Source organism: Fundulus heteroclitus, chromosome 20 (assembly GCF_011125445.2).
Source record: "Fundulus heteroclitus isolate FHET01 chromosome 20, MU-UCD_Fhet_4.1, whole genome shotgun sequence".
Taxonomy (NCBI): domain Eukaryota; kingdom Metazoa; phylum Chordata; class Actinopteri; order Cyprinodontiformes; family Fundulidae; genus Fundulus; species Fundulus heteroclitus.
In genome coordinates, this window is record NC_046380.1 from 15390672 (window position 1) to 15497277 (window position 106606).

General features: G+C 40.2%; 6 protein-coding genes across 9 annotated transcripts; 4 read left to right on the forward strand and 2 right to left on the reverse strand.

Annotated features, from left to right (window-relative positions):
* The first annotated feature begins 28490 nt into the window (after positions 1 to 28490).
* sp7 (Sp7 transcription factor) lies at positions 28491 to 32650 on the forward strand. The gene is made up of 2 exons (XM_012869284.3): positions 28491 to 28615; positions 29847 to 32650. The coding sequence occupies exons 1-2, from the start codon at positions 28580 to 28582 to the stop codon at positions 31188 to 31190; spliced, it is 1380 nt and encodes a 459-aa protein (XP_012724738.2). The 5' UTR covers positions 28491 to 28579; the 3' UTR covers positions 31191 to 32650.
* Positions 32651 to 46671: 14021 nt separating this feature from the next.
* Positions 46672 to 57206, forward strand: tarbp2 (TAR (HIV) RNA binding protein 2). Its single transcript, XM_036151843.1, has 7 exons — positions 46672 to 46905; positions 48568 to 48882; positions 49074 to 49143; positions 51565 to 51682; positions 51998 to 52125; positions 52321 to 52516; positions 55390 to 57206. The coding sequence occupies exons 1-7, from the start codon at positions 46853 to 46855 to the stop codon at positions 55545 to 55547; spliced, it is 1038 nt and encodes a 345-aa protein (XP_036007736.1). The 5' UTR covers positions 46672 to 46852; the 3' UTR covers positions 55548 to 57206.
* Positions 57207 to 58125: 919 nt separating this feature from the next.
* Positions 58126 to 73080, reverse strand: tespa1 (thymocyte expressed, positive selection associated 1). Of its 2 annotated transcripts, none has more exons than XM_012869278.3 (12): positions 72965 to 73080; positions 70730 to 70916; positions 70536 to 70578; positions 69625 to 69665; positions 69105 to 69158; positions 68204 to 68243; positions 67828 to 67857; positions 67602 to 67697; positions 65557 to 65765; positions 64319 to 65451; positions 63001 to 63073; positions 58126 to 58262 (listed from the first exon to the last, which is right to left on the reverse strand). In XM_012869278.3, exons 2-12 carry the CDS (start codon positions 70869 to 70871, stop codon positions 58171 to 58173), a joined length of 1953 nt encoding a protein of 650 aa, XP_012724732.2. In that variant the 5' UTR covers positions 70872 to 70916; positions 72965 to 73080; the 3' UTR covers positions 58126 to 58170. The 2 variants fall into 2 exon arrangements, with proteins under 2 accessions (XP_012724732.2, XP_021175528.2); XM_021319853.2 differs by having other exon boundaries at positions 72849 to 73074.
* Positions 73081 to 79741: 6661 nt separating this feature from the next.
* sp1 (sp1 transcription factor) lies at positions 79742 to 88730 on the forward strand. Of its 2 annotated transcripts, none has more exons than XM_012869338.3 (6): positions 79742 to 79851; positions 80385 to 80470; positions 82281 to 83661; positions 84391 to 84529; positions 86298 to 86488; positions 86607 to 88730. In XM_012869338.3, exons 1-6 carry the CDS (start codon positions 79845 to 79847, stop codon positions 86906 to 86908), a joined length of 2106 nt encoding a protein of 701 aa, XP_012724792.2. In that variant the 5' UTR covers positions 79742 to 79844; the 3' UTR covers positions 86909 to 88730. The 2 variants fall into 2 exon arrangements, with proteins under 2 accessions (XP_012724792.2, XP_012724793.2); XM_012869339.3 differs by lacking the exon at positions 79742 to 79851 and adding an exon at positions 79864 to 79996.
* Positions 88719 to 96753, reverse strand: LOC105930908 (cell division cycle-associated protein 7). Of its 2 annotated transcripts, none has more exons than XM_021319885.2 (9): positions 96585 to 96753; positions 96392 to 96496; positions 95870 to 96217; positions 95201 to 95296; positions 94691 to 94843; positions 94423 to 94566; positions 91921 to 92070; positions 89022 to 89158; positions 88719 to 88936 (listed from the first exon to the last, which is right to left on the reverse strand). In XM_021319885.2, exons 1-9 carry the CDS (start codon positions 96594 to 96596, stop codon positions 88894 to 88896), a joined length of 1188 nt encoding a protein of 395 aa, XP_021175560.2. In that variant the 5' UTR covers positions 96597 to 96753; the 3' UTR covers positions 88719 to 88893. The 2 variants fall into 2 exon arrangements, with proteins under 2 accessions (XP_021175560.2, XP_012724794.3); XM_012869340.3 differs by having other exon boundaries at positions 96392 to 96499.
* A 2155-nt stretch (positions 96754 to 98908) lies between these two features.
* LOC105930900 (proline-rich protein 13) lies at positions 98909 to 102510 on the forward strand. Its single transcript, XM_012869326.3, has 4 exons — positions 98909 to 99035; positions 100442 to 100494; positions 100590 to 101008; positions 101988 to 102510. The coding sequence occupies exons 2-4, from the start codon at positions 100479 to 100481 to the stop codon at positions 102039 to 102041; spliced, it is 489 nt and encodes a 162-aa protein (XP_012724780.2). The 5' UTR covers positions 98909 to 99035; positions 100442 to 100478; the 3' UTR covers positions 102042 to 102510.
* The last annotated feature ends 4096 nt before the right edge of the window (positions 102511 to 106606 follow it).

A 106606-nucleotide genomic window follows, 5' to 3' on the forward strand; every position in this document is an offset into this window, starting at 1 on the left:
CCTCTTTTCCATCATTTCACCATGTCTCATGTCAACCACAGTTTCGGGGCATGACTCGACTGCTCCCTTGGTTTATTTCCCTCACCTATAGATACATGGCATACATAAATACAACCACCTACGTGTTGTAAATCATTTTAAATCAAGCATAAGTCAAACACATGTACCATATATATAATCTGCATTTTCTCTCGCCATTTCTGTCAGCGATTTTTATGACCATGACGTTTCACCGCTTCAGTGAAGAATATCGTCACTTCTTTCTTTTTCCTTTTTTTCCCCTCTTTTTTAAGTGAATTTACTGCCGGATAGATTTAATGACCTGCCCCGAGAGAGAGAGAGCACTTGGTTTTCCATGTTTTCTCTCTTTATTACAGAAAGCAGCGGCAATGTTTAGCCAGGTAATTGACCGCATCATCTCGGCTTTGCTTTGGTTGCTGTTTTGGACTGAAGCTGTGTGAAGCTGATCTGTCACTTTTTCTTAAAACAGGAGCTTCATTGTTTTTTTTTTCAAACCTCTCTTTAAAAATGCGAAAAAGAAAACACTGAAATCCAAGACACTGGGCGTGCTGTACAAGATGGTGGAAACCAAAAGCCACGTCAGACTCTTATTTTCAATGTATTTGTTTAAATGGGATAGCACATGGTTGAGATGACAAGGTGCTTCTGTTTTTGTTTTGCTTTTGTCACACTTAAATGTTTTAGATAATGAAATTTTATCTTTTATCACTGTGTAGAGGTTTTGAAACCCAGCCACGTTGAAGGGGCCTGCAAAGGTCAGGACACAGCATCTTAACCGGATTGAAGTCTGTAGCTTTTAAAGAACATTCAGACTATTTTTGAGAGATTATGCCATGATTTCACCAAAAATAAAATAAATCTACAGTCTGCATACATTAAAATACCCAATTGTTCCCACAAAATAGGTAAATCATTGATGCACATTAAAAAGAGATCTGCACCGAGTGCGGAGCCCCGGGTTACACCGGTTGATATATACATGGGAACCTGAATTAACAATCTCCAACTCTAAGAGTTCATAAACCCTGTGGAAAAACTGACATCAGGTATTTAGTCCTAAACAGTGTTGTGGTTAACAGTTTTAGATTCCTGCTCTGATGTGAACGCACCCCTGACAATCCCGCGTTTGGCCAATGAACCTTCAAACCTTTCCAAGGAATGGCATGTTGCTGTTTCTGTGGAGTAGTTTGGCCTAAGAACGTATCGCATGTCAGACTCTCAGAAACTACTGTATTTCTTCAGTGTGGCACATGGTGTAGCATCCTTTCACCAGGTGGGTTGTTTTCTTTCTAGATTCGACGGCGCATTATTGCAATGAGGCATACGGTGTGTTTATTCAGTTCCATTAGGGGCAACAAACCGTGCATGATTCTGCATGAAGCAGACTTAGTTGGCAAACGTGTTTGTATAAAAAGTATTAAACGGTTCTCTGTGGCATTTTTGGCTCACACTGAGCTAGTTTTACTGTCTGCCATGCCACAGACAGGCAGGCAGGACAAACAGAAAGCCTAATGGGCAATTTGGTGGACATAAAGAGAAAGAAAGATCCAGAGAGGAGAAGGGAAGATAAATGGGAGGGCAAGAGGAGGCCAAATGAGGAGAGGCGAGGTCTGTGAGGGGGAATTGAAAACATATGCAGTGGTCTGAGTGCCGGTCGCCCCCCCCCCCCCCCCCCCCCTCTTCTGCAGCACCACCGCCACCCTCTGCCTCATCCAGACAACCGCACACAACAAAGACTGGAGATGGGCCAGAGATGGTGTGAGGCGGAGTGCGAAGGTGATGATACATGGGCAGTGACTAGCATGTAGTATTTACGCAAGAAAAAATGGCAAGCAGCAGAGGGTAAACACATGCAGATGACTGAATGGATGTCTGGCATCATGTATTGGCTTTATGTTTCAATTTAGTTGTGTACACACAAAGTACCTCTGTGAAAGATTAAAAACCGAATAAGACTTGTTTACATTTGAGTATGAATTGGAGAATAGTTGGACATAGGCTTAAGTTAAACATCCTGTGAAATACAGTTTTTGTTTTAAATGTTCTTACTTATTTTAAAACAAATAATATTCACACTGACCTCACTCACTTCTGCAGTGGTAGGCTACCAATCAACTGGATGAACTGCTCCGCCAAAGATGTTTTCCAAACGAGAGTCGAACTGGCTTGAACTGTGCGACTTTGGTGCCCAGAACCAGCCAGCAGCAGTGTGAGTCAAATGTTTTTCTCCATAATGATAAATGAACCACAGCCAAGAATGAAGATGACATAGTGTCTGGTTAGGTTTGATCAAGATGCATCATTTCAGGCACAGAGTATGGTGAACAGGCCGAGACAGCCATGCCGGTTAGCGAGCGGCTCGGGATTATAACCAAGCCAATGTGAAGACACTTTGTCAAATCTTAAACATCATTACTTGTATTTCAACCCTGAATCTAGCAGATACACTTAAAAACCTAGACTATCAGCTTGTAATTTTGATCTGAAAAAAGAACAATCAACGTATTATTGTGTGTATTTAAGTGAATCCTGGGGAAGCCCGCAGTTCTGAAAGCAAGATTCATCTTTTTTTCATTAACCGTTTTTATCAAACGTTATCAAGAAGTGAAAACAAAAGTTAAAATTTTACAAATCTAAATAGTTTTTATGTTTCTTTTATTTTGATGACTTTTCGCAGACTTTACGTTGAGATCGTTTTGCTAGAACACAACAACAAAACAATCAAGTGATTTTATCCTTTTCAAACACAGATTTTGCTGTTATTTCTGAATTTGTAATTTTATTTCTGAAAATGTCGAAATTGTACGAAATGTTTTGCTAATAAAATATTAAAAGGTGTGCATGGACATTTTGAACAGTTTGCTCTTAAAATGTAACAGGAGAAAATGTATCCCTCATGGGCCGGTTGCTGGTATTGAGGTGTATCAAGGTTTTAAAAAGTTTAAAAGTTGCTGCTTTGAACACATTTATACCACATTATACCACTCAAATATTTAAATCCTTTTAATGCGATGCCCATTTTTCTTCACCTGTATGGAGTATGGAGTCACACAGTGCTTCTGCTGCCCCTCCTGCACCTGTTGCTGAGCACCACGGGCCAGTTGGGTCAAAGGCAGGCTATTGCACTCCTTCTTCACTAATGGTCACAAAAACAATCCAATTCACCAGTTTGTAAATGTTTACAGTAGCAGAAATTAAAAAAAAGCTAACAGTGACGACATAGAAACTAGGGAGGTGCCAACCACCACATCACTCCTATTGAGGTATTGCTGCATAAAAACTATTATTGAAAACCAATAAGCAACATGTCTGTTAAGCTGCTGACTGAAGGCCGACCTCCAAAGCAGATGGCCTGACTTAATAACAAACTAATATCAGCTTCCTGATACAGATTTAACAAAAGTTCCTCGGAGTAGTTTTGCTGAACAAAGTTAGCATCCAGAGCACCAGGGAGAGCACACATATTAGTCTGATGGGGGAGTGATGGCTGGAAAAGCAGAAGTTACAGGAATAGGGGGCCGGACACCGAGAAAGACGGCAGTCTTGGTTTGGATCTGAGCCCGAAGAGGGACTGCGGCCGACGGCGGGTACAGAAACTGGAGCGCGAGGCAGAGAGGGAGAGGATAGGAAAGAGGAGGAGGAAGAAGAAATGTTAGCAGTGGATGAGTTGAACAACCAGAGAGAGGGCGAAAGCTTACTGATTTGTGTACATGGAGGACGGAAGGAAACACGCAGTAATGAAAAGGAAGGGGGTTAGTTGTGTTGTATGAGCTTGTTGCTGGATGGATGCTCCTGCCGGAGAGTGGGGAAGGGGAGGAGGAGGAGGAGGAGGAGGAAGAAGAAGAAAGAGGGAGAGGGGAGGCTGATTAACCGGGGAGAGATTGGAGTCTCAGTGGCTTGCTTGCATTCGACCACACTCTTCCTTTGATGAGGGCTGGATCCTTAAGCTCAATCAGTCCCACATGAGTCCAACTGTGAGGAGAGGGAGACAGAGAGGCAAGAAAGACTGTCGGAGGGAGACAGAGGGGGTGGTAAAGACTGTCAGAGAGAAATGAGGATGAGGAAGGAGGAAGGAGGAAAAGAGAAGAAAAAGGAAACATTGGATGGTACCAAGCCATAGGGATGCATAAAAGGGGGAATGAAGAAAATAAAGATCATAACATGTGGGGGATTCAAAGGATATGCAGAGGGCTGTTTTTCTTTAAATACTCTCCAGACTAAAATAACTTGTGATAATGTGAAATGTTTAAAATGTTTCAGAGGACAAATGAATCATTGTGAGGGATGTAGTTTGTGACTGCGCATAAGTCTGAACAACGCTGCTGTGTGCTGAATGTTTGCAAAGCTCTGTGTTGCTTGCTGCATGTTACATATTCATCTGTGTACAAGACTGAGGGGATTTATTCAGACTACTGCTGTGAAAATAAAGCATTGGAAAATGTAAAAACCTTAGACATGACTTTGAAGCAGTAACGAGCACAGGATCCAGGATCCACCCTCTGGAGCACATCACCCCGGCTCTAAAGTCCTTACACTGGCTCCTTGTACCTCAGAGAATAGACTTTAAAATACGTCTGTCTATAAATCACTGAATGGCTTAGCACCTAAACACATCACAGACTTGTTATCAGAGTATAAACCATCCAGACCACTCAGGTCTTCTGGGCCCAGTCTACACTGCAAACTCAATACCAGACATGGAAAAGCAGCATTTAGTTCTTATGCTCCACTTATCTGGAACAAACTCCCAGAAGGTTGTAAAAGTGCTGAAAGCCTGAGTTCCTTTAAGTCGAGGTGAAAAACCCTATTGTGTTTAAAGTTGCCTTTGAATGTTAACTTTCAATTTAAACTGTTGTAGTTCACTGAAAAGTCATTAGATTAAGTTCGTAGTAGAAATTCTCTTGACCTACTGCCATTATTCCACTGCAATGTACTTCCTCTGTGTGTTTTCTTCTCTCATGTCCTGTTCATGTACAGCACTTTGAATTGTCTTGTTACTGAAATGCTCTACACAAATAAACTGGCATTGCTTTTGGACCAGAGCTGGTCTTCACACATAGACAGAAGAAGGTCCAGCAGATAAATGCACATACTCCTCATTTTATCCCTATTTCTATTTCCTCTAAAGCTTACATAGTTATACTAAATGTCTTTACACTGAGCACTTGAATCCAAAGCCTTGTTTGTACACACAATCTTGGCCCATAAAGCTGATTCTGATGAAGCTGCATACAAGCATAATATACACATCAGTAACGTTCTTTTTTGCTTTCTTAAGATCACTTTGCATTCAGAACTACTTTAATTCTTTTTTTTGGCACACATTAAACAATGTCTTGAAGATTTTGGTCTATATTTGCATGTTTACACAGCTGCTGCAAATTTGTCAGCCGTACATCCATGATGTGAATCTTCCATTCCACAGCGTGGTAAACGTGTACTGTTGGTGTACAGTGAACAGAGGGTCATGTTTTGTTTTGGTACACTGTGCTCATAAAAAGATGGACATAGTCAATAGCAATAGGCTGCAGCGTCTCAAGAAAACATCCCGCATACCATTGCACCACCACGACCAGGCTGAACTGTTGATACGAGGAAGCTTCCTGCTCTGAAATGACCTGAATGAGAGGCATCTGGTATTGTCTTCTGCAGCTGTAGCTCATCTGCTTTGAGGTCCAACATGTTGTGCTTTCAGAGATGATATTCTCCTCGCCGTGTTTATAGGGAGTAGTTATAACTATAACTATAAACCGCTTTGCCATTAATTTAAAAGAGACTTCTAGTTCTGCTCTGACCCCTGGCATCAACAATGCCTTTTTTATCCATACAGCTGTGGCTCACTGGAGGTTGTCTCTTTTTTTGGACCATTGTCTGCAAATTCAAAAGATGGTTGTGTCTGAAAATCTCAATGGATAAGCAGATTCTGAAATGTTCAGTTCTAGGACAAAAAAAACATACTTACACTCATTCCAAGGAACATTAGAACAGATTTACACACACACTTTGCAGTTTCTAAACACTAGGCTCAATGCCTTGTTTTGCTACACGTTCTGTGTTCAATGTAAATTATAATTTACATAAGAAAACGTATTACACCTAAAACTCTGGACTCTGTACCACATTCGTATATTACACGGTTTTAATAATACTCTCCTGGATACCGTGAATAGCACACTGTCTATTTCAGATAAGATAAGATAAGATAGGCTTTATTGATCTCACAATGGAGAAATTCACTTGCCACATCGGTTCATACAAGAAGGTGCAGAGTAGGAAAGGTGCATTCAATTGTATACAGTGAATCTTTATATATACAATGGATCAAAAAGGATACAAAAAAAATACAAAAAGAAATAGGAATGGGCATATGATATCTTATTTACATACCATTTCCTCTGCATTGTTTACATTGTTTTACATTGTTTACATTTCAATAGTTTACATAAATTGCTGCTGCATCTTTATCCTGAAAATTAGTGCAATTTACTGTGATTTTTCAAGCTGTATGCAACCGAAATTTTGTTCTGTACGCACTTTGTGCATACAAAATGACAAATAAAGCTGTCTAAAGTCTAAACAAGATTAATAAAAGTTTAGGCGGGTTAGTAGATTGGTCTCTTTAGCTTTAAGGCCAAGTTGTGAAAAAAGGGTGAGCAGCTATTGAAAGGTCTCAAAAAAGGCAGTGCATGATGGTCATACTATCAAGTCGTGACAGTGGTATTTTAATTCTGTTTGATTTAACACATTTTTCAGTGCATATGGAGAGATTGGTTTATTTTTTGTATTATATCTCAGTCTGATATCACTTCATTTGCTTTCAAGGTACCAACATTCAGTTTTGAAGCTTTGACAAGCTTTTGTAACAACTGCCTATGTGGGTGTTTTCATGCCCTCTTGTAAAACTGAGGAAGAAAGAGTTTTCAAAAAAGAGAGCGAGTTTGCTCATATGTTCTGTGTGCCTAATTGTGTGACTGGCGTGTGGCATGGCGTCACTGCTGTGGATGAATGTGGCAGCATTTAGTGGTTCACCCAAAGCTCAGGTCTCCTTCTCTCTTTCCTTTCTCTTTTTCTCTCTTTCAACACCACATCAGCCCCAGAGGGCCGCAGCATCATTACCCCATTACTGCATCTTTATGCCAGAAGCAGAATTAAACCTACGTTGTCCCCATCTGCTGTCTTCTTCCCTCTCCGACGCAGCATTCTGCAGGGTCCAAATAATCCCGGCGGCTATTAGGGTTGCAGTTAGTGAGTAATTAACTGAACAAAAAACAACTTCAGTCTGCTCTGCGCATAGTTGTGCTGTCGGTGAATGTAAATGTTGGCTTTTCTAATGAAAGACTGTCAAACCAGCGGAATCAGGTTGTGTTGTAGGGGAGCGTAGGAACTCGGTTTTACTCGATGCGCTTCTGTGAAAGGGGGGATAGGAGCAGAGCACTCTGGATGATGCAATCAGGATGATAACCTAACAGCCTTCACGGCAGTAACTGTATATTCTCCAGTTGAATCCCCTCTGCCACTTGGCAGACATATAGGACTGAGGTTGCTTTATTGGTTTCCCCTAATTGGTGCCAGTTTCCATTTCATTTCCAAAAATTACAGTGCCGTCCTGCTTGCTCTGCGTGCGTGCGTGCGTGCCTGCGTGCATTCTTGGTACATGTAACAGAGACACCCTGACAGAGGAATAAAAAAAGAAGAAAAGAAAAAGCGGAGGAGATGAAGTGGAAAATAAGTCGTACAGGTAGCAGAGAATGAGGGAGAGAGAGAAAGAGAGAGAGAAAGAGAGTCTCTCCTGTGCCGTTCTAACCCTGGGATGACTGTTTGTGCTTTGTTCTGTTTATGTGTGTATAATGAGTCATCAGTGATTGGCCAAGTTGATGTGGTCAGCAATGGAGGCAGAGGGAACACTTTACAGTAACTGCATCAATGGAAAAGAACCTCGCTGGGAGGGAGGAGGAGGGGGAAGTGGTGCCGGGGGAGAAGAGCCGAGGAGCACACATCATTCCTCCAATTGTAGGAGTAAATTACACGAAAATACACAAAACCCGCCACAGCCGTGCACAAAAGCCACCGTGACAGGGAGCAGGGAGAGAGAGATAAAAAAAAAAAAAGAATACGTTGGATTTGGATAAACACACGTGCAGAGGCTGCAAGCGGAGTAAACAGGGCTTAGAAGTTCAGTATTCTGAATAACGTTCTGAGCTGATCCAACATAACAAGGAGAGGAAAGTAGCATCAGAAAAAAAAAACATACACATCATTCAAACACGACAAAGTACACTGTTTATCAAACTGTTTTATTACATGCATCTGTGCGGGCCTGAATAAAGGAGGATCTGTAGATCCACCGCTGCACTCCCTGTGACGCATTATTCAGAAGCTGTTCTCCTAAATGTGATAATTATATGCTTACCCGTTCTAAGCGCAGCACAAATATACAAACCATGCTGCTTCTGTTCATCCTCCTTGTAATTCTTCCTTTATTTCCTCAAACACTTTAAACTGCTCTGTTATTAACCAGCTCTATTACACCATTAAGCAGTCGTCTATCTGATTCTACAGTCCTCAAAGCAGAGGACACTCAGGACTTTAAGCTCAGGAAACGCGATGCACCTATTTGGCAACAAACGTGCATCTGGCTTTCCATCTGTGGACTGAAGAAAAAAAATGTGTAGGTGTGCGTGCGTGAACATCAGTTTGTGTTTAAACGTGTGCATGTGTATGTGCGCTGGCAGGCCAAAGCACCATTGTGCAGCAACAACCACAGGGCCCCCCCCCCCCCACCCTCCCACCACCCACCACAACAAAGAGCAATTAAACGCCGCTGCCTTGCCAGCTGAGGAGCCAACCGCCGGCCACACTTCCACAAACAGGCAGATCTGTTTAAAACCAAAAGGGGAGAAGCAATAAAAGCCAACCTACCGAGAGCAAGCCCCTTGCTGTCCCATTCCCCTGATTCAAACCAGAGGTTGGCTGGCTGGCTTCACCCTGTCACTTACTATCACTGTTCAGGCCAGGGTGACCGTCAGATTTCTCATTTCTTTCACACACACACAAAAAAAAAAAAAAACTCTCAGTTCAATGCGATGTTAGCCATCTTTATTGTTTATCAACCGTAGAAGAAGGAGGATTTGAATTTACCTTGATCTGAAGCTGAACTTAGACTGAATGTCGCTTCAGTTTGTTGTGTGTGTATTACAGGGCTTTAAATTGGAAAAACTGAGCTGAGATGGACAATGTTCCTTCAACTTCTGTTGATGTCAGACAATGACAGACTTCTGCTAAACAGGATGTGTACATGGAGTCGTACTGTTTGTTTGACCTGCCAAAAGATCTCCTTAAGGATTACAGCCTTTAGTTAACCACATTAAAACAGTGGAAATGCCAGCAAAAAGTTCGCCGGCTGCTTTCGTTCTCTCATTTTTTGGCGTCAGGCACCTACCATCAACTGCATAATCTGTCTGTGCTCTGCATATTGTCCCCTATATTATAGTTAATCACTCATTCCTTATGCTGTATGTTAAATGGTGGTATCAGAGTTGCTCTAAACAGGAGGCAAACTCAAAACAGCGCATTATGAATTCAAATTTTGAATTATTGACACATTTTAAGATGTGTGCTCATAAAAAAAAAACTTGTTGCTATGTAACAGAGGGTGGCCATATTCAAGCTGATTAATTTATTGCAGTGAACTCTTGAAGTCAGGCCTTAAAGGTTGAGTCTGCGATATTTCCGGAAATGCAAGTAAGAAACGTAGTAAGTCCCTTTTTGTATAACTGCGCATTTGCAAGACGATTCCTCAGGGGGATCTCGTGAACAAAATCTCCCAAATCCACTCTAGTTTTATTTCCTTCTACTGAGGCCTCTTCTTCTCATAAACTTGTACACGGTTTGCTTCTTCGACTGTCAGCCATTTTCAAAGAGTACGGTGAGAGCAGCAGAGCTACAATGAACGGCTAACCGCTAAGCTAACCGGATACATAAACACACAAAGTGCGCAGGCGCAACAAGCATGCGGAGACTAACGAGGAACGAGCCACTGTTGCCAACTCCTCAGCGAGGAAAGTCACTATTGGGTGTCCTAAAAGTCGCTAGATGATGTCATCGTGTAAGTTGCATATTTAAAAATTTTTCATGTACTTGTGATCCAGGCTGTAGGAAAGAGAATCATCCTTTGGCAAAACCCTTTTTTTAAATTAAAAACAATCTAAGTATGCCTGGAAATACAAATAAACTTTAGGAAAAATTTATGAATTTTTATACATTGCCTGAACCCACATTACATACATCAAATTTTACCAAAAAGACAGTTACCACAGGCACAGTGAATGAGCGTGATAAAGGATTCAAGCTGCACATGAATCAAAGTCGCAGAATTCCTTTAGTGCAACAGTTTCAGAGAGAAAAAAAACTTGATTATAACCTATATTTACATTATGTTTATATCCCGCCTTGTAATCCAAGGCAGAATCACCGGCAGCTTTGTGCACACGTTCGACATTTTACACATTTTCTATATGAAAACAAAGCAGAGTGGGTCTCTCTCCTCTCTGCTCTCTTTGCCCTGACTGCAAGCGCAGGGCTTTCGGAACCAGGGAGCAGCTGCAGTGTGTCTGTGAGACAGACAGCGCTCATTCACGGCAACGCTCGCTGCTCCCTCAAGACTCTCACTGCAGATTGATTGGTGCTTTCACGTGAAATAGCCAAAAACACAGAAAAAAGTCACTAGATTTCTCACTAGTCGCTTTAAAAAATAACAAAAACTAGCAGGCTCTGAAAGGTAGCTGCATGTTACATATGTTACGTAGCACATTGGTGTTACGAGAGCGCGTCTGAAGGATTGACAACCATTAGATAAGGCGATACCACCGGAATTTGAGGGACAGAAGGGAAAGAGGCAAGATGAGACATGAAGGCATCTGATTGGTTCTTTCCATTTGGACCGAACGACGGGATTGGTCGGAGTTTTTACAGGCCTGCAGCTTTCACGGTGATCTAATTTATAACTCCTTTTTCTGAATACATAATGCATTGACTACTGTCAGGTTGAAAGGACCATTTCACCCATTTATAACAAAATGGGTGAAATGGTTTCTGAGCAGGATGACCAACTACAGCTTTAATGATGGTAAAAAAAAGAAGTATGGCTACTCTTGGACATGTTTTAGATTTTAAAAACACATTTACACACAGAACATTTTGCAATGCTTTAATTCTATAATAATATGGTAGAGGTCACCCTTGTACATGAAAATTTGTGTGTGCAGGTCTTGAACCTGCAACTTTCAGATTGTAAGACAGCTACTCCTGCCACTGAGCCACAGTCTCCTAGCATGGCAAAGATCTTTTGTGTATGTGTGTGTTTTATTAGGCCTCATATAAAGTGACTTGGCAAAATATTAATAACCGTTAAAAAAAATCATAAACTTATATCTATTTTATTGGGATATTTTTGTGCTAAACTTTGACAAAGTAATGTATCATTCTTAAAGGGTCAACCCCTTATCTGACAACGGGTCACCGGTGACCGTCAGAACGTATTTTTGACTAGGAAGCCATCTAGTTCCTGCCATGGACTTCTATTTTAAAAACTCTTGCTCCAAGATGGTCATCTAGGTCCTCCACCTTTGATTGACACCTCTTTTGACCAACTGTGTTGATCCACAGTTTCTCCAGAGCTAATGTCATTCACCATAGCTCAGTTCTCAAAACCTTCCCTCCTCCTGTTTTGAGGTACGTTACTCGGACCAGTCGGCTTAGACGCTTATTGCGACATGTGGAGATTGCAGCCAGTGAAACTACCGTCACATAGATGTATGTGTAAAGCTCATCCGGTTGCTGCACTCTCGGTGCATCCTTGTGTGTAAAAATCACGCATATTAGACATACATTTTTACCAGGAAATATGTATAAAGCTTCAGAGAAGACTCAAATAGCAACAGAAGAAGAAGTGGAGTTGGTCACAGGAGTGTTTTTTTGATAATTTATCAGGAAAGTTTTGGAGCGCGCCTTGACATGCCTACAGAAAAACAGGTCTGGAATAATTATTTGTTATTATATTACATTCGAATTTGAACCTGTCACACAAAAGAGTTGTCTCTTTTGGTTCCCTCATTTTTCAGCTAGAACCTCCTTGTATCAGCCTGCAGCTGCATTTCGAAGAAAGAAACTAGAAAACAAGAACAAAAAAATTGACAATTTGGGTGTGTTCCAACTTCAATAACTAAAAAACTGGTTACCAGAACACCATACTGGACTTCATAGTTAGAAAATAAAAAGTGTTACCGTTACAGAGACACAAAGCTTTTGCTCATACTCCAAAGGGTCCAAGAGAAGCATCTGATTTAATTTGGATATATATTTTTGTTTTTTATTTTTTGAATTTTGGGGGCACCAGTTAATTTTTTTGATAGGAAGTTCTGTGAAATTATAAAAGTTACCTTACCTGTTGCATAATGATGGTTGAGGAAAAGGCAACTACCTTTTGACAGTGGAGGTAGCTGAGCTGATGTACGTTGTTGGATACATTATAAACTACTATAAGACCAAGGAACCACAGGGACTGTCGAGCTGCACAACGTCTCCAAAATCCCAAAGTTTGCCACGCTCTGGAGGGGCCAGATGAGATGCAGCTGATCTGGTGGACTGACACAGCCGGCAGGCTCAAACAACATAAGCTCCCATAGAATCACTGGTGTTGATTGACCAATGATAACAATTCATATTTGCTACAGTAGCACTATATTCCTCTGTTATGAACATTTTCCCTTTAAGTTGTTTAAATTGCTAACATGTAGTGTGCATCTGACTAGCTAAGTAATCTTTCACAATTTTTTGAAGACTAATTTTCAACCAACTGATAGGACGTGTCTACTCCAGGGAAAGGGACTATTACCAATACAAATTAAATAGAACATTGCTTAAAAATATCCAAACTGAGCACTTTAAGTGTAAGTAACATAAAACATGGTTTTCAATATTTTTACCACTACATACGTGTGATGCAGGACTAATACTTTTCATGTCTCTCACCTGAGTCGTGTATGTCTGTAGCTCCTTCAGAGTTACCAGGAGTTTCTTGGCTTGTTTTCTGATTAATGCTGTCCGTACCCAGCCTGCCAATTTAGGAGGACTTTATGTCTTGGTAGAGTTATTGTATAATTCTCTCCTTTTCTCACATAATGGATTGAACAGCAATGAGTGACGTTCAGAGCTTGGGATATTTTTTTTTTCCAACTAACCCAACGTGTCCCTAACTTTGTCCCTGCTTTGTAATTTTCTAACTTTCGGTCTTGTCCGAAGGTTTGTCTGATGCTTTGTTTCCTCTCCGACCCCAGCAGAGGGCAGGAGTGCAGGGACCTGAGGGAAGCGTATCCTTTCCCTGGCCCAGCCCAGCCCAGCCCACTCTAGCCCGGCTCGGCCTGGGTTCAGCGTGGGCCACATCGCGGTGTCTTTGGTCAGGCAGCCTGGAGCCCTTGGGCGCTGGCAAGGGGTGCGGGCGTCCGGGAGGGGCCCCCTCAAAAGCCATCTACGAGGGGCCACACCCACACGGCCATTACGGTGTAGGCTGTTCTGGGCTTCTCCCGAGGCCGCCCGCCTGCCATTTTTAGAGCAGCAACACAGTAGACCACATACTGTGGCTTCAGGCAAGTGGGGGGAAGGAAGAGTTTCTTCTTTATTTTCAGTCAAAGCACCAAAGGCTTTGGGAGAATTTCTACATTTGCTGTCCAGTAGAATACGTTTGTCCCAGACTCACCTGAAAAAGTGGAACAAAAGCGAATCGGCTTTCAGAATTAAAGCCCAACTTTTGTCCAGCAAACTCCCCGGACCTTTAATTGGTCTGTTTTGCTTGTGCGGTTTGGTCTTTCTCTTGGTAATAAAAGAATAGATGAGTCGAAAACATTCGAACTCAACGCCGAGATTTTGAGAAGCAAGTAACTGTTGGTTTACACAGTCCTGCACAGTCTCAGTGTTTTCAGCAGCGTATGTGGGAGAAGCATTGGGTGGTCTAAAGTGGAGAAGACTTGAGCTTCCTCTTGCTCACATATGGTGCGGGTTGGCCTTTTTGTTTTGATTTCAGGGGTTTTAGGTTAGAAGAAAGCAAGTCCCCTTTAGGTACAACCTGCTTATTTTACTTACCTATAATGTAATTCTATTTCTGTATACGGTTTCCCCACTCCTTCCACGGTTTGTCCAAGTACTTTTTCCAGTTTAAGCTCGTGCCACATCCAGGTGTGAACCTTACACATCCTATCAAGCAAAATGTGGATTTTAGCATCAACTCCTTTTCTTCTAATGTTGTTTATTGCTTATTTTCATCACATTCCCTCTTGTTCTTGAGCACAAACCTATAAATCAGAACAGTCAAGAACACTTCACTGCTTCCCCACACCATCTCTCAGTTGTCGGGGACATCTGATACTCTCAGTCACCCGACTGAAACGTAGAGACAAATGTACTCTTTTGACCCACTTGAAGATCTTATCCCCCTCCTGCAGTGCAATGTGTCTGTCATAAATAAACGATTGTTCCAGCCCTCCAAAACCACATCGTTATGGCTCGAAACGATCTAACATAAAGCTTTGAACAATCGTCTGTTAGGAGCAAAGGAGCTGGAAAAGATGGAGGCTTTGTCTTGTGAGTGGCAGACCACAGAACTGGAGTGGATATCTGAGGGAGAAGAGAAATGTAATACAGACAGGGGGGGAAAAAATCCCAATTTTAGCAGAGGCATTCACTAGGTTGTGTTTTGCAAGAAGAAAAACCTATAGTATAAAATTTATAAGTATGAGTTGACAATGAGCTGTTTATTGAGGTGATAAGGGAATAGTAAAATGTCAAATTGGTTAAGAATTTTCAAATGTCTGAATTCTGAGAAATTAGGATCAAAAACTCCAGATGTAAATTCTGGCTAATACGTTGCATTAAGGAGGGAAGTTCATTAAATGAAGAGAGCGGAAATTATTTCCAGGGTGACAGAGAAGCAGAGCTGACTGCTGGTGGCACACACACGACACATGGAACAGATCACACCATGCATGGAGCTGGATTTGCCCGTACAAAATAAAGAAACCCAAAAGAGAAAACCTCAATTTACTCCCTTTAAAAAACCCTTCCTTCTTTTCTGGCAAGGCTCCACCAAGAAGTAATGAGCTTCCACCCAAACCTCAGCAACAGCTGCTGTCAGGGTCTGGGGGCACTGACTAAATAAATCTGAGTCGGCGGGGGCAGAGGGTAGGGTGGTCTGCTGGAACTACTGGATATAAGTGAACGTAAGGTCAGAGATTACAATGCGTGACAAAAATATTACTCATAAACCAGCAAAAAGTAACGAAACAATTGGTTTTTTTTCTAAATAATAAAAGAAAAAATTGAACTGATAACTGAGGGCTGTTTTGTCCCCTGAACACATTCACTTTCAATTTACAGTGGCTCTCAAAGGTTTGCACATCCTGTTAAAATGCCAGATTTTTTAAACACAAAAAACAACTTTAATGAACTACCTCAAGGAATAAAAATTGTAATAACCTGGTTGCATAAATGTCAGCACCCTTACCAGGACTTTGTTAAAGTACGTTCTGATTGTGGTTTAGCGCTCAGTCTTCTTGAGTTCACAATTACTACAGTGAATGGGATTAACCTGAAAAAGGTTTAGCTGTCCTTTCATGATTTTCCTGACAGGACAGCCAAAAGCTGTAGTGTTCTTCATCTTTTTGAATTAAGGAAAATGCGGTGAAGGGATTGCAATATTTTTTAACATTTTTCAAAGAAAATACCCAGACTTTAAAACATTCTCCCGTGTTAGACCTCATAAAACCAAACTGGAACCTTTTGGCACAAATACAAAACAGCATGTTTGCGAAAGAGCACCAAACTCACTGTTTAAAATGGTAGTGGCAGCATCATGATCAGGGTTTACTTTTCTGCAGATGGAACTTTTCTGTTAAGGTGAAAGAAGTTATGAAGTTATGAATCAACAAACAACTGAGAAAATAAAAGTTTTATAGTGGCCAAGCCAGAGTCCAGAATTAAATCCAACAGAATATCTGTGGGGTCAACAAAACAGGGCTGCAATGTTGTATATTTGGAGAACTTTTGCAAGGCGGAGCAGGGAAATATTATCAAGATATGACATGCTGACAGATTCCTACCAAAGAAGACTGAATGCTAAAAGTGAATCAAGATTAGCTTTAACAAAGTATTATGTCAAGAATGTGTAAACATGTGCAACTGGGCTATACCTCTTTTTGATTTTCCCCTCAAAAAAATGTTTTTCCGTTGAATTATTAAGAACAAATACCACATTACATCTGGAGGAAGTTTGGAAATTATTTATTATGGCCTAATTTTATCATCACAAGAATCTGTGATTTTAATATCACATTTGAGATCCTCCCATAAACTTAGTAAAGTAGTTGCAAGTCTTAAAATCTCTGCTTTTAAAATTTTAAATATTTCATCTTTAACGCTGTAAAGACACAATGGGTATTATGGACACTGTGTAGTATCAAAAACAACTAAATCTAGTTTCAATTGTTATTTATATTGCATCACAGACAGGAACAGTGAGGTAAAGTATTTTTTACTGTTTTACTTTGCTCCAGCATAACCGAGCTAAAAAAGAACAAAGATCAACTTCTCTGGTGGCCCATTTCTTTAAGTTTTAAAAATGTGTTTATTTGCTTAAAACTCAAGATTTTTGTTTTGTTTTGTTGTTGAAGCAGTTCAGTTTCTGAGAGTATTGCAAGAGCATGACAGCCTCAACACCCTTCTTGCTGTTCAGGTATTTTTGTGCCAAGCAACAGCGGTTCAGCATGCATCACAGGCAGGTTTTAGGCATTGTAAAAGTCAACAATGGTGGTTCCCAAAAAGGTAAATGGATATGACTGTAGCATCAGTTGCCAGAAATTTGCTAGTATTTTGTTCATTAAAACAAAGCTATTCTCATCAATACTGACTTTGGCAGGAGTCAGTGTTACCACTGATACTCTCTTGTATAACATTTTTTTGTGGCTAACAGGGGAAATCCAGCATTTGCAAAAAGGATATGGGAATTTAGCTTCCATTTTTATGCTTTTGTGTTTTTAGTTGGCAATTAATGGCATTCAATAACATGTAAAATTTCTGTAAAGTTTTATTTTCAATCATGCACAGGAGCAACAATGTATTCTTCATTCCGTTTAGGTCTGGACTTCGACTGACCTAACCTATGAATATGTTTGGATCTAAACCATTTAAAACCAACTTCCATGTAGGCCTACGTGTTGTATGTTTTTTTTTTCTGCTTGAAGGAGAACCTCTGCAGCCGGTTTCAAGTCTTTTTAACCCTGGAGCAGGTTTTTCTCCATGATCAACTTTGTTTTAGGTCGTCACAACAGCTTCCCTGTCCCTGCTGAAAAAAGGTTCCCCACAGCACGATACTTCCATGTGGGTGTTGTGTCCAGGGTCAAGTATGTCACTATTTCACCGTCTACATTGTCATTTACTTGTAGACAAAAAAAAAAAAATCTGTTTTCCAATGCTATTTGCTTTTTGCAAAACAATACATATTCATTAAACCTTCAAGTATCGACACAGCTTTTGCACTTGCAAGTAAGAGAACCCTGTGTTCAGGTTTTTCTTTAGTGGCTCTCTAACATATTTTCTGAATCTGAGTGGTTTGGGCGATCAGCTAACATCCTTCTGTATACACAACGTCGCTGGAGCCTCTGCAGCGTCTAAACGCCTTGGTGCTGTGGTACTTGTCTGAACCGAAACTTGAAACAGTAATGAGTTGGGGACTGCCTTCACCCATCAGTGGATAAAGCATGAAGGCTATGCTATGAAATAAAGTACTTCTACGTCTTGTACATCAGGAGATGAGACTGATGCAGGTCCCCTCTCAACAGCTTTTTTACCTTAGGGGCTTTTAAGGAGGACCTGGATGTAGGTGGACACGAGAAACATCGTTTTGTTTCATTATATGTTCTCAATAAGAGATTATGTCCTTATTTACCTACTATCCACTATATAAACATCATAGCACATAGGGACCTGTACCTGACTTTATCTGTTAGCGTGACAATGACTGACCCGTCGTTTTAATTTTATTCTGTTTTACTTAATTTACACAGGTGCTTTCAAGATAGACCTCTTGAAAACCGAACTCATTGCTGATCATTTCTTTAAGTCCAGCCTAAACTTGAACCCATCAGTCACTCCCACCACACACTTTTCCACAGTCCAAATGTAGGTGTACACAAGCTTAGCGAATCCATCGGAGGAGAGACAGAAAAGGGGGAAAAAAATGAAAGTAATAAATGCAAGAATTCCAAGGCAATTAAAAATACATATAATAAACCACATTATTTATTAGGTGAAGAATGAATACGATAAATAATGTCAGAAAGACTGTTAGATGACTTTCTGGCACGTATTCTGATCGATTACAGGAATAAATGTACTTTCTAAAGTTCAAGTTGAAGTCACGGCACCAGTCTTCCAGAAACTGCCAGTCCTTCAGAGCTCCATATAATTATTCTTAAAAACTGCATTTCATTTTCTGTCACATATATTTTTAGAGCAAGTTAAATGCTCCTTTTCAATGCCACCAAATCTTTTGATCATAAAGTTGTAAAAAAAACAAAAAAAAATCTGTGTTGTTTGAATCTCCTGTTGGATTTACAGTAAATCTTAGATCAAAAACTAATACAAGTTTAATCGTAACTAAGTTAAATCATAGCTTTGTTTATCTTCGTGCTGCTTACTGGACACCCAGCAGAGTCCAGTCGCAGTAGTAGGATCCCAGGAGTCCCTCTCATTTTGCATAACATGTATAAAGAGACATTGAAAGACACTGTCATTGCTGCTATTGCACCATGCTGAGCAATTGCATGCATGACGCCTGTTTGGGTCATTAGACGGCCACAGGTCTCCTCAACAGACAGCGAGATTACAGGCCTGATGTCAGCTTGTATACAGCACGAAGGCGGTTCACTGGGATTTGTTTGGGAGTAAATGGACTTTTGTATTCCTAGGGCTGATACTTGCTTGTAATACTGTGAATAACAAACAGCACGTGCAGCATGTTGCATAACACAAGAACTCATTCATCACTCTGTAAACAGTAAGTATTATACATAAAGGTAAAAACAGCGTTTCTAGGGTTATTTTTTTAATTGCATCAGATATGTGGTTCCCCCTGTTCAAGAAATATGCTGAAAGGAAAATTTCATATTTCTGGTTTACATTTTACTCTTAATTCATGTGTAGCAGTTGAAAAGTGAAGGCACGCCTTGTTGATTTACATCAATAAAATATTTTGTATGTTTCTTTTTTTCTTTATTCTGTCTGAAGGAAAATGTATTTTCTCCCCAGAGAACGATCTTCATCGCAAATTTTAAAAAGCAACTGGATTATTTTTATTGCTCAGATTAAGATTTATTGATTTATTATTACGACAATGATTACGCTACAATTAGGCGTTAGAGGAAGAGTGTGACTATTAATGTCAAGAATTAGAAACGACACAAGAGGAAATGTGCAAACACTGGGGGTGCTTTCATCTTTCACCTTGTTTGGGTCACTTTGATGCGGCACTTTTTTGCGGCACTCCTGGCCCCTATTTGAAAGCAGGCTGACAGGAAATGGGGTTGAGAGAGAGGGGAGACGTGCGGAAAAGGTCCACGGGCCGGGACTCAAACTCAGGACGCCCACATAAAGTATGAGGCCTCCGTACGTGGGTTGTGTGCACGACACCTGCACCCTGCCACACTCCTGATGTTGCACTTTTGTCAACTGGAAAACAAAATACCGTTACAAAAGCTGGTCCTTTAACAAGTTATCATAAGAAGTTAGCCAACATGACCAGCAGCAGAGACAGAAAGCTACGCTTACGGCTCTGCTAACAATGCGGTGGTTCAGCAAAAGATGGTGGAGCGGAAGAGGCTGCAACGTGCTGCTCTGGTCACACACACGCAGATTGAGATATTGCAAGAAAGTCGATGTTTTTACATACATGTCAGTAAATAATATGTAATAAAATGTATTCTTTCCATCAGTTCTCTTTCTGTTTTCTGTTTGACATAACTGGCGAGAGAAAAGGGGATTTATTTGCCCAAAATAATCAATTTTACCGACCTAATTATTTCATTTGAGGGGAGGAATTTGGCAGAATGAAAAACACGAGAGGAATTCAAAGTTTCAGAATCTCCTGGACTTATCGATTTCCCAGCACTGGAAAATCGCTTTTGTGAAAGAAGCAGAATGCCTTACTGTGGTCCAGATCACTTCAAAATGAGTCTGTCTCTTCATTTATGATGCCTCCCAGCTTGGCTGATGGGGAGAATTGGCATTATAGCTGTTTAGTCCCCTAAGGGTAGTCATGTAGCAGGAAGGAGCAGCAGATTTGGATGTTTGGATGTTTTCACTCATCTAATCTCTCCTAATTTTGGTGATTTGAAGAAAAAAATAAAGGATCTCAAAAACAGGAGGTGGTGACAGATTTGCCGAATAAGTTTTGGCGTAGTAAACATTTACCTCACATTTCCTGTATTTTTCTGACTATAAATCACTCCAAAATATAAGTAGCATCGGTCACAAAATGCGTTATAAAGAGAAAAAAAACATATCCAAGTCGCACCGGACAATAAGTCGCATTTGTTTAAAAATTTATTTCACAAAATCCAAGATTTAAAAACATTTAATCTGGTAATTCAACTCATTCAATTACACTACTTCCTGTTTGTTACAGCCAGTTAGTCCAGGATTAATGTCAACATCTGACAAAATTACGCTTTGTGTGGCCTGGTTAATTCACTCCAAACCAATGGATAGAAATGCACCTAATTTGCATTTCTTTTTCTTATTTGCAACATTTTAAAAGTTTGCTCAACGTTTGCAGCACTATTGGATGGAAACATAACTTCTGTGAAGACCTGATCAACCATCAGAGGCAGACTTCAGAAAAAGACACAGAATATCAACAAACTGTCCTTGCAGATGAACTCTGTCATGCCTGGACCAATTATTCTATTGAATTTAAAAGTCAAGAAGAAGCTTTCAGGAGTTTTAAATCAGCAAAACAAAAAAATTCAAATAAGAAGTACAGACATAAATAGGGCTTACAACATTCAGAACAGTTAGTCTTCTCAGCATAACACTTCATTCAAACCTAATCTAGTTTTCCAGAAAGGGTATTTTGAAGGGCCTTAGTTAAAGCAGTTCAAATTTTTGTGTGAATGGTCAGATCTGAGGTAATGGTATACCCTAGACAGGGCTACTTGTCCTTGTCGCCCCTTGCTCCATGTGATTATCACCGCATATGGTGTACAAAACATGTCGTGTCCACCATCTGAAATGCAGCCTACTGGTGGGGAAATTATCTGAAACCACCAACATGTCTTAATGCAGCGAGAGAGCAGTGAAGCAAAGACAATCATTTTATTAAAAGTATGTTGTCCCTTCTCGCGTATTGACTTTAAGAGAAAAAAAAAAGGACTTCTGAAGCCAAAATCAGCATCATCAGCAACGCAAATGAACATGAAATTCACTGCTCTGCTGTATAACCCAAAACCCAGTCTCACTGTCTATCCCCCCCCCCTCCTCGCCCTCTCCGTTTCTCCCCCATTTCTCTTGCTTCCCCATTTTCCGTTGACAAGCTCTCTGAATCTTTGACCACACAGCCTGGAAAAATAGCACGGAGTCATGCTGCACGGCAAGTCTATCCCTGACCCTGATTCCCTCTCACCACATTTCCATCAGCAGCAAAGTAAAACACATCTAATCATTTCAATTTTCCCCCTCTGTTGCAGTATTATTAACAATGTTAATTTTCTGAGGGCTGCAGCCTGGAGGGGAATGTCAAGGGAAATGCATTATGGCAAGATATTCCATTGATCCACCATTATGCACACTTTCATCGTCCCAGTAATGGCCTAATGTTACCCAGAAACCAATTTAAGACAAATGTAGAAAACAGCAGCCTATTCAGCCTCAAAAGAAAAATACATTAAAAACTTTTTATGCAGTGTCAAGTTGTAGATGTCATCTAAGATTTGAAGATTTTCCTTCCCATGTGTCGTACATGTTCGTGTTGTCTTTGTGAATTGCAACTACTATGAAAATGAGGAGTCTTAGTGAAGTAAGTACTGTTTTGTGCACTAAGAATGATCTATCTAGAAGTGACAGATGTATTTCAAGGTTTTTGGACTGAAAAGCTTTTTGGACTTTTGGGGGAGACTGGGTGCTTTTGTCAACAAGACACAGAACCATAGCCAGTGACACTTACACTTTCTGAACAGTGGGAGGAAGACTGAGGACCTTTAGAGAATCTGCACATGAATGAAGAGAACATGCAAACTCAACACAAAATCCAAGCCAGGATTTGAAACTGATATCTTTTAGCTCTGAGGCAACAATGCTGGCCTCTAAGCCTTTATTCCAGTTTGCTCTATTTATACTATTGCTAACCTGGATTAAATCATTGTTATACCTTGATACTTGCGCTTTTCTCTACCAGAAAGACCTTTACATTGTTCAAATCACTTTCAATTAGAATTTGCAAACCTTACATATGAAGGATGAAATAAAAGGTTTTACTTTGATGTTAAATATTTCCTTGAGAAAATAGACCTTATGTTGTTCATTGTAAAGGAGCCACGGTGTTGAAAGGGAATTGTGGACTTTAGGCTGATATTTTAAATAATTATTTAAAGGACTATTAAGCATTGCCTGTAGACCAAAACAAGATGTGTGGCAAGCCACACTTCTCTCTACCTCCAAAAAAAAAAAAAAAAAAGCAGCAGACCGGTTATATATTTCAATTTAAAAAATTTTGTTAAAAAAGAATGACCTGACGATATGCAAGTATTACAGTGGACAGCCCACAAGCCCCTTGGGCTGCATTAAACAATGCTAACTGTGTTAGCTGGGCTACCGGCTACTTGTCTCACATAACAGTAACGCCTGGCCTGTTTATCCTCGTTTTATCTCTTTCAATATCTGACAGCTTCTTTTCCAAAGAGTGTTGTTGTTTTATGGCAATAATGGGTCCTGATCATCTTCAGGTGAACACGGCAGTGGCATTTTATGAGGGAGGAGGGGCTAAGCCCTGAGTGGCCGCGATTCACATGGATTTACATCCGGACCGGCTTTGTAAACAACAGACTGGAGAACAACATAGAGAGCTGGTGTGTTACATCATGCGATATTCCATCTAAAATATTTTTTACTTTCTATCTAAAATTATGAATCATTGCTTATTGCTCCTTTAAAAGTCATGCAGCCTTTCAACCACTGACATGGCATTAGCAGCTATGTTAACACTCCAAGCAGCAGCTCTACAGTAATTTTTCAGAGGTCATTGACCATTCTTTATCTTGTCTGCCTTCATATGCAGCAATACTAGCTGAAGTGGTGGGTTATTTCACTGTGACATCGTAATGCTGTAAAATATAATAAAAAAAATAATTGTTGTTTATGTGCTAGCTAGTGTTAGCACTACAGTACAGCATGCTATCACAGGAATTTAGAAAAGTAGCATTTTAAAATGTCCATGAACCATAACTCTAAAAGTTGTGCGACTGTTTAAGATGTGTTGAATGACTGTTGCAGTGTGGTAAATATTTTGGCAGGTAAACGTATAGTGGACGATCTTTTCCAGCTTTGAGTTATGGAGGATCGCCTTATCTGTTGGTTGTCCCACACGCCAATCATTGCGACGTGCTCACCTAACCCCAGTGTGCTTGCACCTTACTTGTTAGTTTCCGCTTGCTTGCTGCGCATGCACACTTCTAGTGTTTATGTATCCGGTTAGCTTCAATTTCAGCCGGTCGTGGTAGCTCCGATGCTCTCACTGCATACTGTGAAAATGGCTGAGAGTCGCAAGAAACAAGCTGTCTTAAAAGTTTATGAGAAGAAGAGGAAGGCCTCTGAAGAAAGAAATAATACCGGAGTGGATTTGGGAGATTTTTTTAACGCAATCCTCCGGAGGAGAGGAAGAGCAGGTAAGATGGTCTTGTGCATGCGCAGTTATTCAAAAACGGGACTTGGGTGTTTCTTACCCACATTTGCTGAAAAATCATCCACTATACCTTTACTTATTTTAGTGAGTGAGGACCAAAATGCATATCCAGGTGTTATTGTTCGTAGAATAATTAGGTTGTGAAGAGAAGTTTGCAGATACATATATAGTATGTTATGTTAATATTCATGATGCAGTAATAAAATATATTATTTCATAAATACATAATACAGCTTTGGTATTTGCCCCAGCCTCTGCAAGAAAACAAGACATCTTGTGCAGTTGATTAATACTTTATCATGATTGGTCACACATTAGACTTGTCCTCAACAAACAGGAGCAGGTAAGATCAAGAAATCAGAAAAGTGTAATTGTAAGTACATAACCACATAATTGTATATCATAAACTTTATTAAGTGTAAGTAGCAACCATGATTATAATCCTCATCTAGTTATGCCATTTTGTCAATATTCTTCTATGTCTACAGAGCTTATTTCTTTCATTGTCAGTTTGTGGCCTTTTCTTCTAAAGGAGATTAAGCAAGTTTAAAGCTTGACTTTCCAGTCATTGACATACATTTCAAGAGGCTGATATCGCCTCTCCATTGAGCAACCTGCCAACAAAGAAGTTACTTTTTTTTACAATGTCATTAAAATTAAGTACAAAACACTGTCCACCTTTGAATTCAAAAATAGAAGCAATACATGTGTTTTAGGTGTCATTTAGCAATCATCATTTTATTTGTTTCATCCACCTGGTATATTAAGCAGATTTGCACCAAAAACCACCTGAGACATCCGATACTAGAGTATCTACATAAACATGCCCACCCAGCGCTCCAAGAACCCCCAAGCCTGCAGTGCCCTTACCCAAAACTCCCAACCACACCGGGCAGAAAACAGCAAATAGAGCAGGGAAAGCTTTTTGATGAGGCTGTTATAGCCGCGTAACACGTTCTCTAATTATAGATCTCACTTGCTGTCTTTTGAAGACAACAATAAATGGGAACACGCCAAGGGTTTAGATTACGACGAGTCTTGTAAAATGGGGGAAAGCGTCCCTTTGCGGGACCACTGTGCAGCGACTTGGAAGGCTTTTTTGATTTACCTCCCTTGTCATTTCACCTAAATGTAAAGAATTAATTAATCTTAAAGGGGTGAGGGGTTGGGGAGGAAACTTCACTTTAGGATTTATGCTAGTGGCAGACCATAAGTCAAATGACAGGGGAGGGAAATGCCTCAGAAAGTGTGAAAAGATTGCCACGTAACACATGTATCCATGAGGATTTGGCAGGATTAAACCAGTTTAGGTGGATGGACGGAAGGATGGATGGATGGATGGATGGATGGATGGATGGATGGATGGATGGATGGATGGATGGATGGATGGATGGATGGATGGATGGATGGATGGATGGATGGATGGATGGATGGATGGATGGATGGATGGATGGATGGATGGATGGATGGATGGATGGGATAGGTTTTTGATTGCATGCAGCAGCCTTTGTTCTTCCATTCACACCCTTTCTGGGAGAAGAAAACGAAGCAATGAAGGTCAGTTGCAGAGCAGACTGCCAAATATAGCTGCTGTGTTCATGTGAGGGCCAGACTCTCCAGAACGACAAGCCCTGTTCTGACCATGCCCTGTAATTGAGGAGAAAATAAGGACAGAAATTATATGTTTATTTTTGACAACAATTTTAATCTTCTGTGCTCTCCTTCAGAAAATGAGACGCCTACAAAAAAAAGAAGGCGCTGAGAATCTGTTTTCTGCTCCGAGGCTCAGAGTTCAGTGTTTGACCTTTTTGGTTTGACAATAAATTTAATTCTAAAGAACAAACTTCATCTGGTTTGTAGCAACTATAACTCCGAATCTGAGATTTTCTTTTCATATGCACATCTTTCAGTCCATTATGTGGTTGCTTCCAAATGTGTAATGATGCCAGAAAAAAACTTGTCAAGAAAGACTTTGCTATCCATCACTTCAAAGCAGGTGAAGTTCAGCTTTCTTAATGCAGAAAAGGTCTAAAATTTTATCTCTCGTTGTTTTCATTTATTTATTTGTTTCTATAAACAAATGTGAATAGTTTATTGATACACACTCTTTAAAATAATGATAAAATGTATGTAGAATGTATCATAAGATTTATTTTATTCAAATCTGTTAATAAAAGGTGGGTCCTGACCTAAGGTTAAATAAAATATTTTTTTAAATGTTTATTCTTAACAAATATGTATAATATACAGAGTTGTAAAAAAAAAAAAGCAAACCAATCCTTACAGATGTCTTCTGTTTTTACTGTTGTGTCATATTAAAATGTTTCAAATCATCAAACAAATTTAACATTAGACAGGCATAACCTAAATAAATATAAATATTTTTTTTTTATCAAGAGGAAACATCTCTGCAAATCAGACAGCCTAATAACAACCTATTAACTGGCTGTTCCACCCTCGGCTTTAACCACTGTCTTCAAGTGTGTGCGATAACTGGCAGCGAGGCTTTTATATCTCTGTGGAGGATTTTGTTTTAATTCGGCCACATTAGAGGGTGTTCCACCCTGTTTGATGTAATCCCAAAGCAGCTTAAAAAGATTTAAGTCCAAATATGGCCACTTGAAAACCTTCGTTTTGTTTTTTGTGAGGCAATCAGAGGTGGATTCACTTTGCTTTGGGTCAATGCTGTATGACTACAAATGTTTGAGCTTCAAGTCATGAACTGATAAACAATATTTCAAGATGTCCTGCTATAGAGGAAAATTGATAGTTCAACCAATTGCAGGCAGGACGACGTCCAGGTTCAGAAGTAGCAAAGCAACCCCAAGCCAAAAGTCTTGGGAATTTACATCTATTTTCTAAATATGAAATGAGTTTTGTGTTATATTTGGACAACGGTGGTTTTGCTGTGGATTAATTTTGATAGGTTTTCCATTCATAGGAAGGTTCATCCAAATGTAGATAATGTCTTTTACTATGGTTCACTGGGGTTCCAAAGCCTTAGAAATAGCTTTATAATCCATTCTAAACAAAAAGATAGCATTACAACTTTGTGTTCTTTATGTGGATTTCTATAGATCGGTGCATGATGCGTCACTTTTTGAGATTGTTTTAGCCTGCTTCATGCTGTCTTACAGGTTCTATCGAAGCATCTTTTTATTCTACATACATGACAGTTTTTTTAGGCCATCTTGTGTCTGGTGAACTCAGCTTTCATAAAACATCTTGTTAATCACATTATATGTGATTAACATGATGTTTTTACACTGCAACAGGTTGGCTTGGATGGCTGTATACCCCTAATGAATGAAGGCATTTTTGAAATCGCTTTACATGTGTTATTACATGGTTATTTTTGTCTGACTTTTTTTTTATGTATAATATAATAGAACTGAATCATCCTTTACTCTCCCACGGTGGTAGAAATTCAGGTGTACCTGCAGCAAAGAGCCAGAAAATGGAAGCATGCCGATTCAAACTAAGGTAAAAAATAATAATAATAATTATCACAGATAATCTGAAACGTGTGACAAACAAGGTCTGTATATATATATATATATATATATATATATATATATATATATATATATATATATATATATATATATATATATATATATATATGTTTATACATAATTTTTTCTTTTTTTATATTTTTTTCTTTTTTATATGGAGAGAGACAGACAGATTATTTTTTGCCCCACGTTCCTCACCTTTCTTTAATAAACCTTGAACATATAAAGAGTAATCTTTCTAGTCATTTCCTCCCCTTAAAGTTTTAATTTACTTTAATTGGAGTGATAATCTCCTTTTTATTTTATTTAACGACTTCATCCTTTTTCCTCTCAACTTGCCTCTGTAGTTCTGCCTCTCTAACCATCGCACTAATGTCTAAAAATGCAGTTAACTACATTTGGGAATATTGGAAACAGAGAGAGGTTTTGAACCAGAATAATAAAACCTCGGATATAGAAACCACAGTCTTACTCAACTTAATTTCTTTTATTTGTGTGGTGCAGGCTAAGACTTCTTATAAATATTCTCGACACACCAGAAAACACAGAGGTTTCGTTTTCAGACATATTATCTGTAAATTGTGAAAAAGTTGAGACTTGTTTAATGACCTGCATTGTACCCTTGGAAATGAATGTCTGGAGGATGAAGTTTCTTTTTCCTTCGGACTCCAAAGGATTGATCTCAGTAGGGAAAAAATAAAATAAAAGCAGTGACATTAAAATAAAATCCACATGGTGATTGATGAATAGCCCATTAACTTTTATACAGAATAAAGGATTGAAAAATGATTTTCTCTTTTGGGGAGGTGGGTTGTCCTCGTCTTTTAAGCCACCAATGTCCGTCCGTTTCCCTCCATCTTTTGGGGTTTTTTATTGCCTCTTAGCAAGTCTTCAAAGAACCCAGAGCCTATAATTAGGGGGCGGGCCCAGAGCGCCTCAAAATGCTTCCCCGCATTGGAGCTCGACTCCATCCAAAGTGTCCCGGGACTCAGAGCTGTGCCTCTCCCTCTGCCCTCAGCTTCCTAAAGGATTTAGTTTCTCAGGGATGGCCGCATCTGTTCTGGAGCTAGGGAATGCAATTGTAAGTAGAATTTCTTCTTTTCTTTGGAACAAACGTAAACTTTATGATAAGAATATTGTCACATTTCCGTTTTGAGATTATAGTGAAGGTGTGCATTGTGAGCAAACACAGTTTAGTTTGAAGGTATTTGGTGTCAACTTTAAGTTACTAGAACGAAACAGGTATTCATTAAGTTTATTTCAGATATCTAAATGGAGCAATTCCAACAGACAATAAAGTTTACATTTCTCATTTAGACATTTAGAATAAGCTCTTCTTTATATGACGGGGAATGACATTTCCTTCAGTGAAGTCACTCCTGACAGCAAACAAAGCTTAAAACAGTTAGAAAGTATTTAATGTAACTTTATCTTCTGTGCTGACAACAAGATGTATGTTCAAGAAATCAAGAAAGCCTGCAAAAGCAAATTTATATAATCCTAAAACTGTGTTAAAACATTGTTCATTAATGTTGAGCAAAATCAAGATCAATTTTGATCATTTGATAAAAAAAATTAAAGAATAATTATTAGAATAAGTATAACCATAACTGTTATTTAATGTCAACTTAATTTGTGGTCCACCTTTAAATAACATTAAGGAGTTTATTTAGAAAACTGTAAGAAAGAATTAAAATCCCAGAAACTTTGCAAATACTGTTACATCCATGTGGGAATCGTTGGTTTCTGTCACAGAGAAGTAAGGGACTGGAAGAACTGAGCGGCAAATTCTAAAACACACACACAAACACACACACACATATATATATATATATATATATATATATATATATATATATATATATATATATATATATATTCCTCAGTAAAACCTTTTAGTTTCTAATGGTTCATCGGGTATGCTCAGCATTTTAGCAATTAAACAAAGCCCAAAGGATTTGTGTGTTTTGTATGTGAGAGATTTTGTAGAATGTGAGGCCACACAGTCTGCATGTTGGAAAGCTTAAACAGTTAAGGAAATTTAAGCACCACTAATTGTATAATCAAGAACGGCTTGTTAACAGGGCTTAATTTTAACCGAGCACAATGCAATGATTGATCAGAACTTTAAAACTTTGACCCTTTTAGAAATGTTGAGAGCAGGAGAATAAGCCTAATGTGTCAGTCAGACATCCGTTTTTTATTACGGCTGACACTTACAGAGGCAGTGGCAAAGAGCCATATCCTGCAGACAGATTGTTTCACTTTTCCCCCCTTCTCTCTTTTTTTCTATTTATTATTTTGGTCTCCAGGAAGACGCACGCTATGGCTCCAGTCCTCTGGCTATGTTAACTGCTGCCTGTAACAAGTTCGGTAGCACCAGCCCCATCAGGGATTCAGCTACACCCGGCAAAACCGGCAGCTCTCCAGTAAAGAAGCAGTACACCATGACGTCTGACCTTCAGACATCCAAGAACGGGCGGGCGTCGGACGGCAGTGGGCTGACGGACTCCTACACCGGCTCTTTCACCACCGCTGGAGGAGGCGGTGGGCTGCTGAGTCCCACTGGAAGCCCTCCTCCTTCCGCCGGGGGGTATGCCTCAGAGTACAACCCTTTCTCCCACTCCTTCCAGACCTCGGTGTCCCAGGACCCGTCTCTTTTAGTGTCCAAGACCCACGCTACCCCGGCTGACTGTCTCACCAGTGTCTACACTTCACTGGATATGACGCACCCGTACGGCTCCTGGTACAAGGCTGGAATCCACCCCGGCATAACGGCTGCTCCAGCCAACGCCACGTCCTCCTGGTGGGACGTCCACCCCAACTCCAACTGGCTGTCAGCGACGCAGCCCCAAGCTGACGGGGGTCTCCAGGCCTCACTTCAGCCTGTAGCCCCGCAGGCATCCCTGAGCCCTCAGCTCCCAAGTTACACGTCCGACTTTACGCCACTCAACCCAGCCCAGTACACCTCTGTCGGACTGGGCTCGTCCTCCCACCTCCTCCAAACGTCCCAGCACATGTTGCCCCAGGACATGTACAAGCCCAAACCTGTGTCAAGTGCGGGGCTAATTGAGAATTCAATGGGCCTAAAGCCTGCTAGGGGGTCGGGAGGCTATAGCGGAGGGGCTACACCCAGTAGGTCTTCGTGTGACTGCCCAAACTGCCAGGAGCTGGAGAGGCTGGGCGCCTCCGCCGCCTCCCTGAGGAAAAAGCCCGTGCACAGCTGCCACATCCCAGGCTGCGGGAAAGTCTACGGCAAGGCATCCCACCTGAAAGCCCACCTGCGCTGGCACACTGGCGAGAGGCCCTTCGTGTGCAACTGGCTGTTCTGCGGGAAGCGCTTCACCCGCTCCGACGAGCTGGAGAGGCACGTGCGCACCCACACGCGGGAAAAGAAGTTCACCTGCCTGCTGTGCAACAAGCGCTTCACCCGCAGCGACCACCTCTCGAAGCATCAGAAGACCCACGCGGACTCCGCAATGCAGGGCAAAACTGTAGCCGCGGAGGGGGACACGGACCCTCGGACTGAAGACGCTCCCGAGCTCAACTCCGGCGCCATAGCAGCCAATCCTGTCGCCGAACAAATCGCCAACGGAGATGAGAAGACGACCGCGCCCAATGGAGTGGAGAACAGCAGTGGATTGTTGGAGATCTGACTGCCTTAAGTTTCTCCTCCAGCATTATTTTTTCTCACATTTCTGGGGCTTTTTAAATGAATAAAAAAAAAAAAAACAACTTTCAAATAAAACTGAAGAGAGAAAATATTTAAGAGAACATTTGGACTTAAAACGATAAGTGACTGAGCATGTAGCAGCCACAAGCAAGTACGAGAAAGACGTACAAGCATGCTACCATACAGCCAAAATTGTATGCAGACACAGCGCCAAATACACACAACCAAAAACCTTGATGTATATCAGCACAAATATTACATCCACACGTGCACCATTTGCATGCAAAATAATAACTATGAGCAAATGCACAAGCATATATAATGCATTCATGTATGCATGGGCAACCACAAGAAGTATGCCTGCTCAGACCCATGTAGGAGTAAACATTCTCATGTGGACATTTAGCAGTCTGCACACATTTTCTGCCTTTTAAATGAGACAAACCACTGGGGATATGTAATCTGCAAAAGCAGAAGGAAAAGAGCTCCGAGGCTGCACAAGGAAAGCGGTTTTAGAACAAGACTTATGGTCGGGATGACGGAGTCGATGAAGCATTGCATGCCTGGAGTGAAGAAGAAAAAAAATCTGATTTACAGCTGCACTCTGATACTTATTCAATATTCCTGAAATAGACAATCTCACTTAGAGCTACTTGTTGTCAGAGACACCGTGATAAAGGTGCTGCATTGTTTTTGCTGTTTGCTTCGTACTTTGTCTAATTTAATTTCATATTTACATTAATAATCTAATTTATGTTTTAAATTATACAACACAGGGGAGTATCTTACATGTTGTGGGAAATATTATACCTAAAGGGAAATTAATGGTTGAAGCTGGCCAAGAAGGAGATATATGGTGCATTAAATTAAGACCTTTTTTTTTTCTTATTTATTAGTTATGAGTTGCAATTTAGGAAGTATGTTATTAAAGTTTTATTTATAGATCTTGAATCTTATGTGTGCATTACCTAATTCTGTAACATTTTTCATTGTGACTTCTTCCACACCATGCAAAGCAATGAATAAAACGGGCTTCCTAGATTGTTTGAACATACTATATGTAATAATAACAATATATAGATTTTGTTAGGTGTGATATTTTTCTACTTTTTTATGCCTTTTCTCTTTTTTTCCCCCTCATGAAAAGATATCTATTTTACTGCAGCTGACAAAAAAGTGTCTTCTTATTTTGGTCCACGCAGTAGCTATTAGTCTTTGCTGGCATGTTGTGAATTGTGTTTAAAAGAGTCTGTAAATAGTGTTAAAGCAGAAAACCTCAGAAATGTACACATGTTGTTGGATTCATGGAGCAGAATCATGAATTTACGGTGCTTTTGAGAGAAGACAAACTGAAATGAAATTCTTTTTTTTTTTTTTTGCTGGTTTTATTTTCTTTGCAAAAGCATTCTGACTTGATTGAAAATAAACGAATAATTAAAAACCCGTCGTTTCTTTTGCACTATCTTCAAACCCCTCGGCTTCGTCCTGATTCCCTCCCCACGTTGATCTTCCTCTCGTATCCTTCCACCTCCTCAGAGTCGAGCAAATGCTTTCATTATCTTTTGCAGAAAATAAACAAAGCCATTCACTGAATTGAAGTCTTAACTAGACACAATGACCCCCTTTCAGGGAGCCACTGTAGTTACACTCGGGACAATTATTCAACTCTACAGCCTAAAAGAGGTAATTACTGCGAGCGCTCCTCCAGAAGAGTCAGGAGAGAGAAGAAGAGAGGATTAGGACAGGAGAGCTGCGGTTACATTGTTTATGGAGGGAGGCGGTCAAACAAAGGACCCCAATTAGGGCAGGAGGCATGAAGAAAGACGAGATCTGGGGAAACAATTGCAGAGGAGAAGCCGAGCTGACCAGCGAAGTTGTTTTGGCAAATTCGAGGTGCTGCTTGTGTGTGGTTCTTCACCCGGGGTTTCTGTAAGTCACAGCAAGTGGAAACTCACCTCTGTCTGTCCGTGCGACTGTCAGGCCATTCCAGACTAATAAAAATACCTCTGGAGGGAGGACTTCCCACAATGCGTTACACTTAAGCTAAAGAGAGACCAAATGAGCCCTTAAACAGATGCTCTGTGCAGTTTAGCAAGCAAAACGTATCTCTCGTTTGTTAAAAGCAATGTTGGGGACAGGTGACTTTGGGTCATAATGACGAAAATTAGCAAAATACACACAAAAGTATTCCTGGTCTCAGAAGATTTTACAATTTTGCCTACTGATAATCACATACTTGAATTTATTTGACTGCGTTATGATATGATAGACAAGCAAACAGTGCCGCATAAACTGAGGAAAATGCTTTTTATAAATACACGGCAGCATGAATCAGAGAAGCAACCAGGAGGCCCGTGGTATCTCTGGATGAACTGCAAATTTCCCTCTGGGATTATTAAAGTATTTCTGATTCTGATTCTGATTCTTAAAGGTCACCAGCTCAGGTGGAATAATCTGTACACAGGAAAACCGCAGTACAAGCTGTGCACTTCACAAAGTCCTGCTTTATAGAAGAGGGGCAAGAAGAAATGCTCTGAAATCCTTTTGTTGTTGTTGTTGTTGTTGTTGTTACTACCAGCCATGCGGGGAACACAGCAGACGTATTGACGAAGGTGTTCTGGTCAGATGAGACCAAAATGACAGTTTTTGCCTGGAGTTTATGCAAAATACAAGGTGTGGCCCTTTACCGTGAGCTCCTGCTGAGGGGATGCTTTTCGTCACCAGGAACAGAGGGCCTGATAAGAGTTAATGCTAAGATGGATGGAGATAAATACAAAGTTATACTGGAATAAAGGTAACTCTCATTTTCCTTTCGTTTCACAACTGTGCTAAACTTTGTGTTGGTTTTTGTCACTACATTTAAATAGATTGCGTTGATGTGTGTGGTGGGGACTTGATTACACGGGAGAACTTTAGGTGGAGGAAATACCTTTAGAAGACAAATGTCTGATAGATTTATCAACCTTTCAGTTGAAATAAATAAAGCAGAATGAAGTCTAGAAAGCACTGAATATATTGCAGAAGAAGAGACCAGGACAGCTGACGCTCCCTGAAGGTACCAGCGCTTCTGCTGTAACATTTACACTTCCCAGGCTGCATGGTTCCAATTTAGGGCTTCTAATGAGCTGTAGTTGAGGTTAATTTAAATAAAACGTCCCCGGGCCGACTTTGTCATCAGGGACGAACATGTTTATGGTGGTCTGAAGTGGGCGCACAGTCCAGTCCACAGGATAAAAGGCAAACATGGGGAAAAGGGAGTGGGCTGGGTGTGTCGGGCCAGCAAATGAGGGTGAGGTTGGGGGGATGTGGGGGGGGGAGGGGTTTAAGAAGATGGTCAGTGGCTTTTAAAAACCATCCTCTGCTCCCAGTAGTTTCTGCCTGTCTAAAATACACTCCTGGTGGTTGCATAATGTAGCATGGGCTTTATTTTTACTTCTTTTATTTAGAAAGCCAGGAAACATTAAGTGTTGCTTCAAACAAGGTCGTAAAAAAGAAAAATACACATGCAGTGACACACAGAGGCGAAAGCAGAAAGTGGACAATCTGTTCCACATGCTGTACCCACAGATCCCCATTTACGCCATTTAGCAAATCAAATCACTGCAGACTTAATAAGGCTGAAAACGGTTATTCCAGAAGATCCCAGAAGAAACACCTGCTAAAGTCATCACACATCTCATTTCCCGTCTAACAAGAAGAGGAAACTTTAAAACATTTTCTCGTGCTGTGTTTGGTTTTGCCCTCAGACTTGATGAGTTATAAAAACTTACTCTTAATGAGTCACTCCTGGTTGGAGGGAGACTGCAGACTTTTATCATTTTGTACAATGACTCGCATACGTATTCACACAAATAGATTTTTTTTTTTTACATTTTTTCACATCCTAACCATAAACTTTCATGTATACGGCTGAGATTTTATGTGACAAACAGCGACACAGAATTTTGAAGTGGAAGGAAAAGGCGAAATGTTCTCAAAACATTGCACTTCAATTAAAAGCGGAAAAGTGTGGCATGCAAACATTTTGACCTCCCTTATGTCAATCTTTGGCACAACCACATTTCTAACAGCTGCAAGTCTTTTAGGGTTGGTCTCTGTCAGCTTTTTAAGTCTAGAGACCAAAACTTTGCCCGTTCCTCTTGGCAAAACAGTTCAGTCAGGTTGCCTAGTGGGGCATCTGTGAGCATCAAGTCTCGCCACGAATTCTCATTTTGACTTAGATCTAAACTTTGACTGGGACATTTTAATCCATCAATTAGCTTTTTTTTTCTTTCTTTTTTTAAACATCCCATTATGGCTATGGCTACAGTTTCCGGGGTTTCTTCCACGATTAATCTGTACTTTGCTCCATTTATCTTCCTATTAACTCTGACTAGCTTCCCAGTTTTAAGGTACAACTCTATATTTATTATGAAGAGTGTAACAATGTGGTTCCGCAACTGGTTGTCATCTCCAAATGTTTCTGCCCAACTCTGCTTTTACCTCTTTATTTCATTCACATCAGTCCTCTAACAGGTTTTCATCAAAGATTTACCTCCACCCAGTCGTCCATCAGCTCTGACTAGCTCCAGTGTCCCCATTGAAGAAAAGCATCCCCACAGCATGATGCTGACACCACCATGTTTTGCGAATTAATTTGTGTTTTGAGGATGATGTGCAACGCAGGTTTTTCCAAGTTTCTGGTCTTGATTTTCATTTTTTGAAGTGCACGATCAGTTGTCCTGTCAACAGATTGTTACTCATGAGCTAGGAGATCTCTGCAGCTCCTACAAGCTTACCATGGGCTTCACGGGTGTTTTTTTTTTTTATTACTGCTCCCCATGCAAGGGTAGCTATGTTTGGTGGAGGGCCATGTCTTCAAAGGTTTGAAGGCGTTCCATACTCTGTGAATGATGAATTAAAAAGTGCCGTGTGAAAAAAAAGTGTTACGTTAAAAGCTGGCAATGTTGTATTACAACCTAAACCTGCTTTAAACTGAAACGCAACTTTATTGTTAACTCTTCTGCTGTGTTCCTTGGTTATCTTCGTGCTGACCAGTGCCGGACAATAATTCAATAACAATATATATCGATCAATAGACGTATCATGCAACAGAAAAAAAGGGTCAATAAAAGTTCAATAGAAGGACAGTTTTCCTTCCTTCTGCTTTCTAGCCTATCATGTAGGTTAATACTACAGTCATTACATCCTCTCAACCAATCACAAACATAGACTGAGAAATGCTCTCAAGCTCCGCCCCCTTCATTGAGTTCAGAGAGCACGTGCTTTTTCTGTTTTTAGTTTTTTTTTAAACTTGCAGTTTTGGTAAAAAAAAGTTTGTTGAATAACAGTTAAATTCAGTGTTTGACAAAAACATAAAATGGTCCAAGCTGTACTTAAAATATATGTTTTGAATTTGTTTTATAATTATCGACATCAAGTTAGTATGATTTTTATTTTATCCATATGCTTTTTTTTAATATCGTCCAGCCGTAGTGCTGACTATTCATTAATTTTCTCTAAAAATTCTGTGAAGCCTTAAAAGGACTTAAATTACACACAGTTCAGTCTTTTTATTTAAAAGAAAATACCTCTGAAGCCGGTTTGTTTCACTAGATTTAATAAGGGGCGTCAAATTAAAGGAAACAATATATAAATGTATTTTCATCATACTTGTTTTTTTCAGAACTGTTGAAAACTATGTATCATTTTACTTTAACTTCACAGTCACACACTGCTTTGTGTTGGTCTTTCTCAATTTAATCCCAATAAACTGTGTTGAAGTCTGAGTCTGAAATGCGATAAATTGTGAAAAAGTAAACAAAAGGTGATGAAAGCATCCTTGCCCCCTATTGTCTGATGCACAGTGACTGGTCGAGGAAAACAACTGACTGCTTTGCCATAGCCACAGGCACAGACACTTGCAGTGCATTCACGGGAAGCACGGGGTAGGACAAAAGCACAGGTGTCTGCAGGTGTGACCGAGCCTCTGTGACAGGGACTCTGAAGGGAAATGGCTAAAGAATGTCACCATGCCCTGAAGCCCAACAGCCACGCTGCAAATAAAAACAAGACAATGCTTTGTTTTGTGCCAGAGAGGTAAAGTGGCCAGAGTGAACCATAACATGACCCGGAGAACAGAAGAGTTCAGGCCAAAGAAGAAGACAAAGGCTGAAGAGGGAAACAAAGCAGATTAGAGAGGCCAAAAGGTGAAGAGGCAACGTGAACTTCCAGGCGTACTTTAGTGTCTTTCTTGTCATTTTAGCCATCATTTACATTTCATGAGAGGAAGCAGGGGTATAATATCTTTTTTTTTTTTTTTTTAACATCCATTTTAGCAAAAAATACCTGTATCCTGCTGCATACTTGCAAAAGCATTAACACCCAATGAATGTTGCCACATTCATTGGGTGTTAATCATTCTCATCTGTCATTTATTTCCTTGGTCAGATCTATTCTGTCACAGGCACAAACTTTAATGTAAGATATTACATTATAGAGCACCACAAAGTAGAGCATAATTGTGAAATGCAAAGAAATTACATAATACCCAGTTGCCATTTATTTACACAACAAAGTCAGACCAATTTAAAGGAGCGATAAGTAAGAAATCTACTGCAAAATCATTCTCATTTGTCATTTATTTCCTCCATAATAATGCATTCTTTTACCTTAATCTATCACGTAAAATGATCAGATGGTTGGTTTACGACAGCAAAATGTGGGTACGTACTGCAAGGCACCACAACAACATTCTTCCCCTCGAAAAAATACTTATTACAGCGGTGAAGCTTCATTCATCTTCACTTTTTAATCAAAGACACACATTCAGCCCCCATGCCTTGCATCATCACGCTTAGAGTGCTTTTCATACTTGCTGCTCTAATTATATCCTTTTATAACATTTCCTGGCCTCCAAGAACTGCCCTTGAAGTTTACAGGGAGTCCTCCTTTGCTGCCCAACGCACCAAAATGAGGCCATTTTGTTTATAGGGACTGCGTGAGGGTTGTGGGTGACTCTGTGCCCCTTTATAAGATAATATGCCTTCCATTTAATGGCCTCCGGATGACAAATTGCTTCCAGGGGAAGAGTTAGGTTAAGAAAATAGCATGTGCGACACGTAAAGACATATCTCGTCTCCTTAAGAGGTCTGATATTCATAATTTCCTTTATACGCAGCAGTGGGTGGTTTTAGGATTCTTTGAAAAACCACATTTGCTCCAGAGGCTTTTTTTTTTTTTTTTGATAGTTGTGTAATTTTTTATTTTTTTTTTATTTGCCCCTTTGATACAGATAACTTTTAACCACAATGGAAATGTCTGTCTTTCAAGAGATTAGTGATCTGATACCTCTTGAAATTGGAGTTGGAAACCTACTCACAAAACACATTGGCCCATTGGAATATTGTTCCTTCCTTTTACAAAAAAAAACAAAAAAACAGAAAACAAAGCTGCATCGCAGTTCTTTTGTTGTTGGCCATTTTTGTTTTATTTGAGCTAAACCACTAAAAGGACCTGATTTAAGAGCCCCTTGTGCAGTGAGATGGTGGTGGAGGTGCAAAACACAATATCCCCAGGAGAAAAGGTAGTAAAAAAAAAAAAAAAAAAACATCAGGGAGTCTACCAACCCAACAATTCAGTGGCGAGAGTAAGAAAAAGAGCCCAGCCAAGCAGCGAATAATTTTGAATGCGGATCAAGTGATGAGGAAACTGAAGAAGGAACAGTGAACCGGGCAGGAAGGAGCGAGACAAAATGGAGAGAAAGAAGTGAGTGATTTGGGTTGGAAGCCGGAGCAGGGAGGCCGGGGTTGGCAGGGTTTTGGTGGAGGAGTGTGGTGGTTCAGAAGTCCTCCAGCGCGAGGCGCCAGTGTGTCCGGTGGGGGCCCTGACCATGAGCTGCCTCACCCCCCCAGAGCCACGGCCACAACACCCCCCCCCACCCCACCCCACCCCATCCCCCCATTCACCCATCCAACCCAAAACCCACTGGCAGTCAGAGCTGCACTGAAGCTGCTGCATGTTTATTTAATATTTTCAAGAAATTGAAATATCTCTGTGGGTTCACACACACACACACACACAATTACACATCCCTCACACACTTACACACATTGCCACCACAATATATAAATAAATAAAAGGAGAGCAATAATGTTCTCTTGATCTGTGGCCAAGGAAAGGGTTGGAGAAGCTCTTTTTCGAATGGTGTTTTCAGAAACGCGGAGGGGAGGAGCGTGAATGTTTTACACTTCGTGTTGCCGTAGCGGGCGGCATGTCTCAGTCCGACTCGCCCACAAAGGAAACAGTGCTTTAAGAAAGTGGCTGACAAACAAAAAAAAAAAAAATGTAGAAAATACTTTCCATGTGACAAAAGCACAGAAATCCATCCACATGCAAAAGCCAGGATGATGTAGGCTTTACTTTGCAAAGAGGAAGACGTCTAAACGCGTGTGGTCCGGTGAATGAGGACGCGAAGCGTTAAATGAACACATTTGCACGCCAGCTCCTTTGCTGTCTGCGAGCGGACGCATGATGGCACGCGTGCGCGCAATCGTCACAGAGAGATTCCTTCAGACAGAAATCCCTTAAACAGCCTCGTTTTTTTTTTTTTTTTTTTTTTTTTTTTTTTTTTTTTTTTTTTTTTTTTTGGTCTTTAAGCCGGACCCGTTTCTGTCTCCTCTCCCCTCAGCAGCCACCAACCAGCGCTGCTGCCAAAAATAACACAGGAGCGCCACTCGAACCCGCGCCTCGCCGCAGCGCAGCCTGGCCGCAGGAGAGGGATCAAAACACACACAAAAAAGGAAACACATCATATTGTGGAAGGAGGACCGGGGGGATTGGGGGGGGGGGGGGCACAGACCCAGCCCTGCACTGATGATCTGGCCAACCAAAGAACCGCATATGCAGTGCTTGTAGCATTCATTTCTTCTGATTTTTATTTTCTTTTTTTCTTTTTTTCACATTTTGTCAGATTACAAGCTGAAAATATTCTTATGTTGCATTGGATTTTTATGTGATGGACCAATATAAAGTAGAGCATAGCTATTACATGGAAGGAAGAGAATAAGTACGACTTTAAAGTTTTTTTTTTTTTTTATGGAAATCTGAAACGTGTTTTGTGCATTTAAATTCAGCCCCCTGTACTCTGAGACCCCCTAAATCAAATCCAGTGCGACCAATTGCCTTCAGGGGGCACTTGATATTTAAACTGAGTCCAGCTGTGTGTAATTTACTTTCAATATAAATACAGCTGGTCTGACTTTTATGAAAGAGTAGCATAAAGAATTTTTTTTTTGAAAGAAAGCCATAATAAGTCTTGTTTAAAATGTGCGGTTTTTCCCGTGGTTTCCCCTCGGAGGCCGTAGGAGGAGTCTTTGTAGCAGAAGGTTGTCGGGTTTTGTCGTTTTTGTCTATATATTTTGTTTGTGTCTCACTCGTTTCTCTGTTTCTCCTTCTCTGCCCTTGTCATCCCTCTTCCCCTCTCCTCCTAACGTGTTTGGCATCAGTTTGTAGATAATACCGTAACGACAATAAAATAAATCATCGAGAGTTGTTCATCAAGGGAGAATTTGTTGGTATAAAGCCCCCCTTGGTGAAGCAGCGTTTGGCGTAACTGCAGGAGCCAGAGCAGCACTCTGCTTTTCACAAAGCTGAACAGCTAGGACAAGGCAAAAAATAAATACATTAAAAAAACATTAAAAGCATGCCACATGGGCGGGACAAAGCAAACAGCTGGAAGAAAGTGCTTAGATGACAAACAAAATGGAACCTTTTGTCTCACTAATATGGAAAAACGCTGCAAAACATCCGATGGACCTTATTCCCACTGTGGAGAATCGTGAGGGCATCTGGGGAAGATTTTTCCTCATCTGGGACAAGAAAACTGCTCACAATGGATGGGACGATCTTAAGAGCTTCAGACAGAAGAAACACTGTTACAAGCTACAATTAAATTGTTTTAGATCCTTCGGATCAAAGCGTGTTTATGTGTAAGCGAGGTCTCATCAAAGCCCAGACCTAAACTGAAATCTGTAGAAACTGTTTTGAAAAGCTCTAATGCACCGAGCCGAGATGAAACGTGCGTGTCCATGTGTGCGTGCGACTTCTACGAAGCGCATCATAACTGCTAAGGTGGCATTTCTGCTTCTGATCTCATTCGGTCAACGGTTTAATCACCAGCTCCATAAAAACACACTTATACTATCACGTTACAGGTCGATAAATTAGAGCATTCAGCTGACAAATGAAGTCACATCAGCACTGAAACTTTGAATAATGAGTAGGAGGGATAAACTCTGGTCACAGCTGCTCAGTTGTTGGTTTGGGGGTTCAAATGGGAGACGGCTTCAAAACTGCCATGGACAGTTCTCCTCATGTTGGCAAAATGTGCTTATCCACACTGACACTTTGATGCCAGTGGATAAAGCCATCAAAATCCCTGCTTTGCTTCAGAGGTGGCCAGCAGGGTTTTACAAGCGAGTCATCATGGGATTAATCGTCAACCCGCAGAAATAAAAGGAACTCGTAGGAAGATGGAAAATGGAACTGCGATATTTTATGGAAGTGCTGCTATATTCATCGGAAAGGTTGCGGGTCCAAAGGGATTTAACTGGTTGGTAGGATTCCTTTTACTGACGCAAAAAGATCCAAACTAAACAGAGACTTGGCCTAAAACGGCAGCGCTGTCAGCCTTTTAATCTAAATTCATTACAGTTAAATGCTGCTATCATTAGAACCAAGAATCCTCCCATTCCCGTCATATTGCCTACATACTATATGAATGCACAGTCAAGGCAAGGCAAGGCAAATTTATTTATATAGCACAATTCAGTACAAAGACAATGCAAAGTGCTTTACATGATTAAAATATAGCAAAATAAAACAGAATAAGAGCAAGTAGGAATAAAATATAGAAAGAAAATAGTACAAAAAAGTGGTGATTCAGTTAACTAGGACAGTTGAAGTCAATTTTAAACAAATGTGTTTTTAATCTTGATTTAAAAGAACTCAGGCTTTCCGCACTTTTACAGTTTTCTGGAAGTTTGTTCCAGACAACAGACCTAGTCAGACTAGGTCTGTTGTCTTTTTAAAGGAATATTCTGTGAAATTCACTTCAATTTTATTTATATAGCGCCAATTCACAACACGTCATCTCAGGGCGCTTTACAAAGTCGACTCGGTCCAATCATCCAGACGGATTAATTAAAAAGTTTTCTATCAAAGGAAACCCAGCAGATTGTGTCAAGACATTGACCTGCAGCATTCACTTCTCCTGGATGAGCACGGCGCTATAGGGGGAAAGTCGCTTCCACTGTCTTTGACTTTGCGGCAATCCCTCGTTGTCAGGATCCCCAGCGGAGTGATTACTTATGTTAGATCCTGCAGTTTGTTCTTGTGCACTTTACATCCCTAGATCCTCATTCGTGTTACCTGTTTAGTTTTCTGTTCGGGGTTTAGGATAACGATGTTCTGAGATCTGCTAGATCCAGTTTCTGTTAGCTTATGTTCTTATTCTAGTGTTCCTTAGATCCTTTCTTTTTGTATTTCTGTTATATCTGTTCTTTCTTAGTTTAGTTAGATTCTTCCCCACGCCTGGCCCTCTATCTTGTTTCCTGTTTGGTTCTGCTATTCTCTGCACCTGCCACTTCATTGCCCCTCCTAGCCCACAGCCTTATTGTCTCACTCAGTTCACCTGTGCCTATTTATCCACCTATTGTTCCCTCCGTATCTTCCCCTTTAAGGTCCGCCCACTCTGTCAGAGAAATTTGACTGAACTAGACAAATTATTCCTATAGAAATTAGAAATTATCAGCAGGTTTACAGTTTGATTTTGTTTTTAGCATCAACCTTTGAACACTGGCAGTATATCAATACTTGCTGGGAGAACATGTACTATGGTTGCTGTTGATCACCTGCATTGGCTGAAATGAGAACAATGTTATCAGTAAGTAATAAACAATTTCATATTGTATGTAGCACTTATAAAGCTTTCAGAGTATCAACTATACTAAAAGGGCAAAGCTATCCAAATCAAGTAATCACCCCTAAACGTAGAAACATCTTGTGCCACCCTTGGCAGCAACAGCTACCACTAACCATTTGTGATAACCGGCCATGTCATTGTGGAGAGATTTTCGTCACCTGTTTGGTTCAGAATATTTTAATCCAGCCATATTGGAGGATTTTGAGCATGAACAGTCTGATTAAAGTTCATGACACATGATCCTAACGGGGTCTGTTAATGAAACTTATGGTATGTCGCACAACTAGGGTGTGAATAAGACATTACCTGATCTGCAAGAATGCTAAACGTGACAGACAATCAGCCAAATTATCAAGTCCATCAATCATAATACTGTGGACAGTAAAAAAAAAAAGCAGATGAAAGATCTGAAAAACTACAGCAATGTAGGTCACGGGTGTCCAAAGTGTGGCCTGGGGGCCATTTGTGGCCCTTGGAATAATTTTGAGTTAAGTCCACAGCTAAGAATGACAGATTTGGGAAATTGTACACCTTTGATTATTAAGTCAAACATCTGGGAACCTTATTCAGACCTACAACAGTACGTTATTTTCTGATAGAATAATTGAATATTAATTTTGGATTTTTAATCGATAAGATTTGTAAACTCAAAGTTTGGACACCACAGATGAAGGCTATACTCACCAGAGTCCACTGACATCATTTGTCACTTTAATTAGGATTTTTTTTGTTGGTTCTTTACCAATTGTAACAAAACCTGACTGGAATTTTTTATTAACACATATCATGGTTTTTCAGGACCAGGAGACATTGTTTAGGACACACATACCAAAAATATTCTGGGTTAGTTATTGCTGCACGCCTTAGCTGGGATGCTGCTGGACTATGATACATAGTACATTTTGGATAAGCTTTGTATGTTATGGAAATTGTACATTTGGAAATATCCCATACTATTATTGTGTGCTAGGTCTATAGGCTGGAGTTATTTTTCTACTATCAAACAACTTTGTTTTTCCTTTGGTGAATTTATTTATTTACCCTTATATTCTACTCTTGATGTTTTCTTTAGAGCTAACTTTAGGTTAGACCGTTTTCTTTCCTTGTATTCTTTTTTCTTTTCTCATCACTAATAATTGTGTATGTTTGCCAATGTCTCACCCAAATTTCCCAATTGATGGACATTAAAGGAATTCTTATCCTGTCTAATCTTACAACAAAACTCAATAAACAGAGTTTCAAAGTTAAACCTAAATTCCAACACTATTGCTTATGTAAACAACAACAATAAAAGGCAGCCATTTGTATTTGAATCTCAGTTTATGAAAAGAACATAGAGTCCTTTTCTTCTGCTGCTGCTTGTTAAAGTTATTCTTTCATATTTCTAACGCCAATGCATTTTTTGGGTTTATATCTATATATCAAGTTTCCTGATGATATGTATTCTGGTGATAAAAAGGTTTTCAGTGCAAGAAAACGGCTAACTTTAAAGTTTCTGGACGTTTCTAAACAGTTTGGACTATTTCTATTCTATTATGTGCGTCAGTATGTTCTTGGTTTCTCAAAAGACAATAAATGCCGAGTAATCCTAACTCTGTTGCAGATATTTCCCTGTTACAAATGGCTACAGTGCAGACGGCAGGTGTTTGACAAATTAAATGCCTTTTTTTTTTCACTCGCAGAACCTTATGAAACAAGTTGGCAGATGGGTGACTGAATGTCGCCCTCTGCTGGTTCAATCTGAGCATGTCAATTTTGCACAGTAAAATACATTTTACACAAAGCATTTAAACTCGGTGGCATTTCTTGAACAGGATAACAATAACTTTAAGAATAAAGGAAAAATAAAAACATTATATTTATTTTTACATGAAGGTTTTATTCTACATACATACACCATCGCACAATTGAATGAATGGGGAAGGATGACATTAAATGTAATTATGATTCAGATAAAAGATCCACTGAGATCAAGACCTTTTCACAAGGGTGGCCTGACCAACAAAGGCAGCAGCACAGATCATAGTGGACAAGACAAACGAACAAAGCAAACATTAAAAATATATAAAGTGTTTGCAATTTAACAAATAAATAGGGGATTTATTGTTCCAGTGATGATATAGCATTTAAAACAATAACATTCTAAGATTCTAAACGCAGGCACGCAGAGCAGAAGGCTTTCAGTGAAAACAAGTTGATGTTAATTTTCAACCATGCTGAACATTTTTAAACTAATGCACTGCAATTCTTGATTACAAAATTAATTTACATAACGATTCAAATAAATCACAGAAAAATGTCCCATCACGATTGCATGCAGACGTCTGACCTCAACTGCACATGTGCCCTTTACTGGTCTTTCAATCTTTTTCCTTCTAGTCCTTCTACCTGATCAGGACAGCATGTTGTGGAGTTTGTGTTGAGTAATAGAGAAGGAAGAAATGGAGAAAAATAGTATCAGGGATAAAAATACATCAGAAGAACAGAATCTTTAAGTTGTATAGAAAACAGAAACAAAAGAGCTTATTGGGGGTCTAAGAGAGGCATAACCCATATACATTCATCCTTTTCAAATCTGTCATTTAAAATTGTTTTCCTTTTTCTTAGCCCTTGATTTTGGAGAAAAAAAAACAGAGGGAAAGAAGTCTATAAATATCCAAACTAAAACTTTGCATGCTTTTACAATCGATGAAGAATCTTTAAAATAATTGTTATAAACTGTAATACAATGAGATAGAATGGGAAAAAAAATTATAAAACAAGTAAAGAAAACATAAAAATAAAGCATAAATAAATACATTTTGCCTGTGTTTTTTATGTGCATTAGTATTTGTGCAAAAACAGGTAATGTTTAAGATAAAGGTATGTTCAAGAAAAAAGAGAAATATGTTGAATTTTAAAAACAATACAGGGACATTTCAAGGTCCTATTGATTGTAATATTGGCTCACTATGGTATCATGGCTGCTGTTTATTCTGTGTACAGCACTTTGGTCCTGGGGGTGCTTTAAATGCTTTATAAATAAAGCCTATATGGTATGAAATGTCGAGCAAGCGTGACGACAGAAACACTGCTCATAAATGGGTGAATTTTACTGCTTTTATTCGATTTATTTTAGGCACACTGCTCCATATAAAGCGGTCAGCGTTACATAGGGTGTTGTTTCCTTTTTAAGCTTTCAAGTGTTGTTCCCCTTATTTGTTTACATGAAGTATATATATATATATATATATATATATATATATATATATATATATATATATATATATATATATATATATATATATATATAGATATATATATATATATATATATATATATTATATATATTATATTATATTATTATTATTATTATTATTATTATTATTATTATATTATATTATATTATATTATATTATATTATATTATATTATATGTAGTTATTTTTATTTATTATTTTTGGCGAACCCCAATCAGGAGTCGACTTTGACACGGCGTCACGACTACGTCATCTTTGCGTGCCGAAGCTTGTGGCAGCAGAAGGGGATTTCTCTTTTTTCCTCCTTTCCCTCCTTCCATCATGTTGTAGCCTCGTCATCTGTTTGGGGGCAACAGTAAATACCGTCTAATGAAAGCTCGTGTATGTTCTGGTGGGGGGGATTCGCCATCCGAAACCGATCGGCTCCGTCTGCACGCTATAGGTAATGAACGACGAGACAGAATCGGAGAGCTGGAAGAGAAACTCCGGGAGCTCCAGGTGAGGCTGAGCGCAGCGGCATGGGAGAGCTGAGCATCCAGGCTCACAGATAAACCACATCATGGTCTGTTACAGGGCCCGTCGCCATGGTTTCATTTCCTGTCTGCTTCAACAGGATGACCTGTTTACTGCATCACAAGTTAACTTAACTTGGGGCGTTGGATAAAAAAAAAAAAACATTATTAGTTTAGACATCTTTACGTAAATGCCGTGTTCAAATCAAAGGAGCAAGCATGTACATCTGATTGTGAACACTTGGGAAACATTGCTATGGATCTTCGCCTGAATAAACAGCAGTGTTAATGAAGAAGATCTTCAAGGCAGTGATTTTATGTCATAAACAAACACAAAGCAGCACATGACTGGGAAGTGAAAGAAAAGGAAATCTAATTAAAGTCATAAAGTTTGATATGCATTTGTATTTAGCCCCCTTTAAAGTCATTTGGTTTTTAATGTCAAACATTAGTTGCATTTAAAGGCAACTCTACACAAATAGGTTTTTAATCTTGATTTAAAGGAACTCGGGGTTTCAACATGTTTAAAGTCTTCTGGGAGTTTGTTCAAGATAAGAAGAGCATGAGAAGTAAACACTGCTTTTTTGTGTTTGGTTCTGGTTCTGGGTATACAGGGTAGGCTGGAGACAGAAGACCTGAGTGGTCTGTAGGGTTGATACACTGATGACAAGTCTGTGATGTATTTAGGTGCTAACCTATTCAGTGATTTATAGACAGAAGTATTTTAAAGTCTATTCTCTGAGATACGGGGAGCCAGTGGAAGGACTTTAGAACTGGGGTGATGTGCTCTACGTTCTTAGTCTTAGTGAGGACGCGGGCAGCAGCGTTCTGGATCAGCTGCAGCAGTCTGATCCACTTTTTAGACAGACTGTGAAAATACCGTTGCAGTAATTGATTTGACTGAAGATAAACGCTTGAATTAGTTTTTCCAGATCCTGCTGAGACTTTAGTCCTTAAGGTCTTCAGTAGCACGATTTCTTAGCCGTGGAAACACAGTAAAATGAGACTTAATTTCCCACCAAGTCACGTTACAAGCCTACACTGAAAAACGCGCGAAATTGCAGGTATTCACGTGAATGACCTCACTGCCCTTTACCAGCTCAGAACTCTTGGCAAAGCCCGCTCCGTCGTTGTGTGTCTGGGGTATTGTTGTTTAATTGTTTGCCTGCTACTGCAAGCTGTAAAACAAACTGCCCTATGGGGACAATAAAGATTCCTTGAACCACATGTGGCATGTTTACCACGTTTCATTCAGGATGCTGCATCTCTCAGTTGATCTCATGGTATAGTTTGCAGGGAATGCTGGGTTTGATATGCAACAGGCTGAGATTTATGTCAGATCCCAGATAGCAATGGAACACGTGTGTAAAACGAGCGTATCATGCAACTAAACTTTGTTCTTAATTGGTTTAATTGATTATCTTACTGTGTTATTATTTTTTTAATAAGCACACATGTATGTTTATTGCTCCTTTGAGAAACTCATTAAAAACAGAGTCCTATCATCTATCCCCACCTTGACTCTTGCCAAAGTCCATTTGCCTGTTCTGAAGTTTAGAATTTGTGCACACAATCAATACTCTAAGTACTTCCATTAAACTCCGTATAATACAGGGTTTTACTTTATTCCTTTTTTTTTTTTTTGTAGTATTGAGCAAATGCTGGCTGTGAATCCCGGAAAGACGCCCATCAGTCTGCTGCAGGAGTATGGAACGCGGATAGGCAAAACCCCAGTGTACGACCTGCTGAAGGCCGAGGGACAGGCCCACCAGCCCAACTTCACGTTCCGCGTCTCCGTCGGAGAGATCAGCTGCACCGGCCAAGGGCCCAGCAAGAAAGCAGCCAAGCACAAAGCAGCCGAGGCTGCTCTGAAGATGCTCAAGGGAGGCTTCGGAGGCCCAGCTGGAGTCACTCTCGGAGAGGAAGGTTTTACTGAAATTGAAGTGTCCGTAGAGGGAGACAGGTCAGACTTGTGATTCGTTTTTTACTTGCAAATGTTAACCCAGCACGAATATATATATGTATATTTTACTTTGCTTGCTATGCTCAGTAGCCTAGAAGCTGAGCTGACTGACGTTTAGCAGATGCACGATAATGGTTTGTGTGGTTTCAGTGTTTCCTTCTCTGTTTTGTTCTGTCTCGGCTTGTGTGTAGCTCTCAGTCAGAGATGAAGACCTCAAACAGTTCCCAGCAGTCTGAATGTAACCCTGTAGGCGCATTGCAGGTAAATAACCTCAGTCTTTCTACTACACTTTACTCATTATGTCTTATACATGGCTTGTTAACATGCAGCTGCATCTCAACGAATTTAAATATAACTGAAAAGTTAGTCTGCATCGGTAACTCAAAAAAGTGAAACTCCATCTGTTGCATGGATTCCCTGCACACAGACTGATAGATTTTGATTATGATCATGAAAACCAAAAATGTAGTTTCTTAGACATTCAAATTATCACAACAGATCAATAAAAATAAGATATTTTAAATACAGAACTGTTGTGGTATGACCACGTTATGGGCTAAAGAGTCACGGGGAAGACAGCAGACTTGGCAGTCGTCTAGCAGAGAGCCACAAAAAAAAAAACTTAAGAGCAGACCTGAGCCACACAATGTGTACCAATTGCATTGCAGTTGCGATACTGTAGGCAAAATGCATTAAATGGACTTCATTAAATGTTAGCTAAACCCTGCATTCGGGCTTTTGATGTTGTAATACTTTTGTGAACCTTGTTTATTGCATCATAAAATGTTCAAGGATGTGAAACAGGTAGTGAGTTGGTAAAGTTTTTTTTTAGAAACTACAGCTTAGATGGTGAAAAAAGGCAGAGAATGGCCAGAAGTAGCTAGTATAATAAACCCTTGTTGCTGAATAGACTATAGTGATTATCTGGAGTCTATTTTAACCCATAGGTAAACGACATTAAGGCCATGTGCACGTGACAATGTTTTTTTGAGAGAAACTGAAACGTTTTGTGCTGTTTCTGCTGTGCGTCCACACAACAGCGTTTTCTTTGAAAACGAAACAATTTAAATCTGCCTGTTTGGGAACTCAGTGTGAAAAATAAGTTAAAGTCTATCACACAGTGCAACCTCACTAAGCCGGTTAATGTGTTTATACGGCATTGAAGTGGCCTCTGTGTTACCATGTGATCGGTTGCTAGGCTTTTTTCTGGGCTTGTTTTCCGATAGGGTTTTGCCGGCTCTAAACACGCCAACGCAGGCTCCATTTCTTTCAACATAAAGCAAATAGAAATGCGCCCAGGAAAGAAAAACTGCGTATTTACGCATTAGATCCCACTGATCTCTGTCCAAATGGCAGAAATGCTGATTCACATTGGATTGGTTTTATCTCAGGACCTTGGAGATCAGCAAAATATAATAGGTAAGTTGCGGGGGAGTTTTTACTTTACAAATTACTGACATGGCCGATTCGCACAGGATTTACAAGAAAAGCTCCACAATTATTACGAATCGCATGCGGTCTCTAGGTAAAACTAATCCCGTCAGAATAGGGCTTTAGTGGCGGTGCCGTTTTACGCAGGGAGTTTTTGAATGGAAGCGCGTGTTGAGTTTCAAATAACATACTACCTAGTGGCGTGGCAGGGAAATAACACTGCTTTTATGTGCAGAGATCCATGCACTGTGCAGTATTTGCACTAAATACCTGGCCGGGGCTCTTTTTGCATGAATTAGTGCATCTCTACGGCCTGACACGGAGGCAATGAGCCTGTTGCACTGCTGAGGTGTTAAGGAAATCCAGATTGCGCAAATAACGGCCGTCTGCGTCGTTAGGTCTGGTGTCTCTCGTCATTCTCTTAAAAGTAACCCATTGACTGTCCACGGTGTTTAGAGCTGGAGACTTTTCTGCCCAACCAAGCACAGCGATATTCATGATCCCTGAAATTCTTGGATTTTATTCACGTCGCGACTCTCTGATGGCCGTTGTTTTCCCTTTTGGTTGTCAGGCAGTACAATGTATTACAAATTTATCATAATTACAAATCACTGTCCACTATGAAAATGTTGCTATACAAGTATTCCTCATTTTATTACGGGCTGCAACAAATATTACCTATTAATGGACCCATTACAGAGACTAGATGTCAGTGATATCTGCTGTCAACCCAGAGTTAAATGACCTTCAGACTTGTAGGTGATGTTTATTGCAAGTCATATTATCATTTCTAAAACTGCCAACATTATTGCAAGTTTTTCTAACTATGCAGCCCTAATTAGTTTTACTTTTTTATCACTTTTTCCTCCCGCTCAACTTTCCAGTCATATACTTGGATGCAGTACAATGTAAGCAGCCACCTTCTTTGGCAATGACCTGTGGCCTATCCTCCTCGTGAAGGGAGTCTATTGTTTCCTGCTGAACAACTGTCAGCCAACAGTATTCCCTGGGAAAGTGTGGCCTATAACACGACCGTTACATAACGCCTCTATTAAAACGCCCTTGGTCTGATGTAGTGTTCTGATTATGTATAATTAGTTTCTATAATATACAGATTTCACTTTTGTCATATAACAATGTAACAATGTAAACGTTTCACTGATGTTTCACTTTATTGAGATCCACCGTTGGTTTATAGTTTGTCAGTTTTGTTTTATTTTGTCTTTTTTTTTTTTTTTTTTTCTATGTCAGGAGTTGGTGGTGCAGAAAGGATGGCGTCTGCCAGAGTACACGGTCACTCAGGAGTCAGGTCCTGCTCATCGCAAAGAGTTCACCATGACCTGCAGAGTGGAGCGATTTGTAGAAATTGGTACGTTTCAAAATGCTTGACTTATATGTCCTTCATGTGTTTGTTTTTGGTCAGGATCAAGTCCTAAATTTCATCTTTAATGTTGTTTAGTCTCTGTCCTTAATACAGCCCCTACATGATGCAAAACAGTAAAAGAAAATTCTACTAACTCTGCATTTGGCTAAAAGACCCTTTCTGGTCTTCAGCTGCCTTCCCCATTCCTTTAATTGGGAAGAACATAGTTAAATTTTAGATTTTGTTGTGCAAATGCATGTTTTCCTTTCACTTTTTTATGTCCCACCTGATGCTAATCAGTTTTTTTTTATTCCCGTGCAGGTAGCGGCACATCTAAGAAGCTGGCCAAGAGAAATGCAGCCGCCAAGATGCTTTCCCGGATACACGACGTGCCGGTGGATCTGCGGAGCAGCAATGACGCCGAGGCAGAAGAAGACACGTTTAACATCGTAAGGATCGAAAAAAGAAGCTAAAATACAAATTAGCTGCAGTAATAAAATATCAGTTAAAGGAAGGAGTTTGAGGAGCTGCCACAATAACAAAAGCTACTCCCATTAAACTGCGACGAGCATAATTAATGTGGCTGTCAGGAAGATTAATGTGTTTGCTGATTGGTATAAAATCCGTGTCTTCTGTAATCAAAGCACATGGGCAGCCGAGCGGAGACGGGTAAAAGTAAAGGCTACAGCTGCACGTGGGACTCCCTGCGTAACTCTGCTGGAGAGAAGATTCTGCAGCTGCGCAGCCACCCTCTGGGCATGCCGTCAGACTCCAACTTCTGCTCCCTGCTGAGCGACCTTTCCACAGAGCAGCGCTTCGACGTCAGCTACCTTGATCTAGGTGAGCCCATCAACACTGACACTCAGAGCTACAGTCGCTTCTGCAGCGCACTGCAGTCTGGCCACAATGCAAGGATTTATTTGTAGGTACACATTTAGGTTACATGTATATATAATTTAGCTAAGCTTTTTTTTAACCTGACTTGTGAGTGATATGTTGCAATATATTCCTAAATCTTGTTTTTATATATATATATATATATATATATATATATATATATATATATATATATATATATTTAGCAATATATTCCTAAATCTTGTTTATTTATATATATATATATATATATATATATATATATATATATATATATGTGTGTGTGTATATGCGTGTATATATATATATATATTTTAGCACATTATAACCACAACGGACTAACGAAATGTACCGCATAACTGTGATTTGAAAGGAAAATGATACATTTAATTTATTCTAAGGATAAATCCAGGTGTTCTGTGAAGGCCTCTGAAGTTTATCAGTAATTTATCAGTAAGAAATTTCACTCAAGTTCAAAAATCTGAACTTTTATGTCAATCTGCGTCACAATAAGGGTCCTCCTCGTCCATTTATTTAAGCACAAAAATGTATTTAATGTGTTACATATTTAGACAGTACAATTAGGCTATTTTTCTATTAGGGCTGGACGATATAGAAAAAAAAGCATATCGATAAAATAGAAATCATATTTTGGTAATTATCACCAAATTCAAAACATATATTTTAAGTGCAGCCCTGACCATTTTATATTGTTGCTTAGTGACCTATTTTTAGATACACAACACGCAAACACTGAATTCAAACCCAACCCTTTATACAATCAAGTTTTAAAAAAAAAAAATAAAGAACACATGCTCTCTGAAACTTTTCAAGGGGGCGGAGCTTGGTCATGGAGCGTTCCTGGGTCTGTGATTGGTCGCTCTGTAAAATTCTTTTCCGCCACGGTGAGTTAAACAGACAGGAGGAACCGGTTGGCGGGTGGACGCTCCTCCTATTTGATGATACGGTGAAGCGAGCAAGGGGGAAATGGCTCGTTGTCAGTTTGTATTGTTTGTGAGAAAACGACAAAAAGTGAAACGTCCATCAGCAGGCGATCCAGGCAAAACATTTGGCTGCATCGCAATGGCTGCGAACGTACATTGCACAGCGCCCTGAAATATGGATGCAAACAAATAATGGACTTACGTTCAATTAATGGTTAATCAGATTAAAGTTTGTTTCATCCATAGACATCATATACGTAGACGTCTCGTTGGGCGGGTTCTGCCTATGCTGCGAATGCGTCTGTGCGTCCGCCATGTTGAATGTGGCAAATCTGCAGTTAGTCTGAGTCACTTAAACAGTATCAGAGGGAGTTTAATCTCAGAACATACTTTATATTCGTAATATTTTTACTTTGGCTTCATCCTCTTGACTTTATACTCGTAAAGAATAAAAATAATTAAAAGAATCTAACCTGGCCCTATTACTCCAGGACTGAAATAGTTGTGCAAACTGTGACTATTCTGGAAATGTCCCCTCTTAATTGTCATAATATGACGTTTTTTTTCATAATATTACCACTTTTGTCTTTTTTTTACTTTATTGTCCTAGGAGTTTTTTTCTCATATTAGTAACTTTCTCTTTAATACTCCCCCAAAACGTCTGTTCCTAATCTGTGACTATACCAGAACTTAAAAGGTTCACATGTGACACGGTTTTATGAAATAATGAAGACCACAGTGTTTAGATTTAACCAATTGACTTTTATATTCATAACATATACACACACACACACGTATATATATGTGTATGCATGTATGTATGTGTGTGTGTGTATATATATATATATATATATATATATATATATATATATATATATATATATATATATATATAACTGTTGGTACATTTCCATGTAGCACAGGAATGAGGCATCTTCTCTGATCAACGTTCACTACAACAGAACATACAATATGGCGGTGACGTTGACATACGAACCCGCGATGTCTATCGTTTCATCAGATTAACTCATAACGTCTGCTTAGACCTTCTTTCAGTGTTGTAGTATGACCGCCGTCCAGCAGAGGGAGTTGGTCATTCTAAAGTGAAGCCAGACTGTCATGGCAAAGGCAACATGATGGTGTGGGTGAAGCTGGTCATAGTTGTCAGGAAGTTTAACGGTTTGCCATTGTCCTGGAGTAAAACCCTGTTAGAGACTGCCGTGCATGTTCCCCTTCCAGTGCCATAATGACCCTAAACTTAAATTGGCCCCGTCAAAGTCCAGACCAAAATCCAATTGAGAATCTGTGGCTAGACATCAAAATTGTTGCTCTTCATTTTGTAATGAAGAATATACAAAAACTATCAGACTCTAAATGTGCAAAGCAGATTAAGAGATAATTTGAAGCCAAACTGAAGAGGGAAAAAAACTCTTAGAAGGTACAGAAGAATTGAAACTGACCTTCCAGCGGGATTCTGACATACAGCCAGGTGGACGTTGCATTCAAGTTTTAATTACATTATAACTTCAGGCTTACATCCTTTCAAGCACGTCAGGTTTATATTTCCCTTTAAATGTTTGTTGTCCTGTAGCCGTACTCATTGCATTGACTGAAGACTTCACCACTACATCATCATTCGATGAAAATCAATGCAAATATTCTATTTTATGTAATATAATGCACAATATATATCCCAATAATGTTGGGATGAATGGGGACCATAGTTCAGCTTGCAAATGTGCCCACTCATATTGTCCAATCTATTCCTAAAATAGTCTGTAATGTTGCAAAGACTTATTTAAGAGAAAACAATAGAAGTTTTGGCGTACAGAAAAGGAGCGGTAATAACGTGTTGCTGTCCTGCTGTTGGGCTTTGTTTGTGTCCGTTTCCAGAGGAGCGCAGTCTCAGCGGCCTGTGCCAGTGTCTGGTGGAGCTGTCCACGCAGCCAATCACAGTGTGCCATGGCTTCGCTCAGAACGTGGACTCCGCACGAGCCAACGCGGCCCACAATGCACTGCAGTACCTGAAAATCATGGCAGGAGGGAAATGACGGACCTGCTCCGTTTCCTTTCCACAGACTGGAACTCGCCACTACACAATATGCCATCAGACCTCTCCTATTCAGATGAAGGAGGTACTTTTGTGACATATATTAAAAAAGAAAACGGAAGCCTCAGATTCAACAATAAGACTTTTCCCGCCCTGAAATTCACACCTGGAGTCATTTATTTCAGTTCTATTGATGTTTGATAGGTGCTACTGTTCATTTTGCTGCCTAAAATAAAAATAAAATCCCTGTACAATTTTTCTTATTTGTTACAAATTGTTTAAAAAAACCAAACATATTTTTCCCTTTTTTTTTTCCTTTTAGCCTGATGTAATCCAAAATACTTTCTTAAAAAGAGACGATAAATGAGTGTATATCAGAAGTTTTAAAATGTTGTATCCAAGTAAACAATGTTTTGCAGCTAAATATTTTTGAAAAAAAAAACCCTCGGTAGGTTATATTACTAGCTAGATATAGAGTTAACGGTATTTATTAGTCCTACCGAATTAAGTTTATGTGAATGGATGGGAAAGAAACTCCCAGTCTGTCTGTCAGAAAATGTAATGATTTTAGCTGCTATCCCTTAAAGAAATGTGCTTCCACCAGTCTATAAAAGTTAAGACTCCAGTGACCGTTTATCATCGTAATTTTCTACGTTTTAAATTATGAAGTCACATTAGCTGTAAGTCTTTGAAAACGATACGGCGCCCTACATATTTATTGGCACCTCTGGTAAGGATGTGGAAATGGTCCTATAAACTTATCGTTTATCATCTGCACATCTGGGAACATTTGGAAAAGTCAAACCTTTATTCAAGTCTTTTCATCCAGTGAGGGGAAAAAATCTCCTGATAATTCTTTCAAATAAATAGTTCATCTTTTTTCCCCCCTGGCGTATAAATCGTTATGTGACATGAACGCCAATCTAATAAGCCACTCTTCAAAATGGGAAACACGATAGAACTTGCCATTAAAGTTGGGCAGGTGCGAGTTGATCTCCATAAATCAGGGAATGAGAAGAAAATGGATACTCTCTTAAACCTGCCTATGTCTACATGCAGAGTAACAACACGTGTAGGTCAGCGATGGACCCTTATTTGGGGAGGATGGTAATGAAGGCAAGAAAAATCTCCAAAAACCTCACAGTGATAAACTGTAGCCGAGGTTGTGCTGCTGTGGCTAAAGGTAAATTTAGCTTAAGGTTTTTTTTTTTTGACGTTCTTACCAGGGCTGCAAATAAATGTGGTTGCCAAATATGAGTCATCTTTGACAAGTTTCACAAGTATTACCATCACAAAGCTCTCTATTACTAATAGTCTGTGAATTAGGAGCTTTGTGAGACCACAGCTGTTTTGAAGTACATTTACTCCTGAATTGCAGCCTTTACTTATTATGCAGTGGCTCTCATCTATGTACACACCCTTGTTAAAAATGCCATGTTTTGATGATGTACAAAATTCAGACATGATCTATAATTTTAAAAATGTTTCTGACATTTAAAGTGTCATATATCCTGTACAATTCAAGTGAAACATTTTTTTTAGAGGAAAAATGGATATAAAGAAGGCTGCTGTTACCTGTTAGCATGAATGTGCACTTACCTAATCTGTCAATTATTGTGAATCTAACGATCCTGAAATAAAGTTCTGTATCCTTGTAGGATATTCTTGAGATTAACTCATGAACAACCAGCAGCTGAAGCTATAGTGTGTGCAGGCAGGTTACACAAGGATGACACGGATCTCAAAGGTATCTGTCAGGAGCAGATATAAACCAAAAATCAACATTATTGTACAGGATAAATGTCATATATGTGGAAAACAATGGTAAGATAATTTATTAGGGTCTTATTGTTTTTCATGACAAGAATCATGCTGTTTTAACCGGGGCTGTGCATGGAATGACCATCACTGACTTCCATGTGTTTTCTTTTGGTTTCTTAAACTTTGACTTGAATTGTGATGATCAGGAACTGATGCTGTCCCATTCATCATCTATTTTTTTTTGTGTGTTTCTGTGAAAACGCTTTCTCCACAACTGTAAGAAATCCCTCTGTCTTCTGCATTATGTATTGTCAAAAAGAGTTTTAACTAGCTGCTAATTCATATGTCTGTCTACAGTGTGCATTTGAGGCGTTCCTGCGGGCAGCAACCATACTTAGAAAAGGCAGACCTGCAAACAATTTTTCACATCATTAAAACAAGGAAGTTTTTATTTTACTTTGGTCACTCACACCATCTCTCTGTGCTGGCATAAACATATATATATATATATATATATATATATATATATATATATATATATATATATATACAAAGAAATGCAAATGAAATAGGAACTGTATTGGACATTGTATTCGATAAAACACTTTTTGTAAGATTTAAAAGTTGTTTTTTACCCTGATTAAAGTACCATTCCATTACACTTCACTGTCAAAGTCTGTGCCATTTTTTTTAATACAGGGTTTTGTGTTTCATATGAACATCATGAAGTTTTATTTTTGGTCTAGCCGCCAAAACATTCACATCTTGAGAGTTGAAGCAAAGTCGGTGCTCAGATCCACTTTTCCAAACGGAAAAGGTTCTTGCTCCTCCTGTACGTTTCAGTCCTGCCGTGTTTCGCTCCGTCACCTGCTGTGTCTGTCTGGTGAGGGGCTGACTTCTTCGTCTGCGTAGCCGCTGCTGTCGGACTGCATGCTGTCACCCCGGACCACTTCACCTACACAACCATCAAAAGAAAAGAAAAAAAAACACATTCAGGTTTTCTCCAAGTTCTGCAAACTATAAACCGTTTAGCAGCTGCAGTCTAACCTGAATTTGGCTAAGAAAAGGCCCCATTTTCCCCTTGAAGACACCTGCTCAGCGACCTGTATACGCAAGTGCCTCTCATCATCCTTACAGTGCCTTGAAAAGGTATTCACATCATGGACATTTTTATCTTGTATAAGTCACAACCAAAAACGTTCATGTCTTTTATGTGTTTTTTTATGTGTACAGTTGTGGAGGGAAAATAATAACCTGATTTCCAAAAATAAATAAATCAGAATAGCATTTGTTTTCAACCCCTAAGTCAACATTTCACAGCAATTACAGCTGCAAGTCTTTTTTGGAAATGTCTCCACCAACGTTGCACCTCTAGAGGCACAAACTTTCCGTGCAAAATTCATTTATTTCATTAATTTAAAAAAAAGGTAAAAATAAATAAAATTCTGAACAAAAAGGAGCAAAAGGAAGTATAAACTTATAACGCTTGCCCCTATTCACAGAAATTAAACTTAGAAATCAAAACTTAGAGGTCCCTTGGTAACACAAGAGAAAACACCAAAATATATAATCCTAATCACTAATATAACACGTAACAATAATAATAAATTAAAAAAATTTAAAAATTGTTTTGGACATCTCACTGTCAACATCATTCCACAAACTTAACACCCTTAACTGAAATACATTTTTGCATCAGCACAATTATACTTTCTCTTTTTTTTTTGCAGCACTCAGTTCCTTTTAAACTATATTTACTTTCCCTTTTAATAAATCTGGTTTGAATGTTGTTTGGTAATGTTTGCTTATGAGCTTTATACATAACTTTTAACATACAAATTTCAATCAACTCATTAATTTTCAATTAATTTAACTGTATAAATATTGGATTTGTATGATCTCTATATCCACTTCCACGAATAACTCTCACAGCTCTTTTCTGTAAGAGGAAGATTTCATTTATATATGTTTGACAGGCACTACCCCCACGCTTCCACACAATACGTCAGATATGGGTTGTACAATATATACAAAGCCTTTTTGTTCAAAATATCCTAGACCTTATTACAGCAACAGTTTTAGATATTTTACCTTTTATGTGATTTTTATAAGGTTCCCATGACAAATGTTGATCAATAAGAACAGCCAAAAACTTAATTTATTTTGTTTTTTTGTACTTCGAATCTTTCAATATACAGTTGTTTATCAACACTTTTTCTGCTGCAGCAAAATATCATAAACGTTGTTTAACAATATTAAACCATTTTTTTTAAATAAATTCAGTTCCAACTACCTCTAGCAATTTTTATATTTTCTCCAGAATAAAAAAGTTATATCATCTGCAAATAGAATGCACCAAAATAATTTAAAAATAATATTAATGCATAAGGAAGAGTAGGGGTCCAAGCATTGATCCTTGTGGTACCCCACAACTAATATTTCACACAGTAGCTTTTGTGTTAGCAATCTCTACAAACTGCCTTCTATTTTTGAAATAACTTATTTAAAAAAACACACTTGTACAACTTTTTCAATAATATTGAGTGATCTAATGTACCAAAGGCTTTTTTTTAAATCCACTAATACACTTATTACACTTATTGCTGTTGAAATCTCTTCTACCAGCTCAATTATTGCTGTCACCGTTGAATGATTTGAGCAAAAACCATATTGGTTCAGTTAAAATTCTATATTTATTAATACATTTATTTCATCTAGAAATAAATAATTTCTCCAAAATCTTTGAAAATTGCAGAAGCAGTGAAATAGGTCTATAAATATTATAATCATGCTTATTCCCATCAATTTTAGCAATTTTCATATTGTCTGGGAAAACCCCTCTTGAAAATAACAAATTACAGATATATGTAAATAGGTCCACAACTTCTTAATGAAACCCATATTCATATCTACAAAATTATTACTGGTCTTATTTTGACACTGTTGTACAGCCTGCAATACTCCACTCTTATCCACTCCATCAAGAAAAAAAATACTATCAGCAATATCAACTATATCTCTGCCAATACTATGGTAATTTTTATCCATAGGTATTTCTTTTGCTAAATTAGGTCAAGCTTTGTTGTTATTTCACAAAAAAAAAACCATTTTGGATGGAGGGTTTGGAACACTTAGTTATACAAACTAAAGCAGTAATGAAAAACAAGCTAATCAAGAGTTAGGTCTAAAGAAACAAAGAAGTGATTTATCAGAAAGGCAAAAATAAAATTAAACACAAAGTATTGCACAACTATTGTAACTGACATATTCAAATACAAATTTGAATATTCAAGTTAATCAGCAGTTATACAGCAGCCGAGTTACACAACGATGTGAGGAAAAAGATGCAATATGCATGATTGTACAAACAACATTCAAGCATCTAAAGGGTGTGCAAACGGACATCAGCGTCTGAAACACAGTGGAAATAATTCATGATCATATCAGAACCCGTACAACCATTAGCATGTTGTAAACAGTTACTGAGTGTGTTGTGGGCAGCAGAGATTATAAAGTTTAGCAGCAGCTGGGATGAAGGACCTGCGGAAACGCTCCTTAGAGCATCTAGGGTGCTGCAGTCTGGCACTGAAAGAGATCTCCAGCTCTGCACCAGCTCCATGCACAGGGTGGTAAACATTGTCCATCAATCATGTTGTTTTTCTTACAGTCCTTCTGTCTCCCACAACCTGCACTAGCTCCAGAGGGCATCCCAGGACAGTGCTGGCTCTCCTAATGAGTTTATCCAGCCGCTTCTAGCTAGAAATAAGCTGCTGCTCCAGCAAACCACACTACAGAAGATAGTTGACGCCACCACAGAGTTAAAGAAAGTCCATTTCACTCCAAAAAAATCTCACCCTGCTCAGGAGGTAGAGTCTGTTCTGGCTCTTCCTGTACAGATCATCAGTGTCGTGACGCCAGTCTAGTTTATTGTTCAGGTGAATACCAAGGCACTTATACAAAGAGTCCACTATCTCAACATCAGTTCCCTGGATGTTAACCAGTATCTATAGGGTTGGTCTGCACCTGCAAAGGTCCACCACCAGCTCCCTGGTTTCCCCTGCATTTAACCTGAGATGGTTCTGCTGGTACCAGTCTACATGGCTCTCTATCCACAAGTATGTAACTTATCCCCTATCCACTAATAGTTGTGCTGTTGACAGGTTCTCCCAGTTGAGCTGAGGAAATGTTGTCTTGACTTGTTTTGGTCTTCTTTGGTCCTTAAGATTGATTTTGTTCATTGATGTTCTCTAGCAAACCAATGAGGTTGTACCCTGAGATTAAACTGCATAAATGCTGACTACTTATTAAGCATTAGATGCTGTGAGTTTTACAGGTTGTTAATTAGCGGCATCTTTCAGATTTCTATTTGTAAATTATTTTGAAATCTATGAATTATTTTCTTTCCACTTTACAATTACGCAATACTTTGTAGTTGTCTGATTATGACAAGCCCGATGCACTGAACACGGTCGTATTTACAGTTTTTTTATGATTGCATAAAAACACTAATAAAACAATTACAGAATCAGCAACATGTTGCTCAAGGAGCAAAACGTTGGACTGCGTGCTTTTTGCAGAACAATACACGCAGCGATTTGCGAAACACTAAACACATTTTGTCTATGGTAAATGGTAAATGGCTTGTACTTGTATAAGCGCTTTATCAAGTCTGACGACCCCAAAGCGCTTTACACTACAATCATTCACCCATTCACACTCTGTTAGTAGCAACACAGTAGTCGAATGTCAGCTGTGCAACGATGCATCCATCATTTAAGACGGATCTTCCCACGTTGCCTTGCCAAAGAGGACATTGCCGACAATGTTGATGAAATTCTCTGGCCAGATCCAGCTAGGCGAAGATATGTGTCGTAGTCACTGTACTCATTTCTTTTTGTTTTCTTTTTGTTTTACTGTAACCTGTATGGGTAGTACAGTATTTTTATATGTCTATGTTCAGGGCTCACAGTGTTGGGACATGTTTCGTTGCGATTGTCTATGTTGACTGATTTTGGTTATAGGAAGAGAAATAAATCATATTTTCTGCAGCACTGATCTTGTGTTTGGTGAATTTACCTTGTTTTCACTTTCTCTGTGTACTTCACCTACAGTAATCTGATCACTGAGAGATAAAAGCGTTTTAAGTCAAACACAGCAGTGTGTAACTTGTTCAAAGAATTAAGCCTTATGAAAAGGTGTGTTTTATATGGTAACATGATATGGTTTTTATAAATGTGTATAGTTTTTACATGGGTGTTTCATTCTGCACAGGTTCTGGGATGTTCTGCAGGTTTGTGCACACACTAACTGTGTGAAGTGTTTTAAAATTCTGAGCCCTGTTTTCAAAGTTGTGCTTAAGCAATCATAAAAAACTGTAAACAGTTGTCAAAATCGATTAGCTGACCACAGCTAAAGATTTTATGATGCTCTAAAGTGAGCCATATATGAAACACTTTGTCACTTTCTATAACTGAGGAAGAAGAAAGATAAAAATGAAACATGCAAACTTGTTTTAACGCCTGGGCGGCTGTTAGAGCGTGAGCTGATAACGTCCCTCCCCTCACCCATTTATAACTGCTGCACAATCCACTCGGCTGTTTGCGCACCAGAAAAATCCTCCTCAGTGCGATGAAAACTTTGCTTCATGTAAAACGTTTAAAAAAACCTCATAAATACAGATGAATATTTTTTACCTTTGTATGAATGTTTTCTAGAGAGTGGCGAGGTGGAAGGTTGTCCAAAATCATCTTCTCCTGCACTATACACCTATGGAAACACAGTGAATTAAAAATATTTAACAAAGATACCCTTTGTTTTACCAAGGTCAATAAAGTGAGCGACTAAGAACCATGAGTTTAGCTAAATAAACTGAAGCTCATTTACTGTTTCAATACTTCATTTGTGACTTTATTTTGGCCTTTGTGTATTAGATTTCAGGATTTAACAGCGTTCCAGAATATTTTCCAGGAAATACATTTTACTAAGGAAAAAGCCTCGCAGAAAACATTAAACACAGCTTCAAACAGAAGATACTAATAAATTCAAACACATATCTTACTTAGTTTTGTTCAGCTACAAACAAGAAAAAGAAATGTATTCTCTGACATAAAATCTTACTAAATTACTTAAAATTTTATTTTTAAATTTTCATAGCACTGTAAAACTACAACTTCCACGACAGGTGACTATGCCTCTCATAAGATTGGAAACTAAATATTTCAGCCATGTATTGTAAAGATTCTGTGAAGACTTAATTGCTATGAGTTGCTGGCAATTTCACCCCTTGGCTTCTCTGTAGATTTGTATTTTTGAATGGCAATTTTTTTAAACCATCAGTGGAGAAATTCAAAGTGTTTATGGATACAAACAGGAAGGGACAAAATACTGGGACAGTATGGTAGAGGGGGTGAATTGACCCAGAGTCTTTTTCACAACTTTTTTTTTTTACCAAGTTCCAATTAGTTAATCAAACTAATTATAAAGTTATTACTCTCTTTTTTTTCAGATTATCACTCCTATCCAATTTGGTTTCCTTATTGCATATGTTGCGTTTTCTAATTTTTTGGTTTTGTTGTGTTTTGCTTATCAGGGCCTCCATGTAACCTGTAAACCTGCATGGCAAATACGAAACAAAAATGTCTTTAAAAGAAAAATTATATTTAAAAAAAAATTTCCCAGCACCCCAGCAGTTCAATAGAGCTCCTCAGAAAAGAGCAATGAAAGACGAATCAGTTGCCCCAACTAAATATCAGCACCAAGTTCTGGATGTCATCAATATTTGAGACCTACTAATAATTAGTTTACTTAAATAATTTCCCTCTGGGATTATTAAAGTATGTCTGATTCTGATAAAAACTGATTAAATGATGACTGTGTGTTATCAACTGGTCTCAAGCATTGAGTTACGATGATTAAAACTTCCTATAATCCACAAAAATCAACTAAGGCACATAAAGAACAGTTTAAATTCATCATCGCATTGCATATGCTAGAATTTAAAAGTATCTGTACCTCCTCCAGCTCGAAAGAGTTGACCTGCTGACGGTTAGCGGAGAATTTGCCCAGGCCCGGGTGCGTTAACGGGTTCAGGTACTGTCCCTCTTCCTCATTGGACGGCTCTGCAGGTGATGGCTCGGATGAGGAAGGTGAAGCGTGGCAGGAATCCGCGGGGTTCCTGGAGGGCGAAGACGCGTCCTCGTCTTCCCAGCCAGTCACAGTGATGCAGCAGTGAGCATAAATGCCGCTAGGTGATCCCGATCCATCCACCTGCGGGGCCTTTCTAGAAGAGGAAGGTTGTGAGTCCTCGTTAGCCTCCGAGGTAAGGGTTTGTAGAGCCGGTTTGTGTGACGGAGAGCATAATCTATCTCTACTTTCTGTCCTGGAGATATGAAGGAAGCGGCTTTTGTTTTGACCGCAGAACGGCGCTCGATGTACACTCTCCACTATCTGTGGGCAGATTAGATCGTACGTGACGTTGGCGCCAGGACTAAGCACAGCGGTCCCTTCGTCGCTCTGCGTCGGACACGATCCCCGCTCTGGCTGATCCGAGGCTGACAGAGTTTCTGTTTCTATCACAGTTTCTCCTGATAACGATGACGTTAGAGATGTTCTCATGCAATCCGCTCGTCTGTCCCTATCAGCATTATCTGCTTGTTCGCCGTCCAGCGTTTCCTCGTGGCAGATTTTATTTCCCTCCTGATGAACGTCTGTGTCCTCCACAGTCTGCTGGGTTTGCTCCACGTCCCCGCCATCTGTCAGCGTCCTAAAATCCTCACGGGATCCACACCGGTCTTGTTCTCCCAAATCCAGCTTCTTGACACTGCCGGACTTGGATTTCAGCACGATATCCACCAGTTCAGGAAGACTGGATCTCTTTCTGGGAGAGGGCTGTGGAGAGGTGGAGTCTGACCCGCGAGGCGAGCCGGTGTACAGGCACATCTTGTTCACGGTGTCCTTCAGCCTCTCCACCGGAGAGCGAGGCTCGCTGCGAATGCTGGTTCTGAACCGTTCGATCCTCTCCGCGGGAGACGAGAAGGAGAACTCCGGCGTGGCCAGCTTCTGGAGCGGAGTGCGTGAGACGTGGGAGTAAAGGGAATAGAAAGCATTGGCCATGGCCGTGAGCACTTGCACTTGTCTGAAACGACCTGTGGGAAGAACGGAGTGTAAACAGTTTCACTTTTTCACACACCCGACAACGGAAGATGAGTCACCTGACACATACAAGACAGAGAGATGTAACAAATCCATACTGGCAAGCGAAAGGCTGGGGTCTTCCTCTCTTATCCGCCGGATCTGGGCGTCCAGGAAGAGGCGGAAGTTGATGCCCTCAGCCTGAGAGGGAAAGGTGAAGAATCGAGGAGGGATGCGTACGGTGACCTGAGGTTCTTCGCAGCCAAAACCCAGCTCGTATAGAGTCTCCTCTGCGTCCTCGGAGCACATCTGCAGAACCTCTGACACGCTGAAAAATGACAAACGTGCATCTCAAAAAGTACGAATATCCTAAAGAGAATGTTTTACTTCAGGAATGTCTTTTGAGGAAGTGAAATATTCAAGAGACACAGATGGATACATTTGAGGCACTAATTGTGATTTTAGCTCACAATTAATAAAAACCCAAAACTAATTTATCAGAAAATAAAAGTATTACATTGGGCCCAAAAGAAAATGTCTCTAATACAGAAATGTGACGTTCTGACCCACACAATAATCAGAAGAACTGCTGACTTGAGTTTTCAGTTCTTTGCTAAAAATGTTTGCTCTGTCCAAACAAATCAATGCAAAGCTGTAAAAAAAAAAAACAATTTCTGCTTTCAGGCTTTTTATCTTAGTTGACCATTATCATACTTATTTTATTTATTTATTCACCTATATTATCTAGATGTGTTTTATTTTACTGTATAATTCCCTGCTTAAGTTGTGCCTTGCACAGCACTTTGGTCTACAATCGTTTTAAATGTGCTCCAGAAACTAAATTTAAGTTTGACTGTAAAGGTTGAGTGGAAGAACAGGTGTTGGAAAATAAGTCCAACAAATAACAAGCGTGACCACCGCGTTTACAAAACCATGAAGCAAAACCCATTCAAGTGCTTGGAGCAGATTCAGAGGCTGTGAGCTGTGCGAGGAGTCCGAGCTTGAAGAGCCACCGCACACCAACGCATCAACGACGCATCAACGACGCATCAACGACGCATCAACAACATGAGCTACAGCTGCGGCCTTCATTGTGTTGAGCCACTTTGAAACCAGAGACAACCTCATAAGTGTCTCACCTAGGCTTCGGAGAAAAAGGAACAAGCCTGTCGCTCAGTGGTCAAAAGTCCTCTCCTCAGGGGAACGTTTCCATTTCTTTTGAAAACCAAAACCCCAGAGTCATAAAGGAAAAGGCACAGAATCTGAGTTCCTTGAGGTCAAATGAGACGTTTCCACAGTATGTGATGATTTAGGGAGCCATGTTATATTCTGGTGGTGGTCCACCATGTTGAGTCAAGTTGATGTAGCCATCTACCAGGACATTTTTGGACCAATAGTTCTGTCCCTCTGCTGACAAGCTCTATGGAGTCCGGTTACCTCAGATTTAAGCCTGTTTTCTGTTGCAGTGACCCGTATAACTGAGAATTTGCACAGGCAAGCTCTATGGCGAGGCGGATCTAATTTTCCAACAGGACCTGGTAACGGGTTACACTGTCGAAGTTACCAACACCTTGCTTAGCACCCAATGTGTCACTGTGCATGATAGGCCAGCCAACTCCAACGTTTTTGTGGTTTTCTGTTACCACATACTCTGGAAAATCTTCACGATCCTTTCAGCACTGCGGTTATCCCTGTTGCTTGAACGTCTTTTTCTGCCCCTTTCTTCTTCCACTCAATTTTACGTTAATGTTGTGTGGTTTTGATATAGCGCTCTGTTTGCTTCCTTAGTAGAGAACTTTTGTAGCATACTTTGTTGAGGAGGGTATCAATAACTGTGCTAATTTGGAGGTTTTCCATATGTTGTAAGCCAGTGTCACCAAAATTAACAGAAATAATCACCTACCATACTGTAGTGTATATATACTTTATTTGTAATGAGTCTATTTATCACATGAATTTCACTTTTCGAAGTGATTACTGAGTTTATTTAGGTACACCTGTACGAACAGGTATCAATTCAAAACGGCATGACTGAGTAACATAACAGGTTTCTGGAAGCTGTAACTTGTTGTGAAGGAAATTGTAAAAGTAATCGTATGGTCCAACACTTAGACCAATTTTCTAAATGATATTTCTTTACCATTCTGCAATTTTCAAGACTCACCTTGACACCGTTTTCCAGGTGGAGGAGGAAAGGCAGCTGGAGGCCATGCTGTGGCCCAGGTTCAGTGACGGCGGGCATAGTTTCTGACGAGGACCACTAAAAACCAAACATATGAAACGTTACGGTACATAAAACTTTCAAAACAGATGATACACTCACTATTTCCCAGGGGACTAACATGAAAAAAAATTATATTCTGAGCTTGAGGAGAAAGTAAACAACAAACCTGCTGAGCTGTTTTCTGAGGGAAGGGTGTCTGGCCGGGCATCACGGCGAACGAAGAAGAAGAAATAAAAAATAAACAAACCGACAAATAGTTCAACAAAGTTTTTGAAAAACCTCTTCATATATTTAGAAAACATTTAAATGGTGTTGGTACGTTTCCAGAAAGTGGTCCGTCAAGCTTCCAGTTAAACTGTAAATGAACTCTGTCTGCAGCTCAAAACAGAACCGCAGAGTTTCAGAGTGTGGCTGTGTAATGAACCATGCATTCTTGCCAGGAAAATAATGATTTTGCAAAAGTAAAACAAATAAATCTAGATTATATATGGTCTTGTGGGAGGTGTAGAAGACAGTTAAACTAGTAAAATGTTTCTACTTACCCACACTTATTTGTAGTTTCTCCAAAGTTTATAAGTGAGGCTGGGGGTAAAAAAAAGCACAATGAGTTGGTTTTTGAGGTCTTTCAGCCTACGTCATGTATTGAGACAGGTTCTATTTAAGTTATGTCTCAATTCTACTGGTCTAGCACTTTATTTATTTACTAACAATTTAAGTGATCTTTTGGGGGGAAAAATGCATTTAACCAATTCTTTTTGTATGATTCAAAATCTGTTTGATAATGGGAGCCATTTAAATGCGAAGAAAAAGCAAAAAATGACTGTATGTTGCAGTTTAGTATCTATAGTTTGAATTTAACACAAGGAGTCAAGAAAACAAAACATCTCTATCCAAACTGGAAAAGTCTATGGTTTTATTTGGAGTTTTAAATGTTGCTGGGGTAACTTCCAACACAACCAGTTTACATAGTGTGACACCTGTGGGATTATCATTCCCTGGACCCTTTTGCATTCAGTTAAGGACTGAAGCTGTTTTATTTTATTTTATTTTATTTTCTGATCTGCAAAAAATGCAACAGCTTCACACTTCACCGTTTATCTTTGTGGTTTAGTTCTGGTGTGGCGGAAATGTTTATTTAATCTCTCTGAAACGACCAGTGTACAAGGACAGGCAATAATCCAACGAGATAAAGTGGGGGAAAAAAAAAATACTCGATGCAAGCATTTCCTTTTCCCGTTTGAAAGGATCTGCATAAGTAGAGTTTAAAAATAACCATAACCAAACAATACCTGATTTCCCTATTTAAAACATTTGCTGGCTCATTACATCACCTTACCTGTCTCCGCGTGTGTGTGTGTTTGTGTGTGTGCAAAGTCACGTTTCAGATAATCAAATTATCTGGGAAGTGAGTGTTTGTGTGTTTGAGTTCGTGCAGGCGCTTACCATCGGCTCCAAGACTCAAGTCATCGGGAAAGGCGTTAGCGTGCAGTGCAGACTCTAAAAAAATGAATCAGATATTAAAATGTGACTCAATGATGTTCTAAATCAGAAATTGTGCAAATTACCAGTGCAAAATGTAAATTAAGGATATTGACTTAAATATCTACAGCATTTGCATTTATTTCAGGTAGCTATTTATTCCAGATTGTATCTTATATTAAATAACATGATACAGAAAACCTTAAATAGCCCTATTTACTTACTGTAATATAAAATTGTCCCATGTATCCAATGATTCCCTCATTCAACCGAATGAGGAGAATCGACCAAATTCTGAGCTCATTTACTTGTAAAAAGATCATGTACTAGTGCTTTGCCTGCATTGTGCAGCTTTTTTATTGCAGAGACTGAGCCCTACCTTAATAAGAAATATAATATTTTGTACCGTATATCTCTGAATTTATTTATTTATTTTTTTACATTTACGTAATCAAGTTCTTTGTGAAAAGGTTGCACGTCTCACCAAAACTTAGCTTGCTGCTGTTCTCCAAACAGCCCTCAGATCTGCAAGACACAACCCGGTTTTAAACACATAAGCACAAACACACACAACTTGAGCCTTTGTCATTTGCATGCCTCTATCGAAAATGTGTCCGTGTTTGCATCTCCGGCTTAATATGAAAAATGATAACAGGCCGAGGTTACAGTGCAAATTTGTTCGACACTTTGCAATCAGCAGCTTTCCACGCGCTTCTGAAGTCTTGCAACTTCCTCTTGTGGAAATATTAGCATTCGGGGTAACGGCAAGCCAAAATCAGTTAGTTTTCATTTTCATTTCTGAGAACGCGTTGAGCCAACAGCCATTCCTTTTAATGTTCTCAACATGGGCGTCAAGGCACATTTAGACGCCCAGTTACTGTCATCTAGCATCCTTGGGTCCCATAAGGGCTTCTCTCTCGTTGACTGACGTTTACACCATAAGATACTGTTCCTCTTTCCTGCAGTCAGTTTCATTAAACAAGAAACTTTTATTTCCTGCAATCTACACCACAACGTAATTTCAGATACGTCAAAGAGTTGGAAGCTTTACTGAGAACAATTGTTGTAAATCATGCCACCTCTGGTAAACCAACTAAAAACAAAAAAAAAAAAAACTACCTTGACAGTAGGTCAGCTCAGTCTGTGGTTGACTAAAAGATGGCTTGTCTTTCTCTCTTTTTCCAATGGAACTATAAGAATGCATAACCTCAGGCTACTGCAGCAGACAAACACCTTTATGTGACTAGCTGACAGCACCACCTGACTTCAGAAAGTTTCCACTCTGCGCTCTGCTGCTTGATACAGTTTCCAGTGATATACATCTTACGAGCTGGAAAATGTAAAAAGTCAGCAGTTTGTCAGCTTCTGAAAAAACAAGAAAACAAGTCGGCTTACCCACAGCCGAGGAGCCAGTTCTCAATCTTTCCAGTGTAGCCAGCTGTGAAAGTGACAGCGCTCTTATTAACATCAACAGGTTTCTCTTTGAACACTGTATACAAAATTAGTTTTTCTGCCTAGAAGCATTAAAGACGGTCGAAACTACAGTGAAATGGGCGAACTATTCAACAAAGTGACGTATCCGCGCTCACCATCAGGAAAGACGTCGTCATCTGATATGGAGGCCGAGGCTGCGGTGTTAGACGGCGGGCCCTCGAGGTCCTCCACAGTCGGCCACTGTCGGCTGCTGTTGATCCAGGCTCGCCGCCGGACGGTGGACGAAGACCTGTCCATCACCTCGATTCAGACGCAGCGACAGAGCATGACGGCTTCAAAACTCTGAAACAAAGGCGGAAATTAATTCAGTTCAGTTCAATTTCATTGATGTGCCACCAATTCACAGCAAACCTCATCATTAAGGCCCTTTACGAAGTTGATTCCATCAAATCACACAGAGAGATTGGTCAAAAATGTTTCCCATCTAAGGAAACCCAGCAGCATCATACCGAGCATGCATGTGGCGACAGTGGAGAGGAAAAGGTTTTTATGGCTGTTCGGTGTAAATCCAACACTACCCCTCCACTACCTGTTGCTGCACTTAGCCGGTCCGCTGACTGAAAGAAAGCACCTACACCTTACCCATGCTTACAAGATAGACAAATTTGCCTTCTGGTAAAAAAAAAAAAAAACTGTGGGTAGAAACACAATCAAGCTAAGGTATCACCATCTTTCACTCCATATTAAGGTAACGTTGCTTTAAAACAAGTTTGACTGCAAGCCGGCTGCCTGCGCTGATAACCCAAATAATTAACAGGCTGTTATCAGCTCCCAGTGTCGCTCTTTAAAGAGCAGAATGCCAAAAACGATGTTATTCTGTGCAGTAAGTACAGGATATTATGTGTAGTTTGTGCTATATAGTTACTTTAGTCTGTGCAATTAAACTAAACTAATAGGTAATGTTTTGTTACTAATAATCCATATCAAATAGTATGTTTTCCAGCATTAAGCAAAGTTGTAGCTTTTCTATTTCAAATAAAAACCATATGGGACATGTGACTGCGGTACTTTTACCGCTGACTATGACAAATTTGGGGGGACATGAGAAAAGGACCCCCACTGGGTTGGCGTTCGTCCCCCATATGGGTGACATTCAAACTAACAGACAGCTACACTACCAGGTGACTTTCAGAACTGAACTACCGGGGGCTTCACTGACACAGAGCGTTCATTTGATTCACTGCCAAATTCCTGCTGCTCTGGTCAGTCTCCCACTGAACACTGCTGCGAGTTGGAGCATCTGATTACTACTAGACCAACCAGAAAATGCTGAGCAGATAAAATCTGGAATCTAGCAAGAATGGACAGAGATTCCTCTTGCGAATTAACCATCTTATTCCCAAACATTGAATTAAGAAAGGCCAACGCAGCATAGCGGTAATGAGGTTTATCCCCTCCTAACTTGCTCTGAGTGTGTTTAAAAATGTGTTTAAACTTTCTCAACTGAAGTGAAGCTCCCAAGTGAAAACACTGAAAAGAAATCCTTTGTGCTGGATTCAACTTTTTGTTGTTGTTGCACTTTATAGAGCTTCCCAGCCTTTTTGGTGGAAATGTGCCTTGACCTGGCGAGCAATTCCACTGAAGTCCTCCTCCAGAGTCCTTTAAACTCACGTTCTGCTGTAGGATTTCAGGGAAAGCAAGAATGCGTTTTAATCTCATGCAGCTGTGTGTTAGTGCATCTCTGCACCAAGCCAAAACTACGGTGAACTAAAATTTTTGAATCGAATCCAATTTGAACAACAGAAGATCGCAGATCAGGACACATGCTGTATGAAACATTGCTGTCTATAGGCAACTTGTACAGTTGGAATATGTTTTTTTCCCAGTTTCCATGAAGGTATTGGTATTTTTCTCAAAATAGGTATGCTTCTTACAAACAAAAAAATAAATAAGCAAAGCTTTATGGGCAACAGCAGAACACAATGATTAAACATAACTGATATTGTGGACTAGGGCAAGCAAACACTAAAACCCTGCGCATCATTTCAACATGGCTAAATGAAATCAGCACAACCGTAGATAATTACGCGGAGATTTATGGACAACATGAACGACAGAACTAGAATACTAGAAATACGCTGAAGTGAATCTAGATAAACTCGACTTTCAGAAGGTATTTTCTAGATAATCAAAAGCGTGTCGTTGAAGACAGAGGGAAGAAAAAAAAACATTTTCAAAACGCGGCTGAGCTTAAATGCGGACTCTCTTACGCACAAGAGCAGCGAGTAATCTTTCCAAAGAGACGAGAGCTTTCATCGTCATGCAGGCTGCAGGTTTCAGTTGTGTGTCAGCGGCGAACTTTCTCTGGTTTCCTGTTGAACCGGACTCACCCAGGCAGATGGCAGGAGCGACTTCATCCGCAGCGTCCTTTCGGCAGCCTGTTAAATAATAGCCTGCCCGGCCCTATCGGAGATGGAGCCCAGAGATAAAGCGCCGGGCTTTTTTTGGGGAGGTTGCTTTCCACCGAAGCTTGTCTCTGCTGGGCGCGGGCAGGTTTTTTGGGGGTTGAAGAGCGCGGAGCGGCGCCCGGCCCTGGCGCGTCTGAGGAAGTGACTTTGCATCTCATTTGGCAGACTGAAGTTATCAGCGTGGCGTGGGACGCGTCAGCCTCACATCCTGCACGAAACAAGCGCTCAGCCTGACAGGTTGCTGGAAATGTCAGCGGCAGCGCGGCTGTTGCGACACAAATGGTGTTTTTTTATTGCACACGAAGTACAGTAACTGCTTGGCGTTATCTTGCTTCGTTTTAATTTGTTTGTCTTTTTCACATTAGTGATGCTTCAAGAGCATCCTTTCTGCTAAGGATAAGAGCGCATGACATCCCATGCCATAGATATTTTTAAGCCACGCTCGTTTCGCGGGTTGGAGATGCATATGTTCATTTTTTTATTAGTAAGACTCCACAATTAATAACTTCGGTGTGGCCTTTTATAGTGCAAAGTGATATAAATTACATGGGACAGGCGTATTTTAACCAAAAGTGCATCAGATATACAATTTATGTCAAAGCGAGGCTTATTGTTTGTCTTCTTCGTTTTTCCTAATTTGATTTTTTTCTGTCTGCTGACTAACCCTGGTGTCCCTTTTAGAGGTCAAATGAACAACATTAAACAGTGTGTATTGTGTATAACTAACGTTTATATATATATATATATATATATATATATATATATATATATATATATATATATATATATATATATATACACCCATCCATCCGTCCATCCATCCCCATGTCTGCACCAGGTTCAGGGTGCAAACCCAAAGGTCCCTCTCCTCCACCTCATGATCCCAAGGCATTCCCAGGGAAGAGGGATATATAGTCCCTGCGGCGAGTGCTGGAACTTCCCGGGGGTATTATGTTATGATGTTATTTATTTTCACCCACTTCTTTGTTTTGCTGAAAATTATTCTTATTTTTTTTATGTTATTTATTTTTACTTAATTGTTTGCCCTTGTGTAAGGGAAGCACATGCTTCCCTTGTGTTTTCACGTTGCTGCTTTGAAGCATGAATTTTCCCACTGATGAACAATAAGGATTATTTCTATTCTATTGCGTTTATTTTTCATTTTATTCATTGCACCGTCACAATTTGCACATAACTTGAACATTTTTGGCATGTCGTATTATATTACTATCAAGAAATGAAATGACTACTTTCTACTTCTGCTTGAGTAAAAGCATACTAAAGTAATGCTTCTCTTACTAGAGTAAAACATTTTTGGCTACCGCCTTTCCCTCTTGAAAAAAAGTTAATTGAAGACAGGGTTTGTTTGTTTGTTTTTTTCTGGCAGATGGCAGGGGCTTTACACCATGAGTTGATCACAGGTTAAAACATTATCATTTGGGTTTTCATCATACTTTGCTCTGTAACACTGAGTTCGTGACTATCATCTGCAAGGCCGGGAAAGCCCCTATTTCTTACAAAATAAATCATGTCATAAGTCCACTTGATGAATGCTGGTGGTGAGTGGGGTTCATCATGTGCCTACAGCCTACTGGCATGCCAAAGCGCCCTTAGGTCTGCCCTGGAGTTCCTAGAACCCACAATTCACTGTTCTTTGATGTCTCCCCTCTGCTAAGTGGGTTACTTCAGTGTTATTTGCACATTAGCCACAGTCATCTGGAGCCTTCTATCCTGCTCTCTGAGTGAACTTACCCACAAGCCTTGTTCTGCTTGAAATTCTGACTCCATGTCTAGACAGAATATCCCAAAGAGCTCATCCTCTGTACCCTACTTTGTCTGAAATTCCCCCAGCATCCCATATGTTGGCATTAATGGATGAGACTCTTCACAACTTTCCTCTTGACTGCCTCCATCCTCTCCTCCGATAGCATGCGCAGAGAGAGAGCTGCGCCTCGTTGATCAGGACCACAAAACAAGGTTTGGTCGAATACTTGAGCTGGTAATGTCTTCTGGAAACTCTAGCTTCAGCCTGAATTTCTGTGTCAGCTGGTGCTTTGCTAAAATCTAACAAATCTCGGCCTCTCTATCTTGGTGTCCATTTAAATCCTCCTCCTCTGCTCTTTCACCTCAGTAATCTTAATGAAGTCTTGTTCCACTCCAAATAGTTAATTTCTCTGCATTTTTATTTTATATTTTATTTCTTTATTTAGCTTTTTTGAGGTTTAAATCTAAATATTTGGTGTAAACCGACATTACAGATTTTGCTGTTTAAATAAACTGTTAAATTGAAGGCTAGATAAAGCCAAACTTGACACCTAGGCGAAATGCTCCATATCTTATCTTTATTTCAAATATGTAATGTAAAAACATAGTTGGCATGTCAAGTTTTAGAAATTCAGATTTCCATCCGTCCAAAAATCGAACACCAATAAAATCTGCAAACAGTTACAATGTCTGTTTTTCTGCCAACTCCTAAAGGTCTGAAAATTATCTGTTTTGTTTATCTTTTCAACTTAATGCTAAATAGTTAATTGTAAAAGCTTAGCTGCACTTGGGCTATGCAGTTTGATTCCCTTAAACTAAAATGGGCTGCCAATATGTCTTTCGCAAACCTTTCTGTAGACATAAGTATACGTCAAGGAAATATGTAATTTTTTTTATTGTTTTTGGCGTATACCTTTAGCCATATAAAGGGATAGCTTGAACATAGGGCGCGTGTCAAGATGAGAGACTTTTTACAATGCAGCACTGATTGAGAGTTAAAACCAAAATCCAGACAAAGATGGCACAAAACTCATGGCACAATTAGAAACCATGAGTTACTGAGGTATGAAATAAAACTGAAACATATGGGCTAATTTTCTGTGAACTAAAACAGTCGTGTGATTGATGATAAGACTGTAAATGGTTAAAGGAGTTTGATTACAGAGAATTAGAACATTTCTTGCTGATCACACATAACCATATACCTCCTGTAGCAACATGATCTTTGATGCTCTATGTTCTACTCACTGAAAAAGTGAGCTCCATGAGTAGAAGAAAATCTGGAAAAATGCAAGGTCAGAGGTCGACACTTAATTAGGCTCAAAGTTGCTAAAGAATGCAGATCATTCCCTGTGAGAGGTATAAATCTTGAGATACTATCGTACAACTTGTCTCTGCTTTCAGCTTCTCCCCCGCTTTATCCCTGACCACCCAGATGTGCTCCTTTGGTCTTTGTGGCGTCGTTTGTTCACTAATGTTCTCTAATAAGACTCAGAGAAAAGCTGTGTGTACGCTGAGACTAAAAAACACAGAGATTGACTCTATTTTTCTAATTAGATTACCTCTGTGGGTTGTTTATTGCATTTTATCAGGTGGTAACAGAGAAAGGGGATCTGAATGGAAAAAGAGACCGTTACCTATTTGTAATCAACAACTAAAAGCCACTATTGACTTGGCAGTTATTCTCTTCTTTGTGTCTGTTGGTTTAAAAAATACATTCAAGTTTGTAGTGGTAACTATAAAATATAAAGAAGTATGTGTGGTATGGATCATTCAATGTGATTTTAGATTACAGCAATTCCGTATTTTCTAGAGGTCTGTGAACTAGAGCGTTTAAAAAACTATTCTATTTGAACGAGCATATGTTGTTTACATACATACATACATACATACGTATGTATGTAGGCGTATAGATAGTATATGTATATATATATATAAGTATATACATATGTATATACATATGTATATATAGGCGTATAGGTGTATGTATATATATATATATAATTATATATATATATATATATATATATATATATATAAATCTATCTATATATATAGATAAAATCTATATATATATATATATATGTTTATATATATAAATCTATCTATATATATAGATAAAATCTATATATATATATATATATATATATAGACCACTGTGAATGTAAATAAGACATCATATGCCCATTCCTATTTCTTTTTGTATTTTTTGGTATTCTTTTTGATCCATTGTATATATGAAGATTCACTGTATATAACTGAATGCACCTTCCCTTTTCTGCACCTTCTTGTATGAGCCGATGTGACGAGTGAATTTCTCCATTGTGAGATCAATAAAAACTATCTTATCTTATCTTAATGTGTAGCTACACGTGGTGTTTTAGCTTGGTGCATTAAAACCACTGTATGAATTATCTGTAAAATGTTAGAAATGCTTCTGCTGTGTTAAGATGAATTCGTTAGATGGGGCTATTTGTAGAAAAAGCGGAACTCTAGAGATGCTGCGTTAGGTTGCAGCCTGTATGGGTGACTCCAGCCAGACCGGGGTGGGTCCATCTTGGACTGAGGATTCACTCCACCCTCCGTCGTGTTTACATGGCCACATGTGCTGCTTCATTGACAGCCCCCTTCACGGTGATAAAAGCCCTCCCACCACAATGTTTCCCTCCCAGCGCGGCTTCAGCCAGTGTTTGAGCATTAAAATAAGGGGGTTTATCTCCTCCACGCCGCCTGACTCCTCCCGCCACCTCGCTGTTTACAGAACCACTGGCGGCCACCGCTACTTGGGAGTACTTAGGGAGTGGCCAGCAGCCACGGAGGCAAGACTCAAACGCAGTCCGCCCTCCTTTCTCCACACCTCCGTGTTCAAGGCTAAAAAATGAGCTTCGGCATAAAATCACTCCGTTGTATGATAAGATTTACTTTTATCACCAAAAAAAACGAAGTTATCGGCTTTAATTTAGATTATTTCCTCGTGACGCTGTTTACGCGAAAAACAGATATCTAAACGTCACTCATGTTCAGGAGCGCAACCTACCGTGCTTGGTCCCGCCCATTTGACCGCTTTTCGTTAAGTCCCATTGGCTGTTTGGCTGTCATAGGCGGTATCGTGCACTGTTATTGGATAAGAACGTTGTCGGTTCAAAGTAACTCGTAGCAAGGTGCGCTTCTTTTATGATTTGTGTTAGCACGAAATCCGAGCTCAACTACAATTCTACAATACTTAGTAATTTGTTCTGTATGTTTGTTAATGTATGAAAAAAAAATGCTTGTCAAGGATTTATTTAGCTTATTCCTTTGTTTTTCCTATGTATGTCTGTGATGTTCAGCACTTTGAATGTCTTGCTACTGAAAAGTGCTATATAAATACTTACCTTACGTTACCTTACAAAATAACACTACAACAGGTTTTTTGTTTAGTAGACACATTTTGTTGCTCTGATATACAGATCCATGAAAAAAATGACTGCCCACCTCACGGATTTCTTATGTTTTGTCTCACTTTTGAATGTGTCAGATCATGGAATACATTTTAATATCAGACAAAAAATAGATTTGAGGTTAACTATTTAATTTATTGAGGGAAACATATCCAACGCAGTCTGTGTCTATGTAAAGCCCTGAAACTGTCGCACCAGCCTTGGGTTCAAAAGTTTGCATCAACAGTTTTCTATCATCAACATTAGACAACTGTTTGTTTTCTCCAAAGAAAATTGGACTCTTCTTGCAGAATAAGTTTTATAAAGCCATCCTGGAAGGTTGTGCCATAGCATCTCAGTTTTCTGGACTTTGACTAGACCACTCAATGAAAGCTAGTTCCTTTTATTTTTGGTAGGGGTTGTTTCAGAGCTGGGCTTGCTTGAATCATTGTCCAGCTGTATGACACAAGAACTTTTGAGCTTAAGTGATGACGAGACTCTTTTGGGGACTTTCATTTAGACAGAAGAACTCTGTTTACATACTAGTCAAGTTGTCTCACTACTGAAGCAGCTAATCAGAACCAAAAGTTTAAAGTTTCTATATGATGTTTTCTTTTAAGCCTTCCAATGTCAACTATAAGGCTTTTTTTTATGATGAACTGTTGTATTTGTCCCTAGAGCATTCATTCGTTATGAAATTATTATTTCCTGGTGCTATTTGTCCAACCCAGAAGAAAGACACTTTGTTTTGGCAGATGTTTGACAGGCCTGTGTGCTCTTTTTTCAGCAATAGTTTTGCCCTTTGATGCAATTTCACCCAGATTTTATTATTTTTGAATTAACGCTTGATATTAACTGGGTGAAATCTGGAGTTCTTCAAAAGCTGTTCTGGTTTCTTTTGTGACCCGGATGAGTTGTTTTTGGGTAATTTTGATAGGCCTGCTACTTCCTGAAAGAGTTCACCACTGTTTCATGTTTTCTCCATTTGTGGATTTTGGCTCACACTGTAGTAAGCCTTGAAAACTGCTTCGTAAACCTAACCTGGCCAGCCAGATTGATGACGTATATCACTTGCCGTTCTGCACAAAGTCGTGTAATTGTGACTGTAATTGTGTATTTACAAATACCGCGAGAATTCATCTTGCATGCAAGGTTATCGTAAACCTCTTTCCAAACTGACGTCATTGACTTAGCTTCTTATGTGTGGATTTTTTCCAGATCTTTTATCTACTTAATGTCGTCAGACAGGTTCTGTCTAAGCGATTTCTTGATTCTACAGCTGTCACTGTTTGGCAGCTGAAATTCAACTAAGCTTTCCAAAACCACGTGGTAAATCAAAGTTAATACATGATTTATGTACGTGTAAACGTGATATGTTTCATGGTTTTTATTCTTTAAAACAAGCCATTCTCGCCTTCATGGTTAAACAACTGGAAACCCGAAAACGGGTTGAGCGAGTTTCCTCCGGTTGCCTCCGCGAGCGGACTGCAGAGGTACATAAATTGAACGCACCCTCGTCTCTCATCCAAAGAGAGGGAGGGAGGCGTTAAGTTTGTGTGAAGTTGTGAAAAGTTCTCAAGCCGAAAAAAGAGCAAAGAAACTCCTCCCGTCTTCAAATTATGAGCAGTAAGTGAACTTTTAAAAACTCGGTGACCTAATTAGGGGAGTACTTTTACCCCAACGGTGCGGAGTAACGTCAGCGTGCAATGTTTTATTCAGATTTAATACGACACCATTTTGTTATCGATCGGACGTTGGAAGCAGTTTAAAAGTGAGGAACTGTCGCTTATTTAACGCAACTTGTTGGATACCCCACTAACGTTTACCCAAAGCAGATTCCTTGCTTCAAAATGGCATATTTATGGATTCAGTTTACATGTTCACTATTTTAATATAGACAACTTGTAGTTTTTTTTCCTTTTTCTTCCGAGCAGTTGAAGCTGTGTCGGTCACTTTAGCTAATGCCTAGCGAGTTTTCTACACATTACTTAGCTAATCGGCTAGCTGGCAGTGGAGGCAATCGGGACGTCGATTTCCTCGTTCTACTTTTCGCCAAACAACCACCACAAGCTTCGCCTTTATGTGTGTTTTTTATTGTGTTCGCACTCCGTTGCTCGCTTTGGCTTTTATCGGTGATCTTCCCAACTCTTCCTCCACAGATCAGCAGCAGCAGCAGGGTGAAATGGCCGCTGTGGAGAGCGGCGGCGGCGGAGGATTCAGTCAAAAGCGAAACACAAACTCACAAGTAGGTTACCGTGTCACACGAACCTGCGCCGGGGCCGAAATGTTTCACTTTAGCTGTGTATGGTCGGCTTGTTTCTGGTCTCTGTGTGTGTGTGTGTGGGACCGGGGCGGGATGTTGATTTTTCTCCCCGGAGCACATGTCGCCGGGGTGGGGAATGGGCAGGTAGAGTTCGCCCACACGGGGTGTTCCCGTCTGCCCGGGCACTTGGTGTGCGCTTCGCTCGGCCCATTTGGCTGGCCTCGGAGGGGGTGGCTAGAGGAGTGTGCTAGTTTATAGGGCAGGATAAAGTGTGGGAGGGCGATGGGTGGGTTTGGGGGGAGGGGAAGCCCGAGCCCGCCGCAGCAGCAGCTCCTGGGAAGAAGAAGAAAAAAAAAAAACCCCGCGGTCCCTCCCAAACTCAGCCCCCCATGTTTTTCCTCTCCATAGACAAACCACGCCGGGAGGAGTACCTGTTGTAACACAGGCAGCACAAAGTGGCTTTAGTGCAGCATCGTTGCATTGTGCGTAAAGCAAGCCACACCTGCCTTTATGGTGGTAAATGTAAAAACTTACCCCCCCCCCCTTCTTTATCTGTATGGTGTCAGTTCCTAACTTTGAAAACTGATCCAGCCTCCTTATTTGATCAGGTCTGCTTTAACAGATTAAGCTGATGCTTAAATTAAACACTCCTGTTTGAGAATTTGTGTCAGGTCTGTCCCAGGCTGTTGTATAGTCTTATTATGTCAGGGGACCAGTTGTGGCCCTCAAAGATTTTGTCCCCCCTCCTCCCCACCACAGTTCAAGAATGATGGTTGATGCCTATGGAGACTGCTCATTGTTTTTGGGCAAGAGTTTTACTCTCAAATTAAAATGTTCTTGAAATTAAACATTTTAGGCACAAAGTATTTTTTCTTATTAACCTTTTTTTAATTTGTGGTTTTTACTTTTAAAAAAATGTATTTCACTCAAAGGTAGGCTTGGGCCCAGCCATTTGTTAAACTTTGCTAAATGCAGCAAGCATGTTTGAAAAAAGACTGATCCAGTTCTTGTTGCTCATGTTTTTTCTAAAATCGATTATGGAGTTTGAAATATTAGTATCATCACAACCCTACTTTAAATGAGGTCTTTGAGCAAAAGCGCTTTTGAATTATTGGACACAATAGGCTTTGGATATTTAATTTGCTCATCACACTACTTTGTTCATGTTGTTAAAAAAAGATTGTATGTTATGGTTTATAAAACAACAACAACAAAAAAATCTCAAATTTCCTTTTTTTTCATATTTAATGATCAAATATTTTTTGGTGACCCTCAAATACTTTCAGCTTGACAATTTTTGAGAAATTGCTTGGAAACATAAAATCTCGTCATATGCTGTTTGCTCCTTCCCTTCAGAGCAGCATAAAAACTCTCTTGCACACTGGGAGCTGTAAGCGAAAGGGACAAAAAAAAAAAGAAGGTCCAGGATGTTGTAGTTTAAGACAAAGACGCCTCACAGGTCCTCAGCCGGCTGCTGCAGTAAGTGGTAACGGTCCAACGCCGGTTTCAGCGTTACCGGTGAAGAGATGACATCTGGATCCTGGACTTCATGGCAGAATAAGGCGCATCTCACTCTGTCCAATAAAAAAAGGACAGAGAGAGACTTTAAGACAAGCTTTTGCAGGAGCAGCTAGCCCGTACCATGATAGTACCTTAATTCAGACTAATCGTCTCAATGGGCTTTTAAGTGAAAAGAAGAAACATTTCAAGCGGTCCTAAACGTTTGAGTTTATATGTTTTCCTTTATAAATCCCTAATCAAGCTACGTCCCCGCCGCTTGTTCTGTCCGCAGGACTCGCAGCAGCCATCCCCTCTGGCCTTGCTGGCTGCCACGTGCAGTCGAATCGACACGCCCGGAGAGAACGACTCGTCGGCCGAGCAGCAGCAGCAGCAACAAAATCAGCAGCAGCAGCAGCTGGAAATAAACCAGGTCTTCACCTCCACCGCCAACGGTTGGCAGGTCGTCCCGGTCAGCGTCCAGGCGTCCTCGGGCTCCAACACCATCACCACGGAGTCGTCGGGGGCCATGGCGGGAGCAGACGGCTGCAAGAGCAGACAGGAGCTGTCGTCCTCGGCAGCAGCAGCCGTAAGCGCCCAGGGTCAGCAGCAGCAGCCGCAGTACATCGTGGCTCAGGCTCCGTCCATGCCGGGTCAGCAGCTGCTCACCACCATATCGGGCATGATGCCCAACATACAGTACCAAGTCATCCCCCAGTTCCAGACGGTAGACGGCCAGCCGCTGCACTTTGCCCACGCTCAGCAGGACCCCGCCGCGGCGGCACAGGGCCAGCAGTTCCAGATCGTGCAGTCTCCTAACGGCCAGCAGATCATAGCTGCCACCAACAGAGCCGGCGCCGCAGGGAACATCATCACCATGCCCGGCGTCCTCCAGGGAGCCATCCCCATACAGAACATAAGCCTAGGCAACGGCGTGTTACAGAACCAGACCCAGTTCCTGGCCAATATGCCGCTGTCCCTGAACGGGAACATCACGTTGTTGCCCGTCAGCGCGGGTGCGGCGGGGGGAGACGCCAGCGGCGGCGGCGGGGACGGCGCTGGCAATCAGCTCGTACAGCAGCAGCAGTCCCAGCAGCCGGCGTCTTCCGGCGGCGGGGCGGCGTACATGACCACCGTGTCCACCGCCACGACGCCGACCTCGTCCTCCTACGGAGTCGCCCAAGCGCAGAAGAGCAACGGCTCGGCGAGCGGCTCGTTCCAGCAGAACATCCAGATTCAGGCCGACAACAGAGACGGGCAGCAGCAGCCGCAGCAAATCCTCATCCAGCCTCAGCAGGTTCTCCAGGGCGGAGCGCCTCTCCAGACCATCCAGGCCACAGCGGGCGGCCCCATGTTCGCCACGCCGACGCTCAGCCAAGAAGGGCTTCAGAACCTTCAAATCATGCCCAACACGGGGCCCATCCTGCTGCGCACCGTGGGCCCCAACGGCCAGGTCAGCTGGCAGACCATTCAGATCCAGAGTCCCACGGGGACGCAGATAACACTGGCCCCCATGCAGTCCCTGTCCCAGGTGGGCCAGGGAGGTGGCGGCGCCGGCGCGGTCCCCGTCAACACGGTGCAGATCCCGAGCCTTCAGACCATCAATCTTAACACCCTCAACAGCTCGGCGCTGCAGATGCACCAGCTGCAGGGCGTTCCCATCAGCAGCACAACAGGTCAGTCATTTACCCGCACCCCAAGTCATCAGTCGGCTTAGAAAACTCTGACATACTGTTAATAATCCAAAATGCTACTTTTTTCCATTTATGTAGTTTTTAATCTTTGTTTTTTAGAGCCTAACATCTGTAGATGCAGGCTAAGAAAAACAAGTCTGACAAACTTGGTGTTCAAACGGCTTCTGGATTTCCTGATTGGATGCTCAAATCTGGTTGGACCAGTTTAGCCATCAGTGAAACTTTAACCGCTGTTTGCATTGTTTTTTTTTTTTTGTTTTTTTTACCCACATCCATTAACATCTTAATATGACTCTGTAGTTGTGGTCTGTGCCTGACCTGAGTGTCACAGCAGGGGTGCAGTTTCACCAGCGCCGGTGTTGTTTAAACCTCAGGCAGCCAGAATGATTCAGCTTTCCTCTCTTTAGTGTTGGAGTTAAAATAATCAACGGTTATACATGGTCAGAATTAGTGTAACATCTTTGTTTTATGTCTTCTTTTTTTATTTAAAGTTGACTGATGCAAGATGCTACATTTTTAATCGGTTTGACTGTTTTAATAAAATTAATTGAATACATTTCTGTATTGTAATAATTGCTGAAAAAAACATCTATAGAAAGCCTTTTCGGGAAGTTGATAATTGATGGATCTATGTTCGAAGGTTTCATAACTTTTTTTTTTTTTTTTTTTACATAACCCTAAGTCTGAGTAATTGTCTTTCCGCCAACACAGGGGACCAGGTGTTGCGGACAGGGGGAGAGAGTTTGGATGACAGCGCAGTCCTGGAAGGTGATTTAAGCCCACAACCTCAGGGCCGGCGAAACCGAAGAGAGGCCTGCACCTGCCCCATGTGCAAAGACGGCGAGCCGCGGTACGGTTCTGAGCTCCGTGTCTGTTATCGTGGCTAAATGTCTCCATGGTGTAGTGTTGAAATGTTGGAAAGCGCTCTACTCTTTCACTCTGATCACAGGTTTGTGTTGTGTAGAATTCAGTGAGATTCACTTTAGACGCCGTTAAACTGAAGGTTTACCTAAAGGACCAGTCTTCAGGATTTGGCGACATCTAGTGGTCAGGCTACACATCAGAGACCTGATCGAAGACGGGGGAAAATCCTGACAGTCATTGGTAGTCACGGCTGCAGAAACAAATTAAAGGGGGGTCAGTCCATCTTTTTTTAGGGAGCCATGCTTTTCCAGGTGCCTCAGGTGCTTCTGTGAAAATTTGTATCTTAATAAAATCAAAAAAAGAAACACGGGGGGGGGAAGCTAAAATGTAGTTAGTGTTGCTAGATTTGCTGAGTTTCCACCCAATTAAGCTTCTAATGAACACCTTGAACTGTAAAAAATGGGAGGGCTGTAAAAAAAAAAAAAAAAAAAATAGTAATTTGGAAACCTTTCACAACATTAAAACTTTTTAACTCATTTATTTTTTTTTATTCTTTTTATGGGTTTTTTGCAGCACTAGTGGCTCACTTTTACAATGTAGGCTGACAGGAAAGGCTTTGAGGGAGGGGGGAGGACACGTGGCAAAGGACCTCAGGCTGGAATCAAACCCGGGTCAGCCGCATCGAGGACTAAGGCCTCCGCACACGAGTTGTGCTCTCTAGGCCTGCATCATTGGAGCACGGCCAAACTTACTCATTTTAATAAAACGCCATCTCCTTGAACCCATTTTATTGGTTGATTTATTTTTTTAAATGTGTAGAATCTGACGTAATCCATGAATTATATATAATTATATTAAGTTAGATTTACAACTGATGTTGGGAGGCTATTGATTAAAAAAAAAATTGGGTTGATATAACGTGATTGTTAAAGTGATCTTGTGTGTTATTTGGTTGCCTGATTTTGCGGGGAGCCTTGTATGTGTGGCGTATTTTTCTTTGGGTTAGGGTTAGATTTGATTGGTTGAATTGTATGATTGAAAAATCCAGATGGGAATAATAGAAAGGTGGCCACTCTGAGGTAAAAAAAAAAAAAACCTACAACAAAACTCTGCTTCCAGTCCAGGGAAGGTTTATAGATTGCAGATAGTCCATTTATCAAAGCTACTGTCTAGAACATTTATGCTTATACATATTTTTAATTTTGCTCATACAGGTAGCTCAGGTCATTTTTGGATTAACAAATATAATTTTCATCAAAGTATTAAACTTTGTATCTCTGAGCCGTATGATAGACATGTCTTTGCTAACAAAAAGTTAATTATTGCTGGTGTATAATTTATGTAAAATATTTAAGAGGCTTCAAAAGCTTAGCAACAATTAGCTTTGAAATGGTATTTTAATGTGTGTCATCAGCTGCAGGCTACTTAAATGGCTTTAGTTTCACATTTATCTAAACATAAATATTTTTGGATAATATCAAACTGTCATTGATGTTGCCACATTTTATACAAAAGATTTATTTCAGTACATCAATTTTTAATCAAAATAAAATGTGTATACATACGGAAAAGAACACTCTTGTAGCACTTTTTCACTCCAGCATATATTATTGCTCTCAGCATTTGGCTCACCTTAGGAAACCGCATATGTTGATGCGGCCTTCGCTCTCAAAATTTGCCGTTTTGCACCACATGTCACGAGTGCCAGGTGTAAGAGAAAATAACTCCTAAACGTTTATTTTGACGTCCCGCAGTGACCCAAGTAAGAAGAAGCAGCACATCTGTCACATCAGCAACTGTGGGAAGATCTACGGCAAGACGTCCCACCTTAGAGCCCACCTTCGTTGGCACACAGGAGAGCGTCCCTTCGTCTGCGGCTGGTCGTTCTGCGGCAAACGCTTCACACGTTCAGATGAGCTCCAGCGCCATAAGAGAACACATACAGGTGAGGGCTTCACTTTCCAGGCTGTGGACTCTAGAAATGTATGAACCATTGCTCATTAATGCCCGACGGAGCTCTTCATGTTCACTTTTTTTTTAATTATTGATTTATTTATTTTCAGGGGAGAAAAAATTTGCGTGCACCGAGTGTCCCAAACGCTTCATGCGCAGCGACCACCTCTCCAAGCACATCAAGACCCACCAGAAGAAAACGGCCGTCACCGGCAACAGCATCGGCGCGTCGGCCGACGCCGTTTCTCCGTCGGCGGGAACGGAAACTAGCGCGGGGGCCGCCTCAAACAATGACCAGCACACCATCGTTACAATGGAGACCTTATCCGCAGAAAGCCTCGCCCGGTTAGCCAGCAGCGGCATCAGCATGATGCAGGTGGACCTTCACCAGCTCAACGGCAACAGCTACTGAAGGCGACGGCTCTGCAGAACGGCGGCTCTGGACATTTGGCTGGTTGGAGGGAGGGAGGGAGGGAGGGAGGGAGGGGGGGTTAGAAGGCCGGGACCTGCCGGCGGCGTCGGTCTGATACTAGTAGTTTGTAGAACCGAGGCAGAAATTTGATTTTTGTTTTTGTATGTTAGATGCCTGTGGTATTCAGGGTTCTGAGGTGGGCAACTGGGATTAAAATCTCAAATGAGAGAAATTACTGTGAAATCCTAGTTCCTCTGCAGGGAAAACGGCGTTACACTAACATCCGCCCCCCCGCGATACAGCCTAGATTTTTAAACTGATTTGCTCGCACGGTGTGGGACATTGCGAGCAATGGATGAACTTGATATGGAGGTGAATTTATGCTTTATTTCTCTGCCTCCGGGTTTTTGTCTCCTCGCGTTCTGATTGGCTACACGTCACATTCAGCAGGTGGCGTCCTCATTGGTCCTCTGGGAAGACCGTACATGCTAGGATATCTTGCCAGGACAATCCAACATGTCCCCCCCCCTAATTTGAGGTCCGAGCGATCCTGAAGTGCTTCCCGTCAGACTAGATCACTCGTAAAACACCACAAACCCCAGGAATATATGAGCCATCATAACAATCGTCCTTAAGATTATCAGGAGACGATTGTAGCTAAAACGGACCTAATTATTTTGCCGTGTGAACCCAGCATCACCTCACGATGGAGCTGGTAATGCCGTCTACACACGTTTCTTCGAGGAAGAGATGACACTAAGTCAGACTCTTTGACCTGTTTTCCTGCCACACCTCAGAAGTTCCCTGACCCGTCTGCCCGGGCGCATTTTTAATGTCCCTCAGAGGCTAGCCTGCGCACATCATCTCAGAATATTAAATCCCCTAATAGTAAAAAAAAAAAAATGTTTTTAAAGCACAGTTTCCACTGTTTTGTTTAAGCCAGAAGCACAAGTGCATTTTGAGGATATTCGCGTCAGAACTGAAATCCTGAGATAACTCTTCCACCTCTTTAGTGAGAACATTGGAGCTGTCACGCTTTATTGTCAGGATGTAAGTAGAGCGTATTTTCATTTTATGTATGTATATAGGTACATTTTGTTTTTGGTAAACAGTACAGAGATTCTGAGCACTAGCAGGAATACTATACCGTAACATGATCGCAGGTGATTGCCTTTCTGTTGTCTGCACATCTTATGCACAATCAATCTTAATCTTATTTTTATATATATTATATATATGTAGATTAAATTTGTAAACTTCGAAGCTTTTCATATAATGTACGATCCAGATCTTCCAGTCTATCTTCCATCTTAGGCCTTCTTCACAGCCATGTCAGTGGTTCTTTTTCCCCCCCTCTTTTTTTTGGATTAGTTTTTCATGTTTTCAGTTATTTTTGCAATAATGTTTAGAAGTGATGACTATACTAGCTCCAGACCAAAGGTTTATACTTTGTTTTGTAAAAACTTGGGTTTTTTTTTTTGTTGTTGTTGTTCCATAAGATTTCTAAAAAGTACTCACCTAGTAACGTAAATGCCCAAATAACTGGAAAACGTCCAGCTTGAGGCAAACAGTTTGCTTCCTTTAGTTGTCCAAACAAAGTGCAAAATGCATTGTCAGGATGTATTTGCATAACTTTTCTTTGTCATGATCATGGTTTGTGAAACAATTGTAACCAGTGCAATGTATGTTTAAAACTTCAGTTCATGGGACAAGTGCTCTTACCTCCTTTCCCCCCCATTTTCAATAAGGGATTTTATAACGTTTCTACAACTAATGCAAATGCCAACAGCTGGATTAAAAGGACATTGTGTTTCTTTGCAAACATGTCTTTAGTTTTATTCACATTACAAAAAGGACCACCACAAAAATATTTGCTTAAAAATGGTTGTACCCATTTTACTAAAAAGGATAAAAAAAAAAAACCTCTTAACACACAAAGATAACTAAATAAACAACTACCCTCTCTAAATGTCAAAAAAAAAAAGTCACATCTCCGCTTTCTCCTCGTTTTGCAGTTTTTCACGGAGGCTGCAAAGACAAGACACTAGATTAGTCAGATTGGTGGATAGCTTATCCCGGTGAGAAGAGCCTTCTCTACCTGCGACAGTCTCACCTGCTGAGGTAGGAGTGGACATCAGAGAAACCGTGGTACTGAGCCAGAGGGAATAAGATGCCAGTAGGGCAGCGACCGTCCCGCTGACGGCAGAAACTGCAGTTGCAAATGCCTCGACATGGAGGGCACTTCCAGTCCTGAGGAGACACCACGGGGTTTTGGAGGGATAGAGAAACATCAAAAATAAAAACAAAAAGCATTTGTGACTACATGGCTGACTTCTGCCTGCATTCTGTAATTTGCTGTATTTTAAGCAGTTTTAAAAATAAATCACAAACCACCTGCGATATTCTTCAAGAGTTCTTGAATGGTAAACGGTCACAAACTTTAGCAATAACGTATTGTCTTTTAGAAGAATGGCTACTTAAAATATGCTAGGATCTTTCCATATGGTCAATTTTATTAATCTGATCAAATCTGATTATGCAGCAGCACAGATTCACTCATCTTCACAAAATCAGGCCTCTAAAGACAGCGTGTCAGGAAAGGTGCTGGTAGAGGTTGAATTCAAAGGCGGGACTAACAGGGTCAGCGTCAACAGGTTAGAACCAATCAGATAACTACGGAGGTGACATGCTCCGTTTTTGTCATTTGTCGTCCGTGAAACATGACATGCCATCGAGCAAAGTCTCAATTTTTGCCGCTTTGTCTATTAAACGTGATACACGGTGTACTCACATGTCCTTTCTTAATTTTCCAAGGCACCGAGCAACAAAAATCTCCGTATGTGTCTCTGACTGTTATGGTTACAAAAAGCACTGCTGCATTATGGATAATTCTGCCGCTGAGAATAACACATCATAAAGTCCATCCTCGCACACTGTGATTGGTCTGGTGTTTTTTTTTTTTTTTTTAGACCAGAGAGTATGGAGCCTCAAGGTTGATTTATGCTTGACACACACATGTTCCGGGCAGAAATGAGACATGTGGACGCAACGTCTACACGATTTATACTCCGTGCGGCTCTTCCTCTGAAGTACCACTATTCTCCTAGACCAGGAGTGTCCAACTCCAGTCCTCGAGAGCCGGTGTCCTGAAACTTTTAGAGGTTTCCCTGGCCCCACACACCTGAATCAAATAGCGCAATTAGCTCCTCAGTATGCAGTCAGGTTCTTCAGAGTCCTGCTAATTAACTGATTATTTGACTCAGGCGTGTCGGACCAGGTACACATCTAAAGGTTGCAGGACACCGGCTCTTGAGGACTGGAGTTGGACACCCCTGGTCTAGACTCTAGAGGGCAGTGTTGCGCTCCTTTGCCAAGCGTACTACATCCCACTACACGAAGAAGTAGAAAACCATCGGTTCCAACATTTAAGCCTCTTACCTTCTTCCAAGAGTGACGGCGATTTCTGTCCAGGAATTGTAAACACGTTGATCACGCTGATCTTTTTGGTCCTAATCATAAACATGTCAATATTTACGAACGTCCGGTCAGGGGAGCGCTTTTTCGTCCACCATGTTTCCCCCACGGGACTGTCCACGTAGTTAGACAGACATTTTGCCATGTGCATGAAGCGAAAAACTTTGGGTCGCGCAGACGTCGCGTATGCATCAAGCAACCATTACAGTGAGAGTTAGGGAGTTCGTCCTGTAACTGGCGGGTTGTCAGTTCAATCCCCCACTCTGACCATCTCAGCTGTTGTGTCCTTGGGCAAGACACTTCACCCCAATTGTCTGCTGGTGGAGTTCAGAGAGTCCGGTGGCGACGAAGTATGGCAGTCTCGTCTTTGTCAGTCTGCCCCAGGGCAGCTGTGGCTACTAACATAGCTCACCACCGTCAGGGTGTGGATGGGTGAATGACTGTAGTGTAAAGCGCTTTGGGGTTGTCAGACTTAATAAAGCGCTGTACAAGCCATTTATCGTTTTACCTGTGTAAGTCTGGCTGGCCAGGACACTGAAGAGAAGGTAAACTAGGGCGGCACAATGTTATAACCATTAATTGGCAATATATTGTAAAAGTCACAAATTCATGCTTTTCATATCAGTAACAGACTTAAGAGTTGGATTGAGTGTGACTGTAGTGTAGGTGTAGATGCCAAAAAGTGGAGCTAATTTAACTCGCCAAATAAACAAAAATACAACCAGATTCCTTAACTGTTGGACCGGAAGCCGAACTCAGACTTATTTAACATTTATATAAAATGGGGATTAATAAACAATAACTTGGTTATTTATTGGTTCCAATGTCTGGACAATTTTTGAACACTGAATCTGGAAAGGTTTTGAATTTTGAAAGGGGGAGATGTGTAGGAAGCCTGTCGTCTCTGCAGATATAGATATATCTTTTCAAGACTGCGTTAGGAACCCTAACAGGAAGATCTGAATGTTTTTAAATCAAAAGGTTTTACCCAACAAGCAGACATTTAAAATGCTAATGCAAAGGGTTAAAATGAGAAACGCACAATGTGGTATGTGGATGAAAAAAAAATAAATGCACACATGCACTGAAACCTAAGATTGCAGCCAAGCAGAGTTGTGGTTTAAGGACAATTTGTGATTTAAGGGTGTGGACGCCAAGCAGTGTCTAAGGAAACAACACATTTCTGGCCAGCAGTTCATGACCTGACTCTTAGGTTAGGTTTGAAGCCGTGGTAATGACTCAAAAGTATGCTATGCAGTCAATAGAAGAAGAAAAAACAAACTTTAAATTTTAAAATGTCCAAGATAAAAATAGCAGACCAGAATAAACATTGCTGGATTTGTAGCTCAACCAGCAATTATGAATGCTGCATGTTCAATAAGGACTTGAGAACAGTATGTTTTAACCTGTTGCCAGAGAGGTATTTAAAATTCTGATATACAGATCAAACTAAAATGAACAAGTAATCAATATTTTTGCTAAATATGTTCTTAATCATTAATGTGAATAGCAGTTTCTGCACAGACTAGAGCACTGACCGGATCCAGGAGCGCCTTCCTGACATCCTCTCCATATCTGTTCCTCAGACACGGTCCGCAGAACTGACCCTGAATCCCCCGACAGTTCTCACTGCGGCAGCACGTCTTTGTGTCGATAGTTTTCTGCCTGCACTGATGGCAAGTAGAGCCCTGACAGAAAAAAAAAAAAAAAAAAAAAAAAAAAAAAAGAAGCTACATTGATAAGATTAGGAACCCCCATAAGGCTATAAACAACATGGCTACTTAGAGAGGTGATCTTGATCACTTTGTAATCAGGTCCAAGACGGGTGTGAGCAAAATCGACACCTTACTCCACTCTTTGTTTTTGGTTTGAGTGTCCAGCAAAGACTTAATCCACAATGTTCAAAGTGCATTTATGCTGTAATAACCAGTAATCTCTAGTATATCTTTTCATGGAACAAAACTCAAGGCATGGCACTTTGATGCAATGTAAAGTACTCAGTCGCTGTCCCCTCAAAATAACTCCACAGTCATTACCATCTAAACTGCAGGCAACAACAGGGAGTCAACCCCAAGTGAAAGTACTGAAATTGTGCCTGATTGGCCATTTTTCATCCGTGTTGTCAAGTGACTCGTTAGTGTTACAAGGTCTCAGGTGTGAATGGGGAGCAGGTGTGTTAAATTTGGGAAATGGACTGAATTTCTACACTGACGCCTCGAAGCACTTACCACCTGTCCCACTCACCCAATCGCGCTCCAACACACAACATTCATACACCGATATGCAGATTGGTAGGCACCGATGAGCTATTCTGTGCGCAATGAAAAAATAGAATAGAAGTTAATTGTCATTTATTAACCAAACCAAAGACATTTTTATTTAAAAATAGTGTTATTGTGGGTCCATGAGTGCTTTCTACTTAATATAGGAAGATAGTCAACAACCTAAACGTGAGCTGCAGCACAGTGGCCAGGACCAAACTGCGGTTTAACAAGACAGGTTCCACTCAGAACAGACTTCGCCACGGTCAACCAGAGAGGCCGAGTTCACGAGCTCGGTGTCATATCTGGTGGTTGTCTTTTGAAAATAGACGCACGAGTAATGCCAGCATTGCTGCAGCAGTTGAATGGGTCATCCCATACGCCGCACACTGTATCAGATTGCTCTGCGTGGCAGTTGTCCCAGAAGGAAGCGTCTTCTAAAGAGGATGCACAATAGTATGGTGAACACAAGCGGACTAAGGACAAGGATTACTGGAACAATGTCCTGGGGGCTGAATCTATTCAATTAAATTAAAAAATACTTGAGTTTTTTAATTTATTAATCCCAAAGGGAAGTTAAAAAATGAGATCAAGATAAACTTATTTGGTCAGGCTAGGAGAACAAAGACAAGTGTTTCTCGCCTACAGTCAAGCATGGCGGTGGGAGTGTCATGGTTTGGGGCTGCAGGAGCGCTGCCAGCTGTGGGGAACTGCAGCATTGAGGGAACCATGAATGCCAACATGTACTGAACCAGAGCATGGTTCCCCTGTTTTCGGAAACTGGACAGCAGGGAAGTAATCAAAACATGATAACGAACTCAAACACACGGGTGCGCTGGGGTAGCACACCGACCTATGTACGGAGGCAGCAGTCCTTGACGCGGCGGTCCTGCTTCGTCTCCGACCCATGGACCTTAGTTACAAGCCAGCTTACTTTCATTAAAAAGGCCATTAGTGCCACAAAGAAATGACAAAAGACACCTCCAGGATAACTGCTGCCTTGCTAAAGAACTTGGGGGTGAAGGTGCTGGACTGGCCAAGCATGTCTCCAGATCTAAACCCTATGGAGCATCTGTGAGGCATCCTCGAACAGAAGCACAGGGTCTTTTACATCCAGCAGCTCTGTGATGTCGTCATGGGAGGTGCGGAGGAGGAGTCCAGTGTCGACCTGTGATGCTATAGGGAACTCTATGCTCAACAGACTTAAGGCAGTGCTGGAAAATAATAGTACAGCACCACCTATTTTTTTTAATCTGTTTTAGGTTGGTCATTTTGCAAAAATACAGTTGCAAAGCAGGCAATATCAGTAAAACGCTGACAGGTGAGTGTGCATCAATATCAAGAAGATAAAGTAGTAAGATGACTGGCAAGTAAACAACAATAAACAGATCAAAATAATCACGAGGATGTAAGTAAGGTGCGTTTAAACATTTTGATGCTGTGTGACAATTTTACTAAATTTCATCATGACACACATTTCGTAATCCAGTCTAATTGGTTCATTTCTCTCCTTTGATTACTAGGAGAACATTTGTGTTGTTTTTTTCCCTCTGAATCATCAACCAATCACAGCTCTTAAAACGTCTATCATTTCCTTACTCAGAGTCGCTCTCAGCAGCGATCTGAATCCGTCTGAAGCTGAAACTCCTGGGTAGGAATTTTTAGGCTAAGATAGGAGCTCTCTGAGAGGACTCTGAGAATCTTTGTTAATATGCCCACTGATGAGAGAAAAAAAAAAAACTTTGTGTACAGCCTTGACAGGCGTCCTATTAAACTTACTGTGACACTGTTGTACACCTTGTTAGTCAAATTGTCAGCCACCAACTCCAGCTCGTCTTCTGTGATGTCGTCCACCGGACGGATTACGTGAGGTTTGCTTTGATTGGGCCGTGGAGTGCCACGATGGCGTGGAGATCGGCGCACCTTAAACAGGTAACAAACGTTTGCAAGACACCCAAAATAAATGTATACACCTCATTATGTATTACCATTATCTTAATTATACAATATCAGAATTTATTTTCATTTATTGATTTATTTAACTGACCTCCAGCAGTTCTTCCTCCAAGCTAAGCTCCACATCTGCTTCCTGATGAGCTGAAGGGTCCTTGATGATCCCGGCAGAGCGGGTCTGTCTGCGAGAAGCCCGGTCTGGGTTCCTCCTGGACTCCCCTTCGACCACACTAAAGCGAGGTGCATGCTGGGAAATTGAAATGAATCGGCACACAGTCATTCACAAATAAATGCCCAAATAAGGAAACCGAAATTTCTTAAACTATTTCAATTTCCAAATCGGAACCAAATAATCCCAAAAACAACATGACGGGCCAAACAAACAAAAACAATTGTTATTAAAAAAAAATTTCAACACACACCCCTCTGTAAGTGTCTTATTTTCTTCTCTGGGTGGAATAAATGTGTTCCCAAGCTTTAGGAGTCCTCCTACAAAATAACTTCCCCCCCCCCATCACCAAGCAGCTCTTATTCATTCATACTGCTGCATAACTGGGAAAGGCAGCAGGAAAATGTCCATTTCCCAGTTTACTGTCATACTCACAGAGCTTTTTCTTTTTGTCGTCTGTCTGCCTGCTTGCTTTTTCAAAAACCCTGGTCCTCCGGGCATTTTCTGCAGATCTGCCATCAGCTGAGCCAACTGTTGGGGAAAGGATTATGAAGATAATACGAACGAGCATCAGTGCTACAGTTACGAGTCCCCAAGCTGGCAGCTGTCATGTAACTGGCTCGTAGATGGGGAATTTAAGTTGCAAGGCACTCTTATCAGAATCACAGAATTTAGCCAAACGTAAACCACAAGGACTCATAAATCGACCTAAATTATAATAATAGGTGAACATAAAGCTGAACTGGCCCAGGATATTAAAAAAATGCTCCTAATTTAGGTTTGTGTTTGCCAATTTTCCATCCATCGGCCAACCTGAGCATGTAAAGCTGATAGCCATGTAGGCAATATGAATACTCAAACATGTAGAATCTGACCCAATCTGTATAATCTGATTGAATTTGACTTTGTAAAGTGCCTTGAGATGACATGTTTCATGAATTGGCAATATATAAATAAATTTTAATTGACACTGAGTTTTATTGTTTTTACTCTAAGCAGGAGTTAAACTAAACTTTAATGCATTATTAAGAAAAACATGTCTTCCATATACTCTGATTTAACACAGGTTTCCAGACACCAGCGTGAAGCATGCGTTTGCGTCACCATTGCTTTGTTGGCCTTGATGTTCTGCTCCCTCTTGGCCAGGAAACCCTCCGACTCATCCTCTGCAGAACCAGATCCATGCTCCTCAGCCTGAGCCGGCTGAGTCACAGCCAGCTTTTCATCCTCAGACTTCACACGTCTGTCCTTCTTGGTTCTTTTAGTCTCTCTTGGCCTCTTCACCCCTCTCTTTGCCGTCATATTCTCCACCTCTTCATACTCTGAGAGCTGGGAAGCAGGACGCAGAGCAACCCGCAGCCTGAAGCGCTGAGAGCCAACAGGTGGGTCAGATGAGGCCTCCAGCTCCACGGGGGAAGAGTCAGGCTGTGCTTCATCACAGAAATCAAAACTCTGCATGTAAACAGGGAGAGTTTCTGATAAGAGGACAGAGGAGGTTATTACCCGGTAAACAGGGTTGAAACCTGCATTTAATAGTTGGATAATTAAAAAGCAAAGACACCACAACATAACGACTGCTGTTTTGTTCTAATGTCGCATATATTATAGGTAAGTGAAATAACAAACCGCATCTGTGAGCTCAGAGTCAGAAAACCCCTCAAACGTCTCAGCACTTTCAGAGTCCTCTGCAAACACATCAGCTAGTTTCTTCATTTGAGCCTCACGCTCCGTCTGCTAGAGAAAAATAAAGGGCAAATATATTAATGTTCAGTTTAAATTCAGTAGCCATTCGACGAGTAAAATATATATATAGTTTTACCGTTTCATTCATGACTCGACAAGCTCAAACCTCTCAAGTTTAGCTGGGTCCCCCCAAGACGACAGGTCGTTCAAACCTGGTTGGAAATTAGTGGCGCTTGTTTTGAAGATTTGGATACCACGAATACAAACGGGAGGGGCGGTGCTTTGGTTGCAGCGGACACGTTTCTTAACCCCGCCCTCACACGGAGACCTGGAGATTAAAAGGGATTCAACTTTTTTTTTTTTTTGTCTTAAATGTGATTATTATAGCTGCAGCTGAGGTAAAACAGTCAATATGTAGAATAAATATTTTTTTGCTTCTTAAACACAGATCGTGACAAGTCAAGAAAACCATTATCCTTGAAGTAAAGTGGAACCAGAAAATTAAGACGTTGGTTAAACGTATGCCTCGTTAATATTCTTTATTAAGACTGTAAAAAAAAAATATATATAAGAAAAAAACAAAATCCAAAAAGTGCGGTGTGCATTTGAGTTAATCTCACTTTACTCTAAAATTAAATCCTCTGCAGCAGCCTAGTACTTTCACAGATACATTTTACAGGAAACAAAATCCATGGATTCCATTTGTCCCAGAGACAAAGTTGTGGAGAAGTTTAAAGTAGAGTTATGTCATAAAAACACACCCCAAGCTTTGTACATTTCAAAGAGTTATGCTCAGTTGGTTATCTGGAAATAAAAAGAGTATGGCACAACTACAAAGCTACCATTACAATGTCATCCACCTGCTCAGATAGGCCTGTTAAAGAGAGCATTAATCAGAGGAGCCAGGAGGCCCGTGGTAACTATGTAGGAGCTGCGGAAATCCAGAGATCAGGTGGGAGAATCTGTTGGCAGGTCAACACTTAGTCAGCATTGCACGATGAGGATGCTTTTCTTTAGCAAAGAACAGGAAAGCTGGTCAGAGTTGATGGAAATAATGCTTTAAATAAAAGCATATTCATGTTTTAGAATAACCTAGTCAATGTTCCGAACTAAATCAGTTTGCGGATTAGAGTAAAGTCTTGAAAACTGATGTTCACATATGCTCTTTCTCTGTTCTGACTGAGGTTGAGCTACTTTGAAAATAAAAATGGTGAACAATTTCACTCATGATATCTGAAAATGTTGTGGATACATTCCCTAAAGGATTTGCAGCTGTAGCTGCAGTGAAAGCTGGTTTGTCAGTAATGACTCTGGGTACTAAATATAAATGCATGCCACACTGTTCAGATTTTTGTGTGTGGAAATAGAAAAAAAGGCTGAAAATCATTTTCCTTCCACAAAACTATTATGGACTAGATTTAATTATTCTGTCACATAAAATGCAAGTGTTAGAAAGTCCAATACTTCTGCAAGGCCACGTAAATCACCTAATTTTAAAACCTCTAAAATCTCTAATATGTTTGATTTGTGAGTTAAAAATATACTGAGCTTGAAAAACTACTTTATAAAGGTTAGAAAAAAGCACCATGGATTGTGTGAAAACTGAGCCTTAAACACTAATGGGCACTCTAAAATGATCTTTATATATATCTAAAAAAGTTTTTCCTGGGCCTTTGCCATGGGGAAAAACAGATCCTGAAATCCATGAACGTAATGGACATATAGAGTGGCACAAAAAAGTTAATTTGTATTTTAAAAAGCTAATTCATTAGCCTGCATTGAAACATTTTAATTTCATAGCCAATTCAAAGTATGTTGTAGAAGGTTGCATTCTGTGTTTACCCCATACAGAATTTCAAGTGACATTTGCTCTACAGCTGAGAACAAAAAAATAAATTGTGACCATATCATAAAGTTTTTTTTTTTTTAACCAAACTCAGCTACTGTCAGAGTTACAAGTCTATTTGCCAGTCTGTTTGCCTCTGACATCACTACAATCAGTATTAAATAGCCTGTTTCTTGTCAAATCTAATATAATATAATATTCCAGCTACTCGTTTTTCATACTTGACAACAGCTTAATGAAATTGGCCTAAAAATGATTGGAGCTTGATGAGATGTTCGATAAAGGAGCATTAATGATAAAGGTACATTACTGACAGTGTTACGTTCCCCTCTTCGTCCTGTATCATGTATGTATATTTCTTTAGATTTTAGTACATAATGTATGATACATGATACTGTGTATTATGTATGGTTTTATGTCATTATATTCTTTATTTTTCTGAGGAAGGTACCGGCAGATTTGGGGGAATACTGTGGAATCTTGCCGAGGCAAAGTATTTTATGATTGTATTTCTGTCCCGGTCAAGTCCATATGTCCATGATTTAATAGATTTATCTTACAAATTAGAAGAATTGTGCTTGTGTTATCCTGACTCATTCCACTCAAAACATCAGGTGATTGCTGCGCGTGTCCTTTAATGGTGGGCGTGGCTTCCTGCTGCAGATGACTCCGCTTCAATGCGGAAGACAAACAGGGCGCGCCTTACTTCTAACTTAGCAAGAGTAGAGACGACGTACCCAGGTAAGCCTTCCAAAATACATTTACAGGCATTAACATTTACTGTCGCATAAAATGCATCTGAGCTACAACAATCAGAATATTGAAATAAGTACTTTTTGGTGTGTTTTGTTTTTATTTATAAGTTGGATGAAAGCAAGGGCTGCATAGTTTTCGAAGATTTACAGTTTCAACAGCTGCATAGTTTTCGAAGATTTACAGTTTCAACATGGACACTGATAGACGGCACAAAATAACGCACATATTACACTATGGAACTAGTTTAACTACTTTAAAACAGCATCTATTACAAAACTGGCTTGTTTTAAGAGTTGTTACCCTTGCATTCTGTTTGAAGGACAATGAGGTGTTTCTCTGAGCAGTTTCTTAATATTTTGACAAAACCAAAGTAACCCAGTGGCCTCTCTAGGAATCATGCATAAAGAAGAGATTAGATTTGGACATCTGGCATCCAGGTTAAACGTAGTGATTAAAAATATTTCTGCAAGCAGTTTTTCTTTCATTATTTGGTCAAAACTATGGTGTTTGTTTAACTGATAATTTGACAAATAAAATATAGTAATGGTACACTTACCAGCCTCTTTATTAGGTACACCTTGTGATGTGATTTTGATGAGCCTTAGTTTTCTGTCCTTAGGAGTGACACCCAGTTTGGTGCTTTGGTAGCTTGTCTGTGTTATAGTTTAATGTGTGCTGCATCCAGAGATGGTTTTCTGGGTTTGTAATGAGTGCTAATTTTCACAGCTGTTAACTTTTCCTAATATGAAACTTGCTACCTCTGATCTGATCACTCTCCTCTGACCTTGGGTGCAAATATGTGATTTTCAGCTGCACACCTGCCTTTAAATTCATATTTTTAATTTTCCAGACCGTTCCATGTCAACCTGAGGGATAGTTGGTGTGTGTTAAAATCCCTGTCGAATTTCTGTTTCTGAAATACTCGTACTATCCTCTCTGTTACCAACACTCATGTTGAAGTCATTCTGTCATTTTGATACTTGGTTTAAATTAGAGCAAGTTATCTTCATCTAGTCTATATGTGTATTCCTCAATGGATTCATTAGCTACATTGTGATTTGTCTATTCACATGCAAGCAATGGAGTAGGTTTAACTATTAAAAAAGTTAACTATTAAAAGTGGCAGGGGAATTTATATTTAGGAAAACCCTCCTGGAAAACTTAACATTAACATTTAAGAGAAAATGGATGGATGGATGGATTGAGACTACTATCATACAGAGAATCTTAGCAACTGTAATGTATTTGGGACTAGGGTCTGTTTTTTTGTGTGTTTTTTTTTTTTTTTAGTAAGTAGAGTTTGAGGTAAAAAAAAAAGTTACAAAATGAATTAATAAGGACAATCTCTAACATTTTATACTATGATTTAACTTTTGTAATTTTTCCCCCAGGAGATTTCTTTTTTGAGACTCCAAGCAATATAGAACCATGTGGCCAAATCAAGGTGGGATGTCAAGCACACCAAGCACCATGCCATTTTGACAGGTTTGAGGCCAGCTATACCAAAAAATGTATAATTGTGCTGCTTTTCTGTATCAGGTCCCCCTGCTCCAATGGGTAATCAAAACCCTGCCTTCCCCCCCGGTTACAACCCTGCATTTCCCACTGCTCCTGGATCAGGATTCTTCCCTCAGGGTCCAAACCCTGCCTACCCTGCGGGCCAATTTCCAGCTCCCATGAACCCTGCCATGATTCCCAATGCACAACCAGGGGTGCCTTATGGAGGCCCTGGACCTCATGCATATCCCATGGCTCCTGGAGGTGTTCATCCAGGCCCATACCCCCACTCTCCTAAAGGTGGGCACCACAAGGGTCACCACAAAGGTCCTCATCATGGTGGATTGCATCCAGGGCCTGGAATGGTAGTTGGAGGGCTTGTACACAAAAAGAATAAGAAGATGAAGAAGATGAAGAAAGGTCACAAACAACACAAGCAAGGACACAAAAAACATGGCAAGGTAAGATATGGTTCCAAGTGGGAGTATTTTAGAGCAGCTAAAATATGAAAGGCATTAATAAATGGCGCAAACACGAACCTGATCTGTCAGTACCAGAAGTACATTCACAAGAATAATGGTATCAGAGACTTTTATGATTTACTGGAACCTCTGTAATTATAGTACCTGTTCTTTTACAGATAGGTAGGAAAATAAATCAAAACAAGTCTGTGGATTCAATTTCTGAATCAGAAGTCACATCTAATGAGAACACATTCCAAAATACTAAATAAGAAACATACCTTTAAAATATGTAAATATTGTTGTCTGTCCTTTGTTGTAAAATTTTTACAGTATGAAGGAATTCTATCTTAGTCGTTAGGCTAAAGACCTAAAGAATACAAAATGCATTTAGTTCTGTATCCTATAAGACCATGTAAAGCCATGTAAAATGTTGCAGAAATTGGTTAAAGATCCTGCCTTTTTTTAACGGTCATCTTGAAATTTATGTCTACACAAGTCAGAAAAAATGACATCTAATTTTCTACATAATTTTGGAAATCTAACTACATCGACTCAACAAACATACTGAAACTCGTGTTTTTTCTGAAAGTATTTCAAATAGACATTGTAAAGTAGAAAGTCGGGAGTAGTAATATATTGCTCAATGAACTATGGGCATTAAGGGACACGCTGCCCTCAACCAGCACAAATAGTAGAGTAGTATTTTCGTATAACTCTTCCTGGCTCAATATTTTTTATTTATGTATCTGCAATATCATAACTTCACTCACATTAGGGCAGGCATTTGCTGGTGTTGTGAGAATCTAATGACCCCAGTTGTTTAAATGTTTTTAAGTTTAAATTGTCAGTCTTGTTGTAATGGTAGCAGTTTACTATATTCCTTGTGATTAAAATGTCAGTATTTTCTGTTTAAAACTGACAATTCAACTTATTTTAGTATTCCATTCACTGTTTATGTTTTTGTTTGTCTTTACAGTCATCAAGCAGCAGTAGCAGCAGTAGTAGCAGCAGCAGCAGTGATTCAGATTGAGGGCTCAAGCCCAACGCCTGATCTTCAGAGAATCCTCCTTCCAAAAGTGCAACTCAACTTATTAGCTAAAATTAAAACTTATCATTTTTACCCGCACAAGTACAGTATGAAAGCATACAGTATTTCATAATGTCCTTTTAGCGTTTATTTATGACAATAAAGCAGCATGCACACCAGTGATTCAGTTGCTTCTCCTTTATATAGTTTGTAATGTGGAGGCCTTTAGTTTTGCTTTCTGTACTGTTACTGCTCTTTTCTTCTCTGTTTTTGTAAATAAATGCGCAAAAAACAAGTGTACAACTAAAAAGTGTTTTTTTGAAAGATTTAGTACATTAGTACAGTTATTAGTAAATTGTTTCACATTCCAAAAATATTGTGTAAGTGCAGAATTGGAACTATTGTGTTTCGTCCAAGTCCGACCATATGCTCACCACTATATGGCTTCAAAATAAATCAGTTAATCAATGAACTACATTGTGGTGTGAAATATCTTAATATTTTATTTTCAGTGCTTTTTTGCATTGTATTGAAATAAAATTATTCTGAATTAAAGATAATTCTGCTTATGTCTAATTATGTGGCAAAATGACAATGTTGAATTTAACTAAAGGTTTAAAATGCAAGTTATGACAATATAGGCAAGAAACCACAAGTCCTATTTATTTATTTATTTATTTATTTATTTTTATTTTTTTATTGTAACCATCAAACAACTTACATGCCTAAACATGATATATTTAGGCCCGAGCAGCGAAGCGCTGCGAAGGCCTATTGTATCTGTGTTGTTTAATTATTATTATTATTATTATTATTATTAATCTGCCACCCCAAAGAGGGGCCTTTTTGGGGGCTTTATCATACTCAAAAACTCACCAAACTTGGCGGATGCAAGAAGACTGTTTAAAAATTTTGTATTTTAAGGTCGTCACAAAAATCAAAACAAAAATGCCTCAACGGCGCCACCTAGCAATTTTCAAAAGACCCTTTGCTATTCACTTACTTCATCGTAGAGACATGAAATTTGGTACAGTGGTAGAGCTCACTTACCTGACAACAGCCAGCTGCATGTATCGCTCCGCCTAGCTCCACTCACATACATCTGGGACACGGCTGATTGAAAGTGATTTCCCCAACCAAATTTTTGGTCTGGCCAATCAGGACGCAGGGCGGGTGTTTCATGGATGTGACGTAGTGGAGAAGTGACCGCGAGATTCCAACAACAATGGCGGCTCGCATCGAGGAAGCAAGCGTTAACATTGATGCTGCTATTTCCTCCGTGTTGTCCAATCTATCTGATATTGTTTCATTAAAAGAACACCAGAGAACGGCTCTGAAGGCTTTTGTTGGTGGAAACCATGTTTTCGCCCTTCTCCCGACCGGATTTGGCAAGTTTTGTTTTCCGGGGCGCGTACGCGGACGCGCAACGCGGACGCGTCCCCGGAGCGGTTAGCGGTTAGCGCTAACCATATAAGGAGGCCTTTAGTCCTCAACGCGGTCGGCCCGGGATCGACTCCGACCCGCGGCGCTTTGCCGCCTGTCTTCCCCCTCTTCCTGTCAGCTCACTGTCAATAAAAGGTGTGCCACTACAGTGTTTCCCGCAGGAATTTGCTTATGCGAGGCGGACCGGGGGGGGGGGGGGGGTTGTGGACGACACGTTTTCCGCGGCCGCCTCGCCAAGATAGCGCTGCGGGAAACCCTGCACTACAGCCGCAAACATAAAAAAAAAAAAAAGGGGGGGTTTTCCTGCTTCGGTCTCATCAGCGTCACGGGTTAGCTTCGGTGTGAGTGGTTGAAATAGCACGTCGATAAAGATGACAGACAAGTGGCTTATCCAATCATATGCAAGGAGTTTTGATAAGGCCCATCCTTCAGTAAAGGCAATTCCTATGGCCGTGTCCCAGATGTATGTGAGTGGAGCTAGGCGGAGCGATACATGCAGCTGGCTGTTGTCAGGTTAAGAGCTCACCAAGACGCTCAGAATTTACAATTAATGTCATAGTGAAAATATCACAGGAAGTCGGCCATTTTAGATTGAAGGTCTGATTTTGACCTCAATTTTGACGTTTACAGCATTGGTACTTGATCGAACTCCTCCTAGGGATTTCGAGCGAGCGGCTTGAAACTCGGTCAGTCTGATCATAAGGCATGGCCAATTAAAAGTTATCAAAACGGTGAGTTTTTGAGCATGCTGAAGGGGCGTTAGCAGGGGTCAAAGTTCACCTACTCGCCACAAAACATAAAACTGTTATATCTCCTACACAGAAACACACAGAGGCACCAAACTTTCTGTGATTGATCATCATCGGGTCTTCTACAATATCCAATGGTCAAATGATGACATTGCTTAGGCCACGCCCCCTGACAACAGGAAGTGTCATGTTTTGTTGTAAGCGGTCGCTATGTTACCCCTTTAAGCTAATCAACATGAAACTGTGTCCACAGACAGAACACATGTTGATGTGTTGTGGATTTCAGGCCCAACTGGATTCGATGGAGCAGGGGGGCGTGGCGGCGTGGCATATACACCTCAAACGCTGCTGTCATACGTTTGGCTCTGAATTCCACAGTTTTGGGCCAAGCTGCTTAAAACTCATTTGGATGCATCCTTATCCACCCCCCAACAGGAATCCATAACAAACTTTAGTGAGCAGGACTTAGTTTCTCCATAGCGCCACCAAGCAATTTTCAAAGGACCCTTTGCTATTCACTTAGTTCATCGTAGAGTAATGAAATTTGCTTAAAACTCATTTGGATGCATCCTTATCCACCCCCCAACAGGAATCCATAACAAACTTTAGTGAGCAGGACTTAGTTTCTCCATAGCGCCACCAAGCAATTTTCAAAGGACCCTTTGCTATTCACTTAGTTCATCGTAGAGTAATGAAATTTTGTACAGTTGTAGATCTCAGCAAGACGCTCAGAATTTACAATTAATGTCATAGTGCAAGTATCACAGGAAGTAAGACATTTTAGATTGAAATCTGAATTTTGACACCATGTTGACATGGTATCAAATACCATCATCATCAAGTTTGATCATATTTGATCAAACTTGTCCAGCAGGGGGCAGCAAGAGACCACAAATAAACCCCAAAGGAATTTCTCTTGGTAAGTAACTGATCTTAACTCTTTGGTTTCCTTATATATTTAAGTTGAACAGATATACAAATCCTGCTTGAAAACTGACAAACTTACTCTTGTTCAATACATTTCATTTTTTATTTATATAGCTCCAAATCATGAAACATGTCATCAGGGGTGTACTGGGACAAAAAAATCGGCCCTGGCATTTTGGATTAGACTGGCCCACCACATTTTGTTGTGTACTGAATGTGTATACCAACTGTACAATACCTTGAGGTCAGGTTAATGGAAATTAGTGAGAGTGGACACTTAAAATACTTCTAAAATCTTAATTTATTAACACGGTAAAATGTAAACTCCATCACAGCACAGCAACTATTCTTAGATCAGAGAGAGAGAGAGAGAGAAAGAGAGGTGTCAGGGTCAATCACACATATTATCACGTTACATCATTATAAGAAGTTATTGTAAGTTGCTCATCAGATCTATTTAGTCTTCCAGATACTGTAGGGTAACATTGGACTAATGTGCACTCACTGTGTAAAAAAGGATGCCAATGACAAAATGAACCAGAGAAAGGCCTCACTTATTATGGAAAGAAAGAAAATATATAATAACATAATATAAATTTTGATTTACTCAGTCATTTGTAATAAGTATTTTATTTATCTAATTTCCTAATTTTTGATCATGTTTTCTTTAAAATCGCAGACTTTTTGCTATTTTTCATGTAAATCCTTGGTGGTGCTTCATAGCGAAGCCGGTGAGGCCGCAGCAAGCTTGGCCTCCCCTGGGATTGTGCAATCCCATGTTAACTGCGCTGACTTCCATTCTGTGAATGCATCTTCCTGTCTCTAGATCATAAATTCAATTTTTCAAACAGTTATGAACAGATTTTCCACAATTTAATATATGTGGATTACGAATTGTGTTTTGGTCATCAAACTGTGTGCAGATAACATGTTTTCGTGGTGCTGGCTGATCATAAACAGCAAAGAACTGGTTGTAGGTGAGGTCGGCAGTTCCTTGGCCGCTAGGCAGGGGGCGCTCAAGGTGCACCGCTCGTGATCCCCAAATAGTAGAGTCAAAACAAGTTATTGATGTATTATTAGCGAGTTTTGCTAAACAAGTAAAGCACTAAAAAGACTCTAAACATACAGCTGGAACAAGACTGATAAGGGAATGCTTTCCTCCCTGGCAGTGAGCTCCATTGAGACTGAGAGACTTTTAAAACTGAAGAAGATAAAGAGAACTTTTACCGGAAAATGATGATATTTTTGTTCAGAAAGAGCGCCGCAGGGACTTAAATTATAAGTAGAGGTAAGACAGCGATACTTATTCATGTTTTGTTTTTGTGATAAAATGTGCGTAATGTGGGTTATAGTTTTAGAATGTGTTACAAATGCAGAAATCCATCATAACTCATAAACTGTTACAGTCAAATGACAAATAATTTATTTTTATTTTTTCATCAAATAATC

Excerpts from the sequence above, each read along its gene's own strand:
- sp1 (XM_012869338.3), top strand. Across the intron at positions 80,471-82,280 it reads AGCGAAACACAAACTCACAA|GACTCGCAGCAGCCATCCCC; the intron begins GTAGGTTACCGT and ends TTCTGTCCGCAG. Across the intron at positions 84,530-86,297 it reads TGCAAAGACGGCGAGCCGCG|TGACCCAAGTAAGAAGAAGC; the intron begins GTACGGTTCTGA and ends GACGTCCCGCAG.
- tespa1 (XM_012869278.3), bottom strand. The coding sequence starts at position 70,871 with ATGGACAGGTCTTCGTCCACCGTCCGGCGGCGAGCCTGGATCAACAGC. Across the intron at positions 68,244-69,104 it reads CTTGAGTCTTGGAGCCGATG|CCTCACTTATAAACTTTGGA; the intron begins GTAAGCGCCTGC and ends TTTTACCCCCAG. Across the intron at positions 65,766-67,601 it reads ACCTGGAAAACGGTGTCAAG|CGTGTCAGAGGTTCTGCAGA; the intron begins GTGAGTCTTGAA and ends GTCATTTTTCAG.
- sp7 (XM_012869284.3), top strand. The coding sequence starts at position 28,580 with ATGGCCGCATCTGTTCTGGAGCTAGGGAATGCAATT. Across the intron at positions 28,616-29,846 it reads TGGAGCTAGGGAATGCAATT|GAAGACGCACGCTATGGCTC; the intron begins GTAAGTAGAATT and ends TTTGGTCTCCAG.
- LOC105930900 (XM_012869326.3), top strand. Across the intron at positions 101,009-101,987 it reads GACACAAAAAACATGGCAAG|TCATCAAGCAGCAGTAGCAG; the intron begins GTAAGATATGGT and ends TTGTCTTTACAG.
- LOC105930908 (XM_012869340.3), bottom strand. Across the intron at positions 94,567-94,690 it reads TGGAGGAAGAACTGCTGGAG|GTGCGCCGATCTCCACGCCA; the intron begins GTCAGTTAAATA and ends TACCTGTTTAAG. Across the intron at positions 88,937-89,021 it reads GTCCACTCCTACCTCAGCAG|CCTCCGTGAAAAACTGCAAA; the intron begins GTGAGACTGTCG and ends TTGTCTTTGCAG.
- tarbp2 (XM_036151843.1), top strand. The coding sequence starts at position 46,853 with ATGAACGACGAGACAGAATCGGAGAGCTGGAAGAGAAACTCCGGGAGC. Across the intron at positions 48,883-49,073 it reads GTGTCCGTAGAGGGAGACAG|CTCTCAGTCAGAGATGAAGA; the intron begins GTCAGACTTGTG and ends GCTTGTGTGTAG. Across the intron at positions 51,683-51,997 it reads GGAGCGATTTGTAGAAATTG|GTAGCGGCACATCTAAGAAG; the intron begins GTACGTTTCAAA and ends ATTCCCGTGCAG.